This window comes from Urocitellus parryii, chromosome X (assembly GCF_045843805.1).
Source record: "Urocitellus parryii isolate mUroPar1 chromosome X, mUroPar1.hap1, whole genome shotgun sequence".
Classification (NCBI taxonomy): domain Eukaryota; kingdom Metazoa; phylum Chordata; class Mammalia; order Rodentia; family Sciuridae; genus Urocitellus; species Urocitellus parryii.
The window spans coordinates 49,766,721-49,910,899 of NC_135547.1; the positions used below are offsets into that span (position 1 = coordinate 49,766,721).

Genomic DNA, 144,179 nt, shown 5'->3' on the forward strand with positions numbered 1-144,179 from the left:
TTGGGTTAAGACTCTTACCACTCAATCATTTCTCCTCTTAATCTTCTTGCATTGTCTTACACATGAGCTTTTGGGAGAGTCCAAACTAAGCCATAACACTCCACTGTTTGGGGCATATATGTTTATGAGTATTATGTCTTATTGATGTATGATACCCTTAAACTGTATGAAATGTCCTTCTTTATCTCTTCTAACTTTGGCTCGAAGTCCATTTTATCTGACATAAAGATGGGAATCCCTGTTTGTTTATGCAGACTAGGTTAGTTATATGTTTTCCCCCCAATCTTTCACTTTCAGTTTACAGATGCCTTTTTCTAGAAGGTACGTCTCTTTAATTCACCACATTGTTGGGTCTTTTTTTTTTTTTAATCCAATCAGCCAGTTAACATCTTTGGATCCACAATTTTAGGCCAATAATATTCAGGGTTATTTTTGAGATATAATTTGTATTTCTAGTCATTTTTTTTACTTGACTTAGATTTGCCTTTGATTGACTTTTCCTTTAGAGTAGTTTTTCCCTTTTCTTATTATCTTTTATTTTATTTTTTTACTTCCTCCACATGGAATAGTTTACTGAGAGTGTTTTACAGTGCAAGCTTTCTAGTTGTGAATTCTTTTAACCTTTGTTTATCATAGAAGGTTTACATTTCATTTTCAAATCTGAAGTTAGTTTAGCTGGATATAAAATTCTCAGTTCGCATTCATTTTCTTTCACAGCTTGATATATTATTCCAGGACCTTCTGGCTTTGAGGTTCTGGGTTGAGAAATCAACTGAGATCCAAATTGGTATACCCTATATGTAATTAGATATTGTTTTTTCTCTTGTAACATTTAAAATTCTATCTTTATTCAGTATGTTAGTCATTCTCATTATAATGTGCATTTGTGTGAGTTTGCTGTAATTTAATGTACAAAATTAAACCTCTTTTATTTCATTTTGCATTTTATTCTTTAGATTTGGTAAATTTTATGATATTATGTCATTGTAAATATTGTGCATTCCTTTGGCTTGTATCTCTATGCTTTCATCTATTCTGATAAATCTTATATTTGGTATATTCATGTTATTCTATATTTCTTGGAAGTTCTTTTCATCATTTCTTATCATATTCTATTTCTGGTTGACTTTATTTTCAAAATTACATATTTTATGTTCATTGCCTGAGGTTCTTTCTTCCATATGTTCCAGTCTTTTGGTGATGTTTTCCATTGATTTTTAAATCAAGGATTTCTGCTTTATTCCTTTATATAATCTCTGCCTCTTTATTGAAGTGATCTTTCACTTCTTGTATTTTTTCTCTGATACCATCCTCTATTTCAAAGATCAGTCTAACTATGCACCTTCTAAACTCCTTCTCTGACATTCCTTCTACCATATTTTCTATGTATTCTATTATTGGAACATCTCGGTTTGTTTGAGGTGATTTGTTCATTTTTTTATGTTTTTTTTATGTCTTCTCATCTAGCAGTATGGATCTGAGTCAATTCAGTTTCTACCCTGTAGTCTTATAGTGTCTCTAAAGGCTTCTAGTACCTCACCTTTGTGTACCCTGACAATGAACTTCCAGACATCAGCAGGCAGTGGGCAGTAGGCAAACTAGGGGCAGCCTGTGGGCAAAGGTCAGGTGATTGGCAGGTGGACATTGTTGCAAGGTATGGGCAAGAGAAAGGCCAATTACTATAACTTTATGATAAGTTTTTCAGAATGGTAATATCAGTCTTCCCACTGTGTTATTCACATTTAATATTGTCTTATTTATACTAGAGTTTTCTTCCTCTTTCTATGAACCTTATAAGCAATTTTTTTTGTATTTGAGATTTCATTAAATCTCTAGATTTAGTTGGAAAGAACTGAAACACTAAGATTCCTTTCTATGAACAGGAAAAATGTCCACACATTTTCAATTTCCTTTGATTTTTTTTTCTTCATAAATCTGTAATACTCCGATACAGGCATTTTACATATCTTATTGTCTATATTCTTAATAATTACATTCTTGAAGGTGATAACATAAAATGTATTGTGTGAATTTAAAATTTCACTTGCTCTTTGCTTGTATATATAAAAGTAATTTACATGGTGTATTAACCTAAGCCTAGGCTATTGAAATATGCAACTCTGTATCAGTTCAAATGGTTTATTTGATAACTCCCTTGGATTGTTAATATTCACATTCATGTTGCCTTCAATACAATTCTACTTTCTGTGCATGTATATATTTTATGATATTTTTGTCTTATTATATCAGCTATGACTTCCAGTACACTGTAAAAAAATAAATAAAATGAAGTGGTAAGAAAGAATACTACTGCCTTGTTCCTAATCTTAATGGAAAATATTCTAAATTCTCATCATAAGTATGATATTAGCTGTAGGTTTTTTTCTTGATGTTACCTATCAAAGAAGTGTCCTTCTGGGGCTGAGATTGTCTCCCAGTGGTAGTCGACTTGCCTAGCATGCATGAGGCACTGGGTTTAAGTCTCAGCATCACATACATAAAACAAGTATTCCCTCTTCTTCTGATTTTTAATAAAACATTTTAGAAGATTTTTATCATTTATTTCTTAAATGTGTGGTAAAATTTACCAAGAAATCTATCACAACCTGTTCTTTCTACTTAGAAAGCTTATTAAATATTGACTCTGTTTTTTAATTAAATCTGGGCATAGTCAGATTTTATTGTTTGTTATTAGTTTTTGCAGATATTATCTTCAAAGGAATTAATAAACTTTAGTTGATCAAATGTGTGAGGATCCAATTGTTCTTAGAATTCTCTTAATTTCTTTTTAATGTCTATAGGATCTGTATTGGTGTCTCTTGTTTCTTTTCTGATATAAATAATTTATGTCTTCTTTGTTTTTTCATAGTTAGCTTGTCCAGTGTCCAATTATTTTATTGAATTTTTAAAAATAATTAGCTTTCAGTTTCATTGACTAACAATTTGTTGTCTTAAATTTAATAGTTTTATGCTTTATTTTTTTGGTTTAACTTGGGCTCAGTTTGCTCTTTTTCTAGTTTTCTATGTTGAAATCTTAGTTTATTGATTTTAGATCTTTCCTCTTTTCTAATATATGCATTTAATGCTATAAATTTTTCACAACAATGCTTTTACAACATCCAACAAATTTTGATGTTTTAGTTTTCACTTAATATGAAAAAATTATCAATTTCTCTTGAGAATTCTTCATTAATGTATATTTTAATTAGTTGTGCCTTCTAATCTAAAAGTATTTGGGGATCTTTCAGATATACCTTAGATTCTTTTATTTCTATTTAAGTTACATTTTTGTCTGAGGGAACACATTGAATGATTTATGATTTATAATTTTAATGTATATTTATGGCCTAGAGTGTACTATCTTGATAAATGTCTTGACTTGTGCTTAAAAATGTGTATTTTGGTGGTTTTGGGTAAGCTATTGTAAAGTTTTTACTTATGTCCACTTGGTTTCTGATACTATAATTTACAATTTATTTTTTATGGATTTTCTGTCATTAAATATGTCCATTTCAAAAGGAGGATTTCCCAAGTAAAATAGTGGGTTAATTCACGTTTTATACTGAGATTTTACCTCATGTATTTTAATGTTTTTCTTTTGTTTTGTTTTGTTTGTTTGTTTTTTGGTTAGGTACATAATTAAGTACTCTTTTTCTAATCCCCTATATTTTTTGTGACTCTGAATTTGGCTGTCACTAAATCTTGTAAGGATACCCCAATTTCTATATGTATTTTGTTTAGTGTATGTATGATATATTTTCTGCATCTCTTTAACATTTAATCTACTAGTTACTTCGTATTTAAAGACAGTTCCTTATAGAAAACACATAGTTGGGTCTTTATTTAATGTATTTATGCCACTAATATTTAAAGTGCTTATTGAAATACATTAAAATATATCACAGGGTTTTTTAGTGAAGCTTTATTCCTGGCTAATTTAGTGTATACAATATATATTCATCACTAATCATAGTTTACTTTCAAATAATAATGTGCCACTTCATGAGTACTATGAGGATCACCTTATATTTGCAAAATATCTCTAATTGTTCTATCACATCCTTATATTATTTTTAATTTCCATTTTATACATACACAGTATCCCATTTCATCAAACACATCTTTGCTATTATTATTTTTTTAAAAATTTTTTTCTCAGATCAATTATTCTGTTAGATTTTCCATCTCTGTGATTACATTATTCATCTATTCTTCCATGTTGTGTTCTTCTTCCATTAGATCTCTTAACATATTAATCATATACATTTAAAATTTACCATCTGATGTTCCCAATCTCCTGGCCATATCTGATATCAGTACTGATTCCTGATCTGTGCCATGAAACTGTATTTTCTGCTTCTTAATATCCCTCAACTTTATATGTAAAAAAACAGACATTGTGTCTTGGAATAAAATGAATTCTGATAAACACTCCTTTAGTAATATAAAAGGTGTTCAATAGTGTGAAATAATCAAAGTGTTCAATAATTCTATGATTAAATCTCAATTCTTTAGTGAGTTGTGCCCCTGGTCATGAACTTGATAAGAAACATTTAACAGGTTTTCCTCAGCTGGGATAAGACAGATTGCTTGAAGGGGTTGGAGTTGTACCTATTACTTTGTAAAACTGTATTAGTTTTGTTAATGCTTAAATGATTTTTTTTCAGAGTAGGCCTTGATTAAGAAAAACAGAATGATTTTGAGTATTTCAAACTTTCCCTTTCTACCAGGCAGAATCCTGAGGTGTTCTTTTTAGAACTCCAGGATGTAAATCTCACTGAAATCACTATCCCATCCCCAAGCTTTTTAACTCTTAGACTTAGCCACTCTGCATCTCCAACTATTCATCAGGTAACATTTAGACCTTGCTATCCTTTTCTGAATTCGATGTTGATTTATTTTCTGGTAAAGTTTGCTTCTTTATATTTACCTGTCTGTCTCTCCAATTGTGGAAGTAGTGGTTTGCCCTGTGACTTCAATCTCTCAAGGATTAAGGAACATTTGTTGATTTTTTCCAGTTTGTTCAGATTTTTATTTGATAGAGTGGCAACTTTTAAGGTCTTTACATGCCAAATTAAAAATTATGATAATTCACAATAAGGGGATGGGGCACTAGAGAAGAATATAGTTACCTTAGATTAGGTAGAGGGGACTGAAGGGAGGTGAAGGGAAAATATGTGGAGATAGGAAGGATAATAAAATGAAAGACATTATTACTTTATGTATATATTTAACTGCATGACCAATGTGATTCTACAACATGTACACTCAGAAAAACAAGAAATTATATACCAACTATGTATAGCAAAGTGCATAAATGCATTCTACTGTCATGTATAACTAATTAAAACAAAAAAAAAATAAAAAGAAATTAAATCTCTCTGAAATTTCTACATTTTAAAGGAGGAAGAACTAAACTTTCTGGCTACACATTTTATTATATAAAAAGGATGATTTGGTTTGAAATTTTAGTATGTTTTATGTTTAAGTTGTGTAAATTAGAAAATACTATTTTTTTATCTTTCCTTTTATACAATCAGAGCACTGTTTAGTATTTCAAGGCCAAGTGATTTTTCTTTTTAAGATCAATTGCAACTACCTAAAAAAATCTCAAATTCATTTTAAATAAATTTTAAAAAATGATTTAATATTGATATATTTTGGTCAGCTTTTTTGTCACTGCTACTAAAATACATATAAGAAACTCTTAGTATAGGGAGAGTTTATTTTGTCTCACAATATCAGAGGTCTCAGGCCACAGATGACTGACTCCATTGCTGTAGATCCAAGATAAGGCAGGGCGTCAATTCAGAAGGTCATGGTGGAGGAAATATGCACTTTTTGTGGCAGATAGGAACACAGAGTAAGGAATAATGGGCCACAGAAAAGATGTACCTTTCCAGGGCATGCTCCCAGTGATCTAAGTCGTTCAGCCATGCCACATGTGCCTACAGTTATGACTCCCTGTCATTCAGGCTAGGATGGATTTATTAGGTTACATTACTCAGAATACAATCTGAACATTTTTAAATTAATGCAGGAATTCTAAGGGGACATCTTATATCCAGAAAATAACACCAGATAAAAAATGGAGGAAACTTGGTTTGAAACAAAAATAAGATTTGTCTGGATGGATCACACTTATTTAAGAACTCAGAATTCTTTCTTTTCTAATTTTTAAATAACAGCATGTTTTCTCTTAGATGCATCAAGTACTTAAAATAGTAAATAGAAAGCTTAAAAAAACTATAATTGGAATGCTAAATTAATGTCTAAATTATGATAGTTTCCCCAACATGCACCCGATTCTCTTAACAATTGTCAATATTTTTCTAATATTTTGTAATCATGTCATTATTTGAGTTCATTTAGGATGATAGTATCATGTTTACCTTTTAGCAAAAGGCAGAATCAAGACAAAGTCATATGTTCTATAAAATTTTACATTGAAAATACAGCAAATAAGCACAATGTGTAAATAATATTCATTTACACTTATTATTGATAATCTATTATAACTCACCCACAGCATACTATTTCTGTGCTTAAATTATTAAATTGTAGAAATGCTGATGTACCACAGTCAAGGCAAAGCATATTTAATGTTACACTTATAAATCTTCCAATCAGACTACCATAGCAGGTCAAGCCCGGCAGGCCCAAAGTGACCCACACCAGCCTGTGCAGGACCCAGGTTCACAGTAGGCCATGTCCACCCCTCCACTGGCAGGCACACATCAGAGCCCAGCCTCCAGCACAGGACCACCTCTTCTGACCAGCAGACTACCACTGGAGCTCAGACCCAGCCCAGATCCTTCATACAAGCCTGCAGGAGACATAGGCTCACAGTAGATCAGGACCCACCCCTCCACCCACCTGCCATGAGACACGTGCTGGAACCTAGCCTCTGGCACAGGACTGTCCCTTCCCACCAACAGACTACCATGGGAGGTCAAGCTCCATGCGGGACCTAGGCTCCCAGTAGGCCTGGGTCCACCCTTCCACCTGCAGGCACTGGCTGGGGCCCGGCCTCCAGCATAGGACTGCCTCTTTCAAACCAGCACACTACCACAGAATCCCAGGCCCAGACCAGCTCTGCCAACACAGACTTGCATAGGACCCAGGTCCAGGGTAAGTCCAAGTTTGCCCCCTGACCTTGGAACCTAAGCCTAACACACTTCCATCTTGGGACACTGCACTTGTCGCAATAGCCTTCCCCAAGCAGTAGCCCCAAACTTTTTGACAACAGACAGGACCAAGAAGCAGCTGCATCTCAAAGCTGGCATCCCAAACTGGAGTGAGAGGCATACCCTTTAAGCCCCAACTCTGTAAGACATTGCTTCCAACTTGGGAAAACTTAACTATTATCTAGAGATACCTCAGTAATTGCCGCCACCACCTTTTGATGCAGTAGCATACATTGAGGGACACTAGCAGGGTCTGGAAGCCCAACATGATGGTAAAGTATACACAATCTGCATGGATACTACAAGAATATAGGGAAGAAACTATAATATCTCAGATCCACAATGCAAGAAAAGAAGACATATAGACAACATAAAAATGAATAAATAAATAAAGGAGGAAAGTGCCACAAACAAACCAGGATACTATAATAACAGAACCCATAGGCAGTGAAGTTGAAGAAATGTCAGAGAAGGAGTTCAAAAAGTTCATAATTCAAATGATCTGTGAATTTAAAAAATGATCTAAATGAGCAAATACAGGCAAAAATTGATCACTCCAACAAAGAGATAAGAGAGCAAACATAGGTAGCAAAGATTACTTCAGTAAAGAGATAGAGACTCTGAAAAAAAAAGAAATCTTTCAAATGAAGGTACAATAAACAAAACAAAAATTATAGGAAGAAAAACCAACAGACTAGATCACTTGGAAGAAAATATGTCAGATAAAGAGACAAAGTATACAATCTGGAAAATAAAGTTGATCACACATGATGTTAGTAAGAAAACATGAACAGGACATCCAAGAATTATGGGACAACATCAAAAGACCAAATCTAAGAGTTATTGGGATACAGGACTGCAAAGAGTTTCAAACCAAAGGAATGCACAATCTCTTTAATGAGATACAGACTGGAAAACCAAATACAAGAGTCTTACACAACATCAAATATACAAAAATACAACAGATCTACACCAAGGCAAATTATAATAAAAATGCCTAGCATACAGATTAAGGATAGAATTGTAAAATCCACAAGAGAGAGGAATCAGATCACATATAGGAAGACAAATACTAATTTCAGTAAATTTTTCAACCAAGACCCTCAAAGCCAGGAAATCATAGAACAACATATACCAAGCTAAGAATGAAAATGGATGCCAACCAGGAGTCTTATATCCAGTAAACTTAAGCTTTACATTTGATAATGTAAAGAAAACACTGCATGATCAAAAAAAGTTAAAAGAATTTACAACTAGAAGGCCTGAACTACAGAACATCTGCGGCAAAATGTTCCACAAAAAGGAAATGAAAAGCAATGATAAAACTTAGCAGAATGAGGGATTACATGAAAGAAAAATCTAACCAGAGGAGAAACCAAGTCACATTAAATACCCAAAAAAAATGGCTGGGAATACAAATCATGTCTCAATAATATCCCTTAATGTTAATAGCATAAACCCACCAATCAAAAGACAAAGGCTGGAAGATTGGATAAAAAAAGACCAAACAATATGCTGCCAAAAAGAGACTCATCTCATATAAAAAGACATTCACAGACTGAAGGTGAAGTGTTGAGAAAAATCATACCACTTACATGGGCTGTGGAAGCAAGAAGGGGTTTCCACCCTCATATCAAATAAAGTAGATTTCAAACTAAAGTCAATCAAAAAGGATAAAGAAGAAAACTACATGCTGTTCATGGGAACCATACACTAACAAGACTTAACAATTATAAATATATATGCCCCAAAACATGGAGCATTCACATTCATCGAAAAAAACTCTTCTCAAGTTCAAAAGCCACATAGATAACAACAAAATAATTTTGGGTGACTTTGCACACTTTTTAAATCACTAGATAAATCTTTCAAACAAAAGTTGAACAAAAAAAAACTATAGAATTCAATAATACAATCATTAACTTAGACTCAACTGACATATATAGAATAGTTAATCCTTAATGAGAGAATACACTTTCTTCTCAGCAGCTCATGGATCATTCTCTAAAATAGAACATATACTATACCACAAAGAAACTCTTAGCAGATATAAAAAAGTAGGGATACTACCCTTCATTCTATCAGATCATAATGTAATACAATTAGAAACCAATGATAAAATAAGAAATAAAATGCACTCCAAAACCTGGAGACTAAAAACTATTCTACTGAATGAACAATGGGTTGCAGAAGACATCAAGGAGGAGATAAAAATTTTAAAGCTGAATGAGAACACAAATAAAACATATCGAAATCTCTGGGCCACTATGAAAGCAGTTCTAAGAGAAAAATTCATTGCATGGAGGTCATTCCTTAAAAGAAGAAAAAGTCAACAATAAATGAGTTAACATTACATCTCAAACCCCTGAAAAAGAAGAAAAAACCAACACCAAAAGCGATAGAAGAAAAGAAATAATTAACATCAGAGCTAAATTCAATGAAATTGAAACAAAAGAAACAATTGAAAATATTGACAGACCAAAAAGTTGTTCTTAAAAAAAAAATAAAAATGACAGACCCTTAGCCATGCTAATGAATAGAAGGAGAGAGAAAAATCAAACTACAAACATGTGATGAAAAATAAAATATCACAACAGACGCTACATAAATACAGAAGATAATTAGAAATTATTTTGAAAACTTGTATCCAATAAAATAGAAAATATTGAAAGCATCAACAAATTTCTAGAGTCATACAATTTGCCCAAATTGAGTCAGGATGATATACACAATTTAAACAGATCGATTTCAAATGACTAATTAGAAGACACCATCAAAACTCTACCAACCAAGAAAAGCTCAGAACCGGATCGATACACAGCCAAGTTTATAAGACTTTTAAATAAGGACTAATACCAATACTGTTCAATTTATTTCAGGAAATAGAAAAAGAGGGAGCACTTCTGAACTCATTCTATGTAGCCAATATGACCCTGATTCTAAAACCAGGCAAAGATACTTCAAAAAAACAAAAACAAACAAACAAAACAACAACAACAACAACAACAAAATACTTCTGACCAATATCTCTAAAGAACATAGATGCAAAAATTATCAATAAAATTCTGGCAAATAAAATACAAAAATATATCAAAACATCACGCACTACAATCAAATGGGATTCATCACAGGGAGGCAAGGTTAGTTCAACATATGGAAATCAATAATTGTAATTTATCACATCAATAGAGTTAAAGATGGGAATCATGGGATAATCTCGATAGATGCAGAAAAAGCATTTGACAAAATTCAGCAACATTTTATGTACAAAACACTAGAAAAATTAGGGATAACAGGAACTTATCTCAACATCATAAAGTCTATCTATGCTAAGCTCCAGGCCAATATCAGTCTAAACAGAGAAAAATTGAAGGTTTTTTCTCTAAAAACTGGAATAAGAGAGGGATGCCCTCTTTCACCACTTTTATTTAACATAGTTCTTGAAATACCAGCCAGACCAATTTGACAGCTGAAATAAAATAAAGTGATACATGTAGGGAGAGAATAATTCAAATTGGCACTATTTGCTGATGATATGATTCTATATGTTGAAGACCCTAAAAGTTCCACCACAGAAATTCTAGAATTTGTAATTGAATTGAGCAAAGAAGCAAAATATAAAATCAACATCTACAAATAAAAGGCATTTCTGTACATTAGTGTCAATTCCTCAGAAAAGGAAATGAGGAAAACTACCTGATTTACAATCGCCTAAAAAAAAATACTTGGGAATTAATGAAAGAGGTGAAAGATCTATATGATGAAAATCACAAAGCCTAAAGAAAGAAATCAAAGAAGACCTTAGAAGATGGAAAGATCTCCCTTGCTCTTGGATAGGCAGAATTAATATCATCAAAATAACCATATTTCCAAAAGCACTATACAGATTTAATTCAATTCTCATCAAAATCCCAATGAAATTCCTCATAGAAATAGAAAAAGCAATCATGAAATTCATCAGGAAAAATAAGAGACCCAGAAGAGCTAAATAAATCCTTAGCAGGAAAAGTGAAGCAGTCTTTAAACTATTCTACAAAGCAATCATAACAAAAATAGCATGGTATTGGAACCAAAACAGACTGGTAGACCAATGATACAGTTATACAGAACACAAAGACTAACCCACAAACTACAATTATCTTATATTAGAAAAATTTGCCAAGAACATACATTGAAGAAAAGATAGCCTCTTCAACAAACGGTGCTTGTAAAACTGGAAATCCATATGCAACAAAAGAAATTAAAACCCTATATCTCACCATGCACAAAACTCAACCCCAAATGGATCAAGAACTTAGGAATAAAACCAGAGACCCTGTGTCTAATAGAAGAAAAATTAAGCCCTAATCTCCATCTTTTTTTTTAGGCCCCAACTTCCTTAATAAGACTTCTTTTCACAATAATTGAAATCAAGAATCAATAAATTGTTTAGACTCAAACTAAAAGAGTTTCTTCTCAACAAAAGAAACAATCTGTGAGATGAATAGAGAGTCCACATGTTGGGAACAAATCTTTATCCCCCACACATCAGATAGAGCACTAATCTCTAGGGTATACAAAGAACTCAAAAAGTTAAACATAAAAAAACTCAATTAATAAATGGGCCAAGGACCCAAACAGACACTTCTCAGAATATGATATGAGACACTTCTCAGATATGATTTAAAAATGTTCATCATCACTAGCAATTAGAAAAATGAAAAATCAAACCCACTCTAAGATTTTATCTCACTTTAGTCAGAATGGCAGGTATTATGAATACAAACAACAATAAATGTTAGAGAGGATGTGGGGAAATAGATACACTCATAAACTGCTGGTGGGATGGCAAATTGGTGCAGCCAATATGGAAAGCAGTATGGAGCCTTCATGGAAAATTCGAAATGGAACCACCATTTGACCCAGCTATACTTCTCCACAGTCTACACCCAAAGGACTTAAAAACAGCATACTATAGGGACACAGCCATATCAATATTTATAGCAGCACAATTCACAATAGCTATAATGTTGAACCAAACTAGATGCCCTTCAATAGATTAATGGATAACTAAAAATGTGTTATATATACACAATGGAATGTTACTCACAATAAAAGAGAATAAAATCATGGCATTTGTAGGTAACTGGATTGAGTTAGAGAAGATAATGCTAAGTGAAGTTAGCCAATCCAAAAAAAAAAAAAACAATGCTGTATGCTTTCTTTGATATAAAAAGTCTGATTCATAGTGGGATAGGGAGAGGGAGCAGACTCATGACCAGGTGGTAGATTCACCAATCATGTTCCTGGATCCAGACACAAAAATGACCCCATTTCTCTGTAGACTTGATTACAGCCATGTTTCATTCTTATCCTGCTACCAAAACTACCTGCCTTGGAACATGGTAGGAACCACATACACTAGTGCTTCTTGAGAGGGATTACCAACCTCAAACTCACCAAAATTTTCACATGTACTTCAAACTCAGCTCCAGACCTTGTCAGGTATAGTCTGAGAGCAGTTGTGCCTGGAGGTATACAAGCCTGTGAGTGACCACAGAGCCAACTCACCTTGGCTTAATTGCATATCCTTAAATTACAATGAATAAAACACTTAGGAAAACATTTAATCAAGGTAATAAAAGATATGTACACTGTAAAAATATAAGGTATTGATGAAAGATATCAACAAAGACACAAATAAATGAAGAAAAATATTCTATGTTACCCGAGTATGGTGGCACATGCCTATAGTCCCAGTAGCTTGGGAGGCTGAGGCAGTAGGATGGCAAATTCAAAGCCAGCCTCAGGAACTTAGTGAGGCCCTAAGAAACTTAGCAAGACCTTGTATCTAAATAAAATATTTTAAAAAGAGCTGAGGATGTGGCTCAGTAATTAAGTACCCTGGGTTCAATCCCCAGTACCCAAAACTATATTCTGTGTACATGGATCAGAGGTATTAATATTGTTAGAATGCTCATATTATCATAATTAATCTCCAGATTCAATGCAATTCTTATCAAAATTACAGTGGAAGATTTTACAGAAGTACAAAAAAGAAACTTGTAATTCTTATGAAACCAAAAGCTAAAGTAATCTTAATGGGGAACAAACCAGGAAATATCATAATTCTGATTCAATGCTACAGTTATAAAACAGCATGACACTTGCATAAAAACTAAAACATAGACCAATGGAATATAATAGCATCCAAAAATAAACCTAACTTAATACAGTCAAATTAACTTTAAGAAAAGGTCAAGTATATTCAATGTGGAAGGGAATGGTTTTTCAATAAATTCTGTTAAGAAAACTGGATATCCAGATTCAAAAAATGAAAGTAGACATTTGTTGTACACCATATATTAAAAAACTCAAAACATAATAAATATTTAAACATGAGATGAAAACCATGAAACTTCTTATCTTCATCTAATTTATTAAGCTAACAGAATACCTGACGTGGAATAATGCATACAAAGAAAAAAATATTTCTCATAGTTCTGGAAGCTGTCAAACATCAATATGTCACATCTTGTGAAAATTACTCGGTGTATGATAAAATGGCCAAAGACATCACATGATGAAAGCTGATCAAATGCAAACTTGGGTTTTTCGCTCTTCTTTTTAAACCACTGTTATGATGAGAGCCCTATCTTTATGAACATTAACTAAAAGTTATCTCCCAAGATCTCCACACCACTTACCATCAACATATGAATATCAGAATGAGTTTGTAACACATAAACTTTTGGAGGACAAATTCAAACTGTAGAATTCTATATTCAGTCTCCAAACTTCATGTCCTTCTTATATGTTAAATACAGTAATTATATCCCAATAGCAAAAAAAAAAAAGAAAAAAGAAAAAAAGTCTTAACTAATTCCAGCAGCAAATGAAAAGTTCAGTTTCTTGAATCTTATCTAAATCAGGCATGGGCACAACTCAGGCAATATTCATCCCAAGACGATTCTAGGACATCTACTGTTACAGAAAAAGCAGAAGCCCTATGAATATAAATAACTGTGCATGAAAGGACACATTTAACAGAGAAAGGAAAATTTATCTCACCAGAATCATGAGGAAGCAGGCAAACAACCGCCCCACCCCTGATTTACAATCCACACAGGAACACACAGATATGGATGTGGATGAAATTCCAGAGAAAAATTATTAAAAAAACAGTAATTAAATTTTCAATTACCTAAAAGATATCTAAGGAACAAATTATGAGAGTACACACAAGAGGTAAAAGAAAATTTCAATAAAGAAATGGAGATTGTGGGAAAAATCAATCAGATCTCCTGGAATAGAAGATATAATAAGTTAACTTTTAAAATGTATTTGAAATTATCCCCAAAAATTGAAATTGCATAAATGTAGAAGTTAAGACCACGAAAACAGAACTTCTTGCCTTGAAGACTGGTTACATAATCTTTAATCCTCAGTGCATATAAATGGGTAAAAAAGGAAACCATGATCAAAATATGTAACAACTCTGAAACTAATATGAAGAAACCAAACTTGAAGGTCAATGGGATAGAAGAAAACACGGAGATACAAGCTAGAGGTATCAAGAAACTTATCAGTGATATAATATCAGAATTTTTTCCTAATTTTAGAAATGTTATGGGCATCCACATACAGAACACTTATAGAACTGCAAATGGACACATCATGTTCAAAATGTCTGACATATGAGTGGATCAAAAATGTGATATATTAATTACCAAAAAAGTAATAAATAGTTTTACTCAGCCATAGAGAAGGAAGGAATAATGTCATTTGCTGGTAAATGAATAGAAACAAAGAAACCAATGTTAACTGAAATAAAACAGACTCAGAAAATCAAGGGTTGAACGATTTCTCTCATATGTGGAAGCTAGGTAAAATAAGGGAAAGAAGACAGTGTGGGAGGAGATCAAATATCACAAAGATATAAGTAAGAAACTGAGAGGGAAAGAGGAAGGTAGGGAAGAGATAGGGAAAGAATTATAAAATTATGTAATCGTATATATACACACCATATATATATAAAGGATTTCCTTTATGTATATAAAGTGCCAATCAAAAATAAATCAATAAATGAGTGAAAGGAAGATAAGTAGGGAAAAAAGAGAAAAAAAGGGCAGTGAGGAGAGAAGGAAAGGCATGATAGAATGGGGATTGAAATAAATTTCCTTGTATGTATAATTATGTTAAAAGGAACCCACATACCATCTAAATATATAATGATATAATTAATAAATTGCCTATCTTAGAAAACAGGGAAAGATTATTAAAAGCTGAAATAGAAAAATATTAGGTCAAGGAGGACCTGCAATGAGATGAGATATTCCAAGCTCTAAAGTAAAACAATTGCCAGCCAAGTTTTCTATACTTAGGAAAGCTAGCTTTCAGTATTAATGCAGAAGTAAAAAATTCTATAATAAGTAAACTATAACTAAATTGAAATAGTTCTTGACAACCAATGCAAAAGTACAAAAAATACTTAAAGATATACTAGACAAAGAAATACTCAAAAACAAGCATGAAATGTCCTAAATAGATGATGTTCTCCAGAAGAATACCTATCTAAATGAAAATCAAGAAGAAAATGTATATAGCAAAAAATGAAAAGGGCAGGATATAAAAAAAATCTATCCATAATAATGCTATGTGTAGATGGTCTCAACTTCCCAACTAAAAGACATAGATTAGAAGAATGGATTAAAAAACAAAAGACTCACTCTTAGGCAAAGACAAGAATAGATTAAAAGAGAAGTAATGGAGAAAAATATTCTATGCCAATGAAATCCAAAGATAAGGAGGAATATTCCATTTTCAAATATGACAAAGCAAATTTCAAGCAAAAACAAATTAATCTGGAGAGAAAAGGAAGTCCATTTAAAGCATGTTCTTAAACCCCAAATGTTGAGGTATCTAATTACATTAAAAAATACTTATTGACATTAAATACCAATACAAGGAATACCAATAGATTAGACAAAAGTTTATGTGGGTAACAAGGATGGGTAGGATCAAGGAGGATCTGGGAAGTGAAATTGAGCAAATTAAAATTTCATACACTTATGGTTATATCAAATTAATATACAAAATTATAATGCACTCATAAAAGCATTTTTTTATAAAGAATGTCCTATATTCCAGTTTTCAATACGTTTTTTTGCTTGCATTTGAGACTTCATTAGTTTGGCCTTTACTATCAATATTTGTACTAGCATTCTCATCACAACCATGCAAGTTATCTTCAAGATGTTTCAAATTTGCGTTAGTATTTTTCTTTTGAGCTCTCACTGAAATTACTGTTAATGCTCTATTCAAGTCAATACAGATACCTCTGATTTACTCCTCCACACTCTTCTAACCTCCACCTATTCTCCACTTCCAATGCTATTGCCTCATTTTCCAGTGTTTGTTATAGTTACAACCCACCTCTCTCATACCAATTATCAATCTTAGTCCATTTTTGTGGCTAAAACAGGATACCATGCACCAGATAACTTATAAAGAAAACAAACTTATTTCTTACAGTTCTCGAAGCCAAAACACTATAGGTCAAGGGGACACATTTCATGGAAACTTTCTATTATATATTTTTTTCTATTTCATTGATTTCAGCTTGATTTAAATTATTTTCTATCTTCTACTAATTTTGGTGGTTCTTTTTGTTGTTGTTATTCTTCTTCTTTTTCTAGGACTTTGATAAGTATGATATATTATTTAATTTCTATCTTTCTATTTTTTTTATTTTTTAGTTGCAGTTGGACACAATACTTTTATTTATTTTTATGTGGTGCTGAGGATTAGACCCAGGGCCTCCTACTTACTAGGTGAGCGCTCTACTGCTGAGCCACAAACCCAGCCCAGTATCTTTCTATTTTTTGATGTATGAACTGAATGGTATTACTTTTCCTCTTGGAACTGAATTCACTGTACCAAAAATTTTGATATGTGGTATCACTATTTTCATTTAATTCTAAGAATTTTTAAAAATTCTTCCCTGATTTCTTCTGGTATCCATTCATCATTCAAAATTGTATTTTTTAATCTGCAGGTGTTAGAGTGGCTTCTGTTTTTTATCTTATCATGGATTTATAATTTCATTTTATTCTGATCTGATAGAATGCAAGGTATTATCTCTATTTTTCTCTTGTATTTGCTAAGATTTTCTTTGTGACATAAAATGTGATCTATTATAGAAAATGTTCCATGTGCTACTAAGAAAAAAATGAATTCACTCATGGATGGCTGACATATTCAATAGATGTCAGTTAACCTTATTTTCTGACTTATAATGTGGTAGGAATCATCACATGGCAAGTAAACTGTAATATGCAAACTCATGTGTCTATTCTCTTATTATACAATTATTATACCAAATTGGAGTCTACCAACAAAATAAAAAGAGAACCTGTTCAATGAAAAAAAATAAGATCAAATGGCAATGAATTAATATCCAAAATATAAAAGTAAATAAACTTAATAATTGAACAGAACACCTGAATACACATTTTTCAAAAGAATGCATATAATTTGCTTATATGTATTTGAAAATGTGCTCCACATCACTAATCATAAAGGAATACAAATCAAAGTTACAATGATATATAACCTATACCTGTAGGAAAGATATTATCAAAATCACTAGAAATCATATGCTATAGAGAGTGTTGAGAAAAAATTGTTTACAGTTTTTTAAAATGAAAATTTGTGCATCACTATGAAAGACAGTATAGAATTCTTCAAAAACATTAAAACTGGAACATATGACCCAGAAATCCCAGTTCTGTGTAAATGTGCAAAATAAATGAAATTATTATGTCAAATAGATATTTGTATTTACATATACATTGAGTTCCACTCATGGAAGCCAAGATGTGGAATTTATCTAAGTGTCCATCAATGGATGAATGGATAAAGCAAATATCTATCTGTATACCATGTATATCATGTGCACACATATTATTTAGCCTTGAAACAAAGAAATCATTTAATTTTGACAACATGGATAAAATTGAGGATATTATTCTAAGTGAAATAATACAAACAGAGGTGTAAAAATACTATATGATATCATATGTTGACTGTGAATACATTAAAATCCAAAAAATTGTAATTGTGTTTAACAAGATCTGGCGAGTGGTGGAATTGAGAAGACGTTGGTAAAATGCTAAAAACATTCAGTTATAACCTGAAAAAGTTCTAGAAATGTAGTGTATAGCCTGGTAAATCTAGTGAAGTATGTGTTAATTTGATTGTGAAAATTATTACATAATTTATATATGTGAGTATTAAAGCACATGTTGTAGAGCTCAAAATATATAATTTGTCAATTCAAAAAATAAACCATATTATAATTTAAAAAAAAAAACATATAAGGGCTGGAGTTGTGGCTCAGCGATAAAGAACTTGCCTATCATGCATGAAGCATGGGGTTTGATCTTCAGCACCACATAAAAATAAAATAAAGGTTATTGTGTCCACCTACAACTAAACCAAAAATTAAAAAAATGCAGACATTTAATACAAGTCAAAATTACCATGTAAATTACTTATTTAAAAAATTGTTAATAGCATAGTAGTAGTGTGATATTATTTTATGAGCTCCAAATTTAATCAAAAACAAAAACCAGCATGATTGTTTTTAATTTTTTTCTATAATTTTAGTGGTATTTGTATACAATACCTTTATTTTGTAATTTGTAAAAAAAAATTTGTAGTTGTAGATGAACAGAATGCCTTTATTTTATTTTATTTATTTTTATGTGGTGCTGAGGATCAAACCCAGTGCCTCAAACATGCTAAGAACACTCTACTACCGAGCTACAACAGCAGCCCTGCAGCATCATTCTTATTAGTAAAACTCTTGAAAGAAATTAAGCAAGAATGTTCTTTACCACCACCGCCAGTGTGCGATTGTGTAATCACCAAATATTACCACTATACAAATAAAAAAAGGGAATAAATAATTACAAAACTATGAATAACAATTTTTAGATTGCACGATTGTATTTTTGAAAATTAAATTTGGACATTATTTGAAATCAATAGTGAAATTCATTACCATAGCTTTTTATAAAATTTATATAGAAAATTCAACGGATCTTCAATATTGATTAATTAATTACATAATAGAATAGAAGAAAATACATCATTTATATCAGTAATATATACAAATTTCTGAGGAACAAACTTAAGAAGGTAGTTATACGACCTTTAAAACTCTCATGACAGTCTTAAGAGCTGAATGGATACATTAATTTATTTTTAATTTTTTTATTAGTAGTTCAAAACATTACAAAGCTCTTGACATATCATATTTCATACATTTGATTCAAGTGGGTTATGAACTCCCATTTTTACCCCGAATACAGGTTGCAGAATCACATCGGTTACACACCCACTTGTTTACATATTGCCATACTAGTGTCTGATGTGTTCTGCTGCCTTGCCTATCCACTACTATCCCCCCTCCTCTCCCCTCCCCTCCCATCCTCTTTCTCTACCCCATCTACTATAATTCATTTCTCCCCCTTGTTTTTTTTTCCCTTTCCCCTCACCTCCTCTTATATGTAATTTTGTATAACTATGAGGGTCTCCTTCCATTAACATGCAATTTCCCTTCTCTCTCCCTTTCCCTCCCACCTCTCGTCCCTGTTTAATGTTAATCTTCTTCTTATGCTCTTCCTCCCTGCTCTGTTCTTAGTTGTTCTCCTTATATCAAAGATGACATTTGGCATTTGTTTTTTAGGGATTGGCTAGCTTCACTTAGCATAATCTGCTCTAATGCCATCCATTTCCCTGCAAATTCCATGATTTTGTCATTTTTTAGTGCAGAGTAATATTCCATTGTGTATAAATGCCACATTTTTTTTATCCTTTCATCTACTGAAGGGCATCTAGGTTGGTTCCACAGTCTAGCTATTGTGAATTGTGCTGCTATGAACATCCATGTAGCAGTATCCCTGAGGTATGCTCTTTTTAGGTCTTCAGGGAATAGACCAAGAAGGGGAATAGCTGGGTCAAATGGTGGTTCCATTCCCAGTTTTCAAAGAAATCTCCATACTGCTTTCCAAATTGGCTGCACCAATTTGCAGTCCTACCAGCAATGTACAAGTGTACCCTTTTCCCCACATCCTCGCCAGCACTTATTGTTGTTTGACTTCATAATGGCTGCCAATCTTACTGGAGTGAAATGATATCTTAGGGTGGTTTTGATTTGCATTTCTCTGACTGCTAGAGATGGTGAGCATTTTTTCATGTACTTGTTGATTGATTGTATGTCCTCCTCTGAGAAGTGTCTGTTCAGGTCCTTGGCCCATTTGTTGATTGGGTTATTTGTTATCTTATTGTCTAATTTTTTGAGTTCTTTGTATACTCTGGATATTAGGGCTCTATCTGAAGTGTGAGGAGTAAAAATTTGTTCCCAGAATGTAGGCTCCCTATTTACCTCTCTTATTGTTTCTCTTGCTGAGAAAAAAACTTTTTAGTTTGAGTAAGTCCCATTTGTTGATTCTTGTTATTAACTCTTGTGCTATGGGTATCCTATTGAGGAATTTGGAGCCTGGCCCCACAATATGTAGATCGGAGCCAACTTTTTCTTCTATCAGACGCAGAGTCTCTGATTTGATATCAAGCTCTTTGATCCATTTTGAGTTAAATTTTGTGCATGGTGAGAGAAAGGGATTCAGTTTCATTTTGTTGCATATGGATTTCCAGTTTTCCCAGCACCATTTGTTGAAGATGCTATCCTTCCTCCATTGCATGTTTTTAGCACCTTTATCAAATATAAGAAAGTTGTAAATTTGTGGATTGGTCTCTGTGTCCTCTATTCTGTACCATTGGTCCACCCACCTGTTTTGGTACCAGTACCATGCTGTTTTTTATTACTATTGCTCTGTAGTATAGTTTGAAGTCTGGTATTGCTATACTGCCTGATTCATCTTTCCTGCTTAGAAGTGTTTTTGCTATTCTGGGTCTTTTATTTTTAATATGAATTTCTTGATTGCTTTATCTATTTCTACAAGAAATGCCATTGGGATTTTGAGTGGCATTGCATTAAACCTATAGAGAACTTTTGGTAATATCTCCATTTTGATGATTTTAGTTCTGCCTATCCATGAACAGGGTATATTTTTCCATCTTCTAAGATCTTCTTCTATTCCTCTCTTTAGGGTTCTGTAGTTTTCATTGTATAAGTCTTTCACCTCTTTTGTTAGGTTGATTCCCAGGTTTTTTTTTTTGAGGATATTGTGAATGGGGTGGTTGTCCTCATTTCCATTTCAGAAGATTTGTTGCTGATATACAGGGATGCCTTTGATTTATGCATGTTGATTTTATATCCTGCCACTTTGCTGAATTCATTTATTAGCTCTAATAGTTTCTTTGTAGACCCTTTTGGATCTGCTAGGTATAGAATCATGTCTTCGGCAAATAGTGATAATTTAAGTTCTTCTTTTCTTATTTTTATGCCTTTAATTTCTTTTGTCTTTCTAATTGCTTTGACCAGTGTTAAAAAACAAATGCCAAATATGTCTTCTTTGATATAAGGAGAGTAACTAAGAACAGAGTAGGGAGGAAGAGCATGAGAAGAAGATTAACATTAAACAGGGACAAGAGGTGGGAGGGAAAGGGAGAGAGAAGGGAAATTGCTTGGAAATGGAAGGAGACCCTCATGGTTATACAAAATTACATATAAGAGGAAGTGAGGGGAAAGGGAAAAAATAACAAGAGAGAGAAATGAATTACAGTAGATGGGGTAGAGAGAGAAGATGGGAGGGAAGGGGAGGGGAGGGGAGGGGTTATAGTAGAGGATAGGAAAGGCAGCAGAATACAACAGACACTAGTATGGCAATATGTAAATCAGTGGATGTGTAACCGATGTGATTCTGCAATCTGTATTCGGGGTAAAAATGGGAGTTCATAATCCATTTGAATCAAAGTGTCAAGAACTATGTAAAGTTTTGAACAACCAACAATAAAAATAAAAATAAAATAAAATAAAATATTCTATATCAAGGATACTAGTACCTAATTAAATATGAATGATTAAGATCATAATTTTACTAAAATATTCCAAAGTCAGATTTTCCAATGCAAAATATCTATAAAAAGATTTTTTTACTTATTTTCTTTTTAGAAAAAAAGAAAATATGGACTTACTCATAGAAACAAAAATATCCCACTCATGAACGTAATACTCTAGAATTTAGAGAAATAGAGATAAAATTGTGAAAATGAGTGCCTATTAGCACTAGTTGGCAAAGCTCAATAACTATCTTATATTCCCTCTATTACATCATTAATATAAAGCTGAATGATAAAATACTCTTTTAGTATATCTGGAAATCTGGAATACATTGGGAAATAAAAAACTGAGTACTCCCAGGCAAAACAAGGCATATATTTGCAATATATATTAGGCTTCTTTTAAATGCCTTTCACTTGTGTTTGCCTGTTTAAATATGTTATATATTTAAATCCTCGAAGTTACAATGCAAGTTGGTTATTTTTTTAGAAAAAAATATTACTTTCCTTTATTTTATGTTTAGTAAAAAGCTAATAACATTTTTTACATACTTATTGCACCTTGGAGCCAATGCCATACATTTATGTATCTCCATAGCTCAGGCCATATAAAAAAGAAATATAAATCAGAATAGCTTAAAATCATAGATGACAGTGAGGATTGTAAGAAAATCTCAGCTCCGGCACACACTGTATTTGAGATAATAAATGTTACAAACTACTTCTGAACCAAAATTGTTTTTACTTGTTAAAATGCTAATCAGAACCACCTTGTATTATTACTGTGAAGATTTAAATATATAATGTATTTAAACAGACAATCACCAGTGAAAGGCATATAAAAGCTTTTGATTGTTTTTTTTCTTTGACTTATGGTATAAAATACATAATAAATATAATTGATGATTATAGACAACAAAAGTTCTAAATAAAACCCTTGCAAAGTTAATTAATAAAACATAATCAGAGTCCTTTTATGAGTAACTTCCACTGAATCCTTATTTGATTTTAAACTTCTGGTTCAGAAAGCCTTAGGACAAATCTGTAGTTCAAGGTGACACAAGTTTTGAGTTCATTAATTCATACCCTGGTTAGATTTAGATTTCTTAGGATTAGTAATAGAAAGACATACATAAAGTAGGTGGGATGGATAAGCAAGGAATTCCAAAGAGAGAATTTTAATGTTATTATTTATATTCCTGATCATTACCATTCCAACTGGAGTGAGATTAAATCTTGATGTAATTTTGATTTATATTTTACTGATTGCTAGAAATGTTGATTTTTTAAATATATATTAGAAATTTGTGGGTTTTGATCCATGTCTGTTTAGTTCTTTTCCCATTTATTGATATGGTTATTCTTTGGTGTAAAGTTTATTGAGTTCTTTTTATTCTCCGAATATTAATCCCTTTGAAGTTATAGCTATCAAAGATGTTCTGACATTTTATGGATGCTCTGTCTCTTCATATTATTGTTCCTTTTCCTGTGCAGAATATTTTTAATTTGTTGCCATACTACTTACCAATTCTTCATTGTTTTCTTGAGCTTTGGGGATCCTTTTAAGAAAGTTGTTATTTGTATCAAATAATGGGCTGTAGAGCCTTTGTTTTCTTTTAATAGTTGCAAAGTGACTGGTATAATTCCTAGGTTTTGAGGCACTTTGAGTTGACTTTTGAGCAGGGTAACAGAGACCTATTTATAGTTTTCCACATAAAATTATCCAAATTTTCCCACACCATTAGTTAAACATGCTATTTTTCTCCCAGTGCATGTTTTTGGCATTTTTGTCAAGCATCAGAAAATTGTATGCATGGGATTGTCTCTGTGTCTTCTAATATATTCCAATTGTCTTTATGTCAATTTTGAGGAAAATAACATGCTATTTTTGTTACCATAGCTGTGTATTACAAATTGAGATCAGCTATTATTATGCTTACAGCATCACTATTCTTGCTTGGATGTTTTGAGTTTTATATTTTTCCATATAAATTTTATAACTCTTTCTAGTTCTTTGAAGAATATCATTAATACTTTGATGGTGATTACATTGAATATGTCTATTTCGTTTGGTAGGATGGCCATTTTGATAATATTAATTCTGCCTATCTGAGAACATGTGGGGTCCTTCCATCTTTTATGCTTTTTAAAGTTTTTTTTTTTTCTTTAGCATTCTACAGTTTTCATTGCAAAGGTCTTTCACCTGATTGGTTAGTTTCATTCCCTACTATTTTTTTAGATTACTCTTCATGTGACAGTTTTCTTGATTCTTGTCTTGTTCAGCAGTTTCATTTATGGAGTGTAGAAAATCTATTGGTTTATGAATGTTGATCTTGTATTTTGTTACTTTGATATATTTGCTTTTCAGTTTTGGAAATATTTCAATACCTTATTTTTTGTCTTATACATATGTGATTATCAAACAGATATTTTAAGTTATTTTTTTCTGTTGCTTTGTATCCTTTTAGTTTTCTTCCCTTGGCTGATTGCTCCTGCTAGAGTTTTTAGAACTATGTTGAATACAAGTGATAAGAATAGATATCTTAGTCTTGTTTCTCATTTTGAGGAAATGCTTTTAATATTTCTCTGTTCAGTGTCATATTGGCCTTGAGTTTTTCAAAGATAGCATTTATAATATTGATATAATTTTCCTCTATTCTGAGTTTCTCCACCATTTTAAATATGAATGGTTGCTGGATTGTGTGAAAAGACTTGTTTCTGCATCCATTGAGGTGATAATGTGGTTCTTCTGCTTAATTATATTTATATGGTGATTTATGTTTATTGATTTCTGTATGTTGAACAAACCTTATAATACTGTGATGAAATCCACTTTCTCACTTATTGGGGACATTTATGCCTGTGTTCAACTGGGGAATTTGTTTGAAATTTTCTTTCCTATATGTGTCTTTGTTTCATTTTCTAATTAGGGTAATATTTGCTTCATAAAATGAATTTGGAAGTTTTGCCTACCTTTTTGTTTCATGGAATAATTTGAGGATGGCTGACATTAATTCTTCACTAAAGGTCTTGTAGAATTTTCCTGACAATGTATATTGCCTTGGCTTCATCTTTGTTGGAAGGCTTTCAGTTATTGCTTCAATCTCATTGCTTGATTTGGAAAGTTTTAATTTTCTGTATCTTCATTACTCATGTTTCAATTTGAGGGGTCATATTTGTCTGGAGATTTGTCAGTGTCTTCTAGCTTTGAATTTTGTTGAAGCCTTTTTCTACATCTATGCGATAATCATCTTTTCTTTTTTAAATTCTTAGTTCTATTATATGGCATGCTAAATGTGTTGATTTTCATATGTTGAGCCATCATTTCAGCTGTGGAATGAATGACGGTGTATAGTTTATTAATGTGCAATTGAATTCACTTTGCAAGAATTTTATTGAGAAATTTTGTTGTCCTCTAGATTTTCCAGTTTATTGGAATATAAATTTTCAAAACAGTTTCTAATTATCCTATGGATTTCAAAATGTCTGTGGTGAAATCTATTTTTTCATCTCTAATTTTGTTGAATTGTGTCTTCTCTCTTTTTTGGTTAATTTTGGTGAGCATGTATCAATCTTGCTTATCTTTTCAAAGAATTAACTCTTTGATTCATTAATTCTTTGTATTATTTTTATTCCAAATTTCATAAATTACAGCTCTGATATTAATTATTTATTATACTGATTTGGGACTTAGTTTTATCTTCATTTCTTGGGGTCTTGAGGTATAACATTAGTTTATTTATTGTGAACTTTCTATTTTTTAATGTAGGCACTCAATGCTATAAATTTTATATAAGAAATGTCTTCAAAATGTCCTAGTTATTTTGATATGCTATATCTCTCTTCTCATTTATTTCTAAAATATTTTTATTGCTCTCTTGCTTTTTCCTATGACCCATTCCTCATTCACATTTGTATTATTTAATCTCTAGGTGTTCAAATGTTTTCTGTTTTTTATCTTGTTATTGATTTCTAATTCCATTATATTTTGATCTGTTAGGATTCAAGGGATTCTCTTTACTCTTTTTTATTTGTTAAGACTTGTGTCGTGTCCTAAAATATGGCTTATTTCAGAAAAGGTTAAATGTGCTGCTGAGAAGAAAATGAATTTGGTCGTTGATTGGATTAAATATTCTTTAGATGTTTATTAGGTCAATCGGATATATATTCACTTTTAGTTTTGTGAGACTTTCAGTGATTTATGTCTGAATGATCTGTGTTAAAATATTACTGTATTGGGTCAATTCAGTTGTCATGTTGAGCAGAGTTTGTGTTATTTGCATGGGTGCACAATTGTGTAGTGCATAAATACTTGTAATTATTATATCTTATTGTTAGATAATTCCACTAAACAGTTTGAAATGACCTTCTTTTCTCTGTGATTAATTTTTGGTTAAAATCTACTTTGTCTGGTATGACAGTGATTACTCTTGACTGCTTTCAGTCTTCATTTTTATTGTATAACTGTTTCCAACCTTTTACTTTTATCCCATAGATGACATTTCCTATAAGGTGAGTTTCTTTAAACAACATATATTTGGGTCTATTTTTCAATCCATTCTTCTATTCTGTGTCTTTTGATTGAAGATTTTAAACCATTTACACTCATTGTTGTTATCGAATATTTTTTATTTCCTGTCATATTCGTTCATTTCTAATGCTTAAATCAGACTTGATTCTCCTTCTGTTAACTAATTGACTCCTCTTCTGTTGAGATTTATCTAGAGACTGACTCTGACTTCTTTTTAATTTCTTCTGTGTAAAAAAAAATCCATTTAGTATGTTTTGTAATGCAGGCTTTTTTGGTTATGAACTATTTTATTTCTTGTATATCATGGAAGGCTTTTATTACATTTTATCCTAAAGTAAAATTTTCTGGATATGGAAATATTTGTAAGCATTGATTTTATTACAGGGTTTGGTAAATATTATTTTAAGACCTCCTGACTTTTAAGTTCTAGTATAATAAATCAGTGGAATTTCTAATTGAGTTTCTTCTGAATGTGATCTGCTCTTTTTCTCTTGTGGCTTTCAAAATTCTATTATTATTCTGTGTATTAAGTATTTTAATTATAATGTGTCTTAGAGAGGATCTTTGTTTTTACTTGCCAATGTGGGATTAAATGCCTCTTGTAAATGGATCCTTCTTAATTATGAATTTTGGGAAATTTTCTCTTATTGTTTCATTGAAAATTGTGCATTCATTGAATTTGTATTTTATTGCCTTCTTCTACAGCAAAGATTCTTAAATCTGGTCTCTTAATGTTATCCCATATTTCTTCAATATTCTGGTCACAGTCTCTTAACATCTTTTCCTTTTTATTGATTTTATTTATGTATTCTCCAGTTTGCTGAAAATGTAATAAATTGTTGAAGTGTTGTGGACTGTTTAATGTGGTTTTTTCCCTTGCCCTTATATATTGTTTGTATGTCTATCCATCTGCTGGTATAGTTTGACTTCTGTGCATGGGACTATTTATAAGCTACTTTCTCTTAAATACACCAGTCTGGGTGAATATCCAGGTAATTATACTTTGCAATCAACATATATCATTTGCTATGCCCAGTATCAGCAACATTTTGAGGTAAGATACTTAGCCTATTAACTGCAATCACTTCAGAGCAAAGCTATGTACTAATAGACATTAGGAGAAAATGTCCACAGATCCTCCAATCTTCATCAAAATTATAGGAATGTTGTATAATAGGTTGAGAAAATATTTACTTAAAATAGTAAAATTGCTTTTACATTACATAGGAGCTGCAAAGGGAAGTGAGAAAAATTAGACAAAGGGAAAAAACAAATAAAGAGAAAGTAAAAGGTAGAGAAGAATAACACAAACTAAAATAAAAAGAAGAACAAGATGGAAGGGGGTAGATTTGAGGCAGAAGTAGGTAATGCAAGAGGGGAAAGAGCGAGTAAAAAAATAGTGTAAAACTGAGTTAGGAAAATAAAGAATGATTCCAGTTAATGATTTAAAACATTAGAAAAAAATTAATGGGTTGAGGGCACAAAATTGAATATATTTAATATGAAGTTGAGTATTTGCAAGATCAGTACTGACATTAGAGCTATTTATGATGATTCATACTGAGATGGAGAAATTTCATATTAAGTCTTCCTTATTTGTATTTCATCACGATTTAAACTTTTAGAAGATGCTCAGTATTCTTCAGCTTTATTTCTGGGTTTCCCTGGGTATGGAGGTGGTGATAATACTAGCTCACCTCTAATACAATTCTAGGAGCCCCTCTCTGATCTTTGCTATGTCTAAATACCTACTAGCTTTCTGTTGGGTCAGAGGAAATTGTCCCTAATTATCTATTATTTGAAAGCCAGGTTTTTACTTGTTAAACTGTATAGTCTTTTGTGCCCTCCTGAAGAAAAGTTCCAAGTATCCATACTATAAAATTGAGTATGGGCTACCCCATTGTATATTTTGGAGTGTGTAGGATGTGGAATTCTAAGGTAGAAATATTGAAGTCTGTTTGATGTGGTTCTAGGTGACCCACAAGTGGGGTTTTTGGACTGCTGCACCCTCCGGAATACACAGATTACAGGTCACTGGGCTAGTATCAGAGCATATTGGGTTGTGGCTGGTGAATATTGGATGTTCCTCTTTAGGCCCTTTTGTGGAGTGTACTACCATTGTGTATTCCTGAGGTTTGTCAGTGGCTACTTGGGGTTATCCTGAGGAATTACCTTCTGTGGTCCCATGTATTTAAATGGGAATTGAGTTAACTTGAAACTCTGAAATACACAGTTGTAGATCTTCCTAGAGGTGCTGGGGCACAGAAGGTACTTTTGTGATTGATAGAGTTTTCTCACCAAGCAGTTCTTGTTAGTCATCCTAGGGCCTGAATATGCATTGCTGGAGAAAGTTGTGCTACATCTGCCAGTTGTTTCTGTTGGGTGTGTGGGCACAGGATACAGGCCTCAGGGCTGATTTTGACTGCTGTTGGATGCTGTTCACTTACTTCCCTCCACAGGGTCTTCTTTAAAGTTTCACAGAGCTTAGTGGCTGCTACAAGTATAGGACCCATGTCTATAGTCTGTGTAGGTGATCTATTGTGTAGAAGCCTCTACCATGGCTGTCAATACCATAAGTAGGGTAGAGTAACAGTTGGCCATCCTGTGTCTGAGCTCCTACTGCTAGCTGTTGTGAATTGCTCCATGCCTGCTCCCCTCCAATAGGACTTCTACAGAGTGGTGCTATATAAGCATTTGGTGGCTGTCTACAACTGTGGGGCCTCTGGTGCAAGCTCTCTGTGGGTGGTCTGTAACACAGAAACCTACACTCTAGCTGCTGCAGATCCCTGTGGATTTGCCCATCTCCATTATATGGTAGGGTGTCAGTGGGCCCTCCTGCATCTGAGTTCCTACTGACAGTGATTGTGATTCATGGATGCCCACTACCCTCTTTTAAGAATTCTGTGGAGAGGCTCTAAGATTAGGTGGCTATCTGCAGCTGTGTAACCAATGGTGCAGGCTCTCTATTGGTGGTCTATGGCACAAAAGCATCCACCCTGGCTGTTGAAGATTGCCGAGAATTCTATTTGCCACCATGAGGTAGGTAGGATATCAGTTTGTCTGTCTTTGCCTAAACTCCTGAGGAGGCTGTGGTGTGTTTTGGACTGGGGCTAGAATTCCGTGAGAGAGATTTGTTCTTGCATCAGCTCCACTCCACTCACCTGTACTGAAGTTATGGACAGCGGGTTTCAGTAAACTCTGGCTAGTAGTGATTCCTCTGAAAGCTCCTTCTAGATAGTTTACTAAGATAACCCATTTCAGAGGTATTCCCTCTGGTTATATTTGTTGCTATCTGAAGATGAGGATAAGCTGTATTGTTTAAATTTCTTCTAGTGAGCTGGCTATCAATAGAATTTACAACATGGCTGGCATAGCTTTCAGTCCACAATTAATGCTAAATTGTGTGATCTCCTTGACTGTCTTTTCTACTGTATTGTATTTACATCATCTGCTTCAAATTTGAGCTGTTAAGAAGTGAGATTATGTGATTTTACTCTCCCTACTTCTCTCTTGTTATTCATTCTAAGTGATCCACCCTTGTCAGGGTTTGGGGGATTAATGGATTCTGTCCTTATTGTCTTCTCTTATAACCAAATTTCACATCTCTAAAAGTCTCAACCTATACATTATTGAGTTTTAGTGTATTTATTCTGTCACTAACCTTGATAGTTAGCTGTAATTTCACTACTTAATTTCTGAGTTGTGGAGGTGTTGAGGGTTGCTACCTAGATCTTCTCTACCATTCTTTTGTTTGGAAAATTTCTGAATACAAGATTTGGATAATCTGCTTAGAAAAAAATAGATGTTAAAATTGAATATGTTTAGAAAGTTCAGATAAGGAATATTTGAGAAAAGTAATAAGAAATTCAAATATGACTTATTTCATTCCCTCATTACTTTGAACCTTCCAGACAAATCTCCTCCTTTCCCATTTCTTCCTCTTTGACAAGTCCTTCACATATCTTCAAATTGTCCTTTCATAACACAAAAATCTATGTTTTTCTATCATTCAAAATTCATTTATCATGAGGAACACAGAAGAAAAAAATTACATCATTCTTAGAAATGTATAATATACTTACCCCACCTCTAACATTCTGTTTCAGAACTTATCTTGAACTCTTTACCATCTCTACTTGATGCTCATTGCTATTCTGAAGCACTATATTTTTTTGCTCATTTTCAGAATATTTCCAATATATACTTTAAAAAATGATTTTAGTTGCCAATGGATCTTTATTTTATTGTTTTTATATGCAATGTTGAGAATCAAACCCAGTGCCTCACACATTCTAGTCAAGTGCTCTATCACTAAGCCATGATCCCAGCCCCCCAACATATACTTTTATACATCTGCCTTTTCTCAATAAAATAGCTCTCACCCAAAGACAAACTGCTCATATACATGTTGTAATGTTTTATTCATCCTTAAAGGTCCAACTTGTCTAATACCCTGCTCTCAGCATGCACTTGTTTTCTTATAGATTTCTTCACTCTTCACCTGATAAATCTGTTGCATACAAATTGCCCATTAAGTATACACTCCTCAGGAGAACATATATTTTAGTTAGTTTTGTATCTTCACTGTCTAATCCACTGGAACATAGCAAATTGTTCAGACACCTTGATACCCCAGAAAATTGACTGTAAAATGTCATAAGACACTCATAATAGAAAATAATGATTCATGCAACATTGATCTATGACCAAACAATCCAATCTTGTTTATTTGTGCACATTCAAACACTCATTCATTTATCAATCTTTAAATTTAAGCTCTTGTATTTATAGTTACAGTTATACACCCATATATTTCCAAAAGATTATTTCATAAAGTTAAGTGTGGATCTGTTCTTGTATTTGCTACTATTGTAGAAATGCATGCATCTGTTGAGAGCCACAGCCAAAGGGGCCCAGCAAACTTCCAGCTGCCAGCAAACTTCCAGCTACTGGCTGATGATTGGCTCACAGCGGCCCCAGCAACATCTAGCTGATTGGCTCCTCTGCGGTGCTGTTCATTGGGCTGTTTCCCTGCCCTTCAGACTGCCAGCTGATGATTGGCTTACAGCGGCCCCAGCAACATCTAGCTGATTGGCTCCTCTGCGGTGATGTTCATTGGGCTGTTTCCCTGCCCTTCAGACTACGGAACTGCTCATTGGGGGACTTCTTTGGCTCCGCCCATGTGACCCAGCCAATCGGCCTCAAGAGCAGGAGGATTGGGGGAGGTGGTAAGGTTTTGTGTGGGGAGAGGCTTGTGGAAGCCGGTGGTGGCAGTTGGGCTCTGAGGGTTTTTTCCTTTGGAGCTGTTTTGTTTGGCGTTTGTAGTTCTAAAAATAAAGTTCGTTTCTTTTGACAAGTGGCTCCTGAATTGTGCCCAGCCAGACTGCGGCATGCATCGGTCTAGTATAGCCTAAAAAGCTCACTAACATTAGAATTATTTTGAAATCCCATCCATTATAATGCTTTTTTAAATTATTTTGATCTTTATTTTTTTCTTTGTAGTTAAACATGACAGTAGAGTCTATTTTGACATATTTATACAAACATGGAGTATATCTTGTTTTTTTTTTTTTGGTTGATCTAAAAAAAATAAATGACAGAAGAATGCATTACAATTCTTATTACATATAGACAGCACAATCTTTAATATCTCTGGTTGCATATAAAGTATGTTGACACCAATTTGTGCCTTCATATATGTACTTTGGATGATGATATCTATCACATTCCACCGCCCTTGCTAATTCCCTGTGTAGGGCATGATGTAACATGTAGGGCATGTTGCATTAGAAAAGAGGAAATCTAACTTGCTGGCTGCTACCCCCTTCCCGGTCTTGGGACCCACACATGGCTAGGATGGCACCTGGCGATCAGCCAGAAGGCGTTACCGTGAGTTGTGACAATAAATCAGACCACCTCTAGGATAGGCTCAGAACCCTTCCACCCTCGTGGACAGCTCATGTCACCCATTACTGCCTATAGGATGGGTGTACATGTGAACTCTCCCAACCTTGCTGACCTTTATTCTGATTGGCTCCTATACATTATATTAGCTGTATGTGTTTTCTCAGTAAAGGAGCTCTTGCTTGGACTGGTCTCCCTGATTGTCCTCCAGTGAGGGAAGGTTAGGTGCGGGCACTCAGTTGGCCCTCTCCTTTCTTGGCTCGTTCTGCTCTGGGAGTGCTCTCCCCATCTCTCCAGCAGGGAATTAGGGCTAAAAACCCCAACACTCCTGCCCCCTCCTTTTCCCTCCCACCCCTCTACCCTCTCTAGAATTCATCTATTCCTCCCATGCTCAACCTCTCTACTCCACTATGAGTCAGCCTCCTTATATCAGAGAAAACATTCAGCATTTGTTTTGGGGGGATTGGATAACTTCACATAGCATTATCTTCTCCAATGGCATCGATTTACCTGCAAATGTGATGATTTTATTCTCTTTTATTAAATAGCAAAGTTTCATTTTGTATATATGCCACATTATCTTTTATCCATTCATTTACTGAAGGGCATCTAGGTTGGCTCCAAAGTTTAGCTATTGTGAATTGTGCTGCTATAAACATTGATGTGGCTGTGTCTCTGTAGTATGCTGTTTTTAGGTCTTTGGGGTATAGTCGGAGGAGAGGGATAGCTGGGTCAAATGATGGTTTCATTCCCAGATTTCCAAGGAATCTCCATACTGCTTTCCATATTGGCTGCACCAATTTGCAGTCCCACGAGCAATGTATAAGTGTGCCATTTTCCCCACATCTTCTCCAACACTTATTGTTGTTTGTCTTTATAATAGTTGCCATTCTGACTGGATTGAGATGATACCTTAAAGTAGTTTTGATTTGCATTTCTCTGATTGCTAGAGATGATGAGCATTTTTTCATATGTTGATTGATTGTATAGCCTCTTCTGAGAAGTGTCTATTCAGGTCCTTGGCCCATTTGGTGATTCAATTATTTGTTTTTTTCTGTGCTTAGATTTTTGAATTCTTTATATACCCCAGAGATTAGTGATCTATGTGATGTGTGAGGAGTAAAAATTTGCTCCCAAGATTTAGGCTCTCTTTTCACCTCAAAAATTGTTTCTTTTGCTGAGAAGAAACTTTTTAGTTTGATTTCATCCCAATTATTGATTCTTGGTTTTAATTCTTGCACTATAGGTGTCTTATTAAGGAATTTGGAGCCTAATCTCCCATGATAAAGTTTAGGCCCTACTTTTTCTTCTATTAGACACAGAGTCTGGTGGAATGTGATGGACATCATTATCCAATGTACATGTATGAAGAATTGAATTGGGTGTCAACATACTTTATATATAAACAGAGATACAAAAATTGTGGTATATTTGTGTAATAAGAATTGTAATGCAAAAAAACTAAGTACATGTATAAAGGCATGAATTGGCATGAACATACTCTATATACAAAGATATGAAAACTGGTACTCTATGTGTAATAACAAATGTAATTCATTCTATTGTCATGTATTTTAAAAAATAAAATCAATAGAATTGATTAAAAATTTAAAAATAAAATAATAATTGTATCGTGCCATATTAGAAGAGACCAACCACTTCACCAGTTCTGTTTTCAGTGCTCTTATACAAACTTCAAATAATTGTTTCTCTCCATTGATTTTAAGTTTAGGACATATATCAAAGCTAACTACCTAAAACATATAATGCAGTATTTTCAAAAGCCTAGTCAATTTAGTAGTGATGTGTTTATCAATATTTTTAATGAAATTTTTTATTTCTTGCTACAATTTACAGCCACCTATAACAGGATACACTTAATGACATGACAAATTTTACAAATAATGTGGGATATGCACAATGCAGAATTTAAATGTTACTTTTATTTTGTAAACATATATAAAATTAATCTAAAATTAAGCTATGGAAATAAATTACACACAACTAAGTATATACCTAATCCAATGAAAAAGGTTAAAATTATTATTTGTTAGAGAAAGACCTTATTTCAAACAGGTATATCTGTACATTTCAACAATAAAGTTTTATCTAAACTTACCAGCCCCAATAGAAAGAAGTATTTTGGAAAAAGTAGCAAATTAAGATCACATGAAATAATTTTAATTACAATTAAAATAATTGCTATGAAAATATTATTTGAAATTATATTAAATAATAATGTTTCTTCTAAATTTTATTGTGAAAATCATTTGAATCAGAAAACGAAAAATTTATTGTTTTTGTGTAGAGCAAATTAATTCTTCAACATCACTTCAATATTTCAAAATTCCAAATGAATGCAGGAGATAGTCAGCTGTACAGTGAGCTGAAATCATTTTAAACCTGTGAACTGAGAGAGTGCTTTTTCTGAAGAGTAATATTACCTCTGTGTAATGAATTGCAACGTGAAAGAGTTCAATTTTTTGCAAACAACCCTTACCAATAATGTTTCTTGCACTGTCAGACAAGATGCAGTTCAGGTACACACAAGTTAGAAACCAATAATTCCTAAAAATCTCAAATGTGCACTACGCTCAAAGGAGTTGTCATTTAATTAGTGCATTGCTCATAAAATTCCTTGAAATAGTAAGATAACTTTTTGTATTAAAACAGGGTATGTTTTAGGGAAAATTTTCTCTCCAACATTTCAGGAACATCTTTTGTTATGCTTCTTTTTAAAGTTGTTACCAAGCAAGATTATAAGAGATTTCAGATTCTTTTACATGGTAGGCAAAACATACTGTAAATCAAAGACTTTCTACATGATAAGGAAAAAGGCTCAGAATAAATCATTATTGACACCTTTGTCTTGGACTTCCATCCATCATAACTAGGAAAAAATAATTGCCACTGTTTAAGCCCATGGTATTCTGTTTTGGGTACAAATAGTAGCATCTAATTGGACCATAAACATTTTTCATATTACTTGAGAATCTATTTTATCCTCTTTTTTATAAGGCAATTAACCTATTGAAGTGTATTGCATTGCATTATTGCAAATGGTTAAAAGAAAAAGCTCAGTTCTTTACTTTTCTTACCTATACCTTCAAAGTAAAAAGAACACATTGCTTCAGTTGCCTTTAGGTGGGATGAAAGATCAGCTTCTTTTCCTGGGTCTACTACTACAAGGGGAGAGGAATCAGATGATTAATTTATGCTGTACTGTTGCTTTCACACTGGGGAAGAAGCTCACCTTCCCTCTGACACCATGGAGGGAGGGAGAAGGGGAATATTAATGAGCCTATATGCCTACCACATTACTCTTTCATGTTGATACCAAGTTGTAGACAGGGTTAATCATCCTCCTTGTTATGGTTTGGATGTTGGGGTGTCCCCCAAAATTTCATATGTGAAACAAAGCAAGAAGGTTTGGAGGAGAAATGATTGGGTTATAGCTTCAACCTAAGCAATTAACTAATCCCTGATGGGATTAACTGGATGGTTACTGGAGGCAGGTGGGTGTGGCTGGAGGAAGTGATTCACTGGGAGTGTGGCTATGGAGTATATATTTTGTAACTGAAGAGTAGATTCTCTCTCTCTCTCTCTCTCTCTCTCTCTCTCTCTCTCTCTCTCTCCTAATCATCATGTGAGCTGCTTCCCTTTGCCATGATGTTCTGCCTCACCTTGAGCCCTGAGTAATGGAGCCTGGTATCTGTTAAGACCTCTGAAATCCTGAGGCCCCAAATAAACTTCTCCTCCTAAAATTATTCTGGTCAGATCTTTTCATCACAGCTGTGAAAAGCTGACTAAAACACCCCTGGACCTCACTGAATTCAGTATGATGGGGAAAACTGTAGTGATAAATTGTACCAACTTATACCATTTCATACAGTCTTTAAGAGAAGAGACTCCTTTTGGCAAGAATATTTTAAACGATTTAAATAATTTTCAATGAATTAAAACAAAACATGTTTTCAGTGCATGTTTCATAAAAGAAAATTAAAAAAAAAAGCAATAAAAAATAACTTTTGAGCCACATCCCCAGCCCCTAAAAGCAGTCTTGAAAGTAGCAAGATGAAAAATATACTACAGTAGAGGGGAGAAAAATTATACAACTAATAGGTGTCTTCTTATTAGAAACCATGGAGGTAAGAATTTTAATATGTATGTTATCACTGTAATCATTTCTTCTCATGTTAAAAAAAATGTGTGTGTGTGTGTTTTTGTGTGTGTGTGGCTTCTTTAGAAGCATCCCTTTATTTTGAATTCATGGGTCATCAAAGTCATGAGTCATTGTATCAATGTAGTTACTGGTGTGAACAATTTAAAGTTAAATGTAGCATTATGGTAGTAAGAAAATCCCAGGAATTTTGTAACAAATGCCCATATACTAGTATATTTAAAATTGACCTGATATATATATATATATATATATATATATATATATATATATATCTGTTACATTATAACAAACAGAATTGTGTCAGATAATTTTCAAGTATGACAACAAATTTCCTCTCCATTTTTATTAAAAATGAGTTTGCTGAAGGACTTTCATTGTAAAGACTATAAAACAATCTGTTAACGTTGTGATTCTTGCCACCTAAATTAAATATGCCTAGGAATCCAATCTTTAAAACATTAAGACATGTGAAAGAATTCTCACTTCAGAAGGTATAAAAGTAAATAATGAATCAAAGAAATCATTATGACAAACTTGCTACTGGGGATTTAAAAATTTACCCTAAATTAGTATTTCTACTGATAGATGATTATTTGTATTTTAAGAGATAAAGGCATTGTATTTTAAAAATATATTTGAAGTAAAAGTCACCTGTTAATTTTATAATGGAAATAGTATAGTTAAATGACACTTCTAGAGTAAAGGAAAAAATGTAAAATATTCAGTATTCCCAGTGCAAATAAGTTACAAATTAGCACCAAATATTGAAAAATAAAATAAAACTGAGGAAAGAGGACAAAAGCAATCTTATACTTCTTTAAAAAATATACATATATATTTAGTTGTAGAAGGACACAATAGTTCTATTTTATTTATTTTTATGTGGTGCTGAGGATAGAACGTGCCTCACATATGCTAAGCAAACACTATATCACTGAGCTACAACCCCAGCACCAATATTATACTTTTTCTTGTTTTTCCTAAATATCATGCAAAGACATCTATTGTTTAAATGAATCTCATGACATAGATTACTTTAAGACCTACTAATATTTTCCCTGCTTTGTGTTTGATAAAATCTTATCATATGTGCAATTTCATTGATTTCACTAGAAAGAACCAGGAATGTAAGCTCAAACAGAATGATTACTCTTACAAAGGTCACATTATTTGGTGAGTTTCTATTGCCAAGGAATTTCAGAACTCATTTTTCCAGGCAAAGTCACATCTTTCCAGGGTTGGTTTAGGTGTGGTCTAAATGTGCAGTTCAGTTGACCACTCAAGGTCACGTCTGGATTTATGAGCTTGTAAAATTTCTTAGAGCCATTTCTTTTCCAGGCTCCACTACACTGATTCTACTTTCCTTAACTGTCATGAAAAAAATGTTTTTGTTCATGCTTGAAGATCTCTGAATGCTGTATTTTCAGAACAGTTGAAAAATTCAGAATTCTTCTAATTGAATCAGAAGTGCTAAGAGTAATCCTCCCAATGCTCTAATGTTCCTAAGCGCTATAGAGTAGATTGAAACATAATCAGCCCAGAAAATTCTTTCTGAAGCAATTAGGACCCATTAAGATTTTATACCCCACCCCCACTGTTGTGTTTCACCCTCTGTGTTGCATTGGTCCAGAGAGCAGGATTCTACAATTTTAGCCTACAGAAATAGACCTGTTTACTTCTCTATATATGCAGACAATGAGAGCTGTCTCAGGTGAATGTATGTCTACATTAATCACAAATCAGAATTATAGGGGTTCTTGTTGTATTTCAGTGGTAGAACACTTGCTTAGCATGAATGAGGCACTGGGTTTCATCCCTAGCACCATGTAAAAATAAATAAATATAATAAATGTATTGTGTTCATCTACAATTAAAAAATATTACTACAGTGACATAGTCACATCAATGTATATAGTAGCTCAACTCACAATAGCTAAATTATGGTACCAAACTAGGTGTCCCTCAACAGATGAATGGGAATGTGGTATATATACACAATGGAATACTATTCAGTCTTAAAGAAAAATGAAATTATGGCATTTGCTGGAAAATGGTTAGAGCTGGAGAATATCATGCAAATAAGCAAATCCCCAAAACCAAAGGCCAAACATGTTTTCTGACAAATGGATGCTAATTTTTAAAAATGGGGGCAGGGTCTAGGGAAGAATAGAGTTACTTTTGAGTAGGTAGAGGGGAGTGAAGGGAAGATAGGAGGTATGGAGGTAGGAAAGGCAGTAGAATGAATCAGAAATTATTTCCTTATGTACATATATATAACTATATGACTGATGCGATTCTACATCATGTACAGCCATAAGAATGAGAAATTATACTCCATTTATGTATGATGTGTGAAAATGCATTCTACTGTCATGTATAACTAATTATTACAAATTTAAAAATAAAAGTAAAAAAATCAGAATTATAACTTTTCCCCCATGAACTGTAACCAATATTTAACTTGTTCTTAAAAAATCCTAGTAGACTGACATAAAAATGTCCTGACACATTTCTTCGTCAAGATACAATTGTGGCTTACTCAACTATTTCCAGAAATGCTATTGAGTTTAATCTATAATAAAGATCATTTACATATATTATTGGCAAATACCACTTATTCATCTTTGGAATATCCATTTAACTTCATGAAAGCAAAGAGTGTTGCTTATAAATTACTACTTTTTTATTGTAGCAATTTTAATGAAAAAATCAACATTCTCATTACTTAGGTTAAAAAGATACCATGTCAAAAATATAAATCATGGAGGGAGAAGAAAGCCCATTAAAGGAAAATTGTACTTCCCAGAAGTTCCTCAGCACCATACTTGAAAAGCAAAGAGACTGCTCCTCAGTGAGGTGAGTAACTAAGGAAAATCACTGAAACCTAATACTGAACTTTAAAAGGAACCAGAGACACAAAAAGTCATGAACTTTGAACATAATAATAATAAGGAAATAATGCAGTAGACACATGCCACTTTTGGCTGGTGGCAGCTGCAGCTGAGACAAGGAGGGAGTGCAGACAGAGAGAAAGCACAGTATGGCATATATTTTTTAAAGGCTTCGGGTAACCTGTGGAATTTGGAGGGGGTCTGATCTTAATAGTCCCAGAGTTATGGGAGAAAGTGGTTCAGTGAAATCCAACCAAAAAATCAATGTGCCCATGGATGCATACTTCAGCAGAAATCAGAGATCTCCAACATGGAAAGCTGTCACCAGAACAGGAACCATCTGTTAGTTCTCCATGGCAGAAAACTTACAGGAGATAGGGAACTAATATAGAAAGTAGCCAGCAGTCATCTATTATGATCCTCAGAGAGTGACTGAACAAGAGTGAATGAATTAGGTGCAAAGAAAATCATGCCTTTAACATACAGCCTTCTGATATCAAGGAAAGAAGGTTCCCTTTATTGCTGCCCAGCTTAGTTTAGCTGAGCAGAGCTATTCCAAAGTCACCTAAAATGGCAACACAGGAGATTCTGCACTCCAGAGAAGATATCTGGTAGTTCATATTAATATTGGTGATTATGAAACGGTGGAGATTTAGTCAGTATACCCTAAAAGTGGATTTTACAGGAGGCCCCAGTGACCAAAATGCCCATCAGAGACCAGCATCTCTCCAGCAATATGCAGTGTGAATCAAATCTCAAATATCCACCAACAGAGTCCCAAAGGTCAGTCAAGATTAAACCCTAACTACTATAATTTCAAATTTAGAACTTTGCACCAACCGACTACAGGAATATACAATTTGTCAGCAATTTCCAGTCCATTCCACTCTGTGGGAGGCTGCCACGTCATGTGACCAGCATTTTTCTTTCCTGATTGGTAAGGCTCTTCCCATGATCTGGCCACATCAAAGTGGCCCCATTATTGTAGGCTGTAAAAATGTCACCAAATGTGTCTTCATGCATGAGTATACCTTCCTACAGCCCCAGGGGTCAGGTTACCTTACCTGTCTTTGTAACTACACCCCTCTTGATCTTTATTGGATGGAAATTCTGAAGTATGAGAGTCCCTTGAATAAAAGACCACTCCTGAACATGCTTGCTCTCTCTCGCCAGCCTCTTGTGACATTCCTCATGTTCCCCTTAGGGGAGCTTGAGGCAGAGGGCAAAGGAGCCATCCTGGGGCTTGAAATAAAGGTAAATTGTTTGTTTGTGTTTTATTTAATACCTTAGGAAATTCACTCGATGGAACTTAGTTTAGCTGCCCATTAAAGGAAACTCTGGTTGGGGGCAGCCACCCTATAATAGGAGATTTGAAGCTTAGGGCTACTCCTAGCCACAGTGGTTGGCAGCTGGGTGAGAAACATAAAGACATTGGATTTAACAATCCTTGGTCCTTTATTCAAAGGTCACAGAGACAAAAATAAAAGTGAAGAAAATAATCCATTACTGACAACAGTTTTGACCACATCAGCAGATCAAGTATTTTATTTCTTGTTAAGGTTTTGTCTATGTTTCTCCTTTTTCTCATCTCTTTCTTTTCTTTATTTCCCCACAATCTGAACATTTTTAAGTTTTCAAAAGTTTTTCAAATACCATTGCATTATATTTCATTAATATTTTTTTTCTTGTTCCATTCTGCAAGATTTGGTGTGGCTGAGGGCGGGGGGGTTCACTGTACAAATAGGCTTAAAATGCTTTTTCATATAACTTTAATTTCATTTCATATTGCTTTCTCTTGTATCTGTTTATTAATAAGCCTCCGTTTTACTTAAGTGGGGTATAATTATAGATGGGTTTTAGCTGTTTGGGTCTTACATTTTATTATTTGCTTGTGTATTGATTTTTGTCTCTCTTATTTCCCCTTTTTCACTCTTTTCCAACACAAATGACCAAGTTTTCCTTTTCTCCCTTTCTCTCTTTTTTGATTGCTTTTACTTATTTTTTTTCTTTCTTCTTTTTTTATTTGTTTTGATTAGTTATACGTGATAATAGAATACACTTTGACACTTCATACATAAGTGCAGTATACTTTCTCATTCTTTGGGTTGTACATGATATAGAATACTCTTCTTTCTTTAAAGCCAAAATCTGCCCCCTATTTCCTGATCCTTCCATGTTCATTTTTTAATTGCCTTCTTACCCTCTCTTCATTTAAGGAACTGTAATTACTCTGATAGAATTATATAATGTATGTAATTACTACCCTATTCATTTTGTTGTGACTATTAATAAAGTGGACAACATGGTAGATACGTCTGATCTAGTTCACAGATCTAGTTCACAGTCTGATCTAGTTTTATTTTTGATTAAATGCTGACCAAAACTTTTCTATATAGGAGGCAATTAGTGTTAGAGATGTCAAAGTAGATTTTGCACATTTATCTTCATACTGTACATCTGTTGCTAACCTTAATACTATTCCTGGCTTGTCCTGCCTCTAAGAGGGGCTAGAACATGATTGGGATTCTTCAACTTCACAGAGTAGAGATTCAGCCTCACCTGAACCTCAACATTACTTCAACACATAGAAAAGGGGAAACAAAAACTCCAAACAGCAACCAGGCCACAAGAAGAAAGAAATGAGGGAGAATTCAGGTCCAACCCCTGGATATCTACTCATATAACAAATAAAGAGAGATATCCAAGAACAATTGATGGGTAAGTCCAAGTCCTCCATAAAAAAGATGGAACAAGCAAAAGAAAATCTCCCTCAAAATTCATAATCCCCCCCAAAACATACCACAGATATGGAAGTGGATGAAATTGCAGAGAAAGACTATTAAAAATGATTATAAAAATGTTCCCAAATAAATGAGTTTTAATTCTAAACTGAACTAAAACGATATCTAAAGAATGAATTAAGAGAACAAATACAAAAGATAAAAGACAATTTGAATTAACAAATAGAGATAAATAGAAACTAAGCAGAACTCCTGCAAATGAAAGACACAATAAATCAAATTAAAATTCTCTTGAAAGCATCACCAATAGATTAGTACACATAGAAAATAGAACTTCAGATCTTGAAGACAGATCTTCAGACCTTGAAGACAGAGTATATGGACAACAATACTCAGTATACAATAAATGTGAAAAATAAAAGAAACAGGAAAACAAAACCAGAATATATAAGAACTTTTGGACATCATTAAGAGAACAAAACTTAGAGTCATTGGAATAGAAAGAACATGGAGATAAAGACTAAGGCATTCATAACATTTCCAATGAGATAGTTAAAGAAAAATTTAATAAGAAATGAGATAAACATCCACCTTTAGGAGGCATATAAGACCCTACATAGACAAGATCAGAAAAGAAGTTCTATAAGACGTATCATAATAAAAATGCTAACATATAAAATAAGGAAATGATCTTAACAGGTGCAAGACCAAAATATCAGGTCACATTCAGAGTCATGCTAATTAGGTTTATTCCTGAATTCTCAGCTCAGAACCTAAAATCAAGGAGAGCATGTATAGTGATATTCTAAGCTCTAAAAGAAAACAATTGCCAGTCAAGATGGCTATATACAGCAAATCTGTCTTTCAATATTGGTGAGGAAATAAATTTTTTTCATAACAAGGATAAGTAAAAAGAATTCATTATCCCCAAGCCAGTACTATAAGGAATAATCAAAGATAGACTGCACAAGGAAATACCCAAAAATAAACCCCAAAGTTCACAAATAGATGAAGATCACTAGAAGAACAAGCAACTAAATAAAAATAAGACAGATTAATTAAATGATTTTTTAAAATCAGGAAATTACAAACATATTAACACTGAATATAAATTGTCTCAACTCCCCAATTGAAAGATTAACAGTTTGAATCAAAAAACAAATCCAAATACATGTTGTTTTTAGGAGATTCATCTTGTAGGCAGACCATCACAGGATGAAGGCTAAAGAATGAAAATACATTTTATGCAAATGGAATTAAGAAACTAGTATGAAGAGCTATTTTCATATCAGACTAAACAGATTTTAATCCAAAATTAATCAGAAGACATAAAGAAGTCCAAACATCCTGGTAAATGGATCAATTCATCAAGAAGATATCACAATTGTAAATAAATATGCTTCAAATGTCAGTACACTGCATTGTATTTTTTAACATTAAACCTCAAATAGACACTGATATAATAATTCTGTGTGATTTCAACACACATGGATCACCAATAGACAGGTCATTCAAATATAAAACTAATAAAGATATTTCTGATCTTAATAAAAGAATAAATCAAAAGGGCCTAATAGAGGGCTCAGTGGCAGAGCCCTTGCCTAGCATGTGTGAGGCACTAGGTTGATCCTCAACATCACATAAAAATAGACAAATAAAATATGGGCATTCTGTCCATCTACAACTGTTGAGAGCCACAGCCAAAGGGGCCCCAGCAAATTTTCAGACTGCCAGCTGATGATTGGCTCACAGCAGCCCCAGCAACATCTCGCTGATTGGCTCCTCTGCGGTGATGCTCATTGGGCTGTTTCCCTGCCCTTTCAGACCTCAGAGCTGCTCATTGGGGGACATTTTTGGCTCTGCCCACACGACCCAGCCAATCGGCCTCAAGAGCAGGAGGATTATGGGAGAGGGAGAGGCTTGTGGGAAGCCAGTGGTGGCAGTTGGGCTCTGAGGGTTTTTCCTGAGGAGCGGTTTTGTTTGGCATTTGTGGTTCTAAAAATAAAGTTAGATTATTTTGACAAGTGGCTCCTGATTGTGCCTAGCCAGACTGTGGCATACAACTACAAAAAAAAAAAAAAATTAAGGGCCTAATAGATAGCTACAGAATGATTCACTTCATAAAAAGGTGTATGTAGGGGTTGAGGCAGTAACTCAGCAGTAGAGTGCTTGCCTAGCATGTGTGAGGCACTGGGTTTGATCCTCAGCACCACATAAAAATAAATAAATAAAATAAAGTTATTGTGTCCATCTACAAAAACAAAAAAAGTTTTTTAAAAGCTGCATGTTCCTTCTTCTTAGGAGCTCATGAAATCTTTTCCAAAATAGATCATATTCTAAATTATAATGTATGTCTTAGTATATACACAAAATATGAAATAATTCCTTTCATTCCATCAGACCATAATAAATTAAACTGAACATCAACTGCCAGCAAAATAATAGAAAATGCATAAGCATATAGAGATTGAACAGAATGCTTTTAAATGAAGAGTGGATCATAGTAGAAATAAGAGCAGAAATCAAGAAATTCTTAGAAATGAATTAGAACATAGATGGAGCACATCAAATTCTCTGGGTCAACAGGAAAGTAGTTCTAAGCTGCTTTATAGCATTCGCCCCTACATTAAACAAAAAAAGATTCAAAAGGAATATGCTAATGCTCCACTTCAAGATCTTAGAAAAGGAGGGGCAAACTAATTTTAAAATCAGTAGAGGACAGGAAATAAATAAGATCAGAGACAATTTGATAAAATTGAGAAAAAATACAAAGTAACAATGCATCAATAAATTGGTTCTTTGAAAGATAAATTATATATATATATATATATATATATATATATATATATATATATATATATATATATCAGCATAGGTAGATTTTTCTGACACTTGACAAAGGTACCAAGAGTATATGTTAGAGAAAATATAACTATTTAAAACAAATGGTGCTGGCGAAGCTGGACATTAGTATGAAGGAGAATCAAACTAGATCTCTCTTTCACCCAGCACAAACTTCAAATCAAAATGAATTAAAGTATGAGGAATTAGACCAGAAACTTTTTAATTGCTAAAAAAATATGGGGTTAAGACTCAATCATATTGGTGCAGGCATCAGCTTCCTTAACAAGACACTTAAAGCTCAAAAAATAAAACTAAGCAACGATAAGTGGAATGTCATCAAATTAAAAAGCTTCTGAACAGCAAATGAAATAATCCAAAATGTGAAGAGAAATCCTACAGAATGGGAAATAATCTGTCAAACTGATCCTTTGACAGGGAGTTAATATCCTGAATGTATATAAAACTCAAAATACTTAATACTAAAGAAAAATTAACTCAATGAATAAATGGGTCAAAGAGCTAAACAGACATTTTTCAAAAGAAGAAATACAAATGTCCCACAAATAACTCTAGCAATTAGGGAAATATATATCAACATTATGCTAAGATTTTATCTCATCCCAGTAAGAATGGCAATTCCAGAGAATACAAATAATAATAAATTTTGGTGCAGATGTACAGGAAATGGTACTCTCATACATAGTTGGTGGGACTCAAAATCAGTACAACCACTCGGGAAGGCAGTAGAAGATTTCTCAAAAAAAACTAGGAATGGAACCACCATATGTCCCACTCCTTGGTATTTATCCCAAAGAAGTAAAGTAGCATACATTGGACATATAGTCATCTCAATGATTTTAGCAGCACAATTCACAACATCTAAATTATGAAGTCAGTCCAGATGTCCATCAATAGATGAATGGATAAGAAAATGTGGTATATATACACAATTGGGTTTTACTCAGCTATAAATTATGAAATGTGGCTTTTGCAGGTAAGTGAATAAAAGCCATACTGACTGAATTGAAATGAATGGTCAAATGTTTTATCTCTTATATTGATGCTAGAGTAAAATGAGAAAAAGAAAGTAGTGTGTGGATAGCATATCATAAAGATATAATGAAGATGAATGGAATAGAAGTAGATTGAGAGGGAGGGAGGAGGGATAAGAAAGGGAAGGAATTGAGGAATCAATTTTTTAAAATTCACATTATGTACCACAGGTAATTTCACCTTTATTTATATGTAGAAAGCACCAATAAAAAAATAAAAAGTAAAAAAGTGAAAGGAGGACCTGTAGAGGCAGGATAATAATGGGAGGGAGCAATGGAATGGAAAAAGGGGAATGGGGACTGATATGAGGTAAATTAAACTCCATGCCTGTATGATTTTCTCTAAATTAATCCAATTTCTATGGATAATATTTTAGTCAGCTTTTTCACCACTGTGATGAAAGGACCTTACAAGAACAACTGTAGAGGAAGAAAAGTTTATTTGGGTGATCACAATTTGAGAGGTCTCAGTCCATGGACAGCCAGCTTCATTCCTCATGACTCAAGATGAGGCAGGATATCATCGTGGAAGTGCGTGGCAGAGAAAAGCAACTCATATGATGACCAGACAGCAGAGAGAGAGACTCCACTCACAAGATACAAATATATAACCAAAAATCATGCCCCTAGTGTTCCACTTCTTGTGTAATGTAAATGAGTATATTATATATTTCTGTTTTAGTCAGGTTTTTTTTTTCTTTTTTTTTCTGCTATTACTAAAAGCACCCAACCAAAACAACAATAGAGGAGGAAAAGATTATTTATGGGCTGAGGGTTTCAGAGGTCTCAAAACATACACAGCAGACTGCATTCCCCAGGGCTCCAGGTGAGGCTAAACATTATGACAAAAGAGTGTGGCAGAGGGAAAAAGCTCACATGATGATCCAGAAGCAGAGAGAGAGAGAAACTCCACTCACCAGATACAAAATATATACCCCCAAAGCAATGCCCCACCTCCTCCAGCCACACTCCAACTGCCTTTAGTTACCATTTAATTAATCCTATCAGGCAATCAATTCAGTGATTAGGTTAAGGTCTTCATAACTCTGAACCTTTTTGCAGTGTCTCACATGTGAGCTTTTGGGGGACACCTCACATCCAAATCCAAACCAATAACTACTATGCTCTAATAAGAATGAAAATCACTGTCTTTTAAAAACATATCCAAAATTATTTAAAGATAATTACATAACTCCAAGAATCTTGGCAACCCACCAAAATTTTGTGGTTTTAATTTGTATTTAGTCTTAAGAAAGGCCACTGTGGCATAAATAAATGGATATGCTTAGATTTAGTAGTCCTAATAATATAAAATCAAACTGGGAATCAAATATTTTTTAATGTGAATATCATAATATTTTTGTGTAATGTAAATGAGTATATTATACATATATGCTGCAAATGTATAATACATATTCACAGGCATATGTACATGAAAACATGTCAAGAAACAGAACACTACAGCCTTCCAGATGTTTCCTGTTTTTCCCTTTCATTTGCTGCTCCATTTAAGATTTCACTTGGAATTAAAGAATATTATTAAATATATATCACAATTTTAATATATTATAGAAAACATATAATAACACACTTAAAACAGTAATTTTGAACTATACACTTCTGTAACTACTACATAGCTGAAAGAACAGGACACTTGTGTAACTTACAAACATTTAGTATTTCTGCTGACTTTTGTAAAAATCTTTATTTTTTTTATTGATACTTAGACTATCTTCATTTACACCTCTTAACACAATAGTTTTGTCTATACCTAAATTTTTTCATATGCAAATATGTACTAACTACTTCTTTTATCAATTCAGTTCCCAATACTTCCCCTTTTCCCTTCCTCCTCCCTCCTCACCATGGGGAATAATACATTAATAACATAATGTATTTTCTGACTAGATCAAAGCAACTTCACTGGCTATACTGAGAATAGAATATATATATCAAGGAGCTCAAATATCAAAGAATATGGTCTTAATGTATAAGTCATAATATAAATGAGTATATAGGAAAAAGTAGACATAGTATGATGTCATAGTGAAATGTCTGTTTTATACTCTGAGAATAAGAATGTTCAATACAAGAGTCATAACTGCCATATCTGAACTAGTTAATAAATATTTTAAATCTCCTTCTGGTCTGATTAATGTTTTTGTCTCTTCCTCATTAATTTAAAAATGTTCTAAGGTACAAAGTTAATCTTCTCATTGGGTAATAGTGTCTATCTTCACTGACAATTAAGATATTCTTTCCTATTCAGTGTGAATTCAGGGCAAATGCCAAGCCCTTGTTCCTTAAAACTTTGAAAGAAATAAAATAATTTATATTAAGTCTACTCTTCCTCAAATCATTTTAGATTATAAAATTAAGTTTAATTGGAAGAAACACATATGCTAAAAACTTTTATTTGCTTTAGGTTTCCAGAGTTTTCTGGTTAGAAGTAGACACTTTGTGTCAGGTGACCTCTGACCTAAGTTCCAATCCAAATGCTTCTTCTCCTTGGTTACTGTCTTTGTTGTTTTGGTGCTGTGGATTGAAAACAGAACCTTGTACATGTTAAGTCAGCACAATGCCACTGAGTTACACACTCTCAGCCCCCAAACCCTCTTTTTCAGAAAGTAATTTATGCTGACTTCAATGCTTGTCTGTCACCTAGAAAGTGTAACTAGATTCAAGATCTATGAAACCAAACATTTTAGCAATGTTTCACTCGATCTGAAATTTATACAAACTCATTATTCTTGTTCAGGCTACTTCAGCTATACATCTTTATGGTAGCTATAAAATAAATCTATAATAGATAAATAATGTGATTTAAATACCTACCTAAAAAAAGAAAAACACTACCTTTCATCATATTGTACACCTTGTATAAGAATAAATATGGCAGAACTAAAGGATTTCACCTCTTTTGAAGAAAATGTCTTTTTATGTTGAAAAGCTACCTGCAGAAACATACAAAAAAAAATCTTTGTATGGCAATTGTTTTCACTCTAAAATATTTGCTTTATAAAAAGCATTTTAAAATAAAACATTATGGAGACTAAATTCATTAATAAGTCAATCACTCAGACATTTCAAGTATTTCTCAAAAAGTTTAATTAATGTGTAATCAAAGCTCATCACTTACACACACACACACACACACACACACATGCATACTCAAATTTAGGGAATCAAGAAAAATTTAAAGGGTAGTATCAATATTTACATTTTAAGTTGATGTAGAGTATTTGTTTTGCTCTCTGTAAGAGACATTTCCTATCCAGTATTCTTCTTTGAAACATTTTTGCTAGATATGTCCTCTATGTATTGTAGAAGTATTTAACTTTCAAATTTTAAATTTAGTATAACAAAAAAAATCTATCAAGTCACCCAGACCATCTGACACCAACATATCTTTAACTTTTATGTTTTTAAAATGTAGGAATAAAATGTATGAAGGAATTATTTCCTTGAAGATAAATCTAGGTTAAAATTGATTTAAACTTCTTAAATATTAAACTCATGTATAATCTACTGAAGATACACACTCATAATATTTTTTTCAGAAAACATTTTATGAAAATTATAGTGTGTGTGAAAATATAAAGAATAACTTTATTAAAATGTTAGTTATCTTTATATACAAAACTATGGCACTGAAAACTTGGTCAGAAACTCATTTGTACTTCACACATTGTAGATATGGGTCTTCTAACCAGTTATTTTTTGTTACTTTTACCTGTATAAAAATCTTATAAATGCACCTTCCCTCACCATATAAATTTGTTCTTGCCCTATAACATTTGATTTAAAAAAAATAAACAAACAAAAATCATATTTTTTCTTTAATATGGGAAGAGCAGTAGACTGTTAAAAATAGTGCAAGTTAACTGATCCTTTTCCAACTTTCAAATGCATCATGTAACAAAAGCTTTCTCCATATTTTCCTAGTTTTTCCTACTTTTCAGAGAAGGAAATAAGATCTGAATTTAAAAATAATATGGAACTTACTACACAATGTAAAAAGAATGCCTTTCACTTTCCCCAAGTACCTGAGACATTATAGCCATTTGACAGGTTAATCATATGATACCTATAAGGCAGTAAAAATACACTCTCCTTACTAAATATCTCTGCTTCATTGAACCTAGCTTTCTATTATCCATTCTCTTGCCTAAGATATTGGTGGTTCACATTAGGGAGTCACAATTTTTTGTCATACGAACTTGCCAGACTGCCACAGGTTTCTAAAGGTTGAACTAAATTGAAATAGAGATAAAAAAGAATGGATGTGCTGAGTGTCTAAAGCCATTGTAGATTACATAGGCAGACAGGGAAAAGAAGAAGAATTGAATGGAGGAGAAGAAGAGAAGGTAAAGGAAGGATATCAAGATAAATTAATGTTATTTTATTTAACAATGTAAAATAAGAGAAGCTTCTTTTTTTAAGCATAAGCCCTAAAACTCATATTCATCCTCACTCACTTACTTATATTTCTTTTTTTTATGTTCAATTAGGAAAAGTTTAGACTAAAACCTATACTTGATTATCAAATCATGACTATGTTTAGTTGACAGAGATGGCTTCAATCAAAATGAATAAATAAATAGATAGTTGAATAATAAATCCAGGTGATTTTGTTCAGCCTGTAATGTGTTAAAAAAGGAAAATCTCTACAATTTCCTTTACATGGCAGATGTAAAGTTAAGTTCCTTACTGCTACCAATGTTTCATATTCTTTCAGGTTCACTTATTTAATTGTCTAAAATCTGAAAGTATTTGTCTTTCTTACCATGATTTAACACTTCTGATGCATGTTATTGATTAGCCTCAGAATACAATACTCTGGAATATAGAAAGAAAGGTATTGTATCTCTCCTCTGTGAACATGTTTTCTTCCAAAAGCCTCACTGTTCAGGGTCTCTTGCAACTTAGATGTACTGTAGACCATATTCTGAAAACATGTTTGTATTTCTTATCATGCTGGACCCTTGATCTTTACATTGTCCCAGTTTCCTCTCTCTAATTAGGCATCTTAGAAACACTACAAATTGCATGTGTCCCATTCCCCCCACCCCACCCCAGGTATTACAAAGGGTTAAATAACCACACTTTGCTTCTTAAAGTGACACAATAGTGCCTTACTCCAAATGCAACTATATATCCATTAACAATTACTCCCAAGTGTCCCCACCTCACCTTTTTCTCTTTACTAATGTAACATTTGTCTCCAAATATTTTATTCTAGACATTTTATGAAAGTCATCCTTTATGACTGTCTTCTTTCATTTAGCACATTAGCTTTAATTAACCATAATTTATTTATTCATTAATCAGTAATTGAAATTAAAATAGCTGGTAAAAACATTTATATACAAGTTTATATGTGGACATCTATTTTAAGTATTCTAGATGTGGAATTGTTTGAGTAACTGCCATATTGTTTTTCTAAGTGATTGCCCGTTTTTCAGTCCCATAAACTGTATATTAATGTTCTTTATATCCTCCCCTATACTTGTTATTACCTGAATTTTTAATTCTAAGTATCTTAGTGTATATGAATTGTTATGTCATTGTGATTTTGATTTGAAGTTTCTTGGTGGCTAATGATATTGTGTGTATATTCATGTGCTTATTGTCCATTTACAAATATTATTTTCAGCAATATTTATTCAAGACTTTGGTATTTAAAACAATGGGTTGTTCTATGTTGTTTAGCTGTAAGTTTTATGTATTCTAGACAAAAGTCTATTGTAAAATATATGGTTTGCAAAACTTTTATTTAATTTTGAAAGTTGACATTTTGTACTTCCTTACCAGTACTGTCTGAAGCACAAACTTTTTTGAAAATTTTGATGTTGTACAGTATTTCTGTTTGTTTTATGTTTCCATAATAGAATGCCAAAATCTGGGTACATTAAAAATAAAAAAGTTTATTTTTTCCACAATTCTTTTGGCTAGAAATATGGCTCTGATGTCTGGCCAGGGCCTTCTGACTACATCACAACATAGTAAATAAGCAGATGCATGTAGAATCATGTGTTTGTGAAAGACTAGAAGCAAGGGAGAGAACCAGTTTATAACAGCCTACTCTCACACTAACTAATACAATCTTGTCCCACTCCTTTGGGATGGACATTTATCTCTTCTAAGGTAGCCCCATGACTTGATAACCTTCCATTGGACCCACTTCTTAAAGATCCACTGCCCCTCAGTATTATTTCTGTTAGGAATCATGCTTCAAGCACATCAACTTCTGGGGGACAAATCATAGTATATACTTATGATTTTTTATTTTGTTGTTTGTATTTTCAATGTCATATTTTTTTAAAAAAACATTTTCCAGTTTCAAGGTTAAAAATATTTAGATCCTGTGTTTTCTTCCAAGCATTTTATAATTGTAGTAGTGTGCACATTGATGGATTTGTTCTGATTTATTTTAGGTAATTTGTACATAGTGTTAAATGGGGGTCTAATTGCATTCTATGTTTGTGCGTGTGTATGTATGTGTGTATATGTGCTCACATGCCTGAAACCATTTTCTGAAATATTGTTCCATTCTATTTCATTGTCTTGTCAACATTGTATGTTGTATTATGATAATTATCTAATATGATCCTCATAATATTCTAATGAATTTTAGGATAATGCTCCAATTTTTAGGATTAAGGATAATGAAATGAGAAAAGGCAAGTAAATGACTTGCCCAAGAACATATTATATAGTTAATGGAATCACACTTGACACCATCTATTCCATAGCCAATGTTACACCATAGTAAGAATAACCAGAGCTTCACTCATGCAAATGCAGAGTGTTGAGAAAAAAACTGTCAACATTTTCATTTCACTCTTTGCCAAAAAATTAATATCCTGTGTAGAATTTAAAAGTCAAAGGGAAATATTTCTTACTAAGTTAACCTACTATAATCTTACAAATGTGGTATCATTTTAAATGTATTTCAAACAGCAGTTTAGAGATCTAGTATAATAAAAAAATTATATCAACCTGAAGAAAAAAATGCTGGTTAATTATTGAATTCTTATATTGTAACTGACACTGGTCATACACTTTACATTGAATATCTTATTTAATATTCACAAAAACTCCTGAAGGAGTTGTCAATATTAAGATTTTTATAGAGAGAACATATGTGATTTCTAGGTTAGTATGTATTGAAGTCAATATAATACTAAAATGAATTCTTAAAAGTAGATAGAGACCATTTAAATTAAGTGGACTTGATGATGACAGAGCATGTTGATATGAAAAGTTTTAAAATGGGTCATTTCAAAATTTAAAAAGCCGATATGATTATGTCATGTTTTAAACCCAACACCAAAACCCTTCTCAATAATCTCATTTAATGTTCAAAGCTTTGTGATACAGTTATTATTATCTGAACAGAATGAAGCGCATAAATCTTAAGTGATTCTGAATTAACTCAAAGTACTTCACTCCAAAGGTCTTTCACTTTGAATGTATCTTCATGTTCTAATTTATTATTCATATTTTTCTACTTTATTATATTCTCAGTCACTCAGTGTCATATTTCAAGATTTCCTATTCATATATTCCTTGAACTTTGTTGATGATTCTGTTCCCTTGTAAGTCAGAATTTTAAAAAATGTATCACTTGTAATACTTTTTATAATACCACTTCAAATCGCATACTATGTTTGGAGGACATATGACAAAATATTTGGGGCCCGACAGAGTAAGAAATATAGGCCAAAAACCTAGGCTACGTATGCTATTATAACTTTTATCTATTCTCCAAATAGAAAGAAAACAAATTTTATATACAACTCAATGATCTTCAAAAGCATTTTGATTGTTAAAATGTAAAAGGACTAATATTGAATTCCTGACAACTGTGAAAAATCAGCTTACTATGTATATTTGTCTTGAAGCATGAAATAAAGGAGCACGTTTAGAATGGGAAGAAAATGAAGTGTATCATATGCCCAATAATGATAGAGGTTTCTCCCACAGCACTTGAATATTACAATTTGCTTTGTAGCCCTTTTAAAGGTTTTCAGTAACTGCTTTAACTGTCCTTGAGAGACAAACTAATCCTCTAATTACATCAGATTTTTTTTAGCCTCATACTGACTGTGCCTTTTAATGTTTCATCTTAATTTGTTAAATTAATTGATTAAGGTTAAACCAGATTTAATTAAAAGGGGGGATTAAAATTAGTATTGCTGAAAACTTGCTGACTTACTCATCCAGTTTATTTAAGCACATTCACTCATATTCTTAGACTTGAATATTAGCTAAACGAAATTTTATGAACTTTAGAAAATAATATCCACTAAGTCTAAGGGTATTTCACATACTAAAAGTAGTGTTTAGATCAATGGTACCCTTGTGTCTAGTAAATGAGCCTGACTGTTTAAATATTGGCTCATAACCTATATCATGTGTAGCTAGATCATGAAACTAATTTCCTCAGTAAAGACTTCTCAAAATAGATTGAACTAATTTCCCACCAGGTTTAATATCTACAATGATTAAAAAAGTCCTTAAGAGTATATAGCACCATTCAAATGAAAAGCTGTAAGTTCTTCCTAGGTATCATTTCATTTACTTTCACCAATTTCCAAGGAAAAATGTGATTGGTACTGAACTGAGGGTGGGAATCTAAAATTGACTTGTTTTGCTTCTGCTTCTCTACCTCTAAGCTTATTAGAGGACAAGGTCATATGAAATTGAGGAGCAAGCTCTTCTTATTAAGTAATTCATGCTTTCATTGAACAAAGTCATATATAATACCAGACAGGGTGCTTTGCACAGTAGTAGATACCAAACAAACTTACACATAAATAAGATTATATAACTATTACTACATTACAAATTATGCTAAGATAATGCTAAGAAATGAACTCAGAAGTAGAGACATCAAAGTGTAGCTGAAGACTTGCATTTAAACTTGGACTCTGTCATTTATTTATTACCTTCATAAACTTTAGCACATTTTTAAAATTTTATGTTTCGTTTTTTTAGTTTTAACTTAAGTAAAAGAGGGACAATTGTCTCCCTAAGTAATTTACTAATATTTAACATAGAGCCTGTGGTATAGTTTGGATTTTGAGGTTTCCCCAAAAATCTTCTTTTTTTAATACAGGAACTTTCAAAGGTAAGAAGAGGAGTTTATGAGAGTTCGAAACTGATCAGTGGATTAATCCATTCAATGGAATTTGAATTTCCAAACTGGGTGTGGTACATGGTTGCAGGAAATAAGTCACTGAGGGCATGCCTTTGGGGTTAATATTCTGTCCCTGGAAACTTGCTTGTTCTCTACTTCTCACCTTCTATGAGCTGAGCAGTTTTTCGGTTGTTGTTGTTGTTGTATTGTTTTGTTTTGTTTTGTTTTCCTGTCACACTTTTCTATTTTGATATGTTGCCTCAATTTGGGACCCAGGACAATGGAGTTGGCGTACTGTGAAGTGAATCACTGAAACCAGAGTTGGGGATGTGGTTCACGCTGTAGAGCTCTCGCCTGGCATGCGCTGGGCACTGGGTTCGATCCTCAGCACCACATACAAATAAAATAAAGATGTTGTGTCCACCAAAAACTAAAAAATAAATATTAAAACTCTCTCTCTCTTTCTCTCTCTCTCTCTCTCTTTAAAAAAATCACTGAAACCATGAACCTAAAATAAAATTTTCCTCCTGTATGTTGTTGTTCTCAGATATCTGTTTACAGTGATAAATAGCTCACTGTTACAGAAATTGGTACCTGTAACTAGGGTCACTGGTATCACTAACCTGAACATGTAGATCAAAAGCCTTTGAAACATGTTTGCAGGAGTTCTTAAAAGTTTGAAGATGCAGGCTATAATGCATTACAATATTGTAATTCTAATTAGAATTGTTGTTCAATGGGTGATTCTAATGGAGGCTAAGAAGACCAATGTTTAAGTCATATTTTTTTGATGCTATGAAAAAAAGACCTGGTAAGAATAGTTTTACAAGAAGAAATGTTTATTTGAGGCTCAGGGTTTCAGAGGTCTGAATCCATAGATGGCCCAGGATGAGGCAGAACATTAGGGCCAAAGGGTATGGTAGAAGAAAGCAGCTCAAGACATGACAATCAGGAAGAAGAGAAAGACTCCCTATACCACAAACAAAATATATATTCCAAAGGCCCAATTCCAAAGAATAACATCCCCCAAATACACCTTATCTGCCTAAAGTTACCTCATAGTTAATCCTTATCAATAACCTAATGGTTAAGGCTCTCATAACCCAATCATTTCACCTCTAAACTTTCATGAATTGTCTCACACAGGATCTTTTTGAGAACATCTCCTCTCTAATCCATAACAATGAGAATGCCCACAGGAATGCAGATAGTAGAGTGTCCTCTCAGATTTCAGAGTGGAATGAGGACTCTATTGTGAATTAGACTATAGGCCATTTATGCTATATCCTAAGAAATAAATTTTCAACATTTTGCTCATGTCCTGAGATTTTGTGTGAGACTAAGTTTTAGAGTGATGGGCTAATTAAACCAGTGGAGGAAATTTCAAGGCAGCACAGCTTTCAGACAGGGACTTATGTATCACTGGTAGATTTTAGCCAGGTTTACCCTTATAATGGAAAGCAGAAAGCAGAGAAGAAAAATTTCAACAACATGTGGTTTGACCAAATAAGTACATGTAAAACTGGGTCCAAGGAAAATGTGGTTGCTCTACAGATTACTTTCACTAAGAGAACCTAAGTACATTGCAGAGACAATGGGAAAGATCCCTTAATGACAACTCAGGAATCAGCAAGACAATATCCATATCAGGGTCAAGGGTACAAAAGTAAAAACTAATCTACTAGACCATGGGGGAACCCTGCTAGCACAGGGTTGGCTAGAGAGTTATTTCACCAAGATCAGTCACCCAGGCACACATAGTCTGATGCAGCAGTGATCCAAGGGGTCTTGGCTCAAGCTGGTGGCAACCTTGGAGTCTCCCACATGGTGCTGGATCTTCAGGAATGCAGGATGTTTGTATTAGGGTGTCATGGAGTCTTTCATGAAGATTTTAAAGGGAATCCTGGGAGGCCAAGCAGAGTGTAGCAGGGTTGGAATCCCTGAGGACAGCCAATTATAGGGAAATGTGTGAAGCTGTGAGAAGGATGCCAAAGTAGTGAAAACCATTGAGATTAAGTGCAAGTAATGTGGAAGGTCTGCTGAGGAAAGACACTGACTGCAAAGAGAACCAGCATAAAAGAAAAGCCATGTGGGTGGCAACCAGCTAGGCTAGATGTGTGGGACTGCCCAGGTAACTTGAAGAATGCATCTTGCTGCTATGTCCCTCAAATACTGGATGTGACTTTGCAGGACTTGTTTGCTCAGCTGAGTTTCAGCCAAATATTGTCAAATATGTCAAGTATTATCAAGTCCATCTGTTCATAACAACATTTGAAATCATTTCATTTGAAAAGTACCATGGACCACCTGTGAGTTAGGCACTACCTAATTATTTTGAAATCCCAAGTCCTAATAATTTAAGATATGCAATTAATTGTAAGGGTTCTGAGTGTGGGAATGTATAGGACAGTCGGTTTTCTCTGGTTGTGGAGCGCAATGACAGAGTATGGGAGAGCAGTGTCTGAGATTGGGGCCTCTGATGATTTTTATGACTATGACATGCTTGGTGCCTGGGAAAGTTTGTGTGCAAAAGTGCAGGATGCCTAGCTGCTATGGTAATACCCACCACGAGTAGGCTCCATGATAGAGTCTTTATGATAGAGTCTTATCACCCTTGACCTTGATCTTAGACGCAGCTCCTGGGAATAATGGAACTCTCTTGTTAGACAGTCACAATGTTTCACAAAGCTCCACTGCTCCTGAACCTGTCCACATAAAAGTATTTTTAAACAATGGACTTTCTTGAGAACTAAACAAAGCTCCTAACATTGCACATTGCAACTATAGTATGTAACTGAGGAATAAGCTTCATAATGTTGCTAACTCTGTAACCTGCCTAATGATGCAATCAACAATAATGTCCTACAGATGCCACTGACCTAATGTAACCTATTGATATAAATAAAGCCATCAGCTAAGACGAGCAAGCCATTTTGCCTCTGTACCTTGTTTCTCTCTCCTTTTGATTTCTTTACATTTAAGAATTTTTTCTTACTTTTATATACACTCTGTATCTAAGTATTATCACATGCTAGCTGTAGAAAATAAATAGTGTTTATATTATATATATATATATATATATATATATATATATATATATATATATCATAAATCACAAATCCACTATAGTTAGTGTTCCTGACAGAAATAAGACAAAATAATATAGGAAAAGCAAAAGCCTAACAAAAAAAAAAAAAAAAAATATATATATATATATATATATATATATATATATATATATATATCACTCACAGTCTGTTGCAGCAACAATCTAAAGGGTCTTGGCTTAAGCTCGTGGCAACTTTGGAGTCTCCTACATGGTGCTGGATTGATCAGTCTATCTATCTATCTAGCCCATGTGATATAAATTGACTACTCTTACAAAATTTTTAAAAACACAAAAGCTGATAATAATCTGTGTATGTGTGTGTGTGGGGGGGGGTGTGGTATTTATATGTGTATATTTATAGATTACCAATATTCTAATTAAGAAAACTTGAGACAATATTACAGAGAAGCAAGACTAGAGATTGGAAAACTCAACTGCAAAATACCCGGATTACTACAATAAAACAATAATGAGAAAAAGAGAGGGAGAGAAGAAGAGAAAAAGGGAGAAATAATGTTGGGGAAAGAACCCAAATATGAAAGCATCTAAATGTTTGAAGTCTTAGAGTAGATATTGCCAATCAAAATGGAATGATACTATTTGGATGAAAACTTGAAAAGTCTTTAAATATTATAATAAAATGAGATAAATAAGAATGTTGATTGGATATTTGTTAATATTTACACATTATTTTTAGTACTGCAAGAGTGATAATAGGATAGTTTGCATTTTTTAAAAATACTTTCATCTTGCAGATATAGATACAAAAATAATTTCACATGAAATTGTACAGTGTCTTAAAACAATATAGCAAAAAGCAGAAACTAATTGTCAAAGTTCAGTAACTTATATGAAGTTCCACATCTATTGTAAAGCTGAGATTTTAACCCAAGGAGTCAAACAATAAATAGATCCTTGTGTAGTTCCAAGTAAGGAAAAGGGAGTGAGAAAATGGCCTACTAGCATTATCATATCACTAGACTAACATCATGTCAAACTGGATTCCATGTTGAAACCTGAAAAGGGCAGTTTAACATTGGAGAATAATCAAATGATATAATCTATAACAAATAAGGCAACTATATATTTGGTGAATATGCCAGATATATCTGTCCTCATTCAAAAATGAGTGTTATAAAAATAATAATATGTTGTAGTCTATAAAATAAATCTACTAACATTAAGGAATCTTTTCCACTTAAGAAAAATAAGAACTATGAAAGTTATCTGCAAAAAAAAAAAATCAAAAGAATATATTAGACTGCAATGTTCTGTTCTCCATAAAATAAACAAAATTAAAAATACTACAAAAAAACTGTTTCAAATGAGAAGAAAAAGAGACATATACTTAAAGATTAAATAGAAAATAAAATCTCTAGCTGAATTGAAATCTGTAACAAATTGCTGAAGAACACTTCAGAAGCTTAAAATGATTATGAGTATCATGACACATTTCCACAAACTAGAGATACTTTTTCAGAATATGGAGGAAAATTATGAGCAGAAAGAGCATAAATCGCACATCCACTATAGAGAGTTAGTGTTCCTTACAGAAATGAGACAAAATAATATAGGAAAAGCAAAACCCAAGCAAAACCCATGAATTTTTTTAACAATTACAAATTTGGTATAAGTCAAATTGATAAAAATTGGTCAATGAAATTATATATGCAAAAAGTGGATAAGAGAAAATATTTAACATTGGAGACTGGGTTTGTAGCTCAGTGGTAGAGTGTTTATCTCCCATGTGTGAGGCACTGGGTTCAATCCTCAGCACCACATAAGAAGAAATAAAAGATATGGTATTGTGTCCATCCATAAATCAAAAAATATTTTTTTAAAAAAGAATATATTTAACATAGAAGTATGTGAGTACTGCAAACTATAATATGAAAGTAACAGATGTACTTTTGATCATCATAATAATTGATTTTCTAAAACATATCAAAATGTGAATTATAAATCCTAATGGTAGCTCATATAAATTGATATGATTGAAAGCCTATGGTTGTAAGATACAAATATCATGATATAATTTGGTAATAAAGTCAGACATATATATATATATATTTGTCTCAGCCCATATATTAGTCTCCAAAACATTCTTAATTGATATTACATAAACAATAGCACTATATACTAAAAATTGGTCTTTGAGATTTTCTAAATTTTATTTTTGACAGATAATAACTATAATTATATTTATGTGATAGAATGTCATGTTTCAATACTTAGAGTGTCATTGAGACTTTTAGATAAAGTATGCAGCTTAGAACAGAAATTCATCTTTTCTCATACATGAAATCTAGAAAACAACCTGACATGGGAGTACAAAAGAGACTGTTATGGAAGTGTAAAGGGATAGTCAGTGAGAGGCAAGGAGAAAGTAAGGAAGAATAATGTTGACTTGATATGATCAAAGTAGGTAAACTGCAAGTACAAATATGACATAAAGAAACCTATTATTCTGTATAATTAAAATGCACTGAAAAAATTTCTCCACTTAATTTTTTACAAATGGAAACTGAATTGAAATTTTAGTAACAGAAGAGCAATGCTTAAATGAAAGTCTTTAACCCATGAACTCCCAAGATTTCAAATTCTGTGAATATTTCAACAAAATTGAACATATATGTGTGTGTGTTCTAGGTTATTATTTCCAACCTATTTCAATTCTGTATACACACACACACATATGTATGTTTTTAATTGTATTGTTTAATTTTATTTTATATTCCATGTTATATTTAGGTTTTCATATGTGTTACACATCTGGAATTAGAGGACAAAATGGGTTAAATATATCAATCACAGAAATAAAATATAGTTAAGATTCTATGACTTTCTCTGTAGGTTTCACTTTGGACTATCTACTTCAACAAAAAATATAACGTCATTTCTGTTTGAGCTAAACAAATGTCCAGTATGTTTGGTGTTTTAGTTAGCTTTTTCACCGCTGTGTCTAAAGGACCCAACCAGAAAAATGTAGAGGAAGAAAAATTTATTTAAGGGTTCACAGTTTCAGAGTTCTCAGTCCATATACACCCAACTCCATTCCCTGGGGCTCCTGGTGAGGCTGAACATCATGGAAGAAGAGTTTGGCAGAGGGAAACAGCTCAAATAATGAACAGAAAGCAGAGAGAGAAAGAGATTTCTATTTGCCATATACAAATATATACTCCAAAGCCATGCCTTCATGCCCCTCCTCCTCTGATCATACCCCACCTACCTTCAGTTACCACTCAATTAATTCCACCAAATGAGTAACTCACTGACTGGGTTGAGGTTCTCATAACCCAGTAATTTCTTCTCTGAACCTTCTTGTAATTTCTTACATGTGAACTTTTTGGGGACCCCACATATCCAAAGCATAACATTTGATATAAACTCTGAATTGATACATTTCCTTTTATTAAAAAATAATATTTGTATTGTTTGTTTCCTCTGAAAATTAATTTTCACATTCTTTGTTTGTTTGTTTGTTTGTTTTCATTCTGAGTAATTACATACATTAGACAAGCATTTGAGCCACAATGCAAAGGTCACAATTTACAGAATTCTGTTAACAGTAGTATTTTCATTCATCTTTATGTCTTATCATAAAATATATTCATCAAAAGCTTCCAGGCTTTAGTAAAATATTAAAAGTTTTATTTTATACCACTTTTCTTTATTTGTGGATACTTTACACATATTTTTCAATTTTAGCAATTATAGCCCTTAGATTGTGAGGATGATTATTTATTCATTCTTGATATTCATTTGATTAATGTTAATGACAATTATTCTACCAAAACCAATTTAACTACTTAAAAAAGCATATTTTGAACTATGGACTGTACATGCTATGTTATAAGTTATAGGATTTTATTAATGTGAAGTAAGTACATTCCTCCTTATTATTCACAGAGATTGGATTATATGTAACTAAAACCCCTGGACAAAATAATGAAAGCTACTACAAGAGTAATATAAAAATAAACATATAATGAATGTTCAAATTATATTATGTATATGTAAAAGATAATGCACTATTCTGTGTAATTGTTATGTACCTCTAAAATATTATATATATATATATATATATATATATGTATATATGTATATATACACATATATCTGTGTGCAAATACATATATATAGGCAGACTGAGCAGGAAAATGAAACTTTCTATGATTATATAAGAGTGAGTTTCCTGTGTGTTGTTTTGTGTTTTATTTTTATTTTATTTTAATTTGCCTCTAATACCTTCCAGTTTAGATTACCATATGTACTAAAATCATAAACAATAAAAAAAGACAAAGGAAAAAAAAACCTGTCTTTAGTCAAAAGAGTAAAATTAGCACCCCATATGAGAAATAATTTGTGTGTTTTGCTGTTGTTATTTTTGTTTGTTTATTTTATTCTCCAGACCTTTCCCAAGAATGTAGCAATGATCAGATGAATATATCTGTGTCAATTTGTCTCTCTGTTTTCTATTCAATTCCATCAATAATTATGTCCTTTTTTATGCCAATACCATACTGTTTTCATAACTATTGCTCTGTAGTATAATTTGAGATCAGGTATTGTTATGCCACCAACATCACTTACTGCTTAATATTGCTTTGTGTATTCTAGATCATTTATTCTTCCATATGAATTTTAGGACTTAAAAAAAAAATTCTGTGCTTCCTTTCATTTACTTAGTGAGATTTATCCCCAAGTGTTTTTGGAGGATACATGAACAGAAATCTTTTCCTGATTTCTTTCTCAACAGACTCAATGTATTATTGGAAAGCAACTGACTTTTGTAGGTGGAAAATGTATACTGATACATTGTTGAACATGTTTATAAGCTCTAGAAATAGCTTGTTGGAGTGTTCTGGGTCTCCCAAATATAGAATCATGTCATAAATAAACAGAAATTTTGACTTATTTTACTAACTGCATTCCTTTAATTTTGAATCACAGTGGTGAGAACGAACATCCTTCTCTTGTTCCTGATTTTCTAAGAAATGCTTTCATTTTTTCTACATTCAGTAGAATGATATATGTTACTTTGTCTTATACAGGCTTGAGGTACATTCCTTCAACCCAAGTATTCCTACTGTTTTTAACATGAATGGGTGCTGGATTACATGGAAAGATGTTTCTGCACTGATTGTGATGACTATATGATTTTAGTCCTTGATTCTACCTATGTGATAATTTATATCATTGATTTACATATGGTGAACGAAACTCATATCCCTAGAATTAAATTGATTTAATCATGGATTACAATCTTCTTACTTTTGTATGAATGTGGATGGCTGATATTAAGAATTTTTGCATCTACATTCATCAGGTATATTGAACTATACTGTTTTTAAACAGTTTTGGTATCACAGTGATATTGGCTTCATAAAATCAATTAAGGGGTGGTTTCATCCCTTTATATTTCCTGGAAAAATTTGTGTAATATTTGCATTCAGTTTTTTTTTTTTGTTGTTGTTGTTGTTTGGTTTTTTGTTGTTTGTTTGTTTGTTTTGGGTTTGTTTCATACCGAAAATTGAACCCAAGGACACTAAACCACTGAGCCACCTCCCCAGGCCTACTTTGTATTTTATTTACACAAAGAGTCTCACAGAGTTTCTTAGTGCCTCACTGTTGCTGAAGCTGGCTTAGAATTCATGGTCTTCCTGTCTCAGCCTCAAGAGCTACTGGGGTTACAGGCATGCACCACAGTGCCCAGTGGCATTAATTCTTCTTTAAAAGCCTGGTAGAACACATATGATACTCCTCCTGACCCTGGCATATTCTTTCATAGGGGTCTTTTTATTACTGATTTAATCTCTTTGTTTTGTATACAAATGCATGCAACAGTATTTTCACAGTTTTCTCAAACTATCAACAACATAAATATTTTGTACATAAGTGTATATAGCAGTTTTATTCATAACTTTCAGAATTTCAAAATAAGTAAGAAATCTTTCAAAACTGGACAACTGTGGTACTTCTATGCAATGGCATACTATTTTGTCAAAAATAAATAAATAAATAAATAAATAAATAAGGAACTCTTGAAACCCTCAATGACATGGAGAAATTACACAATTATGCGTTGTAGTAATTAAATAAGCACATGTTATATTTAAATTTTATATTATGTGATCCCATCTCTATAATATTCTAGAAAAGAGAAATAATTTAGAGATGAAGAAGAGAGGAGTGATATTAGTGCTGGGGAAAAGGCTTGGCTACAGGGCAATAGCATATGTAGAGTTTTTAGAATTAATTATCATTCTCTGTTCTGTATAATTTTTGACATTTGTGAGTACACACTTGTATACAAATGCTAAGACTCATAAAATTTACAATATAATTATACACTTTATTCCATGCAAATTATTTAATTTTTTAAAAAAAATATAATTCCATAATAAGAAAAAGAACACTAGGGGCTGGGGTTGTGGCTCAACAGTAGAGCACTGACCTAGAAAGTGCAAGATCCTGGGTTTCATCCTCAGCGCCGCATAAAAATAAATAAATAAATAAAGGTATTGTGTCCAACTACAACTAAAAAATAAATATTTAAAAAAGAAAAAGAATGCTATATTTGGTATTCAACTTTATTTGTATTAGCTATAAGGAAATTTGGATAAACCATTCAACTATGAATGACAAAAAAAATCTGAGATTATAAATCTGTCACTTAAACATACTGGGGAAACCAAAAAAGGCAAGGACGATTAAAAGTAATAGGATCTGAAAGTAAAAGAACTAAAAACAGGAATCACATTTTTAGATTTTTTTTTTCTTTTTTTAAAAAAGTGACAGATGATTCTTATGGGGTTGTTCATAATCTAAAAAGCTAACAAGTACAATCTAGACACTTCATGTTATTTTGACTGAAACAAAGAAAGATTAAGTTGTTGGGGAAGGGAGAAGTAGAGTTTATATATCTTTGTGACTAAAGCTCATCTGTGACTCTTTTTAATGCCAATGTTTGTATGTGTAGTATCCAGATTTCAACAAGCTCATTATTCCTAAATGATAAAAACACTGCACAGGTTAGGAACAGAAGTGTTATACCTCAGCATAATAAGGTTGTGAAATGAACACCATATTGAATAGGGAAAAACTGAAGGCATTTACTCAAAGATCAGATACAATACAAAGGTGCCCATTTTCAATGCCCTGATTCAATATAGTACAATGTATTTTTACTAGAATAATTAGGCAATAGAAAGAAAATTATATTATCTCTGTTTGCAGATGATACAATTCTATTCATAGAGGAATCTAAAAATTCTATCAAAAGTCTATTAACCCTGATACATGAATTCAGTAAAGTAGCAGGATACAAAATCAATACACAAAAATTAGTAGCTTTTCTGTATACCAAAAGTGAATTTATTAAGAAAGAAACAATGAAAGCATTCACACTCACAATAGCTACAAGCTCATAAATACCTAGGAATAAGCTAAGTGAAATATCTCTAAAATGAAAATTACAACACACTAATGAAAGAAATTGAAGAAGACACTAAAATGCTGAAAGTACTCCTTATTCATGAATTGGAAGAATTGATGTTTTTGATATTTCAATACTACCCACAGTTTTTCATAGTTTCAATGCAATTCTCATCAAATTATTATTGACATTCTTCACAGAATTAGAAGAGACAATCCTAAAATTCATATGGAAGCATAAAATATCCCAAGTAATCAAAGCCATCTAGAAGAAAGAGAGAAAAGAGGGAAGAAATTAAAATGTCAGAATTTTAAGACACATTATAGTGCCATCATAGCCATACCAATGTTAGTCAAAAAGAGAGATGTTGTCTTGAGGAACCTATAATTTGGGCACTTTATGGTACTATTTATTAATGAAATAATGAAGACCATATTAGCCTAAGGATTCTGAGACTGACCACAACATCAGAAACATCTTGAGATTATTAGACCTATATTAATCCTACATAGCATTCTGTACCCATCCCTTACCAAGTTTCCTTTAAAAGAACTGGAAACCCTATGTAGTGATCATAGCAGGTCTGTGTAAGAATCACTCTTCAGAACTAAGTTTACTTTGAGAAGAAACAGTTACCCACTGAGCCAGTGAAATGGAATGTCTGTGGGGTCCCAGAGATGGGAATATATACAGGTTTCTGACCCCTAGAGAAGTTCAAATTCATAAAACTTGTCCCTTCTCTCAATAGCTCTTGGCTAAAACACCTTGGAATTTTGCTGTGAGATGTTGTGAATTCCTTTTCCAAAACAAGTCTACTATGCTAACTTCAGGTTATTGATCTGTTTAGCCTATAAGCTTATTAGGGTTGTAAAATTTTCCAAAAGCTAGGATTGCCAGTATCCTGTCTGATAGTGTTTTCTGAGGCTCTATCTTTCACCTTTATTCCTGAAGAGGAGAGACTCTCACTCCCACAGTTGTGGAGCCAATATGAGGTTACCAGGATATTTTGTTTCTCTTACTATGCTGTTGTCCCAGGTCTGTGGATCTTACAAGGTTTCTGTTTTTCTCCTATTGATTCCCTGTGTTTTCTCATGATAATTCACCTTAATACGCAGGTATAGACCTTTTGCTTTGATTCTTCTATGTGGAAGGACAAGTGAGCATTGTATGCCTCTATACAGCTATCTTGAAGAGTATTGTTCAAATTCTGAACAAGCTTTTTCAGTATTAGTCATGCTTCTTAGATACCAAAATCTGAGAAAATTATAATTTTAAATAACTAAGATTTATGGGTTCTGTACATACTTGTCTTGGAAGCATTTTCTGAAAAAATATAGGGTTTTGAGTTTAAGTATATAGATAATATGGAAATTTAGGATAGTAAAAATAACATTTTTAAAAGAAATTTTTAACAAGGTATTGGCATTATCATGAGTCATTGTTGGTGTAGCAAACCCTTGAATAGCCATAACTTTCTTATGCTCTTTTTTGGATCTACTAACAAACTGGAATACCTTGTAATTAATATTTTATTATTTAATCAATCAAGTACAATAAATGTAATAGAATTGAAAAAATAAAGCAAATATTCCTCTATGTATGGTCATTTATTATATATAAATATTTACATATTTTTCTCAGAAAATTACACATGGAAAATTTTTTACAGATAATTATTTTATTTATGTATTTATGTTTGTACCAGGAATTGAACCCAGAAGTCTTTAACCACTGAGCCACATACCCAGCCCTTTTTATATTTTATTTACAGACAGTGGGATTACAGGTGTGTGCCACTGCACCATGGAGTTTATTTTTTAAATCTTTTAATATGCCTTTTTAATTATTTGATTGCCTTAATATGATTATAATATAAATATCATAACAATTCACTGTGCATGCTAGATAAAAGAAAATGTGTTACAAAGATAGAAAGGATTAAGGCTACATTTACATGGTGTTGAATAATCAGCCTTATCTAATTTAATTTATATGATCAACACGTTAAGATATTCATTCTGTAATATGTTATATAAAAGGCAGAATACTTCTGAGAAAAATTTACAGTTTCTACTTGTTTTGTAAATTCAGCCTTAGACAATGTTTTGAGAATATATGCCTAGTACAATTTTCTTTATATTTGGATTTGTTCATCCACTAAATGAATATTATCTTAATAATATACTTGTAAAATGTCTATGACTGGGGATGTAGCTCAATATTAGAGTTCTTGCATAACATGTGCAAAGCACTGGGTTTCATACCCAACACTTAAAAAAAAGATAGAAAAATTAAGTAAAATAATTTCTTCGACAGCTCTATGTTTTAATAAAAGAATAGGTATTGTGAATGTATCAGCAAATGACTTTGGAAAATAATTATTGAGTAGCTCTTCTGTTTCACCATCTTATTAAATTCAAAAATATACTATATATAATATGTAAACAGTAGATATATTATATAATATATATATATACAAATATACTGTGTGCATGTATATATATATATATATATATATATACGCACACAGTATATTTGTATGTATAATAATCTCTTTATCTGTTTCACATTTGATGATTTTTAAGGAGCTGAAACTCCTTCAGTATTTCATTTAATATTTACTAATCAATTTTATTAATATAAGTAAAATTATTAAATATGTTGCAGTACATTATGAATCTAGAAGTACAAGCAAAGTTCTACAATATACAGGACACAGATAAAACTCCTTCCTTTTATGTGACTTAAATTATATACTTAACAAAAGTTCCCATTGAAACCCAATTCTGAATGAATGTAACTTTGATACTGGTTTCTTCATTTACATATAATTTTGTTACTTGGCTATTCAACAATACAAAGTTACGTTTGAAAAGTAGATAATGTGGGATTAATTTAGTAAAACTATGCATTGTTTAAGTCAATGAGCACTCTTCTCAGACAAAAAAAAATATTGATTGTGAAAATATTCTTAAGTGATTAAATGTCAGCAATTACATCCTGCCTAAGCATACAGGAAACACACAAGCCAATAAAAAAAAAAAAAAAAAAAAAAAAGTACTCCCTTAAATGTTATTTTGGCAGCAGGTAGTTTTTCCTGAGGAGAAAGAGAACTGGAAGGAGACAGTTGGCATAAACTGCAGGTGGCTGCTGAGGGGGAGGTGTCATTGGGGAAACACAGTAGGTGGCTTAGACTCCTGAAAAGGAGGTGACAGTTGGAGACTACAGCAGGTGTTTGTTATGAGGAAAACAAGCTCTTACTAGATTTGTAATTGATTTTCTCCCAGCATTTTCCCTGAAATATTCTGGTATTTGGTATTTTATTTGACACTACCAGAGATGCCTAAATATAATTATAAAGCCTAACTTTTTTAGACTAAACAAATTTCACCATCATTAGTTTTTCTACTGATTGACGCTAAATCTCAAAAATAGAATGTCAAAGATGGCGTTATATTTTTTCAATGAATTTTTAAAAATCAAAATTCCAAAAATTTTAAAAAATAAAGATTTGAATGTGAAAGAGAGAATAACAAATTTAACTAATCTTTAAGAACAGTGAAGCAAACAACTATTTACTACTCAAATTGTTTTTATAATAAACAAGTACCAAAGCATCATGACCATTTTCACTGTACATAAATTACCTATGTCGTGATATTTACTCATAATCTAATTTATAAAGATGCGAGATTTTTGTAGTAAACCTGAAGAGTTCTGATTATAATTTTTAAGACAATTCAAGTAGTTTTCGTGAGTAATGTTCAGATATTAAGAGATCAAAAGACTGAAAGTCTTTCACTAAACCAGCATCAAAGTGACAACATGGGCAATATTTCATTTTCAGATTTTTCCAATTTATTATAGGATATCAGTAGAAACCCAGAAGTTCATAGAATACTATGAGTATGCTCCATAAGTATGGACATTCATTCTTGAACAATTACTTATTCTGTTATGATTAATTCATTTTTCAGTTCAGATCAGCATCTAAAAATGGCAAATAGCAAAGAAAATGAGCTAGTGCAAGAACTAAGATCTGCCACTAACCAGCCACCTCCTTTACTGTTCTCTAAAAGCAGAGACTATATTATGAAATTCTAGCATGTAGAGGCAGAGGATAGGCTGTGATTTATATAAATTCTTATGTTATAGTTACTAAACAAAAGGGGTGTTTTCATCAGCTTTCCAATGCTATGACAATGTACCTCACATAAACAAAATAAGTAAAGATTGATTTTGACCCACTGTTTCATAGGTTTCAGTCCATGCTTTCTTGGCCCCACTGCTTTGGACCTTTGGTTTGACAGAACTTTGTGACAGGGAACACATTGTAGAGCAGAATTGCTCACATCACAGTGGCCAAGAAGGAAAAGGAGAGAGTAAGGAAGGACCTGCAGCCAAAATGTACCCTTCAAGAACATTTCCACAGTGACCTACTTCCTCCCATCTCCTGAAATATCCACTGCCTCTCAAAACAGCCATCAGCTGAGGGTCAAGCTTTCAACACATGAGGGACATTCCACATCCAAACAATAACAAGGGGACAGTATTTTGACAGTTTTCCTTGAGTAATCAGTGGTATTTCTGGATGACAATTTGCACCACAGTGTGTAAATATTCACCCATTTATATATAACATACAAATAGAAATTGGAAGAAGCAGAAATACGTCAAAAGGAAAGGAAGAAATAAAGAGGAAGAAAAAATAATGTACATTTTTATATTTTCATTCCTCATTCCATTCAAAATTTTTTGATAGAAGGGTGCTTCCATTAGTCAAGATGAATTTAGGGCTGGGGATGTGGCTCAAGTGGTAGCACGCTCGCCTGGCATGCGTGCAGCCCGGGTTCGATCCTCAGCACCACATACAAACAAAGATGTTGTGTCCGCCGAGAACTAAAAAATAAATATTAAAAAATTCTCTCTCTCTCTCTTTCTCTCTCTGTAACTCTCTCTTTAAAAAAAAAGATGAATTTAAATAGTCTAAAACAACATATATGACAAAATAATTGTTCTTAACAGTGATGTGGATGAAAATGCTTTGTGTGTTGTGTTTACAGATGAAGTAGTAAAGAAGAAAAGTACTATGCATGACAAATGTAAAGCTCTACATTTTCTAAAAGCTCTTACCATACATTTACTTTCCAAAAGCAATGTGCTTATAATGAAAAATTCACATATTTCAATAATTTTTCTTAGAAAATTGAAGGTGACTTGCAAAGAAGTAAAATATAATATGGGGACTTACATCTGTAGAGAGATTACTTAAAGCAATAGGACAAAATTACTATTCCTCAAGTTCTTAGAATATCAAGAGCACTAAATGACTTTTCATTTGTTTTACTCTGTGAGCTTCTCTTCAATGTGATGAATGCTTTCTACACTTCAGTAGAGATCATATTGGAAAAAGCCTTTGATGACTACAGTTTGTAAACGTGTCATGCTCAAAAATGGAATATGTGGTATTTAATTTAAATTAAGCATACTCATAAGCATACCAATTATATCCTTTTCACCAGAACAAAATGATATCTGCACTAGCATTGCACAATATATTCCAAAGGAGAACCAATGTCTCTACACTATAGAAAGCAAAAGGATTAATAGATGATATAATATCCAAATGGAGAAACAACTTTTTCTAAAGGTTATGTTTCCAAGTACAAAGCTTTGATTCTTAAAGGCAAATAAATTTATCATAGTGAAGTCACTAGAGTTATTTCAGGCATGCTGAAATTTACAAAAATATTATCATGTAAAGTATGAGAAACAGGTGTAGGAGATCAATTCCTCAGAGACTGAAGAGATAGAAATGACTCAGCATAGAAGAAATGTTTTTCTTCAAAGCAAGCAAATTAAAAATCCAATGATTCCCAAACTTTACAGCAAATATGGCAGTACTATTATATATTCATATTTGAAAATGTGAGTGTAGAGGGAAAAGGGAGAAGAGAGTTAATAGGAGAGAAAAGTGATATATCCCTTTAAAAAGTCAATAAATTTTCACCAAAAGACATAGCTTTATTTTAAATGCATATTCCACAAAACTCCCTTAGAGATAAACTAACGGTATAAAATTGGTTAAATGACTAAACCTCTTTGTACTTCAGTTTATGTACTTTACAAATAGGGATATCAGTGTCTATATGATAAAGTTTCTGATAGTTATAAATGAGATAATGCATACAAAGATTAGTACTTGTAATAATCAAGACCTTGGTACATATTAATTATTATTTCCTACAGCATGAAGTTATTGTCAAAGAATCTTTGGGAAAGGAAAATATGAGGCTTCAAAATAAAATATTAACTAATGGAGCATTTTGTTTTATGCATGATAGTTGCCATGCTAATATATAAAAAGAGCTTACATAATTTGATTTCTATATAAGCTCAAACTTGTTCTAAAATTGTATCATATTTCATCTTTATAAAGTAAGTTAAAATAAAAATGTCTGCCTTTTATTAAATGACATAGGAATTAAATTAAATTAAAGTTAGGCTTTCAGATAGTAGAGCTTCCAATAGGAAACCAACTAATGTGTTCTCATATATTATTCACTCATATTTTATTTTTTCTATACATAACACAGTCCCTATTCTATAGCTCACAAAGAAGGAACAAAAATAATTTAATTAAGTGGTAGTAATTTTCCCATTTCAAATCTATGTGTTTAGTTGTTGGCAATTTCACTTTTTTCATTTTACCAAATGGGATTACTTATGGATTCTTTTGTTCTTTTAAAATTAATTCTAAACTTGGCAATATTAAGATATCACCCCCTTTTCTTTTTAAAACAACTATATTCACATTTGACTGGGCAGATGGAACAGAAAAACTCTGATGGTAAAATGAGAATTTTTAAAGTGAGCCTGTTGGATCATTTTACTATAAGCCATATTTAGTGCCTGCAAACTAAGCACAGATTTAATAGCCTCAGTAATGCAGTAAGGTTCAAAAGTCAGCCAGAGTTTCCAAAACAGAGGAAGATTCAATATCTCCTGGCTTCTAGTTAGTTTTTACATTACTACATCATTTCTTAATCCTCCCACATTAGGGAAGAATGTATAGGGAATCTATTCATTCACACATACACATTTTGGTGTAGTGTGTATTTTGAATGGTCAGTGTTTTGAGGTCTTTGTCTATTTGTCTCAAGATAGAAAATGTTTTTATCCCTGGTTAAAGGAAATTTCCTTCCATCCCATTGTTTCCCAAAATTAAGAAAAAGCATTTTTATTTTTTATACAGGATTTAATTGCTAATGAAGAAAATACACACATGAAGAAACTACAATTTATGATGTAAAATATTTATGTCCATTCTTTTATTGTGTGCTTAACAAGTATTTGATTGAAATAAGGAAATTAAAAATACATGATAAGGAAAACTGATCATTCTAAACTACTCTCACATTCCTCATCCACTAACTCCTTAATTTCACTTTTTCAGATTAGAGTGAATAGAGAGTTATAGAGAATGGTTATCAAAGTATGATTCTATTAGTAAAATGCAGTTTTAATATTGAATATGTTTGATACCTCTGAAGTCACATCAATTTAATACCATTGGTAAATCATATATATATATATATATCTTTTGTTCCCATTTGCTTTATCTTCAGTGTGAATACTACAGCATAAAACTCAATACTTTGATTAAATTAATCATATCATTAAATCCATGCTTCTTGGCTATTTTTAAAATTTTTTAATTTTATTTATTCTTATTAGTTATATATGACAGAATAATGCAATTCAATTCATATTACAGAAATAGAGCACGATTTTTCATGTCTCTGGTTGAACACAAAGAAGTCACACCATTCGTGTTTTCATAGATGTACTTAGGGTAATGTTGTCCATCTTATTCGACCGTTTTTACTATCCCCATGCCCCAACTTTCCCTCCCTCCCCTTTGCCCTACCTAAAGTTCCTCTATTCCTCCCATGCTCCCCGCCCTGTCAGAAGCTGCCACACAAAAGTGAGCATGGACCCTTAGCCTTGAGCAATGGAGGTGTGGAGACTGGTTTCTGTTGTGCATGGAAACAGGTAGAACTCACCTCCACTCATAAGGGGAGGATGCCCTGGGAGTGGGCATCACCCAATGAGACTGGGCTACACTCCCCTGAAACCCAACCCCTTGACTCATTTGGGTTGAACTTTCTCGAATGTCTTTCTCCCCAAGAAACAGAGGATTTTAAGATGGCTTGCTCACTCTTTCCAATGGACCCTTAAGGTTGAGAGCCTTCCCTGGTTGCCTGGTTTCTGTTCTCGAGACTAAAAGGCTCAGGGGTCACTCTAGTTAAACTGGGCTAACTGGGCTGCATGAAATAACCACACAAGAGACACAAATACCTTTTTCTTTGAGGTTGCTGTGAAGGCTCCTCTGACCTTAAGGGTCTGCAGAAAGAGAGAGAGCTAGAGCACTCGCTGACCCCTTTTATTGAGGAGAAGCTATTCAAATGAGGCAAGGGGTCAGGCTTCAGGGGGCTGAGTCTATCTTCATGATGTCCACTGTCAGCAGGTTGACTGACACCTGGGTAGGCCACACCCAAGGGCACAGTAAGAGGAGGGGACACACACAAGGCACTTCCATGGAAGATTCTATCCTAAACAGGGCAAGGGGTTATATTACAAAGGAACAGGTGAACATAGCTTCACCCATGGGGCTGTAGGAAGACACACCCATTTCTGTGACTGAGGGCCTCAGCACCCAGCTGGGGAGTGTAACTCAGTCACCCGTAAGGTTGGCCTCCCACACCTGATTCCTGCAAACAAATGGTATTTATGTGTGTTTCATGCTTCTTTCACTGTGTTCTTAAGTTATTGGTGCAGCCAGCTCTTGTGAACCCAGCTCAGGTTGCCATCCTGACTAGCTGGTGATACTGCCCCATCCCCATTATGAATCAGCATTCTTATATCAGAGAAGACATTCAGCATTTGTTTTATGGGGTTTGGCTTACTTCATTGGGCATTATATTCTCCAACTCCATCCATTTACCTTCAAATGTCATGATTTTATGCTCTTTTAATGATGAGTAATATTCCATTGTGTATATATGCCACAGTTTCTTTATGCATTCATCTACTGAGGGACATCTAGGCTGGTTCCACAGTTTGGCTATCAGGAATTATGCTATGGACATTAATGTGGCTGTGTCCCTGTAGTATGCTGATTTTAAGTCCTTTGGGTATAAACCGAGGAGTGGGATAGCTGGGTCAAATGGGGGTTCCACTCCCAGTTTTCCAAGGAATCTCCATACTGCTTTCCAGCAAACAATTTAAGTATAATTAAATAAGCCTTAACCTTGGTGGATAGCAAATTTGGTTATTTAAATATCTGAAATATATCAGATATTCTTCCTTGTTTTTTGTCAATAAAGAGTATGTATGCAAAGGTGGAAAAACAAGTGCAATTCAATGTGATTAAGGGACTGAAAACTCATTTTTCCAAATATATTATTCATTCTAGGCTGTCTGCACTAGGGTCTGAAATTCCATTGACATCACAGTATAGGTTTAAAGGGTATTGCTTCCAGAATGCACTATATTTGTTAACATACAGATAGAAATCAGAAAGCAATATTATGGTATGATTTTGATTGTTAAATTATAAGTTGGTGGCATCTAGCACAAAACAGAGATAAGTGAAAAAATACTGATTATATACATTTAAATTGGGGTAGGGATGCAGAAAGAGAAATGTCTTGACCTTGGGTATTTGCCAGCAGGTGAAAAAAAAAGAAAAAAAAACCCTTAAACATCTGTAATGAAAGACCTAGGACAAACAGGAATAGCATTCATTGGAAAAAATTTTCCAGGTGTGTTTTCATTCAGATATACTTAAATATATGTAAATAGCAAAGTATGAATTTGGCAGCTACCTCACCACTTTAAGAATTATATCTATGCAGATGACTTGAAAAGTGTTACAGTATTTTACTTCACTTCTACTTGCAAACGCTTCCTCAAATTATCAGGTCCCAAAGGAATTTCATTTTCTTTCATTTACTACAAACACACACACACACACACACACACACACCCACACACACACATACACACACACAAGTATCATAAGTTAATCACCTATTTTTATCAGTACCACACCAAAGTTAACCTGAATTTAAATCATAGAAACATATTTTAGTATTTATTCTCTTTTATTCTTGACTTTCAAATGGTCTTAGCCAAAAGGCAAAGAAACAATATCCTATCTACAATGCCTTAATATTTCATCATTTGTAAAGTCTCTTGAATCTGATGTTCTGTCTTTATTTTAACTTATACTGTTTTTTTTTTTTTGACCCTGATTGAACTCTTGGACCCTTGACCACTGAGCAACATCCCCAGCCCTATTTTGTATTTTATTTAGAGACAGGGTCTCACTGAGTTGCTTAGCACCTTGCTTTTGTTAAGGCTAGGTTTGAACTCGCAATCTTCCTGCATCAGCCTCCCAAATCACTGCAATTACAGGCATGTGCCACTGCATCTGGCATGGCTTTTTTTTTAGTCAACTTTGCATCACCGCATCCAAAATACCTGACTAGAAAAACTTAGAGGAAAATAAGTTTATTTTGACTTATGCTTTCATATGTTCAGTCCATGGAGGGACAACTCCATTACTCTGGGTTCAAGGTGAGCCAACACATAGCAGAAGGGAATTGTGTACTAGTGCTGCTCTTTAAATTGCAGCCAGAAAACACAGAGTAAAAGAATAGAAGAGGCTGAAAAAAGAAGATCGCTTTCAGGGCATGCTCCTAGTGATCAACCTCCTCCAGCCATGCCCCATATGCCTTCACATAAAATTAGGTTGAACAGTTTATTTTAAATCTTTCAAAATCCCATCATTTCACATCTGAATGTTCCTATATTCACCGAGGAGCTATTGAAGGACACCTCATTTCCAAACTATTATGTTCCACCCATGGCCCCCAAAAGCTCATGTCCATCCCATAATGCAAAATTCATCTGTCCATCTCCAAGAGTTTCATAGTATTTTTTTTTTATATGAGGGATTAAATCCATGGGTGTTTAACCACTGACCCACATCCTCAGCTATTTATTTATTTATTAGAGATAAGTTTTCACTAAGTTTCATAGAACAGCTAATGCTGTTCTTGAATTTTCAATTCTTTCAGCCTTCTGAGTCACTGAGACTACAGACATGCACCACCATGCCGGGCTCATACTCTTTACAGTTAAAGCATTATCCCTAATTTCAAGTTCAGAGTCTCATCTGACACTCAAGACATTTTTTTTTTCTGTGAGTCCCTGTAAAACTCAAAAGCAAGTTATATATATTCAATATACTGTGAGACAGAGTACTTGTTTAGAAAAGGGAGGAATAGGAGCATAGATAGAAGGGATGGGGTCAAAAGAAGACTGAAAATCAGATGTTCAAATAGATCCCATAACTCCATATATAACACGTAGGATACAGGGTGGTGAGATGTGTGCTCCAAAAGTCTTGGGAATTTCCTTCCTTTTGGCATTTCCAGGTATAGCTCATATGGATTTACATTTAGCGTGAATCTTCTCTGTATCCAGCTGCTTTCATCAGTAAATAATCCTTACTGGCTTCTCTTAATTTGTGAGGATTCTTATCCAGCTTCAACTTCACCTTAATATCTTTATTCATCACCTACTCATGGGAAGCCCACAGGAATTCTGACCCTGCTACACTTTTCCTGGCCTTCCTGATGTTCCTTTGAAATCTTGGTAGAATCTTCCATGACTACCTAACTCCAGCATTCTGCATTCCTGCAGAAGCAGCACCATGTAAACAATGTCATGGTCTGCCAATAGCTTGGGCAATATTCGAAGCCAGTGTAAAAATGGTTGTAGTATCCCCTGAGTGTATTGGGATGGGTTATATGTGGTGAAACAAATTCCTACACCACCCCCCACCACTATGGAGTTTTCCCTTACATACCCTTGAGGCTACAATGAGTATGATCTTGCAAATTCTTGATATTCCTCAAGCCATTTTTTCTACTGTCTCTATGCAAAACCCTTAGATTACCTTTAATAGCTATAATCTCATCAATAACCACCAATTCCTTGACCACAAATTTACATGCACTTTTCTTGTAACACTACAGTAATTTTAAATCTTTTGTCTCTGATTTCTGCTCCTGAATCTCATTGCAAATTTGGCTAAAATCTGCCAGAAAATCCATGCCACAGACTGAATGCTATGCTGCCTCAAAATTTCCTCCAACAAACCAATCAGTCCATCAGTTTATAAGTCAGCATCACACAAAATATCAGGACATGGAAAAATGTAAACAAGTTCTTTACAAGAATATAGCATCAATGGTCCCCATTCCCCCTCTGAAACCCCATTAACACAATTCTTTACTCTCTGCATTCTTATCAGCGTTCTGATTTTCTGAGGTTCCAGAAGAATTACCCATTAAGTTCTTCCTATAACATTCTAAGCCTATTCCAGCTTGCATCTCCTAGGTTTTGCAACCTATTTGTGTAAACTATGGCCAAATCCAAATGTTTCTGAACTACATGATCAGGTCAGTCATAGCTATGATCTCACTTCTCAGTATCAATTTCTGTTTTATTCATCTTTGAGTCACTATGACCAAAATACCTGACAAGAAAAGTTTAGATGAGGATTTTTTATTTTGTCTCAGTTTCAGAGATTCAGTTTATGGTGTGTTATTACTTCAGATCCAAGCTGAGGCAGAACATTATACTGGAAGGTTTTTTTGAAAGAGTGCTGCTCTGTTCATTGTTGCCAAGAAGGAGAGAGAGAGAGAGAGAGAGAGAGAGAGAGAGAGAGAGAGAGAGAGAGAGAGAGAGAGAGAGAGAGAAAGAGAGAGAGAGAGAGAAAGAGAGATAAAGTGCCTACAAGAAAGTTGAACTCTTCAGGTTACACCTTCAGTGACCCATTTCCTTCAGCCATGCCTCACCTGCCAACAGTTACCACCCACCTGGTTCATACAACTAGGACAGACTGATTTTGTTATAGCTTTCATAACCATATCATTTTATCTCTGAATATTCATTAACATGGAGGTTTTGGGGGAACATCTCATATCCAAACTATGAGCAATTATCAAGTCTTTTATTAACTAAATAATTCCTTATAATCTTTCCCCATTCATCTGTCTGAAGCTGTTAACATCAGCATCTTTTTAAAATAGCACCACTAAAGGTTTGGTTTTCTTAGGCACTAGCTATATAGTGGGCATGCTAAAGGTCTTACCAATATTATTACATTATTTGTTAAATTTCCCTTATGAGATAGAACTATTATCTTGATTTCATTGATGTAATTCTAAGCCTTATAAAGTGTAGTCACAAAACTATAAACAGTGGAGAAAATATTTGAACTCAGACTCTTTGATTTCAGAAAAAAAGTAACCTTATCAACTATGTCACACTGTTTTGTGAAACAGTTTCAACATACTAATTCCAGCACATGCCCACCTTGGAAATTGTATAAGACATCCTTTCATGGGCAGCTAATAAATAGTTTACATTTATTGTCAATCCAATGTTGGGGATTGTTTTATTTAAACTTTATAATTGCCATATAAGTTAAATTTGAAAATACTTTCAAAAAATAAAATTGACACAATTATATTCATGTTGTACAATTTAATTTTTGATGCATGTATATTCATTCTATAATAATCAAATCAAGTTGGTCACTATATTGATCACCTCATTTATTTGTCACTTCTTTTTGGAGTAACATCAAAAAGTAACCTTTCTTTAATTATTTTGAAATATACTACACCTTATTATTAAGTATTATTATTCTACTATTCAACAGAACAACATTACTTTTTCTTCCTAAATTGTAACATTGTACATGTTGATGACCCCCTTTTCATTATTCTTCATTTAATCACTCACCAGTCTCTGATAACCACTCTTCTACTCTTCACTATGCAACCAACAGGTTTTTTTTTAGATTTTGCATATGAGTAGGATTATGTAGTGTTTGTCTTTCTGTTTGACTTACATCACTTAATATAATGTCCTCCATATTTATCTATATTGTCATAAATGACAGAATTTCATGATTTTTATTATTGAATACCTTTCTATGGTGTAGATGTATCCCATTTTCTTTATCCATTCATCTGTTATTGGATATTTGGGTTTATTTCATTTCTTGGCTACTGTGACTAGTGCTTCAATGAACAGGAGAGTGTTCCTATGTTTTTGATTTATCAATTCCATTTCCTTTGGATGGATATCCACTAGTAGTAGTTTTGGATCATGTGACAGTTCTATTTTCAATGTACTAAGAAACCTCCATATTGTTTATTAATTTACATTCCCAACACCAGTGTGTAATTGATTCCTTTTCACCTCATTCTCATTCTCATGAGTACTTACTTGTTTTCTTTTGTCCTGTGGTAATAGTCATTCTAAGTAGAGTGAGCTGGTGTCCCATCATAATTTTTATTTTAATTTTTCTGCTGAGTACTGATACTGAATACTTTTTGTTTTCCTTTTAAGATTAATGCTCTCTTTTCTATAAGAGTTAAACATGTAGTTGGAGTATCCTAATATGTAACAAAAATGTGTTTGCTGTAATCTAAACCATGTGGTTGAAAGGTACCCATTTAGAGGCCCCTCCCGAACATATCTTTGTCTTCAGTCTTCTAATCATAATGCCTATGGTGTAGTGAGCGATCCAAATATAACTATAGCCCTTTCTCTTGCCCTCCCCAATTCTATATTAGTCAGTCATGTAGATTATAATCCTGAACTCCTCCTATTAAAACAAGGGACAGTTCTGCCTTAGGGTTAAAATCCTGGGCAGATTTTCTGCCCAATGTGCTTGCTTACCATAGTTTTTGGTAGAAGCAGTAAAATATGTCTTGCTGAGTAATTTTTGAGTAAGCATCTGATATCTTATGGGACCCCAATATTTCTAACAATTTTCGATTCTATCTGGAATAATCACATTACTCAGTAACCCCTCCTTAGTGGAGACATGTCCCAGTGCCTTGTAGCAGTTGCTTCAGAGTGGGTGGGGGGAAATGCAACCCCTGAGGCTGACTGTGGGAGGCCACTGAGTTACACTTCCCAGCTGGGTGCTGAGGCCCTCAGTCACAGAAATGGGTGTGTCTTCCTACAGCCCCATGGGTGAAGCTATGTTCACCTGTTCCTTTGTAATATAACCCCTTGCCCTGTTTAGGATAGAATCTTCCATGGAAGTGCCTTGTGTGTGTCCCCTCCTCTTACTGTGCCCTTGGGTGTGGCCTACCCAGGTGTCAGTCAACCTGCTGACAGTGGACATCATGAAGATAGACTCAGCCCACTGAAGCCTGATCCCTTGCCTCATTTGAATAGCTTCTCCTCAATAAAAGGGGTCAGCGAGTGCTCTAGCTCTCTCTCTTTCAGCAGACCCTTAAGGTCAGAGGAGCCTTCACAGCAACCTCAAAGAAAAAGGTATTTGTGTCTCTTGTGTGGTTATTTCATGCAGCCCAATTAGCCCAGTTTAACTAGAGTGACCCCTGAGCCTTTTACTCTCCAGAACAGAAACCCGGCAGCTGACAGTGAAATCTAAACCAAAAGTTGATTGTCAATGCAGGGAAAAGGCCCAAGCAAGCATCAAGGCAACCAGGTAACTGTGTTCATGGACCAAGGTAAGAAAATCTACTCTCAAAAATAATATTTCCTTGGTGGTTTGGGAATAACCTGAAGGCTATGTGAGTGTAACTGAGATGCAAGTGTAAGAAACCTCCAAAATGAGGGGTTGAGACTTTTCTAGGAAACAGGAGACTATGCCCAGGGAAGTGGGATGGGGAAGAATGCAGGAAACCTCAAGTTCATGTAGTTGAGACTCTAAGTTAAAAAACAAAACAAAACACTAAAACTCTAAAGAAAGTGTAGAGCAAGACAGCAAGAGTATGCCAGAGGAAAAGACACCAAAATTCCCCAGAAACCCCTCTGGACCTTATGTTAAAATATTGGAAAGATAGTTCTAGGATGAATGGGTAAAAGAATTCAAAGTTGATAAAATACTTTTGTTGTGTTTGAACCCAGGAATCTATCCTAAAGCCTTCAGTATTCTGGCTCAAACTTTTGGCCTCTTCAAGGCCAAAACTCCCTAACTTCTGCCTCTAGGAATGATGACAACAATGAGGGGAGAGAAGAATCTAAGCCAGCTTCAGTGGCTCCCACTCTTCCATCTGCTCTGTGTCCTTCACTGCTAGGCTATAGAAGGAATTAAAACAATGTCAAAGGATATACAGATTTTATTTTCTGGGGAGGAACAAGGGATGATCTGAAGAGCAACAATGGAAACTTGGGAGTAAATACAGCCATGTCATTTTTTTTCCCCAAAACCTCTGTCTTGTTTTTGTTCATGGATTCTGTTGTAAATTTTGTTCTTTGCACCTAAATTAATATGTTTTGTTCCAATTAGTCTTTTTTTATCCAACTGGAGTTTTTAGTCCTCTGTTTTTCCTGCTGTCTTATTCAGAGGCCAATTATTCAAGAAAAGCCCACAAAACTTTTGTTTCATGTTAGTTTTTATGTATGTTTGTGAACTCCTGTGTATTTTATGTTGAATATACATGTGCTTATGTCTGTCATTTACATGGTATCAAAATTGTCATAGATAAATGAGAGCTGATTAAAAAAAAAGAAAAGAAATTGCTCCCATTTCTGTTAGTTCGTGGGACTTAAAACTTTAAGAAAAAGTTCAACTTAAGTTGGTTAAAAGATAAAAGCCTTGAAATGTTAATTAGGATTTTCTTCATGGGTAACCTTAGGTAAAAATGGGTAAATTAGACTAACATAAATGAGAATGATTTGCAAAGTTAAAATACAAAAGCATCACATGCTAAATATAAACTCACATACTCTTGGCTTCTTAAATTCTGTAAAATAACATATATTTGAGTATATTTAGTGTGATTTTATGAACTGGGAAATAAAAAGGCAGTATAGGATTGCTTTGTTTCTGGATTTTCACTAAAAGTAAGACTATTAAGACTTAAAATTCCAACTGGCATAATTCTACATGCAAATAGTACAAAATGTTCAGCTATGTTTTGATTAAAGTACTTTAAAAAGTATTTTATCTTATAAAAAGGAGTAATTGACAGAAATATTCAGAAATTGTATAAGGTTTCAAAATGTAAATTTAAGATTTACCAACTAAGAAAGAGGTATAAGAAATTGTTTTGTATGGTAAAGTGATACTCTTGTGCTAAATTTCAAGGCAGAAAAGAAGACAAAACTAAGGATATAAACAAGTTATAGAGGGCCTAATAAGTTACACATGATTTGTGGAGAATAAATCTCTGTGTGTGATTAGGATGATTATAATTAGCACAATCATTTGAACACATTTAAGGTACCCTCCCACATCAATTTTAATGTACTGATAGAAACCAAAATCTAATTCTCTATATATTAAAGTAACAAGGTTTTTTAAAACATTGATTTGTTCTTGTCTATAAAGATAATTTTTGTGCCCATTAGTGTTTATTATTGATAAAAATATGTCTTAAATAATTAGGGTTTGTACCTGTTTAAAAGTATTTTAAATAATTCCTTCATAACTGGTTAAATAACAACTGTTACTTTAGGTTATTACATAGTTACCACTGTAATATGTGTGTATATATATATATATATATATATATATATATATATATATATATATATATATAGTGTGACTATATATATATATATATAGTCACACACACCTGAGATCTAAATATGTTTCTCTGAGTTTATCTGTTATGTAAAAGATTGTAAAAATGAAAGCTATGTAGGTTTAATACAGGCTAAGTGACCAGTTAAGTACTCTCCTTTATACATTGTATCTGACATAAAAAGGGCTACATTGCTACTTAAAAACCTGGTGTGTGTGTGTGTGTATTTCATTAGTATAAAAATGAGTTACATCAGATAAACAGTCTATTTCTGATCATCAACACTATTTCCTAAACATGTAAGAAAGTTATCTGTATTTTTGAAAGAAAATAAGAGCCTGGTTTGTTTGAATATTGACAATATGGAACATGTAGACATTTTGCCAACTTTTCCACATACACAAAACAAATATTAAAATCTTTCTTAATACCAGTGTCTCCTGCAATGTTGCTCACAGCTGCCTTAGCACTCCTTTGGGTGGGACTGGCATGCTCCTCTAGCACATTATAGCAACAAGTGTTGTGTGCTTGCTGAAGGGTGATGCCCAATGCAGGGCACCCTCCACTACAAACAGAAGGCAAATAAAGTTGTAGTTTCAAGATGCATTACAGAATTGGCTGAGGGCCAGCATGGATTCCACATCCATCAGTTTGGAGATAAATGAAGTGAGGACCTACAATGTACAAGTTTGTACCTCTACAAGTGTAGGTCCTCACTTCAATCATCAATCCAAAAAAAACATGATGGGCCAAAAGATGAAGAAAAGCACATGGGAGACCTGGGCAATGTGACTACTGACAAACATGATGGGGCCAATGGGTCCATTTCAGATTCTTTGTTCTCACTCTCAAGAGAGCCTTCCATCATTGGCCACATAATAGTGGTCCATGAAAAACAGATGACTTGTGCAAGATTAGAAATGAAGAAAGTACAAAGACAGGAAATCCTGGAAGTTGTCTGGATTGTGGTGTAATTGGAATTGCACAGTAAACATACACTTCCATGTGGTCTGAGTCCCAATTACTCATCTGTTATTCCACTAGTTGTAGAAATTTAACTTGAGGTAATATTATTCTTCCCTAGTGCCCCCCGCCTTCTTGTGAATTAGCATCCACATATTTGAGAAACCATCTGGCCTTTGGTTTTGTAGGATTGGCTTATTTTGCTTAGCATGAAATTCTCTAGCTCCAAATTATGGCAAATGCCATAATTTCACTCTTCTTTAAAGCTGAGTAATATTCAATTCAGTATATATACCACACTTTCTTTATCAATTCATCTATTGAGGGATTCCTTGGTTGGCTCCATAGTCTAACTATTGTGAATTGAGCTTATATAAACATTGATGTGGTTGCAATTCTGTAGTATGCTCATTTTATCTCCTTTGGGTATAAACCAAGGTGTGGGACAGCTGGTTCAAATGGTGGTTCCATTCCCAATTTTCTGAGGACTCTCCATACTGCTTTTCATGATGGTTGCACCAATTTGCAGTCCCACCAGCAATGTATGACTGTACCTTTTTCACCACTTCCTTGCCAATATTTACTGTTGCCTGTATTCTTGCTGACTGCCATTCTGACAGGAGTGAGATGAAATCTTAGAGTAGTTTTGATTTGCATTTCTCAAAATGTGTGATTTTGAACACTTTTTCATACATTTGTTGATCAGTTGTATTTCTTCTTCTGTGAATTGCATGATCAGTTCCTTAACTCATGTATTGATTGGGTTATTATTATTATTTTTTGGTGTTAAGGTTTTTGAGTTCTTTATATATCCTAGAGATTAATGCTTTATATGAGGTGCATGTGGTAAAGATTTTCTCACAATCTATAGGCTCTCTCACTTTATTGTTTCCTTTGCTGATAATAACCTTTTTAATTTAAATGCACCCCATTTGTTGATTCTTGATTCTACTTCTTGAGCTTTAGGAGTCTTGTTAAGGAAGTCAGATCCTAGGCTGATGTGGTGAAGATTTGAGCATAATTTTTATTCTTAGGCATAGAGTCTCTGTTCTAGTGTCTAAGTCTTTGATCCACATTGAATTTGTTTTGGTGCAGGGTGAGAGAGGGAGGTTTAATTTCATTTTGCTACATATGGATTTCCAGTTTTGCCAGCACCATTTGTTGAATAGGCTATCTTTTCTCCAGTGAATGTTTTTGGCACCCTTGTCTAATATAACTGTATTTATGTGGGTTTATCTCTGTGTTTTCTATTATTTAACATTGGTGTACAAGTCAATTTGGGTGCCAATATCATGCCATTTTTGTTACTATAGCTCTGTAGTATAGTTTAAGGTCTGATACTGTGATGTTTCCTGCTTCAATTTTCTTGCTAAGGATTGCTTTAGCTATTCTGGGTCTCTTATTTTTCCAAATAAATTTCATGATTGCCTTTTCTATTTCTAAGAAGAATGTCATTGGGATTTTAATAGGAATTGTATTAAATCTGTGTAACGCTTTTGGTAGTATAGCCATTTTGTCAATATTAATTCTGCCTAGCCAGGAGCATGGGAGATCTTTCAATCTTCTTAGATTTTCTTCAATTTCTCTCTTTAGTGTTCTATAGTTTTCATTGTAGAGGCCTTTCACTTCTTACGTTAGATTCATTCCCAGGTATTGGGAAGTGAGGGAGAGAATGTGGGGATAGGAAATATAGTAGAATGAAACAGACATTATTACTTATGTGTGTGTGTGTGTGTGTATGTGTGTGTGTGTGTGTGTGTGTGTATATATATATATATATATATATATATATATATATATATATATAATTCCATGACCAATATTATTCTGCAACATGTACACTCAGAAAAATGAGAAATTATATCCCATCTATGTAAGATATATCAAAGTGCATAAATGCATTCTACTGCCATGTATAACTAATTAAAACAAAATTTTAAAAAATTGTTAAAAAGGAAAGAATAGAATGGCTTCAAAGAACATGGTTCCTTAAGTTTGATATGACTGTCAGTTCCATTTTAAATTTTGGATACTTGAGCTGAAGAGATGAAGGTAAAACTTCATGAAAAGTTCCAATTATAAAATAAAAGGTGATATCAAGTTAGAATAAAAATTTATGGGTGGAGAAAAAATCAAAAAAGTCTAAATTAAAATATGGGACTTCCATGGGAAAAAATACTTGACAGTACAGTTAGTTATTACATAAAATCCTCATTGCTTATGACCCTGATGCCACCAAGATAAACCCAAAAGAAACTAGGCTGAACCATGAAAAGAAGTAACTACTGGACTGGTCTGCCTTAACATTTCTAAGTGTGTGTGGGTAAGAGAAACATAACATTAGAAAATAAAAGAATCAAGATTAGTTTCTGAAGAGAGCTAATTGTTTTCTCCTTGATGAAGTATAATCTGACAAATACAGATAATGTGCTAATGGCAGGGTGGATATAAGCTGTCTTCTGCATTCTTCAGATCAACAGAATTTCTGAATCACATCACTGAAATATTTAAATTGAGACATGCGGATTTATTGTTCATTTGTTTGAATATATACTTAAAAATAAAAATTTATGATAATTTTAAAAAGCATCATGGCGTTGAGGCTGTGGCTCAACTGTAGTGTCCTTGTGTGAGGCACTGGGTTTAATGCTCAGCATCACATATAAATAAATAAAATAAAGGTCTATCATCAACTAAAAAACTTTTTTTTTAAAAAAAGCATCATGCTATTTAAAATCTTGCAGAAGAAAAACCACAGTGAAAAAATTACAGAGAGATATCACAATACTCAAAAACTTTATTAGTGACACACATGAATCTAAGAAAAATGGCAGCACTGTTTTACATGGATTACATGGTTTAGAAAATGCACAGATATTACAATAAATTAGGTATTTTATTTATTTTGAAAGAGACCTGAAATTTGCTGGTAGAACTGGGTATCAGAAAAGTCACAGCTTATGGATTCATGTGAAATGGTGGAAAGAAGGTTATATTAGATTGGGTGGATGAAGGTGGGTCTTGTTCATAACATACATGATTAACTGAAGCAGTTGGTAGATGTTTGAGATGAGCGGCTGTGTGCTTTTTGTATATTACTTATTACATGGCTCATTTTAGCTGGGTGAAGCTTTCTGCATTCACCTGGTGTTTTGCACAAAAATTTTGCATAAAAATGCAAAGTTCAAATTGTTGCTCAATATGTCAATTGTGTTGTAATAAATTCACATTTTGAAACAAAAAAATTAACTTGATAAACATTAAACATAGTAATCTTAAAAGTGTAATTTCGTGACTTCTTTTTAATTGCTTTAAGTATTTATAATGAGAACTGGTATACAATTACTTGGAAAATTTGTATAATTTTATAAAATTCATTCAATTAAAACGTTTCCATGCTCTCTATTTTATTAGACTTATCATACATGGCTATTAAACTTACTGTCTGAATTTCCTCAATTCTCATTCAAGCCTGTGAATAAGCACCCTGTGTATCAATGGTATTTAATTTGAGCCTATTAAAGTATCCAAATCAAAATTCTTATAAAAACCCTACCTTAGCTTTTGTTCAGTTTATGTTTTGATATACTGTTGTATTTTAAAAGAGGGAAAGATCATCTTCAGAAATACAATATTTTATTTAAGGTTGTCAAGAGCCCTGACTCACCTGAGATAAGACTATGCCTTTTTCCCTACTCTATATTAGAATGGGCCCAAAGTAGATTAGACTTAAGATCATTTAAAGTTATTTTCAAAAGATAGGTTTATGTTATAAAGTTATGTTCAAGATAGATTTATTGCTGTGATGTCAAAATATACAAAGAATATAATACAAAATTTAAGTAAAGAACTGGGTAAATAATAAAAGCTATTTAAATGTTATATTTTTTTTAAATAAAGGAAAACTTGTAAAAGATCTCATATGTGATTGAGTTAATGAATTATGAGTCTTTGTTGAAGCAACATAGATATAAAAGACATATTGGTGTTATTATACAAGTTATGTTTCTTCATTTATAGCTGTTATACACATTGAATGTTTTTTTCTTTTGTTAATTTAAGTTTGTATTTTTCTTGTAAAGTTTATAACTGTTGTGTATTTGTGCTCTACAGAAATATAATTTCAAATAGAACAAAGTGAATTACTTTTAGACAGTGAGCCATCACATCTCGGATAGATGGAATAAAAGGCTGATTTTCAGTACTGACCCCAATTAAATGGAAGAGATAATTGTAAAATTATAGACATTAAAGTTAAAACCCAATACTCCTACTTCAAGACTCAAAACTTGCCTGCTATATGTTTTAAACCACATAACTCAAGTCCAATTTCTATATATACTGGATATATATATATATACACACACACACACATACACACACATACATATGCATATATATATGACATATTCTCTACTTTATCATAACTTAGATTAAAGAGACTCCTTTCTCAGACTACTCTTAGAGTTCACAATTCATCCCTCCTTCCTGGAGACTTCATTATAATCAAGATCTGAAAAGCAGACAAGCTTCAGCTGAACTGAAAAAGACCCTACCAAGTCATACTCACAGCTGAAATACCAGGTCAGGAAGTAGAATGAGGTTAAACTCATTACATTTAATTAAAGGGAATTCCAACTCAAACTCCTGATTAGAAAGAAAACTGAACTTCAGTCCAACACCCATTCTGCACAATGTTAACTTTAAATAGACTACATTAATACTTACAACTCTAAGGAGATAAATTGCATATTTACTATCAATATTATCAAAACTATATGTCCCCTCTCAAGTTTGATGCATGTCTAGTTTTCCCTTGTGGAAATTTACATAATCAGAGAAGTTATAAAATGCAGAAATATATATTTACTAAGAACCACTCTTTGGAGGGCTTTTCCAACACAGTGGTTGGAGGAATACTTTAGCCACCATGTCTGTATTTCCAACTATATGAGATCCATCTTTCAGGAAAGCCTGAGTTGGGAAAATGAGTCTTGCAACACCCTGATATTGCTGTTCCTGGCAATGTAAGCATCCTAGACAACAGCCCACAAAGGCCATCCAACCTCCTTTTTTTTTGAACCAATTATACTTCATGTCTCTCTATGTTTGGGTGTGGAGGCAGAGGGGAGCAACTCTCCTTCCTGGGAAATGTATCTGGATGCAATGAGAGCCAGTCCTTTGAGGAGTTGTCTAATCACATGGCACTTTGCCATAATCTGAATTGATGTCTGGTGGTATAGTGAAAGGCCATTAATTGAAACTTTACCTCCCAATTTGGGTGAAACTTGTACTTTGGCTCAACTGGTTATACACATGCCATTTGTCCAATCAGATCAATATCAGTCCCCTAGAAGAAAAAGTGATCTTTCTACTCTAGATGGGCCATTTAACCCCCATATTTATATAGGTTCAATTGGAGTCCCTCAAGGGGTTCCCAGTTAATTCAAGGCCAGAAATCAGTTCACAGCAGGTTTTGAGTCAATAATCTTTTGGTGATGTAGGGTAAACAAAAAAAGTATATGGGATCAATTACATTTATTATAATCAACAAAGTTTATTAATTATACTAGAGGTGCTCTCATGAAAATTAAAGAATAATTAGATGCCAATAGTAGAATGAATTGGAGAAATAGAATGGGTCTAGATATGATGCTAATAAAAAACAAAAATATGTATAAAGATAGGGCCCCAATGTGCCAAATTAATTCCAAATAACATAGTTCCAGAAAGAACAATTAAGAAGCTTTACAAGGCCTCATCTCACTGGCCAGTGAATTAGAGGAGATTCATGAATTTATGATCTTTTCACTAACCTAGTGGAACAATAGTTTCGTAATTGAAAGGACTAATAACATCTATTATTTCCCCATTTATTATTGTACTGGGTGGGAGTTGTTACTAGAGTGAATGTTGCATGACTCCATGTGTAAGGGGGCCACAAGAAATCAGACACTTACTCAAAAGTTACTCAGCAAGGCTAATTTTACATTTTACATTGTTGTCTTATCAACAATTGATAGAGTCAGTTCTCACCAACAAACCTCTGTCTCATATAAAAATAATCTTCTTTTATTAGATATATTTGAGCAAGAGAGTCAAATGATTTTATCCAGATTTAAATAATTAAATATACATTGATCATATAAGAGGGAGGATTATAAGATTAATGTTCTCTTTTCTGTCAAAGTTAAACTTTTAGTCTGAGTTTCCTAATATGTAACAAAAAAAAAGTGTTTGCTGTAATCAAAACCATGTGGTTGAAATTTAATCATTTTGAGCTCCCCCAACACATCCCCCTTTGTCATCAGTCTTCCTATCATAATTCCTATAGTGTTGTATATGCTCCAATCATAACAATGCCCTTCCTTGCCCTCCCTAATTTTAAATTAGGCAATTGCATAGATTGTAACCCCCAAATCCTCCTATCAGAGCAAGAGGCAGTGCAGCATTAGGGATAAAAACTGGGGCAGACTTCCTGTCCAATGTGCTTGTTTACCAGATTTTCTGGTTGTACATCGTTTAGCAGAAGTAAAATTAGCCTTGCTGAGTAACTTTTAAGTAAGTGTCTTTTGTGGCACCCTGATATTTATAACAACTTGTTGGCCTTTTATAAGTCATCTTTTGTGATATGTCTATTCAGGAATTTTGTCCATTTTCTAAAGAGTTTTCTTTGTTTAATGTAGATTTAAGTTACTTCTATATTTTGGATATTAATGCTTTGTAAGGTGTATATTGGCAAATATTTTCCTCTATTCTATAGGATGTCTCTACATTCTGTTACATAGATTGCTTTGTTGTGCAAAAGATTTTTAGCTTGATATTATCCACTTTGTCTATTTTTTCATTTTTTTAGGAATATTCTTTTGGTAATATTCCCCAAAATCTTTGCTTACTTCAGAGTACTAAAGTGTTTTTTTTCTGTTTTCCACTAATTTTTCAACATTTCATGTTTTACATTTTAGTCATTAATTAATTTTGAATTGATTTTTATAATCGATAAGAGATAGAAGTCCAGTTTTAATCTTCTGCATATAGATATCCATTTTTTGTTTTTGTTTTTTTCTTTGTTTCCTGTTTTTTATTCTCCAGGGATTGAACTCAGGATGCTTAACCACTGAGCTATATCCTCAGCCCTATTATTATTATTATATGATGATGATGATGATGATGATGATGATGATGATGATGATGACAGAGTCTTACAAAGTTGTTTAGGATGGCTTTGAATTCATGATCCTCCTGCCTTATCCTCTCAAGCCTCTGGGATTTCAGGTGTGCACCACTGTGCCAAGCTTAGATAACTAGTTTTATCATAATTTATTGAAGATACTGTTTTTTCCCCCAATGTGTGCTTTTTGCCCTTTTGTAGAAAATCAGTTGGCTTTAAGTATGTAAGTTCATTCCAGATCTCTCTTTTTTTGTCAAAACTTTCAATTTTTTTAAGAGAGAGAGAGAGAGAGAGAGAGAGAGAGAGAGAGAGAGAGAGAGAGAACTTTTTTAAATATTTATTTTTTAGTTTTTTGGTGGACACAAAATCTTTATTTTATTTTTATGTGGTGCTGAGGATCGAACTCAGAGTCCCACACATGCCAGGTGAGTGTGCTACTGCTTGAGCCACAACCTCAGCCCAAAACTTTCAATTTGTATAGAGCAGGAAATTCAGGTTCAGAGACATGTTTAGTGTCATATTATTAGTTATTGGAGGATTTGGGATTCAAACCCATGTTTTTCTTAACTTCAAAATTCTCATTCTGATTTACTGCATTTTACTTCTAACTATAGCAGAACAAATTCCAAACCCCTTTATGAATTCTATTCAAATTTTCATATGATATTTATATTATATTTTCATTTATATTTCAAATCAAACAATTTGGAAAGGAAAGAAGTCTCCAATATGAATACAATTCCATATCATACTTTTTTAAAGCTAAAATCTCAAATCACTCACACACACACACACACACACACATACACACACAAATGTCCCTAATATTTTTCCTTCCTGGGTAAGTACTATGAATCCTTAATAAATCTTAATATTTAAGCAAGCTAATGCGGGAACTTCTTTAAAGTTTATACTATCATAATCCTTTGAAATAACTCTCCTGAAGGTCAATTGTGAGTATAAATAATGTTTTGTCTTTCAAAATATTATGAGATTTTTCTTCAACTTTCTGAGTACTCTGAGGTCTGTACTATTGTCCAGAGGTAATTGCTAATCATCAAGTTGTATACAAGTGTGAAAGAGTTTCTAGTTTTGATGAGTTAAGAAACTCGGGTATGGTAGTCTCCATATTTTTCTAGTGTGCCTTCCTTCTGTGATAACATTATTACAAACATCTGTTATTTTTTATTTTCTTTAAAGAGAGAGAGAGAGAGAGAGAGAGAGAGAGAGAGAGAGAATTTTTTAATATTTATTTTTCAGGTTTTGGTGGACACAACATATTTGTTTATATGTGGTGCTGAGGATCAAACCTAGGCCACACGCATACCAGGCGAGCACACTACTGCTTGAGCCACATCCCTAGCCCTATTTTTTATTTTTTGTATTTATTTTTTAGTTGTAGTTGAACACAATTATTTTATTTATTCATTTTATGTGGTGCTGAGGATCAAACCCAGGGCCTTGCACTTACTAGGCAAGCACTCTACCACTGAGCCACAACTCCAGCCCCTCTATGTGTTATTTTATTTTATTTTTATTTTTTAAAGAGAGAGTGAGAGAGGAGAGAGAGAGAATTTTTTTTTTAATATTTATTTTTTAGTTCTTGGCAGACACACATCTTTGTTGGTATGTGGTGCTGAGGATCGAACCTGGGCCGCACGCATGCCAGGCGAGCGCGCTACCGCTTGAGCCACATCCCCAGCCCCATCTATGTGTTATTTTAAAAATCTAAATCTATATACTTTTTAAAATAGAACATTCCAGCCATATTATTGTAATTATATCCCTGCATCCCAGAAGTTATTCGCAAATTTCTATTTACTTTTTATTGCTTTTAAAACTACTTTAACATCTGTGCATAAGCAAAAACACTGAGCCCAGAAACCTTTCTCAAAATGCATATAAGGAAAAAACATTGTCTTACTGAACTCAGTAGCATACTTGGGGATTTTTACCATGAGTTTGATGTATATCATACAATCTAGGAACCTACAGAGACTAATGGATATTTATTGATAACATATTCAACATTTTATTATTATTATTTTTTATTTTCCTTTAATGTTTCATCTCTCCAATTCCATATCATGTGGAATTCAAGGACCATATTCCTAAAACATTTTGTTATATTCAGTATTTACAAGGGCAGTGGTGTATCATCTACCATAGTGATATATTCACCTCTTGTTCAATGGAAAAATACTTGTGAAATAAACATTTTGAGATACGTTGAAAAAACTTATGTGCAAATCTTAAAATGAGTGTGCTTGAGAACAAGATTGCCTTTGTTCTTGTGTGTGCAAAAATTATCACAACAGCATTTGTGCCTTTGTGCAAACTCCTGGCTCTACCTCCAGGAATATAATGAATTAATAAATCTGGTTTGGAAACTAAAAATATGCTTATTTAAGATGTCCTTTGGGTAATTTTATGCCAGTGTAGATTACATAATTTATTTTTCAGAAACAATGTGTTTTCTAATACAAATGACCCAATATTAATTTTATTCTAGGATTAGATAACAAATATGTGAAACAAATCCCTTGATAAGTTGATGAGTTATGATTATTGCCTCAGATAAGATTGAAAGAACTCATCTCAATGAAGAACCACATTTCTCAGTATAATCAGATACCTTTTAGACTACAGACTCTGAGTCTTTCTATTACTTCTTGTATGCCTTAGCTGCTTCATTTGGTTGTGGACACAATTAAATTCATGTACAGGTATTGTTACATCGGTTACATCTAGAATACAACACCTTCGAATTTAGAAGGATGAATAAAATTACCTGGAAATTATTCTTATCAGAAAGAATAGGAGTCCATTTTAAAAATACTCATTCAATTTATAAGCATTATTCATCATTTGTCATCATCAGGAAAAAGAGAACTATAGAAAAATATGACATTACTTCTCTCCATGAGCCTTAGTTCTATATAAGTCATATAAATTAAGACCACATAGCTGAAAAGTATAGCATTAGAAAACTTACTTTTTTTCTTAAAATGTTTTCATTTTTTTCTTGTCAACTCTTACTACATTTGTTGCATTCACCCTTCATTTTTTTTTTTTTGAATTGGAAGTTAGGAGCCTCCATAATTGTTTGCATATCTGCTTTACATGCCAACATGTGAGACACTTCATGAATATTGGAAATACATAAAAATAAAATTGATAATGTTTATTTATTTTTAAAAATATTTATTTTTAGGTGTAGATGGACACAACACAATACCTTTATTTTTATGTGGTGCTGAGGATTGAACCCGGGTCCCACCCGTGTTGGGTGAGCACTCTACCACTAAGCCACAATCCCAGCCCCTTGCAATGTTTATAATGACAGTAAAGTAGAATGAGGACGAACTTTCTGAATCAGAAAAAAAAAATGTAAAAAAAAGAAAGAGGTCAAAACTAAATACAGGGTAAAGACAAATGGAGCTAAGTGTCTTAGATCCAGATAAATTATGTTTATTTTAAAACATAAAACAACTACCTCTGGTATCATGCTGAATACAACAGAACTGTGATATAGCAGATGTGTATGTTTATGGAGGATTGACTTTGTGTGGGTAGTTATTAATTTTTTAAATTTTTTTCTCTAAAATTTCTTTTAACTGTGTTCTAAAGTATTTCCCTCTTCTGTTGAATACTAATGTTTGAAATATTCTATAACATTTCTAACAAATTTAAGTTAATTAAGTTTTAAACTTCAATTTCAAAATAGCTAAAACTCATTTCCTTACCACCCTGCCACCACGAGCTTGAATTGTCATCTGGCCTTTAGGCAACTTTTCACTTTATAAGACCAAGTTTCTCCTGTGTGTGGAAGTATGAAGGAAGTATGAAAAGGGGAGGGGAGTCTTTCTGACTGGCACAATGTAATCTTTCCATGATAAATTGTACCTACCTATATGTGTAACATCAGTTATCAAAATGTTGACTCTAACTTGTATGAGGTTTTTAAATAACCACAGTTAGGAGAAAAATGTTTCTCACAACACATTTATATTTCTCAAAGACTATTTGATATTAATGACTGTCTCACCCTTGTCATTATTCTGGGGGATGGGTAACGTGGATTGAACTCAGGGGCACTAAACCACTAAGCCACAACTCCAGCCCTATTTTGTATTTTATTTAGAGACAGAGTTTCACTGAATTGCTTAGCACCTTGCTTTTGCTGAGGCTGGTTTGAACTTGCAACATTCCTGCCTCAGCCTCCTGAACTGCTAGGATTACAGGTGTGTGCCACCAGGCCCAGCTATTATTTTTCTTATACAAATTGGGAAGACAGAATTTGGAATTAGTGGTTAGTATCAGTATAGCAAGTTCTGTGACCTCTTAAGCACTGAGGAAATGTGGTTAGCTCCAAATGGCAGTTCTCTGCACAGCAGTAGTTTGCAAAGTGTGCTTTTCGAGACAGTAATTATCAGCATAAGTTTAGGATTTTTCCCAGATGAATTGAGTTAGAACTTTGAAGTGGGGCCTAACAATATGTTTTTAGCAAACTCTGAAGGTAATTCAGATGCACAACTTTTGAAAATCAATGCTTTGGAATGTTAGATATTTAGCACCAATGCTTACCTAAGCTATAGTTCATAGTTAATAATGTATGAGAAGTAGAGTAAGTCCACTCAACATTCTTTTATGTATATACAAACAGATATATATCCCACAGTATAACAAAGAGTCAGATTATTTCAAAGTGCAAAATAGCTTATAATATTAATAATTCTTTTTTATGTCTTCTATTGAATGGACTAAGAAAATTGATAGGATTAAATTCATTGGATAAATAGATAGAACTATATAACATCACTTCATTATCACCATCAAAGAACAATTTGAATAAAGACCAGGCCTAGTTATCTCAGTAAAAATGTCCTTAAAATTCTTTCAAATATATAATTCAATTAAACATGAACACAAGATAATGTCCCATTGGACTACTGTAGAATTGCTTTTTCAGTTTTACTTTGACATTTCTTAGTCAAGACAATGAAGCCTTATAAGAATAATCCCTATGAAATTTATCATGTATAAATATTGAACTTACACCAAGGTTTCAATTTTAATTATTAATACATGCAATTGAGAAATAATGATTCTAGAAATGAGATTTTCCTACTATCTTAAACAACACATTTTTAATAATGTTTATTAACAAGTATAGGAAATTCTCAATTACTTAGGGCAATCTTTACCTAGATAAAATAAGACCTTATTAAATACATTGTTTTAACTTTGATAAAAAATACTAAGTCTTCTCTCTGATTCATGTGGTTTTATTCCCTGCCCCTTGACCATGAAAATTTTCCCATTCATGAGTTTGATACACACCATCAGTCTTGTTAGAAGTTTCAACCCTTCTCCACATTTTAATTTTGCTAGCAATGAGATGCCATTCTTTTATGCATTGCTTCTTATTATTTGGCTAGAATTTAGTTATATCCTTGGAATAATCAAGGATTTTGGTCAATTGTACAACAAATATATGAGGGCTTTTTCATAATAAATTACAGATTTCTACAATAATTGCTGTGTTCAAATAACATTTGATATTATTATAATTAATTATGTAAGGAAGTCAGAGATTGTTTATTATCCTTCTTTCTCCAATCTTTTTGTCTCTCTCTACTACTATCTGAATAATTTGTTGGCTATAATGCAGTTAATTTGTTATTTCTGTAGCTATGACTAATTTTATGATAAAACTGCTTTGTATCTCCTAATTAATTTAATTGTAACTTATTTTAGTTTCAGAAATATATTTTGTCCTTTTTAAAAAACAACTTCTACCATTTCTTGTTTCTAGTTTACTGATAAAATTGTCAGACTTTAATTTTATTTTTTAAAACATAGTAAGCATGTTTGTTCATATGTCCCCATTAGTAAGCATAACTATAGTATGCTGGAAGTATGCTTTCTTTTTTCATTCTTGATTTTAAAAATATGTATCAATTTTTCAGCATTTATTATGGTATTGGTTTAGATTTATGATTTATAGCCTTTATTATATTGTGTGCTTTGTTATGGTTCTTCCACATCTAGTTTCTTCAAGGCTTGTATTATGAAAGGATGTTAAATTTTGTAAGAGTATTTTTCTACATATATTGATATTATCACATGACCTTTGTCTTTGATTCTATTGGAATGATCAAATGATTTTTTTTCCTTGACTCTATAATGCAGGATATTTATTGATTTTCATGTACTGAACCATTGCCTGGTCAGATCAGCTGAACCCTGGACACAACATATGAAAATGCAGAGACAAAGTTGATCTGAAGTGGGGTGTCAGGGGACTTCACCCAAGATGAAGGGAAGTCCCTGGATGACAAGCTCCTTCTTTGACTACAAGAAGTAAAAAATAGTGTGGTGTTCACACTGAAACTAGAGATAAGATGAATGAGAGTACATGTTCTCAGGAATATGGAAACAGAGATATGATTCAAAGTAACCATGAATACTGAGTTGCTTAATTTTATCCATATGAACTGGCAGGAAATCTAGATTAAATTAAAATGGAATGAGCACACTATTTTTGCAAATAGCTGAGGGGAGTCATCTGTGTTTCCTTTCTTCTCCTGAGGCACTCTCAGTCAGCCTTAGACACATCATTTGGTTTTCAGGATATTTTGATTCCAAGGGTCAGCAATGTTCTGCTTCTCTGGCCAAGGCCACCTAAGCGACTTCTAAGCAGGTCAAGGGCCTCCAAAACTCCCTATTTTTTTTAAAGTTGTTCAGTGACCCATACCTGGTGATGTCTCTAATATCTTGGGCAGTGTTCATTCTGATTTTATAGACTAAACAGAAAAGACAAAGTTCACAAATTAGGATTATGATAATAACTATCATTCTACAGTCTGTGTCTAATTGGTATTGTAAAGTTTGAATGAATTGGCTGGTGGAGATTTGTTGTTGAGAGGCCAGAACAGTGACCTGATTTTGATTTTGGAGGCAGACAATATCCATAGTGATGTTATCTATAAGGGAGCCTAGTAGGTGCTTCTTAAAATTTTCCCAGGTATGAATTGATTTGTTCTTTGGTTGGGAGTTACACACATATATTTGTATTGCCAATCACAAGTAAGGGTACCTTAGAAGATTGTATCATCTACTCAGTCTCCAAAAACTCAATTTTGGACTCTACTAGCTAGAATTGAGAGAGAAGTTCATCTATATCATGTTGCACTGTAAAAGCTTAGATGACATTTTGGACAACTGTATTTACATAGAAAGCAGTCTTAACTGAGTGACTTATGGTAGCAGCCATGGTAGTAGCAGAGGCAAGAATTAGTCTGGAGGCAACTTTGGCCCCTATAAGCATGGCTACAAAGCATGTGGGTCAATACAATACTACAGGGCCTGTTTTCACATGGTTCATGCTTGGGTAATCCTCCCAGGATTGTACAGTTAATGGGCAGAAAGATATGAGTCTTCCTCTGAAGAAATAAAAGGGATTCAGACATGATATTAGCTGTTTTAATGTAGGCTACATAGGTTCAGTTGTTAAAGGTGATGCTAAATAGTTGTTCTCTTTTATTGTGGCCAATCTGAAGAGGGTCTGACAGAAACACATATGGATGCATAGTGCAAATTTTTACTGTGTCATTAGGGTTTGAGTGAAAAGACATGATAGAAATATTTGAGGATCTAGTATAGGAGCCTCTCCATACTCAGAGCAGAAAGAAAGGGAAGTCCAATCTCCAGATAGTAACCTTAATGGGCCCTCCTTCCAGAGCCGGTTGAGATTGAAATAGGCCTTCTTCTCCTACTATCATGGAGTCATTGCCATATATGATCAGATCAGAGAAAGTGAAGGTGTGAATGAAAAGAGAATGGTTGTGCAGATCATGAAGATACATCCAGGATCTTCCAACAAATAATGAGGTGTCCAGAAATATTAATAACATGACTGATGTGGCCTCAGCCATCTTCCCAAATGATCTTATAAATCTTAGTGGACATGTCTGGCAAAGTGGCAGAGGAGTTGTTAGGGCTGAGAGTGATTAACTGTGTAATTAGAATGTTGGTAGCTGCTAAGTGAGAGGACCTTCAGGCCATTGGGACCAAACTGGAGGTGTATCCACACCTGATTCATAGGGAATAAAGAGTAAGGGTCATGATCCATACATAGGAGAAAGTGTGAGACCATAGAATTAGGTTGTTGACAAAAAGGGAGGTAAATTTAGTTATTAGAGGCAGTTCTACATATCCCACCCAGAAGATAGCATTATCTAACTAGGAAGGTGGAGTTCAATCAAGTGATTGGCTGTGTTGGTTGGGAGAAGCAAATAAACTATTATCACATTGCTGACAACAGCCTTCATGGCTAGAAACAGGTATTTAGAGATTTTAATGTTGACCTGTATGGGCCAGGACTTCTTCAGCCTTTTGAATCAGTTTCTTCAGGCTCTCCCAAGTCACCAGAGCACTCTGAGTTGTCACAAGTAAGAAGAATGGAAGATAGCCCTTTGGTTCCTTGAGATAAAGATTCTGAAACTGGAGGATTGAGTTGTTCCCTCTGTTAGCCACAGAAAGGTATCACCTAATATGCTAGGAGCTACCAGATACCTTCCTGCAAGCATATCCTCATTCCCACATTAGTAAGGGTATAAAAACAATCCACCCTCTGGTGTGTGAGTCTTTCTACAACACCTGAGGATTCTCTTTAGGGGGCAGCATCAATCCCCAATGGCATTCAGCACAGGTGCAGCTTTGGTCATTGACACTGAAAAAATTAGAGTTATTAGTACCTTATATATCTCCTCCTTCTTGTTTTTGTAACATGTGTTTGAGGATGGTGTGGGCATACTCTTTAAGAGCTTGTTATTTTGGTTAGTAGAGAATGCCAGTGTGATAATTTTATATTACATATTTTGTAGAAATCTCAGAAGCAGGCATTGGTGTAAGCAGGGCCATTGTCCATTCTAATCTGTTTAGGGATTTTTGTCTGGGCAAAAAACTGAGTTAGTAGCAGATAAGATGTGAGGTCATTTTCACTTTGTGGGCAGTGGCATGGAGGACATGAAAATTGGTGTCAATTGTGATGTAGACAAATGACAGAGGTCTAAGTTATAAGATGTGAATAACATCCATTTGTCAATATTGTTGGCTTTGAGCCCTCCAGGGTTAATCTCAGTGGGAGGACCATCCTAAGTCACCTGTTGACAAGTGGGACACTGTTAGATTTAAGTTTAGCTCCCAGGTAACTTCTGAAACTGATAGGGAGCTCGGGATGAAACCCATCTATAGTAGTAATATAAGGTGAATTTGGAGCATGTGTCAACTATACATGGACTTCTCCTTCTTCCAATTTCATATATATGTTTCCCTGTCCACTATTTACTTATTTTGATGAATTAGTGGTAATTCATGGTAGAACTAAATCTTTTGGCATTTTGGTGGATTGAGTATTTTTTGGTTTGGGTTAATTGTTCTTTGGGTATATATAGTGTTTGTATTTTTTTAAGGTGTGTGTGTGTGTGTGTGTGTGTGTGTGTTTGTGTATGTATGTATGTAAATAACATGTCTTTTAAGGACTAATGAGTATGTAAAAAGAGATTGTCCTTCATATGCAATTAGGGCAATTTATTAAAAGTTTTCTGGAATCATCAGAAAATCAAGTTAATTTCAAGTTATGGCGGGGTAGATAAATCCAAGATCTCTGTCAAATATGGCTTGAAAATGATTTTTCATCGTTTAAAATTAAGTGTGCCTTTTGTATATAATCTAATATAACCATTGTTTCTATAACCAGAATTGCATAAATTAAGTGTGCCTTTTGTATATAATCTAATATAACCATTGTTTGTATAACCAGAATTGCATAAATGTAAATTCTTTAAGATTAGTTCTTCTACATAAACCTAACAGACACAAGAAATTATCTTGATATATAAGAGTAGATACATGTTTTAAGAAACCCTTGTAACTTCAACACATAGAGATTACATTCTGATTTTATACATGTACATTAAATTTTGACCTTAGGAAACACCTTAGATAGCTTTAACTGATTGTTAATTATAGCCAACTTCATTGCATACAAATATTCGTTTTATTATTTATTCTCCACAAACTTTCTGTAACTTATTGAGACATTCTGCAGCTTGTTTACTTTACCAGAAAAATACTATCTCATACAGAAACATTTCTTCTTCATTCTAATTCTTACATTAAACTAGATTTTATATATGTAATTTTCTTATATTTCTCTTTTAGTTGTTCACTTCTTTTTAAATTTGTATTTTGAAACAATCTCTAAAAATTTCTGAATTTAGAAAATTACTTCATTTTAATAAGATAAAATAATTTGTTATTTACAATACCTTTTTGTTGAGAGCCACAGCCAAAGGGGCCCCAGCAAACTTCCGGCTGCCAGCAAACTTCCAGCTGCCAGCTGATGATTGGCTCACAACGGCCCCAGCAACTTCTAGCTGCCAACTGATAGGCTCCTCTGTGGTGATGCTCATTGGGCTGTTTCCCTGCCCTTTCAGACCACGGAGCTGCTCATTGGGGGACTTTCTTGGCTCCGCCCATGCGACCCAGCCAATCGACCTGAAGAGCAGGAGGAGTGGGGGGAGGTGGAGAGGCTTGTGGGAAGCCGATGGTGGCAGTTGGGTTCTGAGGGTTTTTCCTGAGGAGCTGTTTTGTTTGGTGTGTGTGGTTCAAAAATAAAGTTCGTTTCTTTTGACAAGTGGCTCCTGAATTGTGCCCAGCCAGACTGCAGCATTTGGTGGGCTGCATGGGGAATGACTGAGGGTAAGTGATAAGGTAAACTGCTTGCCCCTGAGGGCAGGGTGAGAGGATGGGTAGCCATTTTAAGATTCTTCTTTTGTTTTGTTTCACTTTTGTTTTAAGTTGCATGTCCCTGGAGATGTGTAAGATGGAAGAAAAACCGCTCACATCTGAGGAATAGATAGGGAGAAAGGACAGATGCACATTTCAGGAGGAAAGAAAGGCTGATATAATGATTTTGTGTGGTTCCATTTTTATTTCATCCTGTCTTAGTTTTGTTTGGTGTTATCTTGTTGGGTTGTATTATAGTAGAAATATGGGATCAGAAATTAGTAAAAAACAAACCGAAAGAGTGTTAAGTAAATTGTTAGAGGAAGGAGGCATCCCAGTAAAATCAAGAGCAGTCAGGGCATACGTTGATACAATACAAAAATGTAGCCCATGGCTTTTTAAGGAGGAGTTGTTAAATATATCACAATGGAACCATCATGGTGAAGATTTAAAAAGAATAGAAAAGAAAAGCCCAGGGACTCTGCCAGTTGGCACATTACCATTGTGGGCATTGGTATCTGGTTTGCTTAGTCCAAAGCCTTCAGTCCAGACAAAGGTAGAGGAAGGAGAAGACATATTGATTCAAGTAAAAGAGAAGGTCTCTCAAGTTAGTCAGACAGAGGAAAAGATTCAAGTAAAAGAGAAGGTCTTTCAAGCTAGTCAGATAGAGGAAGAAAGCTTAGAGCAGAAAAAGCCATCAGGGTAAAAATTACAACAGCAGACTACTAACACCTTTCTATCACCAGAGGGCGTAAGTGTCCAACCAACAGCGCCACCTCCATATGCTGGGAGGCCCCCAACCCCTGCAGTTGATAGTTGGGATCCTGAGACAGGATCTCAAATATTAACATGCCCTGTATTTGAGGCAGGAGGGCAGCAAATTCACCATGCTTTAAATTTCAAAACAGTGAAGCAGCTAAAAGAGGCTGTAACAACCTATGGTCCTCAAGCACCCTTCACTCTAAGCATGGTCGAATCCATTAACAACTTGAACATGATGCCAGCAGATTGGGCTAATATGTGTAAAGCTGTGCTAAATGGAGGTCAATACCTGTTATGGAAGGTTGCCAATGAGGAATTTTGCAAGGAGACGGCTAGGCGAAATGCAGCAGCTGGTTATCCTCAGAGAAATCTAGATATGTTGTTAGGAAAGGGACCTTATGAGGATCAGCAGCAACAAATTGCATATGATCCTGGCGTATACGCACAAATTGCTGCAGAGGTGGTTATGGAATGGTAGACTTTACAAGAACATGGATGTTTACAAGGTCAGTTATCTAAGATAATACAAGGAGCTAATGAACCTTATGCTGAATTTGTAGATAGGCTTATTCAAACAGCTACCAGAGTTTTTGGGAATACAGAACAAGCAATGCCATTAATAAAACAACTGGCTTATGAGCAAGCGAATCGTTGGTGCAGAGAAGTCATTAGACCATGGAAACATGAAGATTTAAACTCATATATTAACTTATGTAGAGACCTTAATGAACAAGAGCAAGTTGTGGCAGCTGCAGTAAAACAGGCTTTAGATGCCAGAGACATTAATGAACAAGGGCAAATCGTGGCAACTGCAGTAAAATAGGCTTTAGATGCCAGGCCAAGAACATGCTATAATTGTGAACAAACAGGACATTTTAAAAGGAATTGCCCCATAGGAGGAGGGTTTAACAAAACTAGGTATCAAAGGAGTAGAATACCAGGTATTTGCCCACGATGCCATAGAGGGAGACATTGGGCTAATGAATGCCATTCTCAAACCACCCTAGAGGGTACTACATTATCAAAAAATGAAAAAGGACCAGGTGTTTATCCATGATATCATGAAGAAAGGCATCGGGCTCCATTGCCAAAAAATGGACATGGGGGCCCAATGCTCCGGGGCCCCAAACCACAAATATACGGAGCACTGGAGGAACCCAGCAACCCCATCAGGGTAGTGCCCAGGACACATTGTCCATTAGATCCCTCATCAGAAAAACCAGAGGGAGCGCAGGGTTGGACATCTGCGCCTCCACCAGATCAGTACTAACTCCAGAGATAGGAGTTCAAATCATTCCCACAGGGGTAAAAGGACCTCTTCCCAAAGGAACAGTAGGCTTATTATTGGGACAGAGCTCTTCTACTCTAAAAGGTCTTATGATAAGTCCTGGGGTAATTGATCCCGATTATGAAAGTGAAATAAAAATTATAGCCAGTTCTCCAAAGGGTATATCAGTAATTTCACCAGGAGATAGAATAGCACACTTACTAATAATACCCAGCCTAAATGATAAATTTTCTAGTCGTACTGTAGAAAGAGGTTCCAAGGGATTAGGCTCCACAGGTGTAGATTGGGCTGTGCTTTCTTTAAATTTAGATTCTCGCCCCATGCTAAAAATGAATATTCAAGGACATGAATTTAATGGGCTACTGGATACAGGTGCAGACCTTAGCATCATCTCTCATCAAGAATGGCCAAAACATTGGCCATTACGATATGCCACTCAAATGCTTCAAGGCCTAGGAGTGGAGACTAATCCCCATAGAAGTGCAATGGTATTAGATTGTAAGGATCCTGAAGGATGTGAAGGAACTATACAGCCATATGTATTGGATCATCTTCCCGTAAATTTATGGGGACTAGATGTCCTAGATCAATTAGGTTTGACATTAACAAATAACATCAACCAAAATACACCCACTATTATGAATAGACAAGATTTTAGGAAAGGAAAAAATTAGAAAAACAAGAACAAGGTATAGCAGCAGCAATACAAATAGATCAAGGAACGGACAGACATGGGTTGGATTTTCAGAAAGGGACACTGAGACAATAAAAATTACTTGGAAATCAGGAAGACCAGTATGGGTTCCTCAGTGGCCCCTGACTAAAGAAAAGATGCAAGCAGCCCATGACCTGGTCAAACAACAATTAGTGGAAGGACATATACAACCTTCTGTATCTCCCCATTTTTGTCATCCAAAAGAAATCTGGTAAATGGAGATTATTTCAAGATTTAAGAGCCATTATTAATGAGATGGTTATTATGGGACCTGCTCAATTGGGGATTCCTCAATTTTCTGCTTTGCCAAAAAGTTGGTATGTTTTAGTTATAGATATTAAATATTGTTGTTTTTTTTTCAAATCCAATTCATCCTGAGGATAGTCCACGTTTTGCATTTACTATCCCTGCACAGAATCATGAAGGTCCTGATCAGAGATATGAATGGAAAGTACTCCCTCAAGGGATGGCTAACAGCCCAACTATGTGTCAAATTTATGTTAACAAAGCAATCCAGCCACTTAGAAATCAAAATTCTGAACTACAAATATTTCACTATATGGATGGTGTATTATTAGCACACAAAGATAAAAACACATCTCTAGAATGTTATGCCACACTTACAAACTTATTAAAAAAATTATAATCTAGAGATAGCAATAGATAAAGTACATTTAAATTTTCCAATTAATTATTTAGGAATTCTAGTATCCTCAACCATGGTCCATCCACCAAAAATTCAAATACAAGTAGATCAACTCAAATCACTTAACGACTTTCAATGGTTATTAGGAGACATTAATTGGATAAGGCCTTATCTAGGTATACCAGCAGGAGAGTTGGGACCTTTATTTGATATCCTAAAAGGTCCATCAGATCCAAATTCACCCCGAATGTTAATGCCTGAAGCAAGAAAGGCATTAAAAATCATTGAAACATATATGGAAAATATGCACTTGGATAGAATTGATATGTTTGCCTTTATTATTTATTGTACTACCAACAAAAAATATTCCTACAGGAGTATTTTGGCAAGAAGGTCCATTACTATGGATACATTTATCTTATTCTCCTAACACTATTCTTACTAGGTATCCTGAGGCTGTAGGACAATTAAAAATACTCAAAGGAATAAAAGCATCAAAGGGAGTGTTTGGAATTTCTCCCAATAAAATTATTACTCCATATACTATGAATCAAATTGATGAGTTAGCTAATGAGTTAAATACTTGGGCAATAATCATGTGCAAATCTAATGTTTCATTTGATAACCACTTACCATCTAATCCTTTATTGTCTTTTTGGTCATCTCATCCTGTAATTTTTCCAAAAATGACAAGAAAAACACCTATCATGAATGCTCCAAATATATTCACTGAAGGGTCAAATAATGGTACAGCAGCAATAGTTACACCTGATCAAACTTTTACATTTTTAGTACCCAAACAATCAGCTCAAAAGGTAGAGCTTAATGGAGTATTACAAGCTATTGTGATGTTTAAAGATTCTGTATTTAATTTATTTTCCGATAGTCAGTATATAGTTAATGCTATAGTATCCCTTGAAGATGCTGGTAGGATTTCCCCTTCCTCTACTGTTTTCTCTTTGCTTTCCACTATACAAAGTCTAATCTTGGAGAGAAAAGATCCATTCTTTATAGGACATATCAGGGCACATACAACATTGCCTGGAGCCCTTAGTTTGGGCAATGATTTAGCAGATAAAACTACACATGACATACATATTTTCTCTACACTAGAAGAAGCTACGAATTTTCATAAAAAGTTCCATGTCAATGCTAATACTTTACAAAAGCGTTTTAAAATAACTAAGGAACAAGCTAGACAAATAATAAAACAATGTCAAAATTGTGTGACCTTCTTACCATAAGTTAATCTTGGAGTCAATCCTAGAGGATTGATACCTAACCATATTTGGCAGATGGATGTCACACACTTGCCAGAATTTGGAAAATTAAAATATTTGCATGTTACAGTTGATACTTCTTCTGTATTTTTGATGGGCTCCCTTCATGCCAGAGAAAAAACTAAAGATATTATAGGTCATTGCTTACAAAATTTTGCAGCTGTGGGAGTTCCAAAACAGTTAAAAACAGATAATGCCCCTAGTTATACTTCTACCTCTTTTAAACAATTTTGCTCAACATTTGGCATTACTCATATAACAGGAATCCCATATAATCCACAGGGATAAGGCATAGTTGAAAGAGCTCATCAAACTATTAAAATGTACTTATTAAAGCAAAAAGAAGGAATTGGGAAGGGGTATATATTCCCCAAAGATAACCTTAAAATAACCCTTTTTACTATAAACTTTTAAAATTTGGATTCGTCAGGGCTTAGTGCTGCGGAAAGGCATATGTGTCCAAAAAATGTACACAAGCCCAAGGTACTTTGGAAGGATATTCTAACAGAACAATGGAAAGGTCCTGACCCAGTAATTGTCTGGAGTCGGGGGTCTGTCTGTGTGTTTCCACAGGGAGAACAGCAGCGGATTTGGATTCCAGACAGATTAACTAAGGTCCTGACCCAGTGAATGTCTGGAGTCGGGGGTCTGTTTGTGTGTTTCCACAGGGAGAACAGCAGCCGATTTGGATTCCAGAAAGATTAACTAAAGCGATTTCCACAGACCAAAAAGAAGATGATTTGGCTCAAATCCATAACATCTGATATCCAAAACTCCAGTTTGGTATTCTTACATCTGCGACAGAACCAGGATGCTTTTTTCAATATCTATTTTATTATTACCCTTTCCCACATCATGAAGTTCTATTTTGTTTTTTGAGCTCATACAGACCTAGGTTAATGTTTTGCTGATTAGTTCTATTTTTTGACTATAGAGTTTTTAAACATTGCAATGGAGATTTCACCTGTAAAAAATTATAAGGCCTTTACTATTATGTTATGTGTTGTATGTATTATGTGTGCACACTTGTGTTTTGTGTTATATGTTTGAATGTACTTATGTCCATATATTATATATGATGAGCGCACATGAAAAAATGGATCCAAATTTTTTTTTATTCATGTGATTTAAATATTTTAATTTAAATTGGGTAAACAGCTGTTGAGGATTGTTTTAATATGTGAACAAAAAAGGATGTTAACAGATCTGTTTGTTTACTTTCACCTTTCTTTTTCATTATATTTAATAATTCTGTTCAAGATAATGTAAATTGTTAATAAAATTGTTTTCTTTTAGTGCCTTCTGGATTGTCACATAATTTTTTCTTTAACCATTATTGCCAGAATTCCTATCTTCATCCCAGTGCTGGTGAAGAAAAAGATAAAACCAATCTACAGCTTCTGCAATAGCCATCACTGTACTGCTTGCAGAACTTCCCTGGACTATGTATCACTTGTATGCATTGTGAACTCACCTGTATGCATTGTGAACTATCTGTTGGTATAGCGACTTGTGGTAGTATTGGGGTATTTTTGCTGATGATGTCATCGGTGGCACAATTTTTCCAAAAGGAGCCGTCAATTGGCTTGGTGTATCTTCCTCCCTTCTGCTTGTCATGGTCGTTCACCTAAAATTTGGGGGCCAACAGAGGTGATGCAAAGAACCCCCCCCCCCCCGCTGGTACAAAGACCTCTCCACAGGTGTGGCTGTATACTGGACCGGTAGTCAGTGATGGGTAAGATCCAATTGCAATGGTACCAACCTAAGACAGGAGGCTGATGCCTTGAGGTCAGCTCATCCAATAACGGGTAAGAACCATATGTACTATTGGACAACCTAAGGCAGGCACGGTCCCTAAGCCACATGCTTGTTGTTTAAACAGAAAGGGGGAGACGTTGAGAGCCACAGCCGAAGGGGCCCCAGCAAACTTCCAGCTGCCAGCAACCTTCAAGCTGCCAGCTGATGATTGGCTCACAGTGGCCCCAGAAAACTTCTAGCTGCCAACTGATTGGCTCCTCTGTGGTGATGCTCATTGGGCTGTTTCCCTGCCCTTTCAGACCACGGAGCTGCTCATTGGGGGACTTTCTTGGCTCAGCCCACGCAACCCAGCCAATCGGCCTGAAGAGCAGGAGGAGTGGGGGGAGGTGGAGAGGCTTGTGGGAAGCCAGTGGTGGCAGTTGGGCTCTGAATGTTTTTCCTGAGGAGCTGTTTTGTTTGGTGTGTGTGGTTCTAAATATAAAGTTCGTTTCTTTTGACAAGTGGCTCCTGAATTGTGCCCAGCCAGACTGCAGCACCTTTTAATTGAAACACTGCTGAAACCTTTTTGTATATAGAATGACACCTGTTAAAATCTTAGTAAACTAATTGGAGTAAAAATATTCATGTGATATTATATAATTTTTATTAATTTTCCTTAAAGTTGCTGTTAAAATATTTGGACTTAAGTGAATATGGTACCCATAATGGGAGGTTAGGATTAAATTGAGAAAGGGTCCTGGGATTTTGTTTGTTTTGTTTTATTTGTTTGCTTGTTTTATATAGAACAAATATAGGTAAGTCGAAATTTAATCCTTAATTATCTTCTTTTTGGAGAAGACCCAGAAACAAATCCATTTTATTTATTTATTTATTTACTTAGTTAGTTGGTTAGTTAGTTAGTTATTTTTGGTACCTGTGATTGAATTCCGGGACACTTCACCACTGAGCCACAACTCCAGCCCTAATTAGTATTTTATTTAAAGAAAGGGTGTCACTGAGTTGCTTAGTGACTGGCTTTGCTGAGGCTGGCTTTGAACTCACTATCTTCCTGTCTCAGCCTCCTGAGCTGTTGGGATTACAAGCATGCGCCACCACACTTGGCAACAAAGCCATTTTACATTGATTTATTATTTACCAATGATTTGTAAAAACAATTTAAACAAACCCCAAAATATGTTGTATCATAGAATTTATGAAGCCAAGAGTATTTAAAATTAAATTTAGTAGTTGATGTTTTAATATTTTAACTTTACAAAATTATTCAGTGTTTTTAACAAACATATTAATGAAGATTAATGTCATTTATGTTAAATTTAATTTATGTATTCTAGTCATTAATGCTATGTCACTCATGAAAACCAAGGTATCAGAGAAGTATAATTAATTTTAAGGCAGTTATTGTTGTCAAAGTAAAATCTTTAAAACTAATGGATGTTGTACTTTAAATATTTTATAGATACTAATGTTTATTTTCCTTGTAATTTCCTAGCCATTTAGAAAAATAAATAGTAAGTTTAAATATTTTTTTCTTTTATCTTTTTAATCAACTTCAATTATATATTTTGAAAGGCATTTGGATCCATTATTGTTAAAATTATGAGTGATCATTTATCTATACGTTGATTTTGGTATACATGTCAAAATAAAAATCAAAGAGGAACAAAGATATTTGACAGCCCTTCTTTTAAATATTAGAAAATAACCAGAGAACTAGAACCTTCATTTAGAGAAAACCAGACTAATTTGTATAGTACCAAAGATGAATTCATCAGAAAACCTTGAGTTTTGAATAAGACAAAGACTTTGAGAAAAAAAAAAGGACACAGCTGTAATTACTCTATTAAAGGTACATATGAAACAGGTAGGATGCAAAAGAGTTACACATATTTAATTATACAAACAGATTTAACCCCTTAGAAATTAGAATAGAGTTTGTCACAAATCTTTGCAATTTAACTAAGCTATAGGACAGGCATGTACAATTGTGGACATTAGGAGTAGTCTGTTACCCATGTTGGACACTGAAATCAAAAGTGAAGGTGGCCACTCATCCTACATGGGGACAGATTTATTTCCATCATATCTATCTATCTATCTATTTATTTATCTACTTATTTATTTATTTTAGTACTATTCAAAGGAGACGTGTGTTTATAGGTAGTCCTTAAACAACTAGTCTCTAAATGAAAACAGTAGGAAAAAACCAGGCTTGGGTGCAGAAAATTATTAGTCTTTTTCCTTTTAGTGTTTGAAGATCTTTTTAAATGCAGGCTAGTGGCAGTTTTTATTTTTGAGACCAGTGCTACCACATGAATGAAAGATGAATGAAAGAGAACAGATTATGGGTGCCTGCACCAAGAAAACTATCTTTTTATCTAGGAGATGGCAGGGGAGTAGGTTACTTTAAGGACTTGCCTACAGATAGAGTCAAAGGCCATAGATGTATAAGAGGAGGAGGAGGAAGTAGAAGTGGCTCCTTAATCTCTTTCTGATTTAAAGGAAGTCGGTTTTACAAATCCCCAGGTTATCAACCCAGACATGAGGAGAGAGAGCTCTTGATGTTGAGCTCTCTTTAATTCTGATTCACATGGACCCATTGGATGAAGGTCAAGTGTCCCCTTATCTGGAAACCAAGAGTTATGTTTAACCACTGGCTCTAGGAGATAAATCAGTTGATCTTCAGACACTTTTGCATCCATAGCCTTAAGAAGCTCTTTTAATAATTTTCTATAAGATTTTTGTTCTGTTGTTAATTATTGTTCTATGTTACCCTGTCTGAAAAGTTCCAAGGATGTGGAAAATTCTCACTTAGATGATAAACTAACAGAGCACACCACACAGTTTCCTGCTCCCTTGACTTAGCTCCACATAGTCGCTGTGGCATTTTCTTCAGGATCCTGTTTGGGTGCCAGTTGTTGGAGACATACCATCTTCTTTTTGTATTAGGAAGAATGAACAATGGTGTGGTATTCACACAGAACTAGAGGTAAGATGAATAAGGGTATACGTTCTCAGGAACACAGAACCAGAGATACGATTCAAAGTAACCATGAATACTGAGTTGCTTGATTTTATTATTTCAGCAAGCAGTTATTTATGTCAACTGGCAGGAACACTAGATTAAATTAAAAGGGAATGAACACAATATTTTTGACAATAGCTGAGGGGAGTGATCTGTGTTTCATTTTCTCTCCTGAGGCACTCTCAGTCAGTCTTAGACAGAACATTCTGTTTTCAGGATATTCTGATTCTGAGGGTCAGCAATTTTCTGTTTCTCCAGCTAATGCATTCCAAGCAACCTCTAAGAAGGCCAAGGGCCTCCACAAACCACCCTTGCATGCCTGGAATTTAACAAATTTTGTCATGTTATACGACTTTTTAATGTATTCTTAATTTTATTTTCAAGTATATTTTGAAGATTTTTGCAACTGTATTCATTAATGATACAGGTCTGAAATGTTCTTTCCTTTTTTTTGTGCCCTTATCTAGGTTTTGTATCAGGTGATACTGGCCTCAGAATAAATTTGAAAGGATCCCTTCTTCTTTTTCTAGTCCATGGAATAGTGTGAGGAGCATTTGTGCTTGCTACCTTGTCTTTAATGGTCTGATAAAATGCAGCTATGAATCCAACTAGTCCAGGTTTTTTATTTTTTGGGAGACTTTTACTCATTGCTTCAATCTAATTAATTGTTATTGATCTGTTTAGATTTTTAAAAATATTTTCTTTGTTCAATTTTGGTAAATTGTATTAGTCTAGAAATTTATCCAGTTCTAGAGTTTACAATTAGGAGAATATATAGTTTCAAAATAGTCACTAAAAATCTTCTAGATTTCACTGATTATTTGTGGAAATATTCTTTTTGGCCTATAACTTTAGAGTCATCAGCCTTTTTTGGTAGTTTTTAAAGGGTTTATAAATTAGCTTGGTACTTCTTCACTACCTTGTTAAGTCTGATGATCATTGGAAGAGGATATTTGTAATATGTTTTGCCCTTTATTTTAATTTTCCTCAGTTGGATGGTTGGTTTGAGTCACTGTGGCTTACATTATTAGGACTAGAAGTACTAATCTATTTTGAATTTTTTTTTTTTTTGTTACCACGGATTGAACCCAGGGACACTTAACCACCGAGCCACATCCCTAGCCCTTATTTATAGTTTATTAGAGACAGAGTCTTGCTGAGTTTCTTAGGGTTTCACTAAATTGCTGAGGCTCAGCGTTGAACTCATGATGCTCTTCCCTAGCTTTCTGAACTTCTGGCTTTACAGGCATGAGCCAGAGCACCTGGAACATATTTTTTTTTTCATTTTGAGAAAAGTACAATCATGTAACATTATACTCACAGAGCCATAGTACAGAGCTAGAAACTGACCCCTTTCTCCATATTGTAAAATCCCACCCCTTGCCCCATGTTTACCAACTATACTGTCAATATGGTATAGTCTGTATTGAAATAGACTGTAATGTCCTAAAGAGAAATATTTTTAATAATTTTTTCCTAAATATTAGTATAATTTGAAACATGGATGAAGCATTTGATACATAAATACAGAATTGCAAAGAGAAAAGCCATAGGAGTATTAATCAAAGTTGAATTACTAACCTGAAGTTCATGAATTCTATTGAGTTCCTTTTTTGTCTTAACCAAAAAACATTTTATATCTTTTTTTTCTGATACTATATTTACTACAATTTACAATGAAATTACTATACAGAAAATAAAATAAAATTTACCATATTTCCTATTTGCCATGAGGTAAAATCTATCATTTCTATTCCTGATTTTTTTCAAGGTTATTCAAATGGTATTTATAGTAATTCTGTTAAAGAGGTTAAAAAAATTAAGAAAACTTTCAGGGAATTATTATGCTTAACAAAAAAAATCTACTTTTCATGATTCCTCTATAGTGGATTAATTGAGATGTAATATTACTATCTCCTCATTTCTTTTTTTTAATATTTTATGGACTACATTGTGTATAATTTTAAATGAATAATCAGTTTTAATAGCATGAAAATGCCACAAAATATGTATTTATGAATTATATTTTTGGATAATATAAATTTTATTATTGCACTTCAATTTTTTATATTGACAGAACAGAATTTTTTAAAATATCATATTAATTTATTTATATGAACTGTCCATGTATGCGTTTGCTAGGGTTGCCATGATACTACCACAGACTGGGTATGTAGGAGGCTTAAACAATATAGATTTATTTTGTCACAGTTGTTGAGGCTGAAAATGTTAGTTCAAGGAGTTAGCAGTGTTAGTTTCTTCTGAGACCTCTGTCCTTGACTTGGAAATGGCCATCTGTTCCATGTGTCTTCACATGGCCTTCCTTCAATAACTGTATCCAAATTTCTTATTTTTAAATTATTTTTAATTTGCTCTAATTAGATATACTTGACAATAGGATGCATTTTGATACATTGTACACAAGTGGAGCACAACTTTTCCTTCCTCTGGCTGTACATGGCACAGAGTCACTCCAGTAGTGCAGTCACACAAGTATATAGGGTAATAATGTCTGTCTAATTCCATCATCCTTAAAACCCCCAAACTCCTCCCCTCTGCTCATTCCCCTCTGCCCAATTCAAAGTTACTCCATTCTTCCCTATCCCTGTCCCCATTATGCATCAGCATAAAGATTTGGCCTTTGGTTTTGGGGATTTCGTTTATTGCACTTATTCTCCAGCGAAATTAATTTACCTGCAAATGCCATAATTTCATTCTTTTTTAAGGCTGAGTAATATTTCATTGTGTATATGCACAACATTTTCTATATACATTAATCTGTCAAAGGGCATCTAGGTTGGTTCAATAGTTAGGTATTGTGAATTGAGCTGCTGTAAACATTGATGTGGTTGCATCATTGTAGTATTCTGATTTTAAGTTGTTTGGTTATAAACTGAGGAGTGGGATAGCTTGGTCAAATGGTGGTTCCACTCCAAGTTGTCTGAGGAATTTCCATACTGCTTTCCATAGAGTTTCCACCAATTTGCAGTTTCACCAGCAATGGAAGAGTGGACATTTTCCCCCACATCCTCAACAACACTTATTTTTCTTTGTATTCTTAATAATTGCCATTCTGACTAGAGTGAGATGAAATCAGTGGAGTATATTTTATTGATTTTATTTTTTTAAATACACAACAGCAAAATGCATTACAATTCTTATTACACATATAGAGCACAATTTTTCAAATCTCTGTTTGTATATAAAGTAGGTTGACTCCCTATTCGTGTCTTCATACATGTACTTTGTATAATGACATCCATCACATTCCACCATCAGTGTTAATCCCCTACCTCCTCCCTTTCCCTCCCTCCCCTCTTCCCTATCTACAGTTCATCTATTCCTTCCATATTTCCCCCGCCGTACACCACTATGAATCAGCCTCCTTATATGAAAGAAAACATTTGGCATTTGTTTTGTTTTTATGGGGATTGGCTAACTTTACTTAGAATTATCTTCTCCAATGCCATCCATTTACCAGCAAATGCCATGATTTTATTCTCTTTTATTGCTGAGTAATACTCCATTGTGTATAAATGCCACATTATTTTAATCCATTCGTCTATGAAGGCCATCTAGGTTGGCTCCCCAGTTTAGATATTGTGAATTTTGCTGCTATAAATACTGATGTGGCTGTGTCCCTGTAGTATGCTATTTTTAAGTCTTTTGAGTATAGACCAAGGAGAGGAATAGCTGGGTCAAATGAAGTTTACATTCCCAGATTTCCATGGAATCTCAATACTGCTTTCCATATTGGCTGCAACAATTTGCAGTCCCACCAGCAATGTATGAGTGTACCTTTTTCCCCAGATTCTCTCCAACACTTATTGTTGTTTGTCTTCATAATAGCTGCCATTCTGACTGGAGTGAGATGATATCTTAGAGTAGTTTTTATTTGCATTTCTCTGATTGCTAGAAATGTTGAAAAAAAATTTTCATATATTTTTTGATTGATTGCATTTCTTCTTCCGTGATGTTTATTTATTGATTGGTTTATTTGTTTTGAGGGTGTTAAGTTTATTGATTGGTTTATTGTTTGGTTTATTTGGGTTTTTTTGGGGGGGTGTTAAGTTTTTGAGTTCTTTATATATCCTGGAGATCAGTGCTCTATCTGAAGTGTGTTGGGGAAAGATTTTCTCCCATTCTATAGGCTTCCTTTTCACATTATTAATTGTTTCCATTGCAATACTCTGAAAGTCAATCTGATTCATTTTCATTTTGTTGCATATGGATTTCCAGTTTTCCCAACACCATTTGTTGAAGATGCATTCCTTCCTCCATTGCATGCTTTTAGCCCCTTTATGAAATGGAAAAGAGGGATCTCTTCCAAATTCATTCTATGAGGCCAACATCACCCTGATTCCAAAACCAGACAAAGACACCTCAAAGAAAGAAAACTACAGACCAATATCTCTAATGAACCTAGATGCAAAAATCCTCAATAAAATTCTGGCGAATCGGATACAAAAACATATCAAAAAACTTGTGCACTATGATCAATAGGATTCATCCCTGGGATGCAAGGACGGTTAAATATACGGAAATCAATAAATGTTATTCACCACATCAATAGACTTAAAGATAAGAACCATATGATGATCTCAATAGACGCAGAAAAAGCATTTGACAAAGTACAGCATCCCTTTATGTTCAAAACATTAGAAAAATTAGGGATAACAGGAACTTACCTCAACATTGTAAAAGCTATCTATGCTAAGCCTCAGGCTAGCATCATTCTGAATGGAGAAAAACTGAAGGCATTCCCTCTAAAATCTGGAACAAGACAGGGATGCTCTCTATCACCACTTCTATTCAATATAGTTCTCGAAACACTGGCCAGAGCAATTAGACAGACGAAAGAAATTAAAGGCATAAAAATAGGAAAAGAAGAACTTAAATTATCACTATTTGCTGAAGACATGATTCTATACCTAGAAGACCCAAAAGGGTCTACAAAGAAACTACTAGAACTAATAAATGAATTCAGCAAAGTGGCAGGATATAAAATCAACACGCATAAATCAAAGGCATTTCTGTATGTCAGCAACAAAACTTGTGAAATGGAAATGAGGAAAAACACTCCATTCACAATATCCTTAAAAAAAATAAAATACTTGGGAATCAACCTAACAAAAGAGGTGAAAGATTTATACAATGAAAACTACAGAACCCTAAAGAGAGAAGTAGAAGAAGATCTTAGAAGATGGAAAAATATACCCTTTTCATGGATAGGCAGAACTAACATTATCAAAATGGCGATATAACCCAAAGTTCTCTATAGGTTTAATGCAATGCCAATCAAAATCCCAATGGCATTTCTTGTAGAAATAGATAAAGCAATCATGAAATTCATATGGAAAAATAAAAGACCCAGAATAGCAAAAACAATTCTAAGCAGGAAGTGTGAATCAGGTGGTATAGGGATACCAGATTTCAAACTATATTTCAGAGCAATAGTAACAAAAACAGCATGGTACTGGTACCAAAACAGGCATGTGGACCAATGGTACAGAATAGAGGACACAGAGACTAATCCACAAAGCTACAACTATCTTATATTTGATAAAGGAGCTAAAAGCATGCAATGGAGGAAGGATAGCATCTTCAACAAATGGTGTTGGGAAAACTGGAAATCCATATGCCACAAAATGAAACTGAATCCCCTTCTCTCACCATGCACAAAAGTTAACTCAAAATGGATCAAGGAGTTTGATATCAAATCAGAGACTTTAAGTCTGATAGAAGAAAAAGTTGGCTCCAATCTACATATTGTGGGGTCGGGCTCCAAATTCCTTAATAGGACACCCATAGCACAAGAGTAAATAACAAGAATCAATAAATGGGACTTACTTAAACTAAAAAGTTTTTTCTCAGGAAGAGAAACAATAAGGGAGGTAAATAGGGAGCCTACATTATGGGAACAAACTTTTACTCCTCACACTTGAGATAGAGCCCTAATATCCAGAGTATACAAAGAACTCAAAAAATTAGACAATAAGATAACAAATCACCCAATCAACAAATGGGCCAAGGACCTGAATAGACACTTCTCAGAGGAGGATATACAATCAGTCAACAAGTACATGAAAAAATGCTCACCATCTCTAGCAGTCAGAGAAATGCAAATCAAAACCACCCTAAGATACCATTTCACTCCAGTAAGATTGGCAGCCACTATGAAGTCAAACAACAATAAGTGCTGGCGAGGAGGTGGAGAAAAGGGTACACTTGTACATTGCTGGTGGGACTGCAAATTGGTGCAGCCAATTTTGAAAGCAGTATGGAGATTCCTGGGAAAGCTGGGAATGGAACCACCATTTGACCCAGCTATTGCCCTTCTTGGACTATTCCCTGAAGACCTTAAAAGAGCATGCTACAGGGATACTGCCACATCGATGTTCATAGCAGCACAATTCACAATAGCTAGACTGTGGAACCAACCCAGATGCCCTTCAATAGATGAATGGATAAAAAAAAATGTGGCATTTATACACCATGGAGTATTACGCAGCACTAAAAAATGACAAAATCATGGAATTTGCAGTGAAATGGATGGCACTAGAGCAGATTATACTTAGTGAAGCTAGCCAATCCCTAAAAAACAAATACCAAATGTCTTCTTTGATATAATGAGAGCAACTATGAACAGAGCAGGGAGGAAGAGCAGGAAGAAAAGATTAACTTTAAACAGAGACATGAGATGGGAGGGAAAGGGAGAGAAAAGGGAAATTGCATGGAAATGAAGGGCGACTCTCATTGCTATACAAAATTACATATAAGAGGTTGTTAGGGGAATGGGAAAATAAACAAGGACAGAAATGAAATAGAGTAGATGAGGTAGAGAGAGAAGATGTGAGGGAAGGGGAGGGGGGACAGTAGAGGATAGGAAAGGTAGCAGAATACAACAGTTACTAATAGGGCATTATGTAAAATTGTGCATGTGTAACCGATGTGATTATGCAATCTGTATTTGGGGTAAAAATGGGAGTTCATAACCCACTTCAATCTAATGTATGAAATATGATATGTCAAGAGCTTTGTAATGTTGTGAACAACCAATAAAAAAAATATTGAGGTATGTTCCTACCATCCCTAGTTTTTATAGTGTTTTGAACATTAAAAAGTGCTATTTTGCCAAATGATTTTTATGAATCTTTTGAGATGATCATATAATCCTGTTGATGTGATGAATTATATGTATTGATTTCCATATTTTGAACTAACCTTGTATTCCTGGTATAAACTCTACTTGATTGTGGTAAATTATCTTTTTAGTATGATTTTGTATGTTATTTGGTGGAATTTTATTGAGAATTTTTGCATCTATTTTTTTTTATCAAGGATATTGGTCTTAGGATGGTTGTTTTTTTTTTCCCGCCTTGATGTGTCTTTCAACTGGCCAGGCTGCATCTCCCTCCCAAAACCGCAGAAACAAGACAGCCGCAGCAGCTTTCCTGCAGCCCAGCTTTATAGCCCAGAAAGTTACACAAAGGGGGGGGGTTACAGATAACAGAACTCTGACGAGCATCACACGAATGGTAGTTTACATTGTTTTGCGGGCCCCAACATCAGAATTTATGAGGATCATTAGAGCCTCAGAGAGAGTCGTTATATGGCCAAAGAAGGCCGATATTTATGAGGTGTCATTAAAGTTTCAGAGAGGGCTGCTATCTGGTCAGAGAGCCAGGCATGGGTGAGTTCAAGGCACGGGCAGGCATTCTAAGCAGGTTCAGAATTTGCAGTAATTTATAGTAAAGCCAAAATTAGTTTTTTAAGGCTTTTTGGTGAGATGGCTCCCAATTTTGAGAGAAAATCAGGTTGGGTCTATCATAAACGTGTAAAACTATGTTTTGCAGGTATTCTTTTATTGTAAATTAGTGTAATCCTATTAAACTTATAAATGAGAAAAACTGGGAAAAATATTTTCTTGAAGCTAACTCTAAACCACAGATGATTGACACAAAGATGACTTTATCTCTTTGAAATTTTAATCCATCAAATATTGATTGGCAAATGTCCAGGATTGTACTGTCAGTTTTATAATTTTAGTAATTGAGTGCTTGATGATAGGTAAACTGACCTTTAGAAAACACATTGTTTCATAAAATCAAGAAAATAGAATAATAAGTCAAGTTTTAAAGACTGAATGATCATATTTGTGTTAAATTTTTCATTTATCAGAAAAGACACCGAGTGTCTTAGAAAAGTATTAAATTTGACTACTAATATTTCTGCATTATGTTCTCTTCTAGATATCTAAAATGTAAGTTTAAATAGCTTTCCTTAACAAATCCACTTGGACACTTCAAATTTGGAAGGAGAATATAAAGTAAATAATAATCAGAAATGACTGATACTTAAATATGAATATCTGAAAGAGTTTGCTCCCATTGTTCATAATTTCTTTGAAACATAAAACATTTGTTCTCAATTTCAGCAGGATATATTTATCAATTTCATAATACCTGTTTTCATTTCCTTATCTAAACTAATAACCCTAAATAGTTTTCTTTGTTTTTATGTCTTTTTAAAATTTATGATCTACATAGATGCCTGTTTAAGAATTGTCATTTGTCCTCCATGTATTTTTTTCTATTCCATTTTATCTGTTTAGATTTCCAAGAATGAAATATTTCAAATATACTTGTCACATTAGCAATGTGGAAAGGACATGGAGAAGATGAGATACTGAGACTATTCTTACCTCTTCCAGAAATCCTAAGATGTTAGCCACATGAATAATACGGACAACTTCAATGTATAGTACAGTTGACTTTTGTATGACTCCAGCCCCAGCTACCATCTTACAGTTATTTTATGAGAACTTTTAAACATAATAATCCAGCCAAATATATTAAATTCACAGAAATGTAAGTAATTGTTTTAGCTAGCTTTCCTTTGCCATGACCAAAATACCTGGCAAGCACAACTTAAAGGAGGCAAAGCTTATTTTTGTTCACAATTTTGGAGGTTCAGTCCACTGATGGCTGACTCCATAGCTTTGGAACAAAGTAAGGCACAACATAATGGTGGAAGGGCATAATAGAATAAAATAGGTCAGTAAATTATGGCCAGGAAACGAGAGAGAGTACCTCTCATCAGGGACAAAATATATACCCATAATGCATGCCCCACTGACCTACTGTCTCCAACCACCTGCCTACAATTACCACACAGTTAATCCACATAAGTAGATTTATTCACTGATTTACAGCTGTCACAACCTAATAATTTTACCTCTGAACATTCTTGCAGTGTCCCACACATATGATTTTGAGAAACACCTCTGATCTAAAGTGTAATATCCTGGCCCTGGCTCCCACAAGATAATGCCCATATCACAATACAAAATACTTTTAGTTTATCTCCAAGAATTCCCACAGTGTTAACAGTTTTTGTATTAGCCAAAATCCAAGTTTCAAATCTCATCTAAGACTCAAGGCAAACCTTTCAATATTTTCCCATAAGATCAAAAGCAAGTTATGTATATTCAATATATTGCACAGGGTAAATGTTTCAGTTGCACAAGGAAGAAATGGTTATGGGATAGAAAAAAGTGATGGGACCAAAACAAAACTAAAATTCAGCTGAACAAACAGTTCATGAAGTTCCATGTTCAACATCTGAGAAACATGGCATCATATTTTTTCTCTCCATAGGGTTTATTTAGTACCACCTTGATGGTTGCAGCACACACGGACCCTCTCTCTTGGCTTGTAAAGCATAATTTATGCAATATTCTTCATTGTATGTTTCACATTACTGTCATCTCTTAATCTCTGGAGTTTCCACTGCAGGAGTTTTCTTACCATACTTCATTCATCAACATCTCAGGGGATGACTGTAGGAATTCCAACACTGCCACAATTTTCCTGCCTCTCAGACCTTCTTTTGAAATCTCAGTGAGATTCTCCATTTTGCCCTAAATCCAGATTTCTGCATTCCTGCAGAATCATGCTTGATGTCAAGTATTCCAACATCTCCAACAGTAGTCAAATCACCTGCAGTCATGGTTGTAAGAGTATCTGTGTACTTGGGCAGCTCATGCAATGAAAGAACTTTATAAATACCCTTCTACAATCAGGATAACAAATGTTCTCTTTTCAAAGTAACTGTTAATTTCTCATCTTTGACCTGACTGAGATGGATGTGGTTTTACTAATTTCTGAGATACCTTCAAATTGTTTTTCCTATTGTTTTTGGTAAGCGACTTAGCACTTCTTTAGTGACTATAATCTTTTTAACAACTATACCTTTCTTATCTCCAGCTTTACTTGAAATTTTTTTGAAAAAAAAAACTGCAAGATTTTTTTAAATTGTTTTTGCCCTGATCTCTGGTCCTGATTTTCACATTGAACTTGTTTAAAAGGTGCCATCAATATTGATGCCTTACCTTGAATTCTATTTTTGATTTCAAGTTTCCTCTGCCAGGTTAACAAGATTTTGACATTTAAATTCAGCCTCACAGACTGTCTCAAGACTTGGAAAGATGTAGAAAAGTTTTTTTTTTTTTGGTCAGTATGTAATATGAATGTCCTCTAATCTAATATTCTATAGATTCCTCCTTCTCTAAAATCTCATGAGCCCAATCTTTACTGTCCACCATCCTATTGACATTCTGGTCTTCTGAGATCCCACCAGAATCATCCATTAAGCTCCACTATAACATTCTAAGGCTTTTCCAGCATGGACTTCTAGACTTTTCATAATTCTTCCCACAAACCAGCTCCTAAGCTTTTGGACCATATGGTCAGATTAGTCATAGCAATAACCCCACTTCTCAATAGGATTTTTTGTTTTAGTCAGCATTTTGTCACTGTGAAGAAAATATCTGACAAGAAAAACTTAGAGATGTAAAAGTTTACTTTTGCTCATAGTTTCAGAGGCTTAGTCCATTATTTATTTACTTCATAGCACTCGGCCTAAAGTGAGGCAGAATATCTTCATGGAAGGGCATGGCAGGGAATGTTAGCCCTACAGAGAGCTCTGTTAACAATCAACAAAATATTAACCCAAAAGGCATTTATCCAGTGTCATAGTACCTCCAGTCTCATCCACACTTGCCTACTGTAACCACCCAGTTAATCAATACCAGTGAATTAATCCAGTGATTAATTCACAGCTGTCATACACTTACCTTTTCACATCTGAAAATTCTTGTATTAGCTTATATATGAGATTTTGGGAGATGTCTCATATCTAAACCATAAAAGAATTGATTTTTTAAAATTTTAAATCATTAAATTTTGGTTATGATTTATAACTTCTAGAATGAAAGCCAAACAAATTGTTTAAGAAAGACAACAGCCTACTTGGGAGTGTCCACTCCAGTTTGAATATTTTGGTTGCAAGAAATGACTTGAACCTGAAAAATAGAACTATTGTATCCATTTATGGAATTTCATGTTTTATCAAAAATTGAATTGTTTCAGCAATTAACATAATGTCCATTTTTCTCCTGATATTAATAACTGAGAAAGCCAGGCAAAAACACACAAATCTATTTGATGCAAGCAAAGTATCCCTTATTCCTATTTTATACTGTGTGTAACCTCTTGGCATAGCAATCTCACCATAAAAATGTACTATGAATTTAATGATATATAAAATAAAACCATTTACCATTTTAATTTACTTTTATATAGAGCTCCAGGGAATGAGTTTCAAAGAGAAACTGAGTTGTTCTAAAATTTGTTTTATGATTTATTTTGTTTTACTTGAAATAAAAAAAGAATAATATTTTTTCTCTATGAGATTATTGAGTATTTTACTTATGATACAATTATTTTCTTTTCAACATAAATTATACACTGTTCTTTTTAAATAAATGCATTTAGATAAGAAATAGACAACAAGAAGAATGTCTAGAGCTGGAATATAGCTCAGAGGTAGAGATTTTGCCTACCATGAATGAGGCCCTGAGTTTAATCCCTATGAATGCAAAAAATAGAAAAAGAAAAAAAATGATGTTTACTAAAAATGAAACTACACTATCACATATAAAACTAATTTTAAATAGTTTTTAAAAAACATTATTGGAAAAGTTGTAAAAATATACACCTTATAATTTGATTTTTCTATCTTAATAAGATATTTGCAATGACAAGCAAATATTTCTACAATCAACTGGGAAAATCCTGATAAATTACAATAGTCTTATTTAAAAACTCCTCAGGGATGTGAAATCAAGAATGAATGAATAAACTAAAATAAATGAGAAGAGGCAGAACTTTTAACTTTCTGAGGAAAGTTAATAGTCTCTAGTTATTTCTTGTCTATGGGGTATGCTTATTCTATGTTCTGGAAGAATATCATATTTTCTCAGGTTGCAAACTCCCCTAGGGCAGATTGACGCTTCTGTGTGAGAGAAAAATCAACGAAGTTCCCAATTCTTATATATAGCTCACTACTATGATATATTGAACTAATAAAGAAAACATAACAAATGCCCAGGTTTTAACCTGAGTCATTTCTTTAATTTTAATGCAGTGCATTAGGCTCAGAACCTTGGAAGAAATCTTAAATTTAGAGAAAAAAGCTTCCCAATTTTGCCAGATCTAGAAGACAAAGAATTTTTCTATGCACCAAGTCATTCAGATCCTCAAGATATTTTACTAGATATTGAAGGAATCTGAGGTAAGGGACTAAACTAATGGATCCATCAATGTCCCTTTCAGAAGCCCTTATTTAAAGGTCATGCCTATGATGAGGGAAGAATCAGATAGACCAAGTCTCTTCAGCTTAAGCCAACCAGCTCAGTTTTATGTTTAAGTTACTAGAAACTCAACTTTTCTGTCTTACATAGCAAAAGTCATCCCCTCTGGTGGGAAAATTTTGAAAAATCACATAGGCAAGCATCCCATAGATCTTCTATGGTTTCTATACATAATATCAAGCATAAAATGAAAAATGCTAGAATTATAAATAGGCAAAAATCATTAAAGGTAAGCAAGAGAACAGGAAAATGTACTTGAAGATGAACATATGACTTTGATGCTTGAGTTAGCAGCAAAGAAATTTAAAATTATAATTTATAATTTATATGTAAGTTCTTTTTAAATGACTGAAGATGTAATTTTAAGATAGAGAATTTAAATAGATATTTATAATCTAAATGTAAGGATCAATTGAATGTACAAGAACTAAAACATAATAAACAGAAATTAGAAATGTAATGTATGAGTTTACTAATAAATTGGTTAGCAAAACACAGGGTTAATCAATTTGAACACAAGTTAGCAGAAAATATTCAAAACAGTAGCAGTGAGAGAACAAGTCATAGAAGAAGGGAATAAAACAGACAATAACAGCCATATACATATAAATAGAATTATAGAAAGAAAAGAAAAAATATAAAGAATAGGTGAGAGATAATGGAAAACAATATCCCTAAACAAGTGAAAGATCCTACAAATTAAGATGACCAGTAAGTTCTAAGAAAGATAAACACAACAAAAATCATACTTTGGCAAATAAATCATAGTGAAATTGTGTTGGAAACAAAAGATAAACAGTTAAAATTATTCAGAGTAAATATAAAAATTAGAAATTATTAAAAAGTAGCAATAATAAGCCAGAAGGACTTTTTCTCCTTAGAAATGATAGCAGCCAGTAATTAAAAAACATGACCTATTTAAAGGACTTAAAAATATAATTGGCAACCTGGCAACATTTATTCATTGAAAAGAAATAGAAGAAACAACAAAGGATCATTCACAAAAAAGACACAAAAATGTCAGAACTTAGTTTTCAAAAACAATTGTATCATTCCAAAACACATCAGTGGAAACTATAAGACTGAAAGGAGAAATAGTCTGTATGAAACTGAAAACCTCATTCTTCATTACTAGTTGAAGATGTATTTGAATAAAATATTTATAATCACAATCAAAAAGATCAATCTAAATATTTTCTAAAATACTACACTCATAATTGGAAATGTGCACCATTTCATAAATGCATATAGTATAGTTGAACAAAAATTTAGTACATATTATGCTTTTTAAAAAAGCATCAAAGGCAGTGCAGTGGCACATGCCTAAAATATGAGCTCCTTGAGAGATTGAGTCAAGAGGATCACAGTTGAAGGGCAGCCTGGGAAATATAAATAAATACTATCTTAAAAACAAAAAACAAACAACTAAAAAAATGTGGCTCAGTGAAAGAACACCCACTGAATAAATAGATTCAATCCCCAATACTGAAAGAAAAAAAAGAATCAAAAAAGGTTAAAATTAACTATTCAGAATAAGTTTTACAACCAGGAAATGATTAAACTAGAAACGTATATCAAAGGATTACTATAGAAGAATATTGAGTGTACATAGTGGCACCCAACAGTAATCCCAGGAATTTAGGAGAATGACGCAGGACAATTGCCAGTTCAAAGCCAGCCTCAGCAAATTAGCAAGGCCCTAGGCAATTTAGTGAGTCCCTGTGTCCATAAAGAAAAAGGGGATGTTTCTTCGTGGTAAAGTGCCCCTGGTTTCAATTCTTGCTACCAAAATTAAAACAAAAACACTTCTCAGAGGAGGACATACAATCAATCAACAAGTACATGAAAAAATGCTCACCATCTCTAGCAGTCAGAGAAATGCAAATCAAAACCACCCTAAGATACCATCTCACTCCAGTAAGATTGGCAGCCATTATGAAGTCAAACAACAAGTGCTGGCGAGGATGTGGGGAAAAGGGTACTCTTGTACATTGCTGGTGGGACTGCAAACTAGTGCCACCAATTTGGAAAGCAGTATGGAGATTCCTGGGAAAGCTGGGAATGGAACCACCATTTGACCCAGCTATTGCCCTTCTCGGACTATTCCCTGAAGACCTTAAAAGAGCTTACTACAGGGATACTGCCACATCGATGTTCATAGCGGCACAATTCACAATTGCTAGACTGTAGAACCAACCCAGATGCCCTTCAATAGATGAATGGATAAAAAACTGTGGCATTTATACACAATGGAATATTATGCAGCACTAAAAAATGACAAAATCATGGATTTTGCAGGGAAATGGATGGCACTAGAGCAGATTATGCTTAGTGAAGCTAGCCAATCCCTAAAAAACAAATACCAAATGTCTTCTTTGATATAATGAGAACAACCAAGAACAGAGCAGGGAGGAAGAGCAGGAAGAAAAGATCAACATTAAACAGATACACTAGGTGGGAGGGAAAGGGAGAGAAAAGGGAAATTGCATGGTAATGGAGGGAGACCCTCATTGTTATACAAAATCACACATAAGAGGTTGCGAGGGGAAAGGGTAAATAAACAAGGAGAGAAATGAAATACAGTAGATGGGGTAGAGAGAGAAGATGTGAGGGAAGGGGAGGGGGGATAGTAGAGGATAGGAAAGGTAGCAGAATACAACAGTTACTAATAGGGCATTATGTAAAAATGTGGATGTGTAACAGATGTGATTCTGCAATCTGTATTTGCAGTAAAAATGGGAGTTCATAACCAACTTGAATCTAATGTATGAAACATGATATGTCAAGAGCTTTGTAATATTTTGAACAACCAATAAAAAAAACACTAAGTACATGTGAATGTAAACAATTGACATCTGAGGAATTCATACATGCTACAGATATCAAAATGAAAATTTCAAGATACTTTAAGGCAAATCACAATGACTGCACAACATATTCACACTTGTGGTAAGCATCTAAAGCAGCGTTTTTTTAGAACCTATTTAAGGTTCAAAATTTAATACACATATTTGAAAATAAACATGAGTGTAATTTAATGATTTATTCTTCCAGCTAAAGAAATTAGAGAAATATAAGTGAAAAAAACTTAAGAAGGATTTTAAAAAAATGTATATATGAAACAGAAGTCAATAAAACAGGAAAAATTTGAAGTACATAAAATGTAGAAACACTAGCTGTTTCCTAGAATGGTTATAAAAATATCCTAGTTTGTCCTGAGCAATAGAAAACAAGGATAGATAATAAATGTTTCCTACATCTAGAATAAAAGAATCAGGCACAGTGGTGCATGACTGTAATCTCAGAGGCTCAGAAGGCTGAGGCAGGACGATTTAGAGTTCAAAGCCAGCCTCAGCAAAGGTGAGGCCTTAAGCAACTCAGTGAAACCCTGCCTCTAAATACAATTCAAAGTAGGGCTGGGAATGTGACTCAGTGTTCCAGTGCCTCTGGGTTCAGTCCCCTAGAGCAAAACAAAAAATACAAAACAAAAATAAAAAAAGAGAACATAGTTACAAACTAGTTAATAACAGAAAAATAAAAAGACACTGTCAACAACATTATGACAACTCTAACAATTAGGGTTTTATAAGTTCCTCAAATTTGCAATGTACAAAAGCTAATAGAAGAGAAAAATATTAATATCCAAATATCCATTAGGAAAATGTAAATTCTTCATTAGAAAATTGCCCCACAAATATCCCAAGACCAGTTAACTTTAATCATGATTTTTTTTTGTTTAATAAAGAAATAACAAGAACACAGAAAAAAAAACTTCCTTGAGAACAGGAAAGGCAGGTATACTTCAGCACATTTATTAAATAGGGGAAGCATAATCTTTATTCCAAAACATAAAAATGATAGTAATAAATAAAAAAAAGTCAGAGCAATTGTCCTCATATAAATAGATTCACAAATTCTTAAAGAAATTTGAACAAATTGAATAGAGTGATTTATTAAAGAATTATGCATCACAACCACAAATTTTACCTCAATTAGTCAAGACTGATTTGATATTTAATAATCAGTTAATTCATCATATGTTTAAAAATAGGCAAAATCATAACATCATATCAATAAAAATAAAAAGATATAATCATCTCAAACAATTAAAAATATAAGCACTCAGAAATTTTGGTATCAATGCATGTTTATATTTTTAATGACTCTTAGCAAATGTGAAATTAAATATCACATATTCTGATGAAGAATATCAGTAAATGGCTTGTCATAGTAATCCAGAATTTTTAATCATTATAAAATTAATTTTGGACTAGAAAGGGAAATGTGGCATTAGGCCCTCCAAAAATTTCTGCCCCTTAATTTCTCTGGTTTTTCAGATCAAGTGGGTTTCATGCAATTTGGTGCCACATGGAAATCACTAAAAGTAATTCACCACATGAAAAGAAATAAAGACAAGAAGCACATGATTATCTCAATAGAGGCATAAAAAATATTTGACAAAGTGCAGTACTCATTCATATTTAATACTCTAGAAAAAGTAGGGATAGAAAGAACTTATGGAACTCACTATGCTACTGAAAGTTATATTGTCATTTTTTTTTAAACTTGGAGCACTTGTGTTTATTAGTTTAGTTCCCAGCTATATAGAAATTGGACAGTTTCTTGAAGTTCAGTGGATAACCTCAGAGTCAGCTCCATTGGGGTAGCCACCAGTAATAACTTCCTTTTTCAGTCTCCATTTTTATTATACATTTTCAACAAATTTATGAATGCTTTTCACCACCAACAAATTCACTTTCCATTGTCACTATGAAAGGAAGACACATGAGTTAATGATGGAGACTAAAAATACATACATAATTTTCAGTAATATTGTGATTATTCAAGGAAACATAAAAGCAATTTTTCTCAGGCAGTTGTACTTTATTAGTAGCAAATACATCATAATAATGATTAGAAATAATATGCAAGTTTAAATAGAGTTTATAAATTCCATAGGCCTCATGTATTTTCAACCTGCTTTACAAGTATCAAAAAAATAGACTTCATTGATAATTATTTGACAGAATATTAATCATTACATGTAATTTCTTCCATTTCATTAATATCTTTTTACCAAAATTCTGTTTGTTTTTTCACAAAGCTGATTGGGTAAAATTGTTCAAAACATAAAATGACAAGTAATAACCACTATAAAATGTTATTTAATTCTATTAATCCAGAATTTTTAATCATTATAAATCTAATTTTGTACTGGAAAGGGAAATGTGCCATTAGGCCCTCCAAAAACTTCTGCCCCTTAATTTCTCCTAATAGCATTTAATATGTTAGTTGCATATTATCCTTATATATCAAAAATAATGCATTCTGAAAAATTTTGCCCAATAAAATTTAAATATTTAAATGTTTCCACATATAAAAATTTTAAAAGATGTTTTCTTTAAAATATTCTTAAATTGGATTTTTTATTATTTCACAATTTTATGTAAATTGATCCATCTCACAAAATATTAGTTTAAAATAAAGTGGAATAATATCCCAATATACTAATATTTCTAAAGGAAAATTTATTTAGAAAGCTTTTCCATTGTGTTTAAAGTACAATGTTTTCTATACTGAGTCCCAAAATATACAAAAATTTCAATTTACTTGTTGGACATTCTGCTGTATTTTGTTTTTGTTTTGCTTCTTTTGTTTTTGTTTGTTGGGTTAGCAGTCATAGAAACCCCAAATGGACTAACAATAGAAAATGGAATTCTGTCATTCTGACATTCTGAAAGCCTCAGTATGAATAATACATATGCTTAAAGAACACTTAAGGCTGGGTGTGGTGACACAGGCATGTAATCCCAGCAGCTTTGGAGGTTAAGGCAGGAGAATTGTGAGTTCAAAGCCAGCCTCAGAAACGTAGTGAAGCTATAAGCAACTCAGTGAGACCCTGTCTCTAAATAAAACATGAAATAGGGCTAGGGATGTGGCTCAGTGTTTTAGTGCCCCTGAGTTCAATCCCTGGTACCAAAAGAAACAAACAAAAAATACATAAAAAAGTGAATACTTGGGCGGGGCTGGGGCTCAGCAGTAGCACACTTGCCTGGGATGTGTGAGGCACTGAGTTCGATTCTGAGCAGCACATATAAATAAATAAAACAAAAGCCTATCAACAACTAAAAAAAATTAAAAATGAATACTTGTTTTCTGGCAGCATATTATGTTGTCAAAGTTGTCATAAGATGGTGCAACACACTGAGTAATTTTAAAAACATTTATTTTTCACAGTTCTGGAGGGTAAAAATTGAAGTGCAAAATGTCAGCATGGTTTCACTTAGGCCTCTCTCATTAGTTGACAGATGGTCATCTTTTGCTTTAATGTGGTCTTTCTTTTGTGAATATGTGTTTTAGTATTCTCTCATCAATTCCTTGTACCAAAAAAATGAAATAAAATAAATAAAAATACTTTCATTTTTATAATTAAATCACTGTTGTATAATACTGGTTCCATTGGTATTCATAGTAAAGGCTTCCAATTGATTATATTGATAATATTGCACTTTCATCCTATCAATTTTTGAAAGTATTCATTTGAGTTAAGAGCTTTGTCAAAAAGACAAAAATATATGTGGACCTCATATCATGCTACTTTTATGATGTGATACCCATCAAAATACCAGTGATATTCTAAAAAAAATTAGTTCTAAAATCCATATGGAAGAGCAAAGACCCAGAATATCCATTGTAATTCTGAGCAACAGAAGTGAAGCCAGAGGTATCACAATATCCAGTATCCAATTATACTTAAAGCATTATAGCAATAAAAGCAGCATGGTACTATTTAATAAAAAAAAGCAGACACATAGATAAAGGGAATAGGAAAGAAGGCACGGAGGGCTGAGGTTATGGTTCAGTGGCAGAGTGCTGGTCTAGCACTTTGTTCCTCAGCACCACATAAAAATAAATAAATCTATTATGTCTATCTTCAAATATTTTTTAAAAAAGAGATAAATCCATATAGACATAGTCATCTGATCACTGACAAAAGTGCAAATAATATATATTGAAGACAAAATAGCTTTTTCTATAAATGGTACTGGGAAAACTGTACGTTCATATGCAGAATAACAAAAATAGATCCCCCTTTCTCACCCTGCCCAAAAAATCAACTCAAAGTGCATCAAAGTTCTAGAAATTATACTAGAAATACCACAAGTGCAAAAAACAAACACTGAAGCAACACTCCAACATATTGATGCTGGCACTGACTTCCACAAGAATCCTAAAGCTCGAGAAATATATCTAAGAATCAATAAGTGTGGTGGCACCAAATTAAAAACTTTCTGCAAAGCAAAGGAAACTATTGAGAGTATGAAGAGAGAGACAACAGAATGGAAGAAAATGTTTGTCAGAGGATTAATATCTAGAATACACAAAGAACCCAAAAAACTTAACAACAACACTTTGTAATAAGATAAGCCACATAACAATTAATCATGAGTATAATGTGAGAAAAAAAGAAAAGAGAAGCATTTTCAGTTTTGAAAGTATATTTTTTTCAAGTCAACTCTCAGAAATGTTCTCAATTTTAAGTTGAGGTTATTATATTTAATTTTCAGTCAACCTTTACCTTACTTTGGATTATAAGCTATGGGAACAGTCATATTTGTTTCTTACTCTAAGATTCAAAATTTGAAACAGCTCAATAGTGAATATTCAATTGGGCTCATTAAATAAATAAAGTTGCATAAAGCCATCTAAATAGTTTCATTAATAGCATATAGTTGTCAAAATGTTTCATTGAATTGACAGGAAATGATATATCCCAGTCAGTTAAACATGAATTAGTTTCACTTCTTTATTATGAATATAGTCCACTATAAAAGATAATAAAATGTTCATAATCAATATTTTTATATTATAACAACATTAAAGCCAAGTGTGATATTGCATGTCAAAACTATTTAACAATTGTTACCAATCTCTTGTAAAATAATTAATCTCAAAATTTGGCTAGAGATTTAGTAAACTTAATGGTTTCTTGATAAAATATTTTTGTTATTAAAGTTGGCAATCTAGGTTTAAAGAAACACTCAAAAATGATGTGGATGTGTTGAATTTTGAAAAAAATTTACTTAATAGAAAATAAAACCACTCTGGGATAAACAATTTTAAATTCTGATTATAGATAAAACATTAATTTTCTTAATTTGCTGTGTTTTGGATATTTCCTCAAATCCCAGCTCAAATGTTCTATAGGCTGAAAGGCTTAACTATAATTCAAAATTCTCAGTAGGTAGATTTGCAACCTTTAACAATTCAAATTAATGTATACTGTTGATGAGAGGAAACAGGCTATTTTCTAAACTATTGATTTGATTTATCCCTTAATGCCTTCTATTTTGATTCAATAAACTATGGTTTACGTGATTTCACATTAGTAGAACTTTCTCCCAAGTTCCCTTGCAAGAACTGAATGTCAGTGCTTTTTCCTATTGAACTATTGCCTTAAATGAAATACCAAATAATAAAGTAGCAATCAGTAACCTGAAAAATTTTACAAGCCTCACATTAATACACATACGTCCAAAGTGTCATAATGAAAATTTGGCATATTTCTGCTAAAGTTCCACAATAAAATGTGATTACATTTTCAAAACCAAAATGTATCATTACTTTGATGTAGTAGTCTAACATGAAGGACAAAATTAGACTATAAAATTATTTTATAATTTTCAGGAAAGTATCAAACAGTGACAGACAGATATAATTATACAATTATTCAATTCAAGTGTGTTAACTTAAACATACTGAACAATGTATTTTAATCTCCATATTTTGGGGGTATACAGTTATATCCTGCTTTTCTGACTTTAACAGAATAAATGATGTATCAAATAACTGCATAATTTGATAATATAAATTTTTGGAGAAATACAGACAACAACTCATGGTCAACTAAAATTTTATCCATTTGTGAACTTGAAACATTCTCTTTCATAAAACTAAAAGTACATTTGCCTTCATTTAGGAAAGGATCATCATTGTAAATATTTGCATATTTGGCATGGAGTTTAAGCAAAGTAAAATGTCTTGAATGAGAAAAATTTTAGATAAAGGCTATAAATTTTAGTCACAGAAATGAAGGCAAGGATTTTTTAAACTGATGGTTAATTTGATTCTTAAGGTTGTAGAATAAGAGAAAAAATTTATTTTATTCAGAGCTTGCTTGTAATAGAGTTTGGTGGAAACATCAAGAGAATAATCCTTTTATGGTATGTATTAAATGTAACTAATTAAATAGGCTGTCTTTCTGAGGTCTTGTTTTTCACTGTTTATGAAATGAAAGAAAGCTAATATTTTATGAAAAACTTGGGCAAAGAATCACTCATAAATATGTCATGATCTAATAAATAAGTTTTGATAGAACAAAACAGTCAACTGCTTTAAATTTACTGTTTATGTTATTCTTAAAAGTATCAATATGTATGATAAATTCAATAAATTCAGGAAAGCATGTCTGTTAATCAAAATTCAATAAATATAGCTTATTTTATCATTATTTTAGAAATGAAAAATATATTTCAAAATCAGGATAAGGATATTAAATTTTAAATATAACATTAATAATTTACGTAAAGTAAATGTTTGCTTATTATATTAACCATCTTTTTATATTATAGTAGGAGAATTGAACAGAGCCTTTCACCTTTAACAAAATTTTCAGTGTACAATATGGCATTGTTAATCATAGGTACAATGTTGTAGGCTCACTGGGTCCAGCTGAAGCCCACCTCCACAGAATAGCTGAGGAAGGTGTGGCTAGAGTATAAAAGAGACCTTCAGATACCAGTTTCAGAGAACTTGATTCACTTAATTATTGCATAGGCAAGCTTTTTATGCATAGCCTGTTATTGAGCAAATTTAGCTGAGAGTAGTAATAATCCAATGAACTAGCAACACCCTTAAGAGAGGCAACCATGGGCTAAAAGATCAGTGGCAAAAAATCAGAAGGAAGGGAACATACTGTGCACTTGGGGGTGGCCAGGTTACCATGGTGATTGGGCTAGTGGTGGTCAGTGCTTCAAACCACAAATATCCGGACCTGGTGTACCCAGCTTGAGAAGCTCTTTACATAGGCAACACAGGCTGCTTTCCAACTAACAAGCCCAACAAAATGTTGTACAGTTTATTACTAGAATTTATTTAACTTTCATAACTGAAACTTTTGAAAATCACATCTTTTGAGTTATGCAATAAGTATTGGAGATAGGTCCTATAATTATCTTGATTTAGAGGTTAAGGAATTCAAGTATAGGTAGGAAATTAAGCTGCCAAATTTCTACAACTGTTAATTTCTGAAGATTCGAATTTTTTTAGAAGATGGATTTGCTCCTCCATAAAAACAACAAAAGTGCTAGCAAAACTCACCCAAATGAAAATTCTCACAACTCTGGATATTAACCAAAGGCTTGCAAAAATCTGAGAATCATTTATTTGAGAAAAAAATTGTTGGTAAGGCAAGTAGGATTAGTGTCATAGTAACTTGACACATTCCATTGCTCCAAAGCCAGTCGACTTGTCAGAGTGGACTGAACAGGTTTGGATCTCCACAAATATGTCCCTATTAAGGGCCTGTAGTAGAGATCTATGCCTGGAGGTTTTTGTTTTTGTTTCTTTTCTCTTTCTTTCTTTTTTTTTTTTGTTTGTTTTTTTGTAATTTGACCTGACTAGGAGTTTGTTCTTTGGTAAAACTGACTCTTCGGGGTGGTTTAAAAATAATCAATGGCATGAAACATACATTAACCAGGTAAAATGTATTTAAGATTCCTTTTTATGAAGATATAGGAAAGAGGATCACACAGGGATGTTTGAAAATTTCCACATTTGTGGTTATCTAGAATCCTATTCACATGTGCAGGGTAGTAGCATGTTCAAGAATGTCTTTAAAAGAATTCTAACTTATCCCATTTGACTGACGATCGGGTTTACACTAAGAAGACATAAAGGCTATTCTTTTTAAAATATCCCAATGCACGTGCACACACGTGCGCTCACACAGACACACACACACACACACACACACACACACACACACATCCCCATGGTAGAAAAGAAAATCTCACTGTTTCAAAATATTTGAAAAAAAAATGTCCAATTAGTGGAACAGTAAGGTAATTGAGCAGATACACATGAAAATGAATAGCGGCCCTACAGAGTGAGTACAGGAAAGTCTTTAAACCAACTGGAACAACTATAACAACTTCACTAATTTTTTTAAAAAAGTGACAACAGACCCTGGGAAGGAGATGATAGAAAATTTAATTTCCACTGTTGCCAAAGTATTTATAATGTCCAGCTTTCAAAAGAACTTTAAGCTATAACATAAATATAAAATAATGACAATATATAAGAAAATTGTTAATAAAAATATTACTGACACTTTCAGGAATCTCTGAATTGAATTTATACAAAGACAAACTGACTTATGGAAAGACAACCAGAGTAGTAAAGAAGAAATGTATAAAGAATTAAAGTATGGTAAAGAAAATATAATGATATCTCATCAAAAATACCAATATCATTACTGAGGATATTAATAAATAGAGAAATCATACAAAAGAGAAAAGGAGAAAGCTTGGTGCTGAAAAGCCAGGATTTAGTTATTAAAAAGTTAGTACGGAACTCAATAACAACTGTGTATTGATCTAAAAAATACCAATTGAGTTTCCTAATCTAAGAAAGAGGGGGAAAAAACAAGAATGAAGAAAATGAAGAGTTTAAAAGATCTGTGGAGCACTTACTAACAATACAAACATACACATAATAGGATTTCCAGGAGAATAGAATGGGAGAAGATAGAAATCATATTTGAAGGAATAATAGGTGAAAACTGTAAAAATTCAATGAAAATATTATTCTATACATGCAAAAATCTCAAAAAATAAGCAGTGAAATTAAAATATATTTCTATACCATAGTCAAATATAGAAAGCCAAATACATAAGTAGATTTTTGAAGATAGTGACAGGGAAAACATGCATTCATGATGTGCAACATTCTCAATTAGCATTTAACAATACATGAAAAACCATGAGATTAGAAGGCAGTGGAGTGACATATTAAAATTGCTAAAAATTCTGTCAATGAGGAATATTAAATTCAGCATAAACTTTGTTCAAAAGTGAAGAAAAACTATATGAAAAACTGAAAGAATTTATCAATAGTAGACCTGCCCTAAAAGAAACAGTAAAGACACTACAAAAGGCCAAAATTAAAGAACACTAAAGTATAAGTTCAATCCACACACACACAAATAGTGAAGAACAGCAATAAAGGAAGTACCTAAGAAAAATATTAGAAATACATATTTGTTTAGAGCACTTTCTTCTATGAGAATGAGTAGAAAATTACATAAATCAATACATGCAATATTTACAGTTATCATATAAAATATGTTATGTGGCAAAAATAGTACAAGGGGGTGAGATGGAGCTGGAACAAATTGGAGTAAAACTTCTGTTTATCACTAAATTAAGTATAAAATAAGATTTTTTAAAGATATCAATTTTAGAAGTAATGTCAGCAAAACTGTGGTTAGGAAGATACAAGCCCTGGATCCCCCACAGAAACAAGAATCAATCAGCCAATAACCTTATTGGAGCTCTGGAAAAATTGTCAAAAAACTACAGCAGCGTAAATGTCCAATTAAGTGATCACCACATTAAAAGTGACAAGAAATTTCATTGTGTTTTATTTTACATTTGTTCCTCCCCATCGCAAACTCTGTGCAGTTTTGGTGTGGAAGAGATGGCCATCTAATTCCAATTTTCTCATGAAACAAGAAGGAACAGAGCAGACATCATTTGCTGCCTTGTACCTCATCTTGGAACTGACTGAAAGAATGGTTTTCTTGTTTTGCTCATACCAAAAGCAGATATAAGCAGTAACCATTGCTCATTGAAGACATTGAAAGCTCTGAGAAGTCTAGAGAATGTCTGGAGCAATGGATTATCCCTAAGGAGAAACTGGAATAAAGTTCTTTGGGAAATTAAGATATTTTAAACACTAAATCATGGTCACAGTCAAGAAGCATCCTTAGGACGGCAGTGGGTGAGGAGGGAACACCAAGTGGCTACATGCATTTGGCCAAGCCCCAGGAGGCCCGTTGTGTCCAAGAAGCCACCAGCCTGTGAAGAGCCCAAGGCAGGAGGAAAAGGCTGAGGAGGTCTGGTCCAGCCCCTCCACCTGTGAGGCACTCTCCAACTCCAGCCCTGGTAGGCCCAAGGAGCAGGAGACAGTGCTATTGGAGGAGCCCCCAGCAGCCTATGCCTTGTCTGCCCTCTCAGCCCACTCATCAGAGAGGCAGCACAAGATCAGTCCAGAAGTGCCCCCAACAAAGGTATCAGAGTAAAAGGGAGAGAGATTGTGAGATAATCAAAGAAAAACTTTCCTATTTGTCTGTTGGAGTCATGCCAGGTACTGGTTTTGGAGAATTTGTCTATAACTAGGGATAGATTTAAAAGATTATTAACTTTTTTAGCATATTTTGTTCTTTTTTCTCCCTTCCCACAGAACCCCAGAACCCATCTCAAATCATTCCAATTGGATGAGGAGAGCTGAATACACCTTCCTCTGCCTTCTTTCTTTTTTTTTTTTAACTTTTTGTATCAGTATTAAAGTTTTTCACATGCTTTGCATCTTTATTAAAAAAAAGTAAGCTTTTTTGTCAATCTATATACATGCCCATATATGAAGGAAATGGATGGGTCAAACAGGGATATCAAATAAAATGATAGGGTCCACAATGGAGAAATTGATGTGGTACATGACATTGCCAAGATAATGTGCCACTAGAAATAATGGTGTGTAAAGTCTTTTTTTTTTTAAGAAAAGATTTTAGGATGCATTTTTTGAGACAGGTTTACAGCAATACAAGTCTTGATTAAAAAGGAAAGAAAAGGGGTTGGGGCTTGGCCTCAGCAGTATAGGGCTTGCCTTGCACGTGTGAGGCACTGTATTCAATTCTCAGCAACACATAAAAAATAAATAAACAAAATGAAGATATTGTGTCCATCTACAACCATATATATCTGTATGTGTGTGTGTGTGTGTGTATACAATTGTATATATATATATATATATATATATATATATATATATAGAGAGAGAGAGAGAGAGAGAGAGAGAGAGAGAGAGAGAAAAGGAAAACATAAAACCAATACACAGATTTTTAAAAAAAATATCTGATCTTAGGAATTCATTTAAACCATGGGAGCTTTTAACTTATCTCATGTTAGCTGTACCAGTCAATGGTTAAGGAGAAGTACAAGTTGTATAGACTTTATTGTTTCTTGCTAGTTTATGACCTTAAAAATTGTAACTGTGCATTATCGGTAGGGTATTTTCAGCTGTTACTATTGTATAAGAACATATCTTTGTATCCAGACTCACATGAAGTTTGCAACTTTCCACCCTGCCCATTTTTAAAAAGCTGCAGTCAGCTTGGACATTTTAAACACAAACTTTAAACTCAACCAAGCTGTGATAATTGGAATGGTTACTGTTTATTCTGTGGTATGTTTTTTGATTACAGAAGACAATGCCTTATTTTCCAGTTTTCTTTGAGAATGAAAGGGAAAAAAATCTTCAGATTAAATGGTTTTGTGTAGCCTCTTGTCTACCATGTTTTGTAAATACTGGAGAAGCTTGAAACAGTTTGACTTAGAGATGGAATGGAATGTAACTTTGCTTACAAAAAATTGCTATTTATTTACTGTTTAAGGTGTTTTGTTTTGATCAGGTGTATTTGGGGTCCTGTATGTGTGGTATATGTGTATGCTTTATCTTAGTTATTAGATAAAGTTTTCTGTAACAGTCTTCTTGTAAACATTATTGCCTTTAGCTTGTATCTTCATGTTCTATTCTTTCCTATTGATTCTCTGTTTGTTAATTTTTTTCTCTCTATTGCATGCTGAGTATTCATGTTCATATACCCTGTTGTCAAGGTCTGAAGCTCTGTCTTAAAGGAATGAAGTTCAGTTTTCTTTTTTTTAAGTATTTTAAAGTTTTCTTTAGTAAACCTACAATGAGGACAGTTTCAACGTTTACTATGATGTACAGATATTTTGCTCAGTTAAGTGGTAAGTCTTTGAATCTAAATCTAGCAGTGATATATTTATGTCTCTACTAATTGAGTATACCATAAAAAGGACACAATATCTGGAATAGTAGGAATAATTTTATAATGACTTTTGTAAATTAAAGCAGTCAACAAATTTCTTAAGATAGTTGTAAAATAGCTAGTTAAATTACTATTGTTCTAACTGATCTTTTTTTTTTTTTTTTTGTACAATGGATTAAACCCAGGGTTGCTTAACCACTGAGTCACATCCCCAGCCCTGTTTTCTGTACAACCTAAACTATTGGTGATGCTTTAAAGAGAATTTTTATTTGATTCATTCAGTCTAGGAGTTCTGATTACTTTCTTTATTGATATGAACTTTCATTTTCTGTATTTGCTCCCTTAAAAAAAGTCCTTAGATATTCTTTGAGCTTGGTGAACATTTAAACAATTTTTTATAGATTTCCTCTGGAATTTCCATATCTGTGTGATTCATTTAGGGTATTATTAATTTGGGGGGATTTATTTCACTGTTTATTCATGTTTTTAGATGTCTTGGATTTGCATATCTGTTTGGATGGATTTCTAACTACCCACTCTGTTTAGTCTGGGAATACTTTGTTTTTGACAGATTGGTATATGTCAAGGAGAGTAATCTGAGGTCAACCTCTAGATATTCCTCCTTGGGGTTCAGTTGTTGGTATGTGGTTTTCATCTTCTCTATTCTTTTTGCTGAAATATTGTTGAGGCTAGAGTGGGTCAGATCATGTGTGGTGAGATTCACTGTTACTTGAATAAGGTTTGAGTATTGCTTGACAGAAAGATCTATATTCTGAGAACTTGAAAATTTCCAATAAATTTCCAGCTCTTCTTTGAGGAAAAAGGAGAGCCAGGAATAACACTAATATTAGCAACAGAATTTCCAATGATGAATATCCGGTGTCTACTTTGACATCTGCAACATTAATTCCTACCTGTATAGGAATGGTGGTATCAACATTTAAAATCTGCACCAACAATAAAAAATTCTTAGCTAGATCAGACATTAAACAGCAGGTGTATACTACATTATCCACAATATGAATTTAGTAGAAATTACATAAACTACATCAATCTATCAGATAATGAGGTTACAATTTTCTTAAATTAAGATAAAATAGGGTAGGAAAGTAAGAGAAAGTTTTAAATATTTAAAAAGTGAAAAAAGGAGAAGCAGCAGATAAATAGCAGATGACCACCATAAAAGAGTAAAAAAATAACTGAAAATAATTTTTAAAAAAGAAAATAGAGGAAGAGACAAGAGAAAAATTTAACTGTTAGCCAATAATTAAATGACAAATGGGCAAGAAGAGGGACAAAATCCAAGGTATGAAAGAACACAATACATTTAAGACCTAAACAACTCAAGATTCACATGTAATTTTACCTCATCTTAGTCAAACCAAAATTAAATAGTAAAAGGTGAAGAAGGAAGCAAACAAAAAAATTATAGGTATATATACTTTTCAAACATATCCACACAGTGAGAACATACACACATACTGAAGTCCAACCACACACATCCACACAATTATACAATCTCCCAGAATGGAAAAAATGAATACATTAAAATTAAATTAAATTTGAAAAAAAATTGAATTTAAATTTAAAACGTACTGAAAAATGGATAGAAATATGAGAAAATGTCGCAGTCTGGCTGGGCACAAAATCACCAGCCACTCAAGCAGGAACAAACTTTATTTCCTCTATTGCTGGGGTGATGCTACTTTTTGCTGAATGTCTGAGTCTTAGGTGCCTCCCTTCAATTCCACTTTTAGGGAATAAGATTTATATCCATAGCAGTGAAGTTGCACCTTCACTGCTATGGATATAAATTATCTAGTATCAGACCTGAAGTGCAGATGTCCCTGTCTGGCCAATATTAGCATATTCTCAGTAACTCTTAGGAGGAAACCAGCAACAAAGGAAGTTCTTATTCCTTGGTATTCCAAGCCTAGAATGCCTTAGGCTCAATTCTCATTGCACATATTTCAGTCACACTGGTTCAGGAACTCTCGCAATAGGTGATTTCTGGCACAGGATGGCATCTTATTTTAGGAGTTCCTCAGCTTTTGCCTCTGCTAGCATCTGTACAATGGTTATAAATTTTCCCATGCTAGTGTCCCTGTTTCCCAATGAATTATCCACTTTCTGGATGAATGATTTTGCTTACTTTTAATTCAACAACTTCACCCACTAACTCCAGGTATATTACGATCAACCTCTCTCTCTATTCCACAGATTACTCTCAACCAATTATTTTTCCACTGTGCTTTTCTCTGTCTTTGCTTGTGTTTCCCCACCCCTCAGTAGCTGAGGTTGCTGCCAAAATGGCCACCAGCCAAACTGGTGCATCTCTAATGCATATTTTCTCATATTATGTTCAAATTTTCTGACTTTTTGTCTCTATGGTTTCTTTTGCTGTCCAGTATTGAATTTCTGTGAGTTCCCTTAGTTACCAAACTCTCTGAGGAGCAGTCTTCCTGCTTTTTAAGTCTGGAGCTAAGGAACTACTGGAAAATGCACTCTTTCTCTAATGTGTCATTTCTTTCACTCTTACTCAATGAATTCTGACAAAGGTGTAAGATGAATTTAATATGAAATGAATTGAATTTTCTAAGAATGGTACTGAAGTTATTATATATTTATCACCAAAAGCTCATCTTATAACATATTGTGCAAAAACCAACCCATAATTGATCATGTTCTTAAAGGTAAAGCATAAAGATGAAATAGTTTTAGAAAAATACATAGAATACTTTTTTGGCCCTAGGACTTCTTAAAAAGTCCTTAGATCTGTCACTCAAAGTATAACCAAAAATGGATAAATTCTGTTTTATCACAATTAATACTCATGCGCAGGAAAGACACTGATAAAAGGATAGAAGAAAGACAAGATATAGTATGGGAAAATGATTGTAAATTGCAAATCTGATAAAGACTATTGTATAGAATTTTTTTTCAAAATTTAAAAAAGGATGAAAAAGAAATACATTAGAAAGTGGCAAAAGATATGTAAAGGCATTTTAAAGAAATTTATATACACATGTCAAATACACACATGAAAATTGGTCAAAATTACTAGCAATTGGGGGCATGAAAATTAATAGCATACTGAAATATTGCTGTTAGAACAACTCAGTTTTTTTTATATTAGACAGTACAAAATGCTGGTGAAGATGCAGGGAAATGACCTCTAATATAGTGATGATGAAGATGTAAATAGCACACCTTAAATAGCTTAGCTATTTCCTTAAAATCCTGAACATATGCTTATAATATGACCCAGTCATCATTTTTCTCTACATTTATCCCAGAGAAATGAATCCTAAAATCTACACAAATATCTGCACACAATTGTTCACTGCAGCTTTAATGTTACTAGTCAAGAACTGGAAGCTGCAGAAGTGCCCCACAAAGGTGAATGAATAGTGACACATGGAGACTATATTATATTACTCAGCAATAAAAAAGTAACAAAATATTGATGCACACAATAAACTTTGCTAGATTCCAGGGGAAATTGTTCAGAATGAAATAATTTTTGTAAAGTTTACATAGTCTATGAACCCATTTCATTAAGATTTTCAAAATGACAAATTTGTAGACATAGAGAATATAATAGTAGTGGTTGCACCTGTTAAAGAGGTTTAAGTATAAAGGGAGAGACTGAAAAAAGATTTTTGTTGTGCTGGAATAGTTTTGTGTATTGATTATGGAAGTGAATACAAGAACCTATCAAAATTTGATAGAACAATAAACACTCATTTTTTTTTCTGTACCAGCAGAAAATTCCTGGATTTGATAATACACAATTGTTATATGTGTATTATTTGTTCATTTCAAATTAATTATGCAGAAGTCCTAAAAAGTGCAACAGAGGAGAGGAATAAAGAAAATATTTGTATTGTGAATATTCGATATCCATGGAAATTCATGGAAAATCTAAAACAATCCATACAAAGCATATTGTAAATGATTAAGAAAATATATTTTGGATTTGAAGTAAATAGACAAAAATGAAGGTTATTTATATAAAACTAACAATAAAAAAAGAAAATGAAGTTAAAAATGATAATGGTAAAAACCAAATGTTTGTGGTTTTATAATGCATAAAACCAATAAATGAAAAGAAAAATTATTGAAAAAAATACTTTTACTATGTGAAGCCTAGTATGGTGGCACACGCCTGTAAACCCAGTGGCTTGGGAGGCTGAGACAGGAGGATTGCAAGTTCAAACCAGCCTAAGCAATGGTGA

General features: G+C 33.5%; 1 pseudogene; it reads left to right on the forward strand.

Annotated features, from left to right (window-relative positions):
* Positions 1-57,923: 57,923 nt before the first annotated feature.
* LOC113177550 (superoxide dismutase [Cu-Zn]-like) lies at positions 57,924-84,682 on the forward strand (annotated as a pseudogene).
* The last annotated feature ends 59,497 nt before the right edge of the window (positions 84,683-144,179 follow it).